General features: G+C 43.1%; 3 protein-coding genes across 4 annotated transcripts; all 3 read right to left on the reverse strand.

The window, feature by feature from the left end:
- Nucleotides 1–16,977: 16,977 nt before the first annotated feature.
- CMTM4 (CKLF like MARVEL transmembrane domain containing 4) lies at nt 16,978–47,591 on the reverse strand. Of its 2 annotated transcripts, XM_040075057.1 has the most exons (5): nt 47,406–47,591; nt 27,963–28,139; nt 18,531–18,629; nt 17,476–17,645; nt 16,978–17,386 (listed from the first exon to the last, which is right to left on the reverse strand). In XM_040075057.1, exons 1-5 carry the CDS (start codon nt 47,589–47,591, stop codon nt 17,233–17,235), a joined length of 786 nt encoding a protein of 261 aa, XP_039930991.1. In that variant the 3' UTR covers nt 16,978–17,232. The 2 variants fall into 2 exon arrangements, with proteins under 2 accessions (XP_039930991.1, XP_039930990.1); XM_040075056.2 differs by having other exon boundaries at nt 16,978–17,645.
- Nucleotides 47,592–58,107: 10,516 nt separating this feature from the next.
- Nucleotides 58,108–85,062, reverse strand: DYNC1LI2 (dynein cytoplasmic 1 light intermediate chain 2). Its single transcript, XM_040075110.1, has 13 exons — nt 84,833–85,062; nt 84,135–84,208; nt 83,597–83,713; nt 77,375–77,605; nt 70,990–71,153; nt 70,557–70,650; nt 69,878–70,013; nt 69,446–69,557; nt 68,706–68,765; nt 67,939–67,980; nt 67,408–67,525; nt 66,316–66,432; nt 58,108–61,115 (listed from the first exon to the last, which is right to left on the reverse strand). Exons 1-13 carry the CDS (start codon nt 84,925–84,927, stop codon nt 61,009–61,011), a joined length of 1,467 nt encoding a protein of 488 aa, XP_039931044.1. The 5' UTR covers nt 84,928–85,062; the 3' UTR covers nt 58,108–61,008.
- A 5,063-nt stretch (nt 85,063–90,125) lies between these two features.
- LOC120757752 (telomere repeats-binding bouquet formation protein 1-like) lies at nt 90,126–110,136 on the reverse strand. The gene is made up of 20 exons (XM_040075339.2): nt 110,071–110,136; nt 106,971–107,081; nt 106,657–106,785; nt 106,078–106,209; nt 105,594–105,654; nt 105,383–105,498; nt 105,120–105,242; nt 104,452–104,604; nt 103,241–103,372; nt 101,738–101,863; nt 100,608–100,765; nt 99,521–99,876; nt 97,899–97,960; nt 96,811–96,903; nt 95,257–95,427; nt 94,699–94,779; nt 92,046–92,159; nt 91,551–91,663; nt 90,812–91,021; nt 90,126–90,261 (listed from the first exon to the last, which is right to left on the reverse strand). The coding sequence occupies exons 2-20, from the start codon at nt 107,077–107,079 to the stop codon at nt 90,232–90,234; spliced, it is 2,469 nt and encodes an 822-aa protein (XP_039931273.1). The 5' UTR covers nt 107,080–107,081; nt 110,071–110,136; the 3' UTR covers nt 90,126–90,231.
- Between the last annotated feature and the right edge of the window lie 4,307 nt (nt 110,137–114,443).

Here is a 114,443-nt window from a genome sequence, read left to right on the forward strand (position 1 = left end):
CAAGGTCAAGCACTTCTGTAAGATTCCAGCCCTTTATTAAAAAAGATCTGTTCCCATGACTGAAAGAAAACACAGTTCTGTATTTTAGGAATAGAATTTCAGAAAATCAGATTTAAAATAATTACTTCAAAGGCAGTTTGGATTGGGGTGGATGGGGGTGACTCTGGGGTATTCTGCCACAAATACTGCACCAAGCTCAGGGCAGGAGGCACGTGGAGGAAAAGTCAGCTTGGCTTTTTGGGTTTTTATTTGTTGTTTTGTTTTTCCTCAACTGACAACATCAAAAGGGTGCTGGGAGCCCTGGTTTCTCTGCAATTCAGGTTTCAGGAGACAAACACAACACTGCACCTGCAGCGTGGAGCCCTTAATTTTAAGTCCTGATTTCAGTGGCCTCCTCAGACACCTCTTTCCAATCACAGTCACTCATGTCCAGTGGAGGAGCTGCTTCCAAAGCCCCCAGAGCCCAATCCCTGCTCTCACTGCAGCTCCAGCACAGCCACTGCCACCTGGATTCCTGCATCTGCCTGAGAAAGAGTTTCCAAACCCAAGCGTGGACAGATCCCTGTAGAAACAATGCCAGAAGTTCCATGACCTCAGAGCTGCTGCCAGGAAGAGAAAGTGGCACCTCAGGTGAGTTCACACAGTTCTCACCTGCCTGAAGGGCTCTCCCCCCAACCCAAGCTTTTACATTTATCTGTGGACTTGTTCAGACTCGTGCAGTGATTTTTTAGACAGGTGACGCCAAGGAATTCGAAAGACCTTTCCAAGGAATTGAAATACCTTTCCAAAGAATTGAAATACCTTTCCAAGGAGTTCAGAAGACCTTTCCATGGAATTCAGATACCTTTCCAAGCAGCTTTTTTAGATTCTGACTGAAGAGGCTCTCTTGTCCTTTGAACACTGTCCATTACTCCACATAACTCTGCTTTTCACTTGATACTGTTTTGTAATGGTTTCACGTTCACTAAATTCTGGTCTTAGTACTCACTCCTTTTCTGTGGGAGAGAGACTAGGAGAAAAACAAAGCAAGCTCAACCTTAAAAATGAACAAATAGTTTTATTAACACACTAAAAGAATGGAAAAAGAAAGTTGGGGAAAAACTAAAAACAGAATGAAACTCCAAAAACACTCTTCCCTCCCTTTACAAACTATTAACTTTCCTGCAAAACAACATAAAGAGACAAACCTTGTAATTTTCAGTCAGTTTCACTATTTGACAATAATCTTTCATCAATTCTTTAGGGGAAGAGTCTCTCTTAGAGTCACGGATCCCACTGACAACTTAGAACAGTTCTCTTGTGGGTTTTAAACTGTCACAAAAAAAACCGCCCAGAGAAACCAGCCTCTGTGACCCTCCCAGGAGCAGGTTCCCAAGCTGCTTATGGGTCATGGGTCTTAGACTCTTGCATACTGGGATGTCACCTTTTAAAGATGATAACTCCAAAGCAAAGGATTCTTCACCTCAGGGTACAGAGATACCTTCTCACTCTTCACTGGCGCAGAGAGCTTCTCATCTCTATCTCTGTTCAAGCATCTTATGGGATTAATATTACTTAGTCCATCACAAATACCTTTGCTCAAATCCACACACAAATTAAAACAATCACCTCCCCAAATGAATATCTTTCCCATGATTTAAAGGAGTGACCTAAGTATAGAGTTCATTTCCATGGCTTAAGTAAGAATGGAACAACCAACTCTTCAACCCTCTGTCCTAATAGTCTTTTCACTCCCGCTCTACTGACTTCATGCTCTGTCTTCTTTATGTTCACTCTGTCTTTAGTTACTCTCTCAGAGAAGAGCCAAGCTCTGGAAGCTTCATGTTGCCAGGAAAAGGGTTAAATCTGCTCAGAGTCTTTGTCTCTCCTTCTGTAGCTCATGGTGTTAGATGTTCAAGGCTGCACTGGTGAGAGAGGAAGAACTCACACAGAAACATCAGAGATAGTGTTCTGCTCAGTTCCTCTGGTGGCAGAGAAAAATGATGAAAGAAATAGGAGAACCCACATCTTTAACAAATGGCTCAAGGGTTGGTGTTATCGGCAAAATTTTGGATTCTTTGATCATGGAGCAACCTTTATGGCACCTGCTCTACTGGAATCAGATGGGATACATCTCTCTGTTAAGGGCAGGAGATTTTTAGCCCATGAATTGGCAGACCTTATTGAGAGGGCTTTAAACTAGGTTTGAAGGGGGAAGGGGATGCATCTGGGCTGTGTGGAAGCAGGCCCAAGGATGATAAGACTGTGTTAAGGGAGAAATCAGTACCCAGCTAAGGTGCATGTATACCAATGCACGCAGCATGGGTAACAAACAGGCAGAGCTAGAGGCCATGGTGCATCAGAGGAACTATGATATTGTTGCCATCACAGAAATGTGGTGGGATGACTCACATAGTTGGAGCACTGCACTAGATGGCTACAAGCTCTTCAGAAGAGACAGAAAAGGGAGAAGAGGTGGAGGGGTGGCCCTTTATATTAGGGGAGTTTTGGATGTCACAGGTATTGAAACTAATGATGATGAAGTAGAGTCCCTATGGGTAAAAATTAAGGGGAAAGCCAACAAGGCTGACATCCTCCTGGGAGTCTGCTATCGTCCACCCAATCAAGATGAAGAGGTGGACAACTTATTCTATAAGCAACTGAACAATGTTTCAGGATCATCAGCCCTTGTTCTTGTAGGTGACTTCAACCTACCAGACATCTTCTGGGAACTTAATACAGCAGAAAAACAGCAATCTAGAAAGTTTTTAGAGTGTGTGGAGGATTAACTTTTTGTCACAACTGGTGAGCAAGCCCACCAGGGGAGGGACTATGTTAGACCTATTGTTCACAAATAGAGATGGACTGGTGGGTGATGTGGAGGTTGGAGGCCGCTTGGGGCACAGTGATCATGAAATTATAGAATTCTCGATAATTGGTGAAATAAGGAGAAATATCAATAAGATCTCTACACTGGACTTCTGGAGGGCAGACTTTGGCCTATTTAAGAGACTTATTCAGAGAGTTCCTTGGGAAACAGTCCTTGAAAACAAAGGAGTCCAGGAGAGATGGGTGTGCTTCAAGACGGAAATCTTGAGGGCACAGGAACAGACTGTCCCTGTGTGCCGAAAGATGAGTCGACGAAGCAAACGTCCAGTCTGGATGAGCAATGAGGTTTTGAAGGAACTTAGAAATAAAAAAAAGATGTATCATCTTTTTAAGGAGGGACCGATTTCTCAGGAAGTATTTAAGGGAGCTGCTAGGGCATGTAGAAAAAAAAATCAGGGAGGCCAAAGCCCAGTTTGAACTTAACTTGGCAACTTCTGTTAAAAACAATAAAAAAAGTTTTTACAAATATATCAATGATAAAAGGAAGGGTATAACCAACCTCGGTTCCTTATTGGATGAGGCAGGCAACTTAGTAACTAAAGATGAGGAAAAAGCAGAAATGCTTAATGCCTTCTTTGCCTCAGTCTTTATTGGTAGGACAGCTTATCCTCAAGACAACTGTCCTCAGGGGTTGGTAGGTGGTGCCAGGGATCAGAATGGTCCTCTTGTTATCCAAGAGGAGGCAGTCAGAGAACTGCTGGGACACTTGGATATTTATAAATCAATGGGACCAGATGGGATCCACCCTAGGGTGATGAGGGAGCTGGCAGATGAGCTTGCGAAGCCGCTCTCCATCATTTATCAGGAGTCGTGGCTCACTGGCGAGGTTCCAGGCGATTGGAAACTGGCCAATGTGACACCCGTTTGCAAAAAAGGTAGGAAGGAGGATCCTGGTAATTACAGGCCAGTGAGCCTGACCTCAGTACCAGGTAAGATAATGGAGCAGTTCATACTGAGTGCTATCACACAGCACTTACAAGATGGCCAGGGTATCAGACCCAGTCAACATGGGTTTACAAAGGGTAGGTCATGTCTGACCAACCTGGTCTCCTTCTATGACCAGGTAACTCGTCTGGTAGATGCAGGAAGGGCTGTGGATGTTGTCTACTTAGACTTCAGCAAGGCCTTTGATACTGTCTCCCACAGCATACTCCTAGATAAGCTGGCAGCCCACGGCTTGGACAGGAGCACTCTTGGCTGGGTTAGGAACTGGCTGGATGGCCGGGCCCAGAGAGTGATGGTGAATGGTGCAGCATCCAGCTGGCGACCAGTCACCAGTGGTGTCCCTCAGGGGTCTGTATTGGGACCAGTTCTATTTAATATTTTTATAGACGACATGGATGAGGGCATTGAGTCCTTCATTAGTAAATTTGCAGACGACACTAAGCTGGGAGAGTGTGTTGATCCATTGGAAGGGAGGAGGGCTCTGCAGAGAGACCTAGATCGGTTGGATGAATGGGCAGAGTCCAACAGTATGAAGTTTAATAAGTCTAAGTGTCGAGTTCTACATTTTGGCCACAAAAATCCCCTACAGCATTACAGGCTGGGGACAGTGTGGCTGGACAGTGTTCAGGCGGAAAGGGACCTGGGGGTGCTGGTCGACAGCCGGTTGGATATGAGCCAGCAATGTGCCTTGGTGGCCAAGAAGGCCAATGGCATCCTGGCCTGCATTAGGAATTGTGTGACCAGCAGGAGTAGGGAGGTCATTCTTCCCCTGTACTCGGCACTAGTGAGACCACATCTTGAGTACTGTGTCCAGTTCTGGGCCCCTCAGTTTAAGAAGGACGTTGAGATGCTTGAGCGTGTCCAGAGGAGGGCAACAAGGCTGGTGAGGGGCTTGGAACACAAGCCCTATGAGGAACGTTTGAAGGAGCTGGGGTTGTTTAGTCTGGAGAAGAGGAGGCTTAGAGGTGACCTTATCACTCTCTACAACTTCCTGAAGGGAGGTTGTAGACAGGTGGGGGTCGGTCTCTTCCACCGGGCAGGAACTGACAGAACAAGGGGACACAGTCTCAAGCTACGTCAGGGAAGGTACAGGTTAGATATTAGGAAAAAATTTTCACTGAAAGAATAATAAAGCACTGGAATTGTCTTCCCAGGGAGGTGGTGGAGTCACCATCTCTGGATGTGTTTAAAAAAAGACTGGACATGGCACTTAGTGCTATAGTCTAGTTGAGGTGTTAAGGCATAGGTTGGACTTGATGATCTTAGAGGTCTCTTCCAACCTCATTATTCTGTGATTCTGTGATTCTGTGAGATCGGAGCACCTGAGCAGTCCGGAATCACAAAAAAACCAGGCAGGATCATAAATGCCTTCTCAGCCCACCCCTCAGTGTAAATCAGGGCAGCCTCAGCCTAAATGGTGCCCATAGCTCTTATCAGGGGCTCGGCAGAAATCTCTCCCTGCTCCAGGGAAGTTTAGAGAAAGCAGTTGTTGTAAAGCAGCGACCTCTCCTCCCCCTCCTTCACCCGGGAGCTGATGGAATCCGGCCAGGCCTCAGGCCAGCTTCCCCCCAAAAATGGGGAGCAGCAGGCCCAGCTCGATGTTACCTGTCTCTCTCTGGTCAAAGGAAAGAAGGAAAAAAATGACCCACCTACAGGAAATCAAGGGGTTTCATATGGTACTGCCCAAAGTCGTAGCCAACAATTTTCAGTGGTCAGAACAGATGCCAATATTCCAACTAACCCTCTGATAGGTCCCTGTCCTTTCTGAAGCAATTCCCAGGTCCTGACCCGGAGAATTATTCTACATTCCTCTATAACTAAAAAACCAAACTGTACTAACCCATGACATGTTTGAAGCTCCTCAAGTCTTCAATTTCCATCTGACAGCGTCACTTCCAGGATACCAAGGAAGAGCAGAGCATCTCAGCTGCTGTGGTGGTGGAGAACAGCTTGGTGCGCTGGAAAGCAGAACACAACTGGATGCTCTGCCCAGCAAGCACCTGGTTCCACTCATTGTCCTTCTGCTAAGGAGGTTCACTGGGTACAGTTCTGATCAGAAAAAACATCATTGCATGGCTTCACTCCAGATTTGCACCTGGGTAAAAACTGCCCTCGAAGGGCAAAAGCCACATGTGGCAGCACGGGCTCAACAGCCCCTCCTGGCCATCCTTTAATCCTCTGAGAGGGGATGTATCATGGAAGCAGAAGAAATTTAGGTAAGCACTGAGAATGTGAATCTTGTTACAAGATGCTTGAGACACCTTTGTGCATGGAGTATTGGCTTAAAAGTCAGGATCTTTAAAAAGTCAGGAATAAATACACAGGAATGCATCAAACAACCCACACTGCAACACAGACAGTCACTCTAGGACGCTCCTTTACTGGAAGAATTCAGTGTTCAGGGTTTTGTAAACCTTCCAGGTCAGAAAGTAAAACAGTGCTACTCAGAAAATTTAAGTGTGGTTTTGTTTGGGGCTTCGGAGAGGAGTTTGGGTGGAGGTTTTTTGGTTTGGAGTTGTTAGGGATGTTTTTGTTGTTGTTGTTGTTTGGTTGGATTTTTTTGTTTTGGTTTGGTTTTTTCTTGCTATTGCGTTTGTGTGGTTTTGTTGGTTGGTTTTAATTGTTGTTGTTTGGTTTTGTTTTTTTTTAATAAGTCAAATTTAAACTCTATGTCAATTACTGCCAGGAAATACTTGTCCTTTTTTATGGATTTTGGACACAGCCCATCACATTTTGGTAGCCTGATCCATGAATAAATTAATTACAGTCTTCCCAGGAGACTGAAGGAAGACCCAGTATCTAAAAGTTAGACTTTTTTTTTTTTAATCTGACAGCTGATGAAGCTTCTGACCCAGGAGCAACACAGATAATGCCACACCTGGGTAAGCACAGACAAGCACCTGGGTAATGCCAGTGCTGCTGACAGATCCCACACAGGCAAAATGAACTGGCCTCTTGTAGGAGCCTCTGGAATCCTCCCCTTGTGCCACCACCTGTGCCTCCTCCCCTCACAGCCTTGATCCCTCCCCAGTGTGAGTGCAGCATCCACATTCCCAAACCTCTTCACAAACTCACCCATCCCTCCGTGCCTGTCCACAGTTGTCACCTGTAGCGACTCAGTGCTTCCACCTCGTGCCTAAAGCACCTGGAAATCAAAAATCCCACCAGCATCACTTGCAACCCCCAGCCCGTGAGGCAGCAGAGTATTACCCCACTCCCTGGGGCATTTCAGGCCCAAAATCCCTTTCCAGTCCCAAAGGGACTGCTGCAGACCCCAGGATGGAGCACTGCAGCCCATGGCAGCGCGCCAGAACCACTCCAAGAGCAATTCCACCACAAGCATGTGAGCAGCAGAGCAGTTCCACCTTCACACTGCTCCGCTGCCCTCTCCCCAAGGCCTCTCATGTGGTTCACTCCTGTCCCCAGAGGCGTCTCAGGGACAGCCCCAGCCAGGGCTGCCGTGCTGGGTGTTTCACTCTGTGCTGCAATGCTGGGTGTTTCACTCTGTGCCGGGTGTTTCACTCTGTGCCAGGTGTTTCACTCTGTGCTGGGTGTTTCACTCTGTGCCGGGTGTTTCACTCTGTGCTGGGTGTTTCACTCTGTGCCGGGTGTTTCACTGTGCTGCAATGCTGGGTGTTTCACTCTGTGCCGGGTGTTTCACTGTGCTGCAATGCTGGGTGTTTCACTCTGTGCCGGGTGTTTCACTCTGTGCCGGGTGTTTCACTGTGCTGCAATGCTGGGTGTTTCACTCTGTGCCGGGTGTTTCACTGTGCTGCAATGCTGGGTGTTTCACTCTGTGCCGGGTGTTTCACTGTGCTGCAATGCTGGGTGTTTCACTCTGTGCCGGGTGTTTCACTCTGTGCCGGGTGTTTCACTCTGTGCCGGGTGTTTCACTCTGTGCTGGGTGTTTCACTCTGTGCCAGGTGTTTCACTGTGCTGCAATGCTGGGTGTTTCACTCTGTGCCGGGTGTTTCACTCTGTGCTGGGTGTTTCACTCTGTGCCAGGTGTTTCACTGTGCTGCAATGCCGGGTGTTTCACTCTGTGCCGGGTGTTTCACTCTGTGCCAGGTGTTTCACTCTGTGCCAGGTGTTTCACTCTGTGCCGGGTGTTTCACTCTGTGCCGGGTGTTTCACTGTGCTGCAATGCTGGGTGTTTCACTCTGTGCTGGGTATTTCACTCTGTGCCGGGTGTTTCACTCTGTGCCGGGTGTTTCAATCTGGGCCAGGTGTTTCACTCTGTGCTGGGTGTTTCACTCTGTGCCGGGTGTTTCACTCTGGGCCAGGTGTTTCACTCTGGGCTGCCATACCAGGTGTTTTACCTCCACGCTGTCCCACACACAAAGGGCATTTTGCAGCTGTCTGTCTGGGTTATGAACCCAGGAATACCCCAGTGCTGCTCTGAGGGGTTCTGCTGCCTCTGGGAGTGGTTTCACCCCAGCAGCCCCCAGCCCCACAAAGGATTTGCTCTCTCAGTGAGATGAGGCAGAGAATGGAAAGGGGAAAAGTGAGAAAACTCCTGTGTTGAGATAAAGACAATTTAATAGGGAAAGCAAAAGCAGTGCACATAAGCAAAGCAAAACAAGAAATTAATTCCCCTGGGCAGGCAGGTGTTCAGCACCTCCAGGAGAGCAGGGCCACATCCCCTGGAAGGGTGGCTTGAGAAGACAAACACCTTCACTCCAAACATGCCCCTTTCTTCCTTCCCCCCTTCCCATACGGATGCCATAAGGTGTGTGACACCCCTGTGGTCAGGTGGGGTCACCTGTCCAGGCTGTGTTCCCCCAAGCTCCCAGGCACCCCCAGCCCCTCCCCAGGGTGGCAGCACAAGGGGCAGGAAAGACCTTGGCTCTGGGTGAGCTCAGCAAGAACAAAAATATCTCTGAATTATCAACACACATCCAAAACAGCCACCGGGAGGAAAATTACCCCAGCCCAGGCCACGTTTACAGATGAAGACACTGGTTTAGTAGTTTAATATGTCCATTTATTAAACAGGAAGTCCTTCACAAATGATTCTGTACTATATTGATTGGGCTAAGTGTTAGAAAACTACCATTTCTCCTACATACAAAAATACAGACTTTTACCACTATGAAGAATGATCAGAAGAGTACCATGAAAACCCAGAGAGCTCAAATCTTCCAATACCAGAAAGGACAGAAAGACAACTAAATTAAAAAAAAAAAAAAAAAAAAAAAAAAATTACAAAAAGTATTGTGCCCATATACAAAAGACTGGAAAAGCAAAATGACATTTAAAACTGATAAATACACCATTTAAATTATGCTGCAACAGCATGGATTTTAAAACCAAGACTGCTTTGTGTATTGCAAGACTTTACAATTCTTCAGCTTTGTGGTTTTTGATTAGCACAGACACCAACAGAAAGAACACAACAACTGAAAGACGGTTACTGGTGTAGAAACAAGCTGGAGGTTGTGTTTTCTTGTGGAGTACCTTGCCTTTGAGCTTGGCCAGTCCCAGGACACCTTTCCCACCCAGAGCTGGCAGCTGCCGCTGTGCCAGCAGCGAGTTCCAGCCACGGGCACGGCAGGAAGCTGCCCCCAGCTGGAGGCACCACCCTGGAGCAGCTGCTGCAGCACCGCGCTCTGAGAACTCCGGGGCTCAGCACAGTGGGGAATCCTGCAGGGCTGGGAATCATCTCCAGGGGAAAGTGCTGCCTGCTGAAACTCTCCAGTCCTGCAGCAGGCTCTGGAGCTCAGGGGAGCCCTGGCCTGCAGCCCCTGGGGCAAGGGTCATCGCCCTGGGCAGGACAAAGCCGGGAGCTGCCCTTGCACCGCACCAAGGGTTCTCCAGGACAGAGCGCTGCAGGTTTTATTCCAAAAGCAAAGTACCAAGGGTATTGCAGAGCAGACTTGTGCTCATGATAAAAGGAAAATCGCATCCCCTTTGTTCAGCCTGAATGCAATTCTAACCTGGTATTTCCATAATACCTCTGAGCTGGTTGCAATTATAAACCTGTCAATACAGCACCTGCAACCCAGAGGGATAAAGTCTTTTGGTCAGGCATGGATGCTCCCTCCTCAGAAGCTGTAAGTCATGAATTATGAGCTAGAATTGGAATGTTTGGATTGGACTGCAGTCTGTCTAGAGGAGCCAGAGTCAGCCCTGAGAATACACACAGCCCACACTGAGCATCCCTCCACGAGGCCCAAGGAAGGGAATCCAGAGCACCAGAAATGTGCTCAGGGGGCAGCTGAGGGCAGAGCAAAGGAGACACAACCTGTGATTCCCCAGGGGTCAGATTTAGTGCACACAGGGAGGGAAGGCAGTGACCACAGTAGCCATAAACCTGGTGTCGGTGGGAACAAAGCACAAGGCCAGAGCTGCATTAGTGACTCACATTACAAAAATAGTGTTTACTGGATTAATAAATTTACACCTCTATTCCTGTGAACGACAAGTGTTTGTACCACACATGGAAGGCACCCTAGGTGAAGCAGTTTTTCGGTATTTGTTTACAATTCTGTGAAAAGACATACAAAGTGTCAACTTCCAAATCAAATTTGAGCATTATAATGAGAAATAAATACATACTTTACTGTTTTATTGTGGGTTCCTGAACCCTTACAAACTTCAACATATACAAATAGTTTCAAAATTACACTAACGCAGAAGAGACTAAGTCTAGACAGATACAATGATTAGCTAAGTCATTCGTCCTATTATGTCATAAATGTTGCGTCTGAAGTACAGAAATCATTTTAAAATGCAATAAATTGGCCACAATACATAATTCAAAATATTTTCTTACTCAAGGGCTGTGATGTATGAGTTAAAGCTGGATGAGCTGTAGTGCTAAGACACTCTCCCTCCACAAGATCCAACAATAAACTGGTAAACATTCAAGATTAAAAGTAGAAACAGTAGAAAAATGAAGGTAGCAATTGTTGTAATAAAAGGGTTCTAGCCAGGACCACTTTGACCTGCAGACATCAGGATAGCTGGAATATCACTAAAAATATTTAGACAACACTACTTTTGGGATTAAAAGGGTACCAAAAGTGATAAATCAGCCTAGTTAAGAGAGGATGTTTTCTTCCAGACACATGAAGGTTTTAATTAAATATGTCTATTGAGACATTTGTCCGAAGCAAAACAATACAATACCCTGAAATTTCCTGTGCTCTAGACAACAGCCTGTGACACTCAGAAGAGACAGATGCTCATATTCCATTCTGTTACTCACATCCAGATGTTATTAAAATAGCTGCAGGGACCAGCCCCAATCAAAAAATAAGAACCCCCCCTAGATACTCTGTAAAACAATCTGGCTATTGCCTTTTAAATCCTCCTATGTCCTCATTCTGAAGCCATGAAGAAAGTTCCCATATCCTTCCATAAATGCTAACTGGCTTTTTAGAGTTTTACCCACAAAGTCCACGGGATACAGATAAAACCTTCACAGTAAACACAAAGCTCTATGTTATAAATATGTCAATCAAGGTAACTATGTATATTGTATATAAAATTAAATATCTTTTGTTTGCCAAGTATAATTTAAAAAGGAATATCTGTGGCTAGTTATAAAAAATATTTATTAACCCATAAAGATTAAAAGGCAATTTCACTAACTTGTCCATCCAGCACATAGGAAAGAGCTGCACTGGGATTCTGGATAGGTTACTTTATCTAATCACATTCCTATGATAAATAGACAACTTTCATTTCTGGGCATATATAAGAACACTTCTGAAAGCTGCATATCCCAAAAGAAAATTAGATTGTGTTGTATACTCTAAATTAAAGGTTACCAGAAATCACAGTGTAAGCAGATGTTTTTAAAGATTATTTTTAGCATACAAATGGTTAAATTATAGACAGATTTTTAAAATACAACACAAAAAAAAAAACAAAAAAAACCCAAAAAACAAAAAAAACACAAGGGAACCCTTTCAGGTTGGACAGCACCACTCTGACTTGGTCAAGCAAATCTAGCAAGGTGGCCAAGTGGCTGACAGGGAAAATAATACACCAGGAAAGCCCTCTAAAATCTCATTCAGAGATTTCCTGAGTATTTGTATAAATTCATTTTAACCAACTCCCTCAAAATAAAGAGAGGAACATGGCATAATTTCTATGAAGTATTTTCATACATTCCATGCATTTTTTACTGTAAATTTGGGATCATTTTAAAATGCTTTTGTTGCCATTAAAACTTACACGTAGGACACCTCTATCTGCACAGTAATTCTGAGCTTTGCTGGCCCTCCAGACAATGAACAGTCCATTATTTCATGCTACAAATAACACGAGCCAAGTGCCTGATTTTCAGAAGAGCCAGATGTTGGCTTTACTCCTTCCCATGGCACTGAGCAGGGCCCAGCCTCTGGAAGCTGAGCCTGGGCAATCCCAGCCCTCCTGAGATCACCACAACTGCTGTGGCCACTGGGGGTTCTTGCTGTTCATGTCTCACTTTGAAAGCCCTGCACTGTCAAGCATCCTTCTCGTATCTCCAGTTCCTTATCAGACTGGGCCTTTTCATTACCCTGAGTGCCTGCTGAAGAGTTTTGGCTCCAGAGCTCTCAGGACAGGAATTGTTCTGAATGCTCCTCCGTTCGGTATCCCAGCTGAGAATGAGAGAGGATATTATTTCCTACACTACGTGAAAAGCTATTATTTTTGGTTTAATTTTTTTAATTATACCCTAAAACCATTATTCTTGCTTATTTTAGATTTTTCGTGAGGTTTTTTTTTCCCCTCACGAAAAAAATACAAGTAGAAATGATTACAAAGTTGACATGAGACACGAAAATAACAGACACAGAAAGTAGCCTAAGGAAGAGGAAGAAAGGATTGCTTTAATAAAGCCACAGATTCGGAAAGCATCTGCTGTGCCTGCACGTCCCCAAAAGAGCAGAGAAGTGACAAATACCAAATTCATTTAGGGACCTTAAAGCTCCTGACAAGCCGGTGGTTAACTGGCACAGAACAGTCCAGTGCAGCACCCCACGAACCCCTGACTCTGCCCTGGTGGGAGGGGACAATCAGCACTCACAGGAATTCACGGGAAAATAAACTACTGCCTTAGGGAAGGGTGGCAACCTTCCCCTCCTCTTTCTAAAAGAAGCAGTGAAATGAAGAGAGGTGAAGCCAAAGCTGCCATGAGACACAGGGTAACAAACACACACTTGGAAGTGTTTGTAACAACGCTTGACAAAGCCAATAAAGGAGCAACACCCGCTGCTCCCTTACTGAAATCCCATGGAAAATCACCTTATGACTGAAAGGATTTTGAGGAGCTGCTGCCAAGGCACAGGTCTCTGCTGATGCTGTGCTCCTGACGCCAGTGAGCAGCACAGTGACATCTCAGATCTCTGCAGCCAGTGCCTTTCTCAGAAGGCACAGGGAGATCACCCGTGGCTCCTACCAGGAAATCTCACCCCTGCACCAGCTTTCCACATTCCCATGGGAAGGAACAGCCAGTCCAGCCTCCTAAGCCATCAGGAAAGGGAAGAGCACCAGAGCTGAAAGAAAGGGATGTTGGACACTGTCTGATCTTCCTGGCACTACCACACTACACAGCCCAACAAACAAGGCTTAGCAAGAATTAAATACGAAAGCATTTGATCCGTGAGGCACGAATATTCCAAAGGAAAAGGTGGAGAAGAAGAAGGAATTGACTTTACTCAGACACGTTAAGTGAGTTCCTCTGTGGCTTCAGGAGCTGCTGCTGGGGCCGTTTGCGCAGGACAAGGACGTGGCACAAACTTCAGCTGAGGCTGACAAACCCGAGCAGGGAGAGGCAGACTCTGCCAGCACCGAGTAACAGCGCCCATGCTGCTGCTCCACTCACAGCTTACTGCTCAACATTTTGATGTCTGGGCACAGGCTGCAGAATTCAGGCATTTCTACACCCAAAAATACACAAAGATTCCAGGTTTAAGGGTTCTCCTTGACCAAAGGAGACTCATCCAAACCATTACTGTTTCAAGCATCCTGTTCCTACCAAGTTCAACTGTTTGCTTTAACTTAGCTCTATTTACAGTGAGGTTTGAGTCCCTTTATGGAGCTAAACAGCACCCTCAAGGACTAAAAGAAATTATCCCTACGTGCTCGCAATTACAAGCAAGACTAACTGGCTGAAAGACGCAATTTACTCTCATTTTTCTACCCTCTTTTCTTCCTTAAGGTTTTCTTTTGTGTGTGACTGCAGTTTAGATAACAGTCTTTAAAAAGTACCTCTCCAATACACTGTATAAAACTAACTCAGGGGGAATGAACCATGTACACATCAAATGATCTTAATATTTCAAATGCAGTTGTCTCTCTCAGCTACTTTATTTCCCTTCTGTATAATCCAAATAGTAAATAATGTCTCTGCAGAGCAGTAAGTGCTTCAGATTTTTTTAGAAAGTATATACTGTACAATACTAAAATCATCTTTGGTCCCAAAAATAAGGAAATTACACATTTACATTTGCTTTTGTTTCACAAAGTGAATCAGATAGAGTTTTTAAAATTGCCGTTCTGTTTTGCCTGGGAGCTGTGCTAGGCTCAGGGCATGATGTGAATCCTAAATCCTGGCATTCCCCGCTGAAGGACACTCAGCCCTCCTGCAGCAGCCCCGGGGCCATTCCAGCCCCGCTGGCCAAGGATCCCACTGCAGGAGTGACTGCCCCACTCTGCTCCCGTCACTGCGGCTCAGCAGCGCCTGGGACCTCGCTCCACAAACACCCCAGTATCCCTTTTCTAGGCCAGGAAAGGTGCAGGGGTGTGAAAGGTACAAACTCATAAACAGAGGGAGGCACAAGAGCTGTGGCCCAATCACAATGAGATCTGGGAATGCCCCTTCAGCCCCACCAGTGACCGAACAGTCCTGACAAAATCCCTGTGTGACACCATCCTATTCCCTGATTTCAGATGGCAGCCTCTGTCTAAAGGCACGGATCTTCTGGAGAACTGTATTTTGTATTTCAGTAGGTGGGTTTGGCTTGATTTTGGCATGGGATGTTTGGGTTTTTTTGTTTTGTTTTGTCTGGTTTGGGTTTGCTTGGAGTTTTTTACAATCTTTATACAAACTGCTTTGATGGCAGTTTACAGTTCCAGAGTGGGTATGCTTGTGCTACTTCTAAGAAGTCTTTTAGCAATTGACATTGCAAACTCTGCCAGTCCTGGGCAGTGCTGGCAAACAGCAGGGCTGTCACAGCAGTTCTGGCAATACCAAATTGTTATTTCTTACCACCCTGGTCATGGAACTGCCCTGTACTGCTTGGGGGATGCCCCCGGGTGAGACAGCCCTCTGTGGAATGTCTCTGTTCTAACCCAACACCAAGAGCTGGTTCAATCTTCCTTTAAACTGGTGTTCCCTTTGGCATTACATGCAATAAAGCACAATAAAATGTTACTGAAGGAACTGGTAAACCATCAATCACTAAGAAAATGCCAATTTTTCTTAACCTTGTCAGTAACTCTGAATTTTAATCTCCATCTTAGCCACTAAGGTGAAATGCACTGTAGATGTCAATACACTGAAAATGAAAAGGCATCACCTTTTTCTTCACTCATCAAAATAACTCTCTGTTGCTCATTTTGAATATTGCAGCATTAGGTTCACACTTTCACCGTTCCAGCTCCCTGCAATATTAGAAAAGCCTAGGCACTTCTCCTGATCTCCTGTTTGGTGTAGCTTGGCTTTCATGGTTAAATAACTTCTCCACAATACACTGCCCGTTGTTCTTAAGGCTCCAGGTGCTGCAGTCACCCTGAGCGCTGCAGCTCCAGCAGGACACAGAAACTCAGGCAGGCATGGCAAACAGTTCCAGCAATTGCACGGATTTGCATCTTCCTCACACCACAAAGGAGTTCAGCTCTAGAGATCTCCTCCCACACACACTGTCTTCACACAGGCACACAAATGCCAAATAATGCACTACAGACATAAAAACAACAAAGAAGCAGAAAAATATCAAGAGATGTCTTCCTAAAAATATTGTGACGTTGCCTAGCCAATTACTGCTGAATTTGAGTTCTGAGTAGAGAAAATGTAATTCATTCACTGGAAGTACACAGAAAATAAAAACTTCAACTAAGTAAAACTATTTCTAAACAAATCAATATAATCATATTATTTTCCAATTTGCTAAATTCATTTTCCAGAGAAACATGAGGGGAATAAATCTGCAGAAACACCCAGTTGAAATAAAAATCAGGTTTACCTATTACCCATTTAGGTTTAGTTTTAGAACAACCATCCTTCCAAAAAGAAATATTTACCTTACACGAATCACAACACTGTAACCCTAGGAACGTTTTAAAAGCATATAAATTTTTGCTAGCTCTTGCTTACCTTGGGCTTAGAGGGAAAGCAAGATCTAGCAAAAAAAAAAAAAAAAAAAAGAAAAAAAAGAAAAAGAAAGCCACGGCTGGAATGTAAGCCTATAGGATGACAACCCCTTCATTCTCTACTGTGCACCTTAAACCCCTTTTCTCCACCCCGTCTCCTAAATGTATTTATTTCCCCACTTGGGAACGAAAAGTGGAAGGTGTCCCAGCGCGAGCAGGCAGGCACCTGCTCCCGCTCGGCGCGTCCCGGGCAGCAGTGAGCACCAGGCTCAGCCCAGCCCCGAGGGGCCGGCACGCGGCACCCACGGGAGCACACGGCACCCACGGGAACACGCGGCACCCACGGGAGCACGCGGCACCCACGGGAGCACGCGGCACCCACGGGAACACGCGGCACCCACGGGAACACGCGGCACCCACGGGAGCACGCGGCACCCACGGGAACACGCGGCACCCACGGGAGCACGCGGCACCCACGGGAACACGCGGCACCCACGGGAGCACGCGGCACCCACGGGAGCACGCGGCACCCACGGGAACACGCGGCACCCACGGGAACACGCGGCACCCACGGGAGCACGCGGCACCCACGGGAACACGCGGCACCCACGGGAACACGTGGCACCCACGGGAGCACGCGGCACCCACGGGAGCACGCGGCACCCACGGGAACACGCGGCACCCACGGGAGCACGCGGCACCCACGGGAACACGCGGCACCCACGGGAGCACGCGGCACCCACGGGAGCACGCGGCACCCACGGGAACACGCGGCACCCACGGGAGCACGCGGCACCCACGGGAACACGCGGCAGCGCTCCAGCACGCAGGCAGGGCAGAGCCGCGCGCGGAGGGAGCGGGAGGACACACAGACAGTTTGGGATGGACGGGCCACGCTGGCTGAGTTATTGCTGAGTGCCCCCGGCGCCGGGGCACAGCCGGGGCTCCCGTCTGCTCTGTGGATGCCCCTCCTCCCTCAGCCAGGGCAGGGCTGCTCTGTCTCTGGGGCGCGTGCAGGAACAGCGGATCCACGCGGAGGGAAGGAAACGGCCGCGCGGTTAATCCAAAACGACGACACGCCTCAGCGCAGACATATATTACATAATCTACCAGCTATATAATATATGCACGTGTGGATGTGGAGGTCTGGAGGGGATCTTCCTTTTGAACGACCAACGTTTTCTGCCTCCGCGACAGCAGCTTCTGGCTCAAGGCATCTCTGCACACGAGCAGGGCTGGGCATCCCGCGCCACCCTCGGATCCGCCTCTTCCTCCTTAAATAAAGCAAAACCCCTTATTCCGAGAGGGAGCCGAGCGCTTGTTTCCCTTTCAGTCCCATCTGAGGGTGGGTCTCACGCGTCCAGGCGCTGGATCTCGGGGCGGTGCACCACCTCCCGGGACTCTGTCCGAGCGCGGATGTAGTCGCTGCTCTGCCGGCCGCTCTGCTGCCTGCTGCTCACCCGCCACTTCTGAACCGCCAGAAACGTGTTCACAGCGTACACTGCCACTGCCAGGAAACCAAACACCTGCGAGGAGCACAAAGAGTTGTCACAGACGAGTTTGGAAAACGAGAAGTAAAGTAGCTTCGCAGCAAAGTCCTCAGGAGATCGGTTTCCTACGTTATTTGCACCGACAAATCGTCGTGGCCTGGGAAATTACGTTTTTCTTCTCAACGAACCGGAGAATCTGCAGAAGTGGCTAAGATCAATGATCCCAGAAAACAGAGTTCTCTGACTACCAACATGACAATTAAATCCAATGACAATTAATTCCTCTTGTAAAGAAAGCAGCTCTTCATCCAAAAGCTCGTTTATTCCTCAGGGTGCCCACAAAAAGTGACAAGTCCAGAGCATCAGCCTGGAGAAGCAGCTGCTTTGCAGTTTTTTCTCTATGCTTCTGCAGAACTCATGTGATTTTAAGAACCGGGTTACAAAGAAAAAAAAATAAAAATAGTAAGTGGTCACCAACTCACGCACAAAATTAATTTGTTCAAACTCACTGTTGTAGATTTAAAACCCTGAAGTGCTACTACACTCACTCCACAGAACAAAAAAATCATCTGTACTGAGCAAGAACTCAGCAAATTATGTGTAAGCAGCTTCAGTTCCTTCTGACTTTTTGGCTCTATCTTTTCCATAGGCTTTCAACATAGAGCAGGATCATGTAAGGCACCAAAGAGAAAGGCAAGTTCAACTGTAAAGTGTTCTCTGGAAGCCATTTTTCTGCTGTTCTTGCCTTAAGCCTTCAGACAAAGTTCCAAGGATGTTAACACTCTTGAAGTAAGAACTGTCTCATAGCAAATTGTGAAAGCAGAAGTAAATTGTGATGGCAAAGGCAACAGGTGTATTCAATCAATGAGCAGAAGTTAATTTTAATACAAGAGTCAGATATAAAAAAGTTTAAATTCTTACCACAGCAGCAATTTCTGCTCCAGTTTTATGGTTTAAAGCAGCCAGTACTACAGAGGCAATGAAAAAGAAGAAAGTGCTGAGTCCAGTGTTGACCAGATCCTAAAAAAAATAAATTCAGTAGCATTACTAAATGATGTTTGCTTTATCAGAAGGGATGACACAGAAGGCTGGAACGAGAAGTGCAGCAAGGACTGGCAACCCTTTGCCAGTCCCTGTGCAGTTTCCCAGGGGTCCCACAGGACCAGCAGGAGTGTGAGCTGCAGTCCCACAGCACCCAGAGCACCCTGCAGCCCTGGCACATCACCCCTGACAGCAGGGTGAACCAGCCTGGCTGGCTGAACCCCTGCTCCTCACATCCCAGCAGAGCTCCTGCCCTGCCCACACACTTTCCTACCCTTTCCTTGAGGCCTGCATTGAACAAAACTCCATGTCCTGTGCCACTTCTGGGAGTAACAGCTGCCAGCAGTAAAAGAACAGAGATTTTTACCTATTTATTGCATCAAACTGATGTTTCAAGCAGACATTTTAGAACATGCACAGCAACAAGCTCAGGGAAAACTGCTTTGCTCCAGGCAAAGAAAAACAACTTGCTCCACGCAACTCCTGTCGCATGTGCTGCACACGTCACTGGTGTTCAGATGGTGATGCTGCCCTGCCTCACCTCACACAGGGTCCTTAACAGTCACTGCAACCAAAGGGAGAAATCTGAATGGCAGCTATTTGTACTAAAATTATTACATCAATACAAGATTAACTGATCAGACTCAAGGGAAAAAAATATTCAAGGGTGTAAACAATAGAAGAAACCAAGTCTACATTCATTCAGACAAGGTGTTCAGTGTGCTATCAGGACAGCTTTCACATCTGATGTGTATGGACGCTGCAGTGTCTGCACACTCCTGCTAAATTGGGGAACACCATTCCCAAACCACAAAACTACCAGGAATGAACAGATGAGGTCAGGGTGGAGGGACCAAGAAAGGACAATTCAGCACAAACATCAAATCAGTGAAAAGTGAGTACTATCATAGACAGAAGGGATGGAAAGAAAACCTTCATTCAAGATTGCTGTGCAACTTACAGGCTGGAGGTAAAAAAAAAAAATAAACACACAAAACAAAACCACAGTGAGCATGACAACTCCCAGCATATAAAAATAATCACAATAATTAGAATTCAAGGACAATCTGTTCTACTTGACTCTCTTCCCCCGTATGCAAGGCAAGCTCACTTCCTGTTACAGCTCCTTCACTTTTTCCATTTTCTTAATAATTCTTTTTTCCCCAAAGTGCATCTCGTGAAGTGCAATGAGAAGTGAGGCTTAGAAGACTTAAGACATAACTCTAAACTTCCTGTGCTGGGTATGAATCCCACAGCTATGTTCCAGTTACACAGCACAAGGGCTTTGAAGGGAACAGTGCCACCCAGCCAGCCCCAAAACATCTCTTTTCCCAGCCACGATTACAGAACGCTGCAGAAAGTAACTGCAGAAATGGAAGGTTCTGGCAGTGTGTTATTCACAGAAATTCACACAAAATCTATTTTAAGGCTACTGACTCAGCAACAGCTGGTTATCAAAACTGAGTGTCCAGACTGCATGAGGCACCACCGTGGCCTGATCCTCATCTCAAACAGGGACTTTCCCAAGGAATCAGAGAGGCTCCCATGGCTCATGGCCACTCCCATGTCCAGATGTCATTAACCCAGTCAGACCCAAACTCTAATCAAATAGCACAGAAACAGAAGCAAATTGTGGGTCTCACAAATTCCTACCTTTTTTTCACCTGCCTGCATATGGAGATTTTTTTTTTTATCCCTGCTCAAGCTCACTGAGATAGATGCTACCTGACAGATGATCAAACAAATCCAAATTCTATTAACTAGCTTTTGCGGCTTTAATTACTTAACTTTTGCTTTGCAAAGATAAAGTTTAAACGTTATATAAATAGAGGTATTAGAAAATACATGGCACTACACAACTTCTCCAAGAGTTTCCCCTCTGCAGCTCTGAGCTGACAGCTCTAACTGTGCTCCTGCAATTGCCAGCATGAGCTGTGGTTCTCAGCTGCACAAACCTTCGACACTTCCACCAAGTCTCTATGTAAATGTACGTCACCAAGAATGGCGAAACTAAATACTGAGGAGAGGGCAGCTCTTGGATAATTAAAAATATATAAATTAATTCAACTCAAGGTCAAGTTGTGTATTTTACTACCAAAGTACATCTGGTATCTACAGGAAGGACCTGCAGAACAGAGACAAAATCCTAGAAGAAATAATTCAGAAGTACTTAGTAATTACTGCAGGCAAGCATCTCGAGAGGTGCTGCCATGACCAAAAAGGGAGAAAAATCACTTTTGCACTCCTTTGGACATATGGACACGACAGGAAGTTATCTTACCTTTGCAAGGGACAATGGAATGCTGCATCCTGTTCCAGTATCCACATTTTTAAAAGAATGTTAAAAAATTGGACAGGGTACAAAGAAGAGCCACAGAAGTTATTGAAAGGAGGAGAAAATTTCTCACAGTGTGACTCAAAAGAACCTAAACAGCTCTGAATATTAAAGACATTGAGCTGTGTACGTGAAGACACCGGTGTTCAAACAATTAAAAATACTGGTTGTTTTAAAAGCTTAACATCAGAAAGCCAACAAAATTAACAGCAAAACAAAATCAATAGATGCCAAGTTAAGGCAGAAGTCATATTCAATATTCTAAATAACTATAGGAGACCTAACCATCAGAACAAGCAGCCAAAGATGTATTCAATATTCTACCCTTCCACTTATAATCCAGGTTATGCTTTTTCAGACACACACATTTTGTACTTCCTTAGTACCATACTTAAAGACTACATGGATGGCACGTGACGGTCTGTGATTTATGGGGTCAGATGTGCTCATTAATTAATCCTGTTGAACTGACATTTCGAACCTGTCCCCGTGGGGACCTTCCCAAAGGAGCCCAGTGTAAGCAAGAGGGCCAGGCCTGCCCACAACATGACACATTTATCACCAGCTCCACACTACAAATGGACCTGAAGGCTTCTTTCAAGCTGTAAAATACAAAATCCTGCTGAAATTAAACTGCCAATGCTTTTTCTAATGTACTTCGATAGAAGCACATCAGGAACTTGACATCATCACTGGCATTTTATTCTAGTTTACTTTTTACAAAGAATATCAAATTCCATACAGAGAATTCAACAACTTAAATCTAAAGAAGTGATTCTATCTTGAGGCTCCAATTTATTCATCTCTGCAACTTCATTTTCCCTGTTTAGGTCAAACCTTTCTAATGTAATTAACAACCGATTCACATTCATATGATAAGGCTGGTTTTTGTAAAAGCTAAAATGAAAATGATTTTATACCCCCAGAGCAAACTGTTTGGAGCTTAAGGAGCAATGACAGCACTAACATTGCCATACACACATGTAATGGTTAACATCACAGATGCACTGTGCAGTGCAGGTCCTTAATCCAAAATGTGGGAGCTGCTGCTTAGAGCAGAAAGATAAGACAAGCTAAAAAAACCCAACAGTTTTGGTTGAAGTAAGAGGAGAAATAAAACAAACTACAGCAAGAAGCAGAGGACACTCCCTAAAATATTGCAAGTTTTTTCCATGTAAGAGAAAATGAATAATTGTGACAATAAGAAGAATAAACTAATTGAAAAAAGACGAGCTGCTTCAAATCTGGCCATGATGGAGCTAAGTTCTTGCTATTATATTTATACACAAAGTAAAACTACATCACAGAGGTAGAAGAATTTCTGCTGAAATTACAGCAACCTCACGAGACAGTATGCAGTGCCATAAAATACTGTACAGAGCTGCCATCCATAACAGAATCAAATCTTTGTGCTGAATCAAAGCCACTCCAGGCTGCTGCTGCTTCCTCTCTTCTTACCAAAATGATTGCAAATGAACAAATTTGACTTCTGGTCACTTGCTAGCTTATTTGCAAGTTATTCTGTTCAGTCCCCAGTGGTTCTGTCAGTCCAAGGGAGAAGAGCCAAGGCCATGGATTTGCTCTCTGTCCCACTCAGGGGGAAGACAAGGCAGAGGAGGTGTTGTAACTCGTGGATGAAGATGGGCTTATGCCAAGATAAATGTTTTTATGCTAGAAGAGGGCAAATCAGCTTTTGTTCTGCTGATTCTGCTGTGAAGGTGGGAAGCCCCATTCCATGATTCTGTGACCATCCCACACTCTTGTTTTCAAGGGTCCAGGCAGGTACAGCTCCTGGATTAATGAGGATGGAAAAGCTGAACTGGTGCTACAAATGAGAGCTCTGTTAACAGATTGGCAACTGCCACCAAATCGCTCCTGAAATCTTGCACGCTGCTGCTCAGCCTTTCAGGCTGGGCCATCACCAGGAGCTGCTTCTGAGGCTCAGAGGCTTCAGTAACATCCACACATCTTTATCCATAGCTGCCCACAACATCACACAAGCTTTTAAGAATCATTCAATCAAAATTCCTGCCCAGCTTCTTTATCCTGTACGTCACCCTGCTCAAGTGACCAGGTACTCTTTAAAAGGCAGACAGCGCCGTATTGCAGCTGACACCCGTGTAAACAGAGATAGGACATTTAAACTGGTGGTAGCTCTTGTCATTTGCTTTCTGAAATCCGAACGTTTACATCTAGATGGAGATTAGAGTGGCTAAACTAATGTACTCAGGAAGAAAAGCCTGCATGTTAACAGCCTGACTTTGCCAAAAAGGGTGACAGAAGTCAGTGACATGCTGGTGTCATGATTTATCTTCCACAGAAGACAGAACCCAAAGTAACACTTCCTTTCAGTTTTGTTTGGGTTTGCTGGTTTGTTTGTTAGGGGAAGGGGGGGACAGTGTGGTTATTAGTATTTTTTTAATTATTATTTTAATTTTTTTGGTACAATGACCTTAATTTTTCCTCCAAGCAGTAGTTTATTTGCAAGGTTTGGGAACATCTTTCCTTGCTTCTAGATGAAGCTATCACGTAGAAGGTTACAAACAGTCCTTTAAACCAAGCATCTCTGGTCAAACTCCCAGAATTTTGTTCTGTTATTAAACACTGTTTGAGTGTTTTGCACTACAATTAAAAATGAAAACAATGGTTCATCCAGCAATAGTAAGTGCTAGGTAGAAAGAGCCAAATTAACCGTTCAAGCATTAATTGCCATCTCTTTTTCCACTCATATACTTAGTTACCTAGGTAAACACAAGATTCACATAAGCACTGCTTCCCCAACAGAAGAACGCATGAACATAAATTTCAGAAAGTTACTGTCACAAAGCAATAGACTGCACCTGCAATAACTACCAAAATATATGATGTTTCTTGTATTTAAAATTTAAGACTGTCTTTATTACAGAGTAACATTTACGCCATGCACCAAATGAGAACAGTCCATGAAGAGCCCAGAGGAATTTAATTCTAACAATTGTTTTCAAACTTATAAAATGTTCATTTTTATCCTTAATAGGTGCTGCTATTTTGGGAGCAGTAAACATAAAGGTCGAGGATGACTGACATAATTTTTCATTCAGCAGCTAAGGAAAGCAAGATCTTTGTTCAAAATAGAAGGGGGAAAAAATAAATTAAAAATAGAAGTAAAAATCAAGATTGCCCTGTGAAGGCCTTTGAACTACAGCTTTGTGATTACACTCCGCAGAGGCAAGGCTGCCACAGGACAGTTTGTCATTGAGGCACCACATAAAATTTTCTGCCAACTCCTTCAAGTGTCAGTTGCTTTGCACATGAATTTTCACTGCTGCAACAATGACAAACACCCAACCCTGCAGAGATGATGAAATCAATGTTCAGGCAGCACAGAACTCCCCAGCTGGTCTGTGTGTTCTAACACACACACCTGGGTCCTCTTTGCTCTCTGGTGCTTCCCTGGGACTGAGTCCAGCCCAGTGGAACTCTCATTTTATGCTGTGCTCTCTGCCTCACTTCTGAGCTGCTCTAAGCTGAAAAGCTCTGCAGTCAGAACTGGAGTCCCCAAAAAAACTACCACAACTCCAGTGAGTGCTTCAAGAAAATAATTTAAAACAAAAAATCAATGCCCAAAATGTCTTGGAAGTTGGTGTGGGTTTTTTTCTACACACAGACAAATAGCTCATTCTGCTGGCTGATCATGCAATGATTTACATTGGTACTCAGATAATCAGGTTTCCCTTGTCACACCAACTCCCATCCAAGGGACACTGCCAAATTCCAGCGTTCCCAGCTCCTTGGCACCACTGAGGTGTCTCCCTGAGCAGGAGAGAGGATCCCAGTCCCAGCACAGCCCTGGGCAGCAGATCCCAGTGCAGGATCCCAGTGCAGGATCCCAGTCCCAGCACAGCCCTGGGCAGCAGATCCCAGTGCAGGATCCCAGTCCCAGCACAGCCCTGGGCAGCAGATCCCAGTGCAGGATCCCAGTCCCAGCACAGCCCTGGGCAGCAGATCCCAGTGCAGGATCCCAGTCCCAGCACAGCCCTGGGCAGCAGATCCCAGTCCCAGCACAGCCCCAGGACTCCAGCACCTTTCCTGCCCAGCCCTGCTCCTACAGGGCCTGCTCACGCTCACCCCTTGGATACCAGACTTCAGCTCTCCCTGCACATCACATGAGAACGTAAATCATGAATTTTAGAAAAAAGGATAATTTAGACAAAGACAAAACTATAACAAAGCTCATCAGCTGTCTCTGAAAGCAAACGTGCCTGAGCTCCTGGTGGAGCAGGAGCTGCTGTGTTCCCCATTTCCCTGGGCCACTCCTGTCTCCCTGCAGAATGGGCTCCCTTTGAGCTGTGAGACTAAAGGAAATGGAAATTTCAACTGACAGGTTCCCCAGCTTTTGCATTTTTGCATAATATTGATAGTGCTGCACAACACAGACGAGGGGCTGTTCTTTCATCTTGCTGGAACAAACCAGCCTCTCTCCAACACACCCAGACAAGGCTCTTCGCTGCCCCCACCTGCTCCCTGTTTCTTACATGTTTACATGTAAAGTATGAAGATGACTGGCAAGTCTCTAATCAGGATCCAAGCAAATCTCTTTTCCCCAAATGGCTAAAAATATATATTTAAAAATAATTTAGTTTATCTGGTTAGATCCTAGTCTGTACTGATCCACATTTTCATTCCAGCCAGGGAAAGGGGACATCTGCCAATATCCACAACACATTGGAAAGAATTTGAATATTAATGAACTTTTAAAGGAAACAATCCTGTGTTGGACAAGAGCAGCTGATGGCCAGGTACTTTCTAATACACAGGATCATTTGAAAGCAAATGTTTTCAATGGTTCCTAGAGATCTTTCAATGAAAGATTTCTTCCTAAATTTAAGTTGATTAAATTTCTTCAAGCACTGCAACAGCCTCTTCTTCTCACACAGCTTCTAAAAGCAATGTTTGACACTTTCCATAAGGGAAATATGCATTGTAAAGACATATATGTATTTAAATGCATGTATCTTGATGAATTTATACATAAGCAGGAGTGATTTCCTCTGAAAGCACTCAGGGATGTGAAAGACTCTTGTTCAGAAAGCAACTCTTGTAGTAACTGCGTCATATACAGCGGCTGCAAAAATATAAAAGCAACCATCAAAACACAGGGAAGTAATAAATATTGAAAGAGGCAAATCATGTATGAACATACATTTAAATTGCAAAGAATAAAATGCCAAAATAAGCAAAAGAGAAAAAAAAAATCAGCCAGAACCGTACATTCTTAAATTTCCTACTAACTTGGCCAAAGTAATATCCCACAGGTGTTTTATCAGCAGCCTTTGATCTCACACTGTACTTGCAGGAGCAGGAACAGCTGTAGAATCACAGAATGGTCCCAAGCATTCTGAACAATGAAGGTACTCCCTCACTCCTGTCAGAGGAACAGTCCCAGCTGTTTGTTAAAAATCAAATAAGCATAAATAAAAATCAAATATAATCAGACGCTGAAATCTGTAAGAAAAGCCAGGAAGAAGGATGGTCTCATAGGTTCATGGAAGACACAAGCTGCCAGTTCCCCATCTCACTCCTGAAGAACTCTGGTAAAAGGACGGGAGAAGCATTTCATCTTCAGCACACAGCTAAGAGAACGAGGCTTGGGAGATCATGGCAAACCCCTCCTGCCTCTGGATCTGGCAGTATGAACTAAAGCAAAGCACTGCAGTGTATTCCATGGGCCCTTGGGCTGATCTCCAATGTTGCTCCAATGCTGTTTAGGCAGGGGATGCAAAGCACGACCACTGCTCAAAACCCAAAGTATCTTTATAAAACAAAACAAAAAAACCCAAAGCACAACTGATTAGATTTTTACCCCACCCCTTCCCCAAAATATCTCCTAACAGGTGCTATGCAGACACAACTGATGCCACCACAAAGGGATAATTTGTGGACAGTTCACCCACAGCTTGCAGAACATCTAATCTATCTACCAAGCACTCCTAGAAGGAGTTCATCAATTAACTATGCAGCCTCAGGGTAGAAAGGATCATCTAACTCCACATTCCAGTCTCAATTTAAACAAGTCATTTAGGCTGGGAAACTAAGCAAACTGCAACATCTAAAAAAAAAAAAAAAAAAAAAAAAAAAAGTAATGTATTAATCACACAGAAGCCTAAAAACCTCTGGGACTCCGACAGTACTTGCAAAATTACTGTTATAACATAAAACAGAACACTGGCACAATTGTATCTGTATTGTCCAAAGAAGTTGGTATAAATACTGTCCTTGAAGCTGACCTATCTTTTGCTAAGAATGACTTAACATGTCTGAGTGACTGAGTTGATTTGGTGACCTGTGTTTATGCAACCCAGTCTGAAAGTTTAATTCAGAATACAGCACCAAAATAGAGACTTGTACAAAAGGAATGTGCACCGCCAGCAGTTCTCTTCCTAAAACTCCTCGTATCTGAGAACACATTAGGCATCGCCAGTCAGTGTTTAATAGTTAGGTGTGCAGGAAATACAAAACACCAGATTTTCACAGAAAGCACTTAATTTTCTACACTACTGCCCAATGATTGTACTAGTTTATATAAGAAAATACATGTAGCAAATGTGTCCTAATAGAAAAAAAACCCCAGGTTAAGAGAGAACAACGGGCTGTTGTAAATACAGCATCTGTCAAAGTTAAATAACTACAGGCTGCATTTTTATCCACTTCATCCACAAAGTGTAAAATTGCTGGCGTTAGCAGGAAGTTTGTCCTCCCAAAGACAACCTACCACAGAACACAATTTTAGTTCTATTTAGTGTAGTTTACTCTTGCTACATTTCACAGCTCATTCTGCTGTTAGCATTCAAAATAAATACAAGCAAAATGTACACTTTACTCAGCATAAAGAACTCTCGTGCACAATATTAAACAGCAGGAGAAAGCAAAGCCCAGAGACCAAACTTAAACCAGATTTGCGTCTATTTTTAACGGAGTGAGAATTCGGATGAACTTACAGTAAGATTCCAGTTGATCTGGGGTATTCTTGTGTGAAGGTTCAGACTGAAGAGAAGCAGGAGAGCTCCGGTAACCACCAGTGCACTGCAGCTGACAAACTCAAAGAAATAAAGGCCCTCGCAAGGGGAGCATTCCATGATGGTCTCGATGCAGATGAACGCGGTCAATGCCAAAAGCTGGGAAGAAAAACAAGTGGAAAAAAAAAAAAATAAGTAGATTTCCACATTTTGAAAGTAGCCACAAGTATTCCTGAAATTTCCATTGGGAACATGATCGGTTTACACTCAGGAATGTGTGATTTCAGTTTACAACAGGGCACTGTCTAGGGAGCAAAAACAAAAGCAGAGTAATGTAAGATTTTCTGGATTTGTCCCATTCAACTAAGAACATTTGAGCAAAATTACAAGGACCCTAACATCAAAATGACCAAGACACCCCAAAAAGAATGAAACCCCTGCGGGCTGCTGGCTTAACATGCAAACAGCACCCCAAACATTTCATTCCATTTTTTACTCATGAGACACTATTCCAAAACTAGAAGATGGAATGCGTTTGTCAACTTCAAGCGGAATTACAGAGTATTAATGTTGTGTGATTGTGAAAGACATTTCAATAAAGATTATTACTTAAATTCATTACCAACTGAGTTCTAAATCGACTCAAAATAGAATAGATTCAGGATTTCTATCAGTGTCCAAAACTGCCTGCCTTTTTCACATTTATCATCATCAGTACACTGTATTTCATATTAAAACGTATTTAATCATTCGCTTATAGCATAATAAAACAAGCAGATATGAAGGAAAATCCCCTGGTGCTGCAAACACAACCGTGGAACTGGGATAATGATAGAGGGATAAATTCAGAGGATTTACTGGAAGAGTTAACACGTGTGCACTCTGAATTCAACAAGGGTTGAACTCACTGTTTAGGATAAAACCCTGACACTCACTGTACTTGAACACAGTCTGCCCAGTGGCCAAAACTAAAATATCCCCCGCCAGAGCCCAGTATCAGGCAGCAGGGAGAGCTGCCACCCATGGGCACACCACGGGCACACCGCATCTGCATGCGAGGGATCCCTCCTCAAACACAACTGACACAAGCCAAGCAGCTCCATGGATGGTTTGGGGGGTTTTGTTGTTTTGTTGGGGTTTTTGCTTTTTCAGGACAAGCAAGGAAGGCCTGAAGAGTGTTTTGCTTTGGTTTTCAGGACAACCACCCCCATCCACGCACTGATATTTTTTAAAAAGGATTCTCTTCTTGCTGCGCCGCAAAATTCTATCGAGGCTGCAGTAAGCACTTCAATCTGAGGATGAGGAACTAAGGGAGATACTTTCCTCAGAGCCAAATATTCAAGAATCTGAATGTTTTGCACAAATGTTAGTTCAGAATATTGACAGAAGCCAGGATAAAAACCGATTTCTGTTAAATCCTTCTTTGCCAGTTTCAATGTTCTGCAGATACACTGCCTTCAAGCACTTTTTATGCTTCATCCATTGGTTTGTCTTTGCGTCCCACAACAAAACTTGCAAAATTAAGAAAAAGGATTTTGAAAGAAGTCACCAAGAAAAATTTTTTTACGCTAACCTGAGCAGTAATTCTAAGAAAAGGACAATACCCCTCACGTTCACTTGCCACATACCTCAGAATACAGCAGAAAATGTAAATTTAAAACCAGATTAAAGCTCAGCAAAGCTACTTTAATAAAAAACCTGACGCTTTGTTGGAAAACCTCTCACAGTTCACGTAGCACACGTTCATTAAAGAGAGCAGATGTTACACTAATTTTTGTCAGCTAACAGAGCAGGCAAATTCATATCAAACAAATTCTCAATAGATATCCAGTGATTAAACACTTCAGGTTTTATCTTTTAGCTTCCGAAAGAAAGATCATGTGCGAAACGGAATATTCAGAATCAAAGCAGAATCAAAGTATGATTTCAGCAATGACACACATACAAAAAAAAAAAAATACTGATCAGACACAGCCTCATTGGAAGGTATTAGCATGTAATGAAGTTCACCTTCTCTGAAAACACAAGCCTCAAAACTGAAGATGACCATGCAATTAAAAAAAAAAAGCTTTAAAAAATAATCTTTGCTTTTTCAAGAAGGATCAACATCGCATATTAATGCTAAATGTTAGCCAGCAAAATTTCTGCTTCTGGATTTTCCAATGTAATAAAGTTTCTATTTTTCTTGCCACTATTTTTAATATATTATGACACTTGTAATTTTTTTTCTTTTAAAAGATATGGTTCTGCAATATTTTCTAGAAATACCGTAGCACAAGCCCCATTCATCTTCTCAAAACATGAACAACTCTGAATTGTGCCACCAACATTAGGCTGAAGGAGCCAAAATCTCTGGCACATCAGTTGTCGTGCTGTGCAACAACTCCAGTGTTTGGTTGATAAACTTTTACACTGACTCTTCTCCACACCAGGCAGCACTGCTTCTTCAAGACCTACACACCCATCTTGGCTGCCAAAGCTCAAAAGAGACCAAAGAGTTTCCTGCAACAGCACTGGAAATTAATCATGTACTGAAGAGGCACTTGGAGCAATGAACTCAAATAATCTTGTGTTATTTACATATTCTTAAATCCAGAATTAATAAACTCCCAAACAACTCCACATTTAGATTTCATTTCATCCCTTAAGGAACTATAAAATACATTTACCTGTGACACACCCTTCTAAGAAAAAAGCATTAGCTGTGCACACTTAGGCCTGACTTAACCCAAAGCATTTTAAATGCAAGTAAAGATGTGCCATCAGTTGAGGATGTGCAGCAGCAGTCCAGTGGCCTGGGGTGTGGCAGCCCAAGTCTGCTGATAAATTCATCAGACAGGCTGGGAGAAAACCTCAATTGCATCCCTGTCCGATGGAGGGACACAGGAAAAGGACAATACTCCCATGCACACAATTTATTTCTAACTCTTTGGTACTTCTAATAAGATTGCAGCTAAATCTGTTACTATTTTTCTTGCAATAAAAATATATGTCCTCCTTCTCAAAGACTCTACACGCTGCCAGTGCTACAGATGATACCCTCCTGCTACCTGCCACCCCTGTCTCACAGCACAGACATGACAAAAAAAGAAATCCACATTAACCACTACATCAGAAAAAGATCTGTTCTCTTACAGAAATTTCCCTTTTCCTAATCATAATAGAAATCTCAGTCCTCAATACAAAATATATTCTCTTTTAAACGTCAGGATAATCTTGTCCTACACATTTATAAACCTGCCATAAACATAATTCCAACTTGTAGTTACAAGTTATATGAAACTTCTATAAAATATACTTAGTTTCTTTCTTTGAAAGCAAACTACTCAGAATACATGAAATGAAAGTGAAATACATGGGGTTGATTCCACAGCCCCATGACTTACTCAGTGAGCTTTAAAGTGTTGTGCAAATGCCGCCTGTCGTGGGTTATGTAACCAAAAAAAAAAAAAAAAAAAAAAAATTCTATTTTTTCCATCTGTTGAAACCGGTTGGGGAGGTGTTTTCTTTATCTCTTGTATAACCCATTCCTCATAACTCCAGGGCAGAGGGGACGGGTGCCTTCTGTTAATGGGAAAGTTGTTAAAACCAGCTGGGGCAGTGTTCCTTATCTCTTCCAGGACCCATCCTCCCTGCAGGGGATATCTGCTGTTCATGGGCCATGGAGGCTCACTGCAGACTGATACAATTCCATCATCCATTGGGAGATGCTCCACCCAGTGGGAGGAGCCAACCATTCCTACCTAGATAAAAACTGAGTCACAACACCAGGGATCCTGTTTTCCACTGGATTTCTGGAGGAAGACTGGACCCATCTCACCACCACTGGACCCTTTTCTACGGGATCATCTCTATTCCAACAGAACCACATCTGTTTCTCAAGGAGGATTTATTTGGACTGTTTCCAATACCCTGACCAACAAGGTGCCAGGTTGTATTTCTGACTTGGTCAGGGTGTCTAGGATTTTTTTGCTTGTTTGTTTGTTTGCTTGGTTTTTTGTACTACTACACTTTTATTTTTAATATTCCTAGTAAAGAACTGTTATTCCTATTCCCAAATCTTTGCCTGAAAGCCTTAATTGCAAAATTATAATAATTTGGAGGGAGGGGGTTTACATTCTCCATTCCAAAGAAAACTCCAGTTGTCGCTGGCAGACACCTGTCTTCCTAAACCAAGACACAGCCACATGAACCAAAGCTGCTTCTCAAAGGCCATGGCTCATCCAATGGTAGGGTTCATTAAAAAAACCCCAACCATGTGCTAACATTCATTATCTTTGTGTTTTTTAATGTATGAAATAAATAACTTAGGAGGCCATGTACATAAATGAGGCAGTGAATTAACACAGAACATCCTTGGCTGGCACGGCCGTGAAGCAGTGAGTGTCCCACTGCAGACTGCAGCCAAGTCCCTTCTCCAGAGCTTTCTTGGCTCTTTTCCCTGCCACAGCTCACATTCCAGATACAACTGGTGCCTTGCCCTTCCATGTAGCCTACACACACTCTCCCGGGAAGAGGAAATAAAGATCAAGATCTTCCAGCCCTCCTGGGAAGCCTCCATGCTCCATCCAGGTTTGCACTGTTCCAGGTGACTGAGACACAGAGCTACAGAGAAAAAACCAACTCCCCAGCTGTTAAAGCTCAGTCCACGCTTCAAAACACTCAAAACCCAGAATCCTGCTTCTGCCTCCCACAACTGCAGTTCCAAGACAAGCTAAAAAACCCCAGAAAACCAGGGGAATGGCATTGTATCAGAGCACAGGTCTCGGATACAAAATATACCATGACATTTGTCCAACACAGGAGGGAACCCCCACTTTCAAATCACACATCTTTCCATAGTTTAGGGTGATGAGATTTGACAAGTTTTTCCACAAGCAGACATTTCAATGTTGGTTTACCAAGGAAAAATGAGAAGTTGAATGTGGTGGAAATCTCCTCTTACATGAATTACTGCTCTCTCTTACAAATAACACAGCAACAGTTTTCTCTGGCTGAAGCAAGAGAGAAAGTTTTCTCTGACAGACAAAACAAATATTTTCATCTGTTTTTCTCTGCACCGAGTACTTTGGAGAGTTTTCTATTCCACTCTAATTCCTCCAACACCCTAAATTTAGTATAGCCCTCTTTTACTACTAATCTTTCTCTTTTTAGCAGTTGCTTTTGATTTCTTTTCTACTTCCACTTTTCTTAAAGTAAGTACAGTGAATACTGCATTAAAACGCAACTTTATCATGATGGAAGTATCTCTAATTCTGGATGCTCAGGTCCATGCAGAGGTATCCCAGGCTACCTGCAGGAACACCAGGTCTCTTGTAAGAATCTGGTCAACAAAGCAGGCTCAGAAGGAACAAGGTATGCTCAGGGTAAGCTGAGGAAAGGTCTGGCTCTGCCAGCGCGTGCAATGCACCTCCAGGGCTGTGACAGAGCATTCCCTGCCCTTCATCCCCCATTTCCCCCCGCCACATCTCACAGGCAGGAGGAAAAAGCCCCAAGCGGAGGATTAAATATGAGATGTGCTTCCCAATTATGCCATTTTGTGCTTTTAGCCTTGAATAAATTGGCAAGCTGAATAAAGTGACAAATGTTACTGCCTGGGGTGCGCGGCACTGCCGAGGTAACTTCTGCACCAAACGGCACTGAGCCCCCAGAGCAGCTCCATGGAGCCACCACAAATTAGGACCACGGAATTCCGGAGAGAGAGCCTCTGCTCTGGGATCCAATGTCCTTGGAGTCAGCCACATCTGCCTCCTACCATTATTGCATTCATCTCAACTTTCCTGCAAATTCCCCTGGAGAAGGGCCCTTAATGAAGAAATCATCTGCCTCAGGGCTATATAAATGGCTCATATTTACATCACTATCTTGGCAACACAGGCACATCAGACATAAAACACTGTATTTCCCCAAAATGGAGAAAATGTGCTGTGTCAGGTACCGACGCTGAAAAAGAACTTTTAGGAGGTTGCTAATGGTGTATTTTCCATTTCAGAATACGTTGTGTTATATTTTTGAGGGAAAAAAAAATCAAAGAACTTTGCATTCAAAATTTAAAAAAAAAAAGACAGTTCTGCAATGAAAACAAAGTAAAAAATTAGTTTTCCTGTTTATCTAAAATATTACCACAGAAAGCCTTATTGTGTGGTTAAATGACATAATTACGCATGGTTTCCAAAAACCCACAAAATGGTCAGCATTTTTTCTGCCTGAAAAATACCCACAGAATTTTAGTAAAAATGTCACACTAGCAAGACATTTTTACATCCAGACTGTTTAAATTAATGGTACAGCAGAATACACATGCACAAAATAGGAAAGAAAATATTGCTTTTACACCGCTTAAAGTATCTGAAGACATTGAACCTTCTTGAATTAAAACCTAGATTTATTGTTCTCATTTACTTGGCCCAGCAGTCCCAACTTTATGCATGAAATGAAGCTGGTCTCATTCCTTGCAAAGCACATGCATTTCCCACATCTAAAACAGCTGGCACAGATATGAATATTTGGGATCATATGGCTCAAACACAGTCCTGCTCCTCCAGGAGGAAAACATCTTTTACCCTAAGCAAAAAATGACTGATTTCCCGCCTGCCTCTGGTCTGCATCCTCAAGACTCCATGAAAACTGTTATTAACTCTGGTAAGAGGCTGCAAGGGGCCTTAAATTACAAAGGAGCATTAAACTTTTCCTGCAAGACAGAAAGTTTAGGAAAACAACACTTACCTGAGGGAAGCTTAAGCACCACCAGTGACTCAGCACCCAAATAAACTAACTTGTGCTCTGATGGCACAAATACAATCAAACAAACCCAGAGAAATTCAACCAGGCCTCCCAAGTCACCTCTGATCTGCTTTGGGTAGTGACAGTAGGAACAAAAGCAGAAAATATGAGTTTCAGATCATCATTGCACCTCTAGTGTTTTACATGGAGCTGCAAAGTTTTTATTATTTCTTAGTTCACTTTTGGCTGTAATGTGGCAAAACTTCAGCGCATTAAATACTGTCGAATCTTTACTAAATCAGCTGATCTTTTGCCACCTCTAGCAGTTTTCTATAACCCTAAGATTCAGCTGACTTCCCCTTCTCAATTTAGGCAAAAGACTAATCCTAAATACGGAACATACTGCTGAGGCCTGAAACGTTTTGATGGTGTATTAGGAGAAAGGGGCATATTTTAGAGTGAGGGTAATCAACACTCAAAATCAACAACAGAATGGTATTTGTTTTGAAACATTTATGGCATCAAAACTAATGCTTATTCTACAAAAAAAAAAAAAAAAAAAAAAAAGCTGAACTACAGTGAACAGAACAAATTCTCAACTGGCTAAAACAGAAATGCATCAATTTTTAAAGTGAACTTAATCATAGAATCTAGAACAACAAAAAAAAAAAGCTGCAGACAAGATGTGGTGACTTATTTCCTGCTAACTGCATTAGCAGACTTTTGTTATTGCTTGAACACACTTATACAACCAACATTCTTATCTGAGAGATAAATGCAAAACCAATTCCAGTTCAAGTACCATTAAACACACTGTAGGTTTTGACAGATAAAATAAAATCAGTTCTTCCTACGAAAACAAAAACAATGACTCGCCCCCCTTAAAAAGTCTGATTTAGATGTATTTTAGGTTTTATCCAACAAGCAGATGACAAAAAGAACCACTGAACAGCATCTGAAGCCAAGGCACATTGCAAGGAGTTTTTTGTTTTAGGCACATGGTATTTCCCCACTGAAATCTGAATGAGATTCAAACAAACCTTCCAGACTAGACAAAAATTAATGTAGTATGCCACCTGTCCCATAAAGAAAAGCCCATCAAAAGCTTTTTAGCAACCCCACCCTAGAGGAAGGTTCATTTGAAGACCATGCAGAGAGCCATGCTTTTAACAAAGGCAAACAAAACATGCAAAACATAACTGGCTTCTCCCACCAATTTCTCTCCACAGGAACCTGTGCCTCCAGTCCCCAGAAACTCTAATTCTTGTGTAGCACAAATCAAAATATTTTCATAAGCAGCAGATCTTTCAAGACAATAATGAACAAAATCCCAACACAGAGTCTCACATGTCTAACTTTCCCATTCATATTCTCCATTAATCACTTCATTCCTGAACAACCCAGTGAACAACTCATAAATGGAAAGGTTTATTCTGTATCTACAGTACATTAATTATGCCAATGGCTACAGTGAGCGTCATCAAACAGAAAAACTAAGGGAGGTAGATGGTTCTTCAGCCCTTTTTCACCAAATCCTGATACCTGAGGCTTAATTTTCCCATTCATTGTCTCATGCTCATTCTGGCAGTGTCTGCAAGCAGAGTTTATACAGCCATCTCCAATTCCCAGGCAGGACAAGCTGGTGTGGTAACGATGCTCCCTGGTGCCAGATAGGGCAGGTTCCTCAAGGCAGGTTCCTCAAGGCAGCTGCAGCTCACCAAGGTCAGGCAGTACAATTCTCTCAAGGAGCCTCAGTGTCCCCCTGCCTGCCCCAGAGGAGCAGGGAGAGACAGGCCACCAGCCCAGGGAACTCTGCAAACAAACCACTGCAGTGTGCCCAGACCCCAGAACAGGGCTCCAGGGTGCCGATAAAAACCATAATTAAAGCACTCACCAACGCTGAGTGGAAAATCTTAAACAGCAGTACTATCCAGCTAGGTTTCTTCAAGTCCAATTTTATCACAATCTGACCAGCACTTGCATATCACATTCTTCAACGAGACAGGCAAAAATAGGTCAAAGAAACCATCATGCATTTCTTTGGTGCCACACTGAATGTAATTCTGTATGCACTGAGTCATCTGCATCTTCTTCAGCCACTGCCAGCTGCAAGTAGTGGGGGAAGAAGGGAGAATAAAATATTTCCCATGAGCCCCATTTACTGCTATAGTCCTACTCATGCAGGCTTTACCACAACAGTAACACAGAGTAAAAACCAGCTACAGGTAACAAAATGGAGAATAAATCCAGTTCAACTGCTCTGTTAGCAAGCCTCACTTTCGGGCACCAAAGAGGGAAATAAAACCTTCCTTAAAAATCAATGCCAAAGCCCGTCAGGCTTACAGACTAATTTAATAGTTAGTGTCACTGAAGTCAACAGTCACCAGTTCTGTATCAGCATTCATGGGTTGTTAGTAACACCTAGCTCAGCAGGTACCTCCCAGCACCTTTCCCTCCCCAACCTCCCAGCAAGGCTGAAGTCTGCTCTCCTCTCCACTTCCTGGCCATTTCCATTAAGTCAAGCTGTAAGAATGCAGAGCCTATCATATCTTTGCTATTTAAACAAAATGAGCAGATATAGCTGCCCTGTTCTTGTCTTGGGGTTGCACACACACACTGCTGGAATACAGCACATTACTGAGATCACATTTGCACGGTTTTTAAATAAAGTACAAAAATCCCTATTGCTTCACTTATGAGAATTCTCTATGCAGCTTCTAAAAAAGAGAAAAATCAACACTTCTGAACTGGTTCATGTTCCCATCCATGTTCAGAGGCCAGCCTGTGCTGGAAACCTGGCTAGTCAAAACAATATTAAAACACAGTACTGTAAATCCGGTAACAAACAGATAAATTAAGTGATTTATTAGTTTTAAGAAGTAAAGGTATAATCATAACAATTGTCAAGTATTTGGTCTGCACAGCCTCTAGTTTAACTAGCCTGTTTGGCTTTTTAAAAACTGAAAGTTCTATTTTATCACTATCAGAATCAGTCTGTTATCTTTTAAAATCCCATTTAATCCCAATTATGAGTAAACATCAAACATACCACAAATATTAAAACAAGAGAAGAATTTTAATGAGAAAACAGTGAAGAACTTAAAGTAGTCCTACGGAATCCACTGAAATTTTTTGGGTTTGTTTTTGTTTAGAGGAAATGGTGCAAAATGTCCTTGCAATCCCAACATTCCCAGGACGGTAACCCGAAGGCCCCCTTAGATGCCATGCCTTAAAAGGCAAAAAGAGCGCAGACATCCTGGTGAAAGAGAACATTAAAACAAGAGATGTGGCCAGGACACGCAGAGCACTGCCAGCTGTGCCAGGGAACGCTGCTCGGACCGGCTGACACAAGGGATGCAGGAGTAACTCCACCAAAGCAGCAGAGCCCCCAGATGCCATTGCCTAACTGCAAATCCCGGGATTTTTTTTAAGTGGAGAGCAGCCATGCCCCAGGCTGCAGCAGCCTCAGCCTACAGCCTGGAAAATGCTGTGAGCAGCACAGGGCCCCTGCAGCGCTGCCCCCACCTCCGGCACCACCCTGCACACCAGGGGCTGCACGCCAGCCTGCGACGGTGCAGCTGCACTGCTCCCAAAGCACTTCAGGAACGTTACTAACCACACCAGCATCTCAACTTTAAATATCACTATGTTTAACAGAAACTCTCGTCTACATTAGATAAAGTTTCTAAGCATTAAATGCAACAATTAGTTTCTTTTAGAAGAGTGTGTGATCAAATACCTAATTAATCTATTCACAACATTCAAGAGGCAGCATCACCTTCTAGCATGAAAAATAATTTCCTGAGAAAAAAGTTACTACAGATTGTTAAAGACATGGACAACTTAAGCATTTAATAATATTCCCCACCATGCTCGTTGCCTTCTTGTCACAAGCATTTCAGTTTAAAAACGTACAAAAGCACAGAAAATTCCTAATATGGAAACGGTTGTAGTCAATTCATAAAATAATTTGGAAGAAAATTGCCAGACCTGTTTTGAGTAGTGCTGTATCACTGGCAGATTTACAGCATTTGAAAACATCCTGGGATAGCTTCAGTGAAAGTCACAGCAGAAGCAGTACCTTGTGCAACTCAGACGCGGCACAGGACATGCTCCTCCTCACTGGCACCGCTGGGCTTGCAGGCTCTCCCGAATGAAGCAAACCATCCCAGCCAGGTCAGCTCACCTGCAGCCTCAACACCCTGGGAACATACGAGCTAAAGAAAATCTAAAGACGTGCAAGTATCACCACCTGAGTATCAAGTTAGGTATTAACAGAAATTTATCTGGATACTGGAACACTAGTCTGGGTGAAAAGGCATCATATTCTTCCACAAGCTAAGGCATTACAAACCAGAGCCTTAATTACAGTTCATTAAGCATCATAGTCAGGAATCTGATACTCTGAGTATAGTTCCCAGTTTAATTTGCACACGGTGAGATTAAAACATCAGAGGATCTCTGCTCACCTGAACCCCCACTGTGGACTGTGAGTGGCCCCCCCCCTCTGGGGGAGAGCTACACCAGCTCTAGGACCTCTGCCCATTGTCAGCAATATTTCTGACCCATCTTTTCTCTACTCGTGGCTGGATGTTCTTACATCTATTCCACAACAGGTTGGTGTTATCCAGCTTTTGCTTCCCTCCTCCCATATTCTGGAGCTGACCGTACAAGTTCCAGGGAAACCTAAACATTACTTCCATGTATTGGAAGCAACTACACAAATCATCTGAGAATTAGGTGACTTTTTTAAAAAAATAAGAATGTATTTTTAATTGCAGCTCTAATAAATGGCGACTTTAGCACTACAGAACAGCAGCTGACCCATTGTTAAGAGGATGCCTCGGAGTGGCTCCCTGGAACAGAGGCTAGGCAAGGTTAAGAGAATAAAAGTGGTTATTTATTAAAGACCTTGAACAGGTACACCAGTCAGAAGCCTCCAAGAGGGTCTGCACCCAAGATGGACAATGGTGACCAGTTTTTCAGACAATTATAAGTTTGGTCCATTTATATATCAGGGGTTAATCCCCCAATTACAGCTTCAGGTAATGGAGCCATATTCCCCTGGGTTTGCCCCCCACCGCCCCAATTCACTTTTGTCTATACTTTTCAGGGCCTGAGGCTGTAGGGTGTCCTTGAATTTCAGGCCTAAAGGGATTGTTTATCTGACCAAATGTGAAGAGAGTTAATTAACACTCTGTATGGAATTTATATACTAAACAGGATTTGAAAAATATAGAAGCTAACATTCTACGCATCAAGATGTCTCTTCATTGTGTATTTGGTTTTCTTTGTATTCAAAATTTCAGTACAAAATTATTTGCTGAGGTCCTGAATCAAGAGAGATTTTGATTAAATGCAATTTTGAGCACAGGATGATGATGGCTACTGAAAAGTATGCAAGTTGATTTGACAAAACAATGCACTAACTCTCAACAGAAGTAACAGATTCCTCCAACACTGATTATGTTACAAGAAAAACACAACCTCTTAAATTTCTAGTCCTTGTCTTCTTATCTCCAGATGATAATTAAATCACTAGGGACCCTCATCAACAAAAAAATATCACCAAAAACATTACAAGAAGTAATGTTTCTTATTTCCAAGCTTTCCAATTATTAATACCGTGAGAACTAATTAGTGCAGTGTCTTGGTCTGGAAGACAGGTATCTACTAGGGAGGGGTGGGGCCTCTCTAGGAATGGGAATTCCAATCCCTTCCCTCCAAGTTATTATAATTTAGAAGATTAAAGAAGCTTTTCAGGCAGAAGTATGGGGAAAAGAATAACAGTTCTTTACTAGTAAGTATAACAAGGCAAACAAACAACAACAACTCCAGCATTAGTAATAAACAGAACCAGGAACCTCGAGGGGCTTTGTCTCCCAAAGCCCGGGGCAGTCTGATCCCTTGGGACCCCGAGAGCACCGAGCTGGAAGGGTGGAAGCTCCGGGGCTGGTGCTGCAAAGGCAGGATGTCCTGGCAGGCAGGGCAGATGTCCCAGGCAGGCAGGGGGTGTCCCGGCAAAGGGGGCAGTGCTGAAGAAACTGCGACTCCTGGGCAGGGCTGGCCCAGCTCCAGCAGGGCAGGAGAAGGAGCTCAGAATTCCTGGGCACACCAGCAGATAGATGATGGGAGATCTCCCAGGGCCGGACTTTCTGTCGACAGTGGACTCCTCCCACAGCCAGCAGCAGCCTGGCCATCCTCTCTAATGCTGAGAGCAAACAGAACCCCCAGCCCCCCCCCAGTCCTGTCCTTTTCCTGCCCCAAAACTCTGTGATCTTCCCCCTCCTGATGTCTTTTGTATTGGTCAAACACCATCTAAGCACCAGCACTCTGCCTCTTAGCAACTTATGGGGAAAAATTCTTTAAGGCAAAGAGGAACAAACCTAATCCCCAATATGCAGCGTATCTATTACCATTACACTGGTTCATAATGGAAGGGAAAAAAAATACAGCATACTTAGTACAGACATTGTAGGAATTTCTTCTGAAATCAGAATTTAAAAACTATCCACCATCTTAAGAGGAAATTATTAACAGGAATTTGGAATTTACTGGCAGGAGGATATGATCCCATGGCCAGATGGTAGTTAAAGAGACACCATGAAAGAAACCAAAACCTACTTACCTTTCTGCGGGAAGACAGCCACAGTCATTTCTTTAGTTGTTCATAGGAAAAATAAAAGGCAAAGCTAAACAGAGTTATATTACTCTTCCACAGTAAATGTTAGGATAAAAACATCACCACACAGCAACGTAGATCTGCAACCTCTAAAGAGAAATCTTTTTGAAGAAAAATTAAGAGTTTCAGAGGCACTGAAGAGACACCTGAAGAGGATTTGTAAGCATATTGGTGCATTACAAATTTGATCCTCTCAATATGATATGATAACAGCCTTTTTCTAAGACCAAATACCAGAGATCACCAGTATCTGCTGTGATACTCATCATCTTCTGAACAAGCTACAGATGCCCCCAAAAATCAAAGTTCAGCACATGACACAAAAAAAAAAATAAATCACAATGCTTTCTTACAGTAACATACATTCATTCTCTGGAGAGTATAAGAGAATAAAAAGATGGATGATTCAGTTCATCAGAGAATGACTATAAGTTGCCAGTGTGATCCTGGGATGAGAGAGGAGAAGCGTCTGGAAAAGTGCCGTGGCTCAGAGCGGTGGGAGCCAGCCCAAAGGCCAGCCCTGCTCAGGCTGGGCTGCTGAGAGCCCGGCCCGGCCGGCACACGGGGCACAGAGGGCACAGAGCCCTTCGTCCAGCACTGTCCAAACCTCCCTGTCCTCCAACAGCAGCAACAGGGCTGGCTGAGGGCACAAGGGGTCATGAGCACTCAGAGCAAGTGGCAGCAGAAACACAGGAACCAAGAGCTACAAATTGCTCAAACTACATCCACAATGAGGAGGAGGAAGGCTCCTATCCCTCCAAAGTGCAGAATAAATGAAGAGAACAAAACCTTAAGGCGAATCCGTCACCTATGAATAAAAACGGCAGGTACAGGGCTGCTGGGGACCCAAAGTTCTCTCTGAGGCTGGGGTGTCTCCTGAAGTGCTCTGCTTTTCACCAGGAGCACCGAGTGCTTGCCACCGGGACTGACGGCCTGACTGCTGTGACCCCACTCAGAAGCTCACCCTCTGCCCTCTGTTAACTCCCTGGAATTGAATTAACGCCCCACAGACAGAACCCTAAACTTCTCAACAAACAATGCAAAAGCAATCTCCCCTCGCTCACACCGATCCAGCGGTCCCCCGGTAACCTCCCTGACTTACAGATGGAGCTGCCTGGGAGCCACCTGGCTCCTGCTCCAGCCACCCATTCCCAGCCCAGAATCACAGCCAGGGCAGGGGCAAGGGAGCAGGCAAGTCAGACAGGCCCCCAGATGTGCCACATCACACACAGGGGCGAGCTTGGGGGCTCCAGCTAATCCTCCCCTCCAGCTGAGATGCTGAGCTCAAGACACAAGAAGGCAACGGTAACTAATTCTGAGATTACTGAACACCTCAGAATGGCTTTCGACCAGATTCTAATAGTCAGCAACTAGCTTATTCCTTGGAACATAAACGTTATTACTCTAATTTTCTAATATAATTAACAATGAGAATTCCCAATAGTCTTATTACCCATGTAGGCATGCATTGCTGGCTTTTGAATTTTGTTTTCTTCGCTGCACCAGAACCTGACAGCCAAAAGTTTCACTGTAGTCCTGGCCTCAGCAACTCATTTCTGAATCTGGAAATGTATGATGACAGCAAGCCACAAAACTTTTTTTCAATGTTCAGCTACTCTCCACCAATGAAGATGGAACTTTTTATTCTGAAAACTGTGAACATCTGAATTGCTATTCCCATCAGATTTCATTTAGCTCAAACTGCTGTCTCCCCTGGCAATATCAAATGCTATAGACAAGAAGACGAGAGCAAGCATGGAGTGATACTTCCCAGCGCACTCATCAGCATCTCAGAGCTCAGAGACCTCCCAAGCAGAAGTATTATCTTCTTTAAAAGGAATCTCTGATGGATTTTTGCAGCACTTGGAACAAACACACAAGGAGACGAAAGTCATGGGCTGTCTGAGCCACAGAAGCCATCACCAACCCCCACAAATGCCATCCACCCTCTCTCAGCCAGCACGTGCTAAGGGTTTCTGCCTCTTGCAGCTTCCACCAGAAGGCTGCTCTGTGATCCTGCTGCTGCAGGTAAACCATTCCTAACTGCTGCCAATGTCCCGGGAACTGGCCAGGCACAATCCTTCACACCCACTGGCCCAGCTGTTAAAGGTGACGCATGTTACTCTTAAATCAAGTGCCTGTGCAAACTGGCAGGATTCCTGTGAGAACCAACAGCATGCCCAACAGGATCCTGCCTGGTTTTCCTTTCCTTAAAGCCTATGAACAGCCTACCTGGAGCTACACTCCCAGAAAAACTGAGCAGCAGACAAAGAGCAGCCATGACTGGCCACGGGAATTTCAGTAGGAAATATGTCTATGCCCAGCTTTAATGACAGTAAGATTCTTGGAAGTGCAGAGTTTCAATAATCAAGGAGAAAAAAAAAAAAAATTCATTTTGAAAAGCTGAAAACTAAAATGAAGAGGGGAAAAAAAAAAGCAGTCTCATCTAAAATGAAACTATTTCCAGCAAAGAGGTGGTACCTGCTAACCAGCTCATCTCTCTTGCATGACAGAATGGGCCCCTCCTGACTCCTCACACAGTAAACACCTTTTTTCAGCAAGCATACTCAGGAAAAGGAGAGACTGTCCTTAGGAAACTCAAGGGAATGGGGAGAAAGTAATAAAATAAAATAAATCATTTGAGGACATCCACAGCAAAATCTTCCAGTGATACCCATTTCATTATTGCACAACAGTCTCCATGGGAAGTATTAAAGCCCTCAAAAGCACAAGAGACAAATTTATGCCAGAAAGTAATGAGAATAAACGCTAAAGAACATTCCTGCACTGCTCTCCAAGGACAGCCCCTCTCTCACATACCTTCCATGAGAAAAGAGGTACTACTCTTTTTAAATGCCCAAAGATTAACTGAGACAATCTCTCCAAAGGGAAAACATTTCTTTGGTTAGCTCACAAGTGCACTGGCCTCACCTTGACCTCCCTTTTGAGCTCAAAGTCTCATTAGAACAAAACCAAAAGGCACAAACCAAACACGAAAGCTCCAAGCTACCTTAAGTCCTCCCCCCTTTCATTTCCCTTTGTGCCCTTCGTGTGTCACCTCCCACCTGTCTGGTGACACCCCAGGTGTCTCAGCCACCCCAGGAGCCCTGCAAACTCCTTTTCTGATGTGGTCCAACGCTCCTCAGGTTCCTCCACACTGCTGCTGAGAAGAGGCAATGGCTGCATCCCCAGTAGAGCAGACATCCCCTCACAGATCCCAACAAAAACACGCAACTATTTCAACCGAACACTGAGATGCAGGCAGAAGACTCCTTTCTGAAAAGCTCACCTACCTGGCACTAACATTGTCAAAATCAGGGAAATCAGTCCAATGCTAAGCTGTTCTACATGGGCCCTTTCCCTTACTCCCTCACTGCTCCTCACACTGCTGTTACTGACCACTGGCAGGCAGATCCAAGGACCGGGAACTCTTCAGCTTGGCCATAAAGAGGAGCTGCAAGCCCTCAATGGTCCAGTTTTCCAGTCTGCAACCAAATCTAAACTTAGCAAAACCCAAAACAAGGCTCAGAAATAAGCTGCACAACACCGTACATGAAACATCATCATAAACCGTTATGTTGGTGTCCCTTCAAAGGACACTTTGGGGCACATTCTCTTGAAATACTGATGAGTTAAAACTATTGTCCCCTCTAGCAGCACTTACATCACTCCATATGCCTATGTCATCATGGTTTCCCTCTTGTAACAACTCCTTTATCTGAATCCATAAAGATAAATCTATGACAAATTAATAGAGCTTTACACCTATTTTAAGTGATGTGGTGTTTTCCCTGTTCCCTGTTTCTTCTGCTTTTGACAGTCAAAAATGGGCACTTGTAAGCAGAGCCATCAGCCACAAAGAGTAGCAGTTTTCCTTCTCACAGCACCATAGGGCAGTTTGTGGGAAGCCCTTCAACCAAAGATTAGAAAAAGCAGCAGCAGTGTTTGCCTTGAGCTGATATTTTGCCTGCCAATCACAAATGTATTTTAAGGCAAATCCTGATGCTAAATGAAGCATATGCATTGTAATCTTTCCTGTAACATTCTTTTTTACTATAATACATTTAGAGACTTTTATCTTAACCAGCACTTGCCTTTTTCCTTTTTGTAATGCTTTTTTGTGTGCCAGGAGCTCCTTCTTGTTTTTAAGAGATGGAGTTCTAAACCACAGACTTTGTTACATTTCGGTTCTTTCAGTATTTTTGTAAAGGCAAAATTACTAAATATTGTAACTGAAATTATACTTGGCAAATAAGCAACCTAAGTACACAGTGGAATGTGCTCTCTCTTTCTTTTCCAACACTGCTCAATTTTCCATTGCAAATGTCACTCGTCTGCTCTTCCATTACCATGAATGAGGCAGGTTTTGGAGTACAACTAACCAGGCTGAGGTGCTGCACAGCCTTCCACCCTACACTAGCTAATTTAATTTCTTCTTAACTGCTGCCCCTCTGCATTCACACCCTCCTGGGAACCACATGCGATAGCTCAGATCATTCTTATGAAAAGAGCACTAAGCATGGCTCAGGTCCTCTGAAGACACTGCTCTGCAAGTATAAATCTTGCCTACATGAACTGGCACCAGCAGTGTCTTTGTCCAGAGACAGGGAAACCTCTCTAGCTCCCGCAGAGCGTGGTTTTCCCCCATCTTTCTTTACATGACTTAAAATCTTATGAGGTGTACTCCATGATCTTTGGGATTTGTTCCAAGCAAGCCAGATTTAATAATAAAGGATTCGGTTACGATAAGTAATTAGTCATTTTAATGACAAGTTTTTAACAAGACTTGCCACAGTTATTAGTGTACTGCAGAAAGGATCTGTGGTAGGAACTGAAACAGAAATCCCGAGGGCAGATTATTTCAGAGTATCAGGCAGCACCGCCCCGGGATTTCCACCACATGGACAGTTTTTAACAGCTCGAAGACAGGTAGATGTTGCACAGTGATGACAGATCCCTTGGCTCCAGGCCTGAACACACACAACGCACACACTGCTGGTCCCTGTTGTTCTACCGGGCTAACACGCTCACTGCTACCACTCGCAGAGCACAGCTCCTACCCTGCGCTGAGGAGATGAGAAGAAAACAAATCACACTTCCAAATCCTGGGTTTTACTGGGCGTTCATAAAAAATGAATTCATCACCAGAGTCCTCTATAAACTTGTACGCAGCTGAAGCCAGCATACTTCCAATGTGTTTTTCATGAAACCTGTAAGTGCACGTTTTGCCTTGTACTAACCAGCAGTGGTTTTAAACACCGAAGTTATATACATGAAATATTAAAATGTTTCTGGAGCATCACTCTTCTCAGATAACTTGTTTGAGTTACAAGAATTTGCAAGAATTGTAAGAAATTATTTAAAAATCTGTTTCAAGGTGATTGCCATTTTCATAAAACACCTCTTTGCCTAATATCCTGAAAAACACATTTGTTGACTTGAAAAATATAAATATCATAGTGACTTGGAAAGCAGATCAGATGAAGTCAAACATCAGCACTAGCACCACAAAAAACTGCTGAAACGCTTGGTGGTCCAAGCCTTGCATGGGCTCCAAACTGAACCAGTTCAGGCGTCCAAAGTACACGAACGAACGCAGCTCACGTTTGATTTCACAATACGAAACCTCACATTTGGCGTTCGGGTTTTTTTTTTTAGGGTTTCTTTATTTCCAGTCGGTGCATTTAAGAGAACTTCATCCAGTTAAGAGCAAGCAGGCGAGCGAGAGCTCTGAGAGCTCCGGGCGGATCCCGGGACCCCGCGCTCCGCACCCGGCGGGACCCGCAGGGAACCGCGGTCACCCCCGGGCACCGCGACGCCCTGCACGGGCTCAGAACGTGCGGCACCGGTACCGAGGCTGCCTGCCGTGCTGTCCCGGCCCTGCAGCGGGGGTTCGCCCGGCACGCCGGCGATCCGCGGGCACAGGGCCCGGGTGAAACGCGCTCCTGCAGCCCCGGCAGCGGCACGGCCCGGCCCTCGCACCGCCCGGCCGCAGCCCCGCTCCCCGCCGCGATACTCACCACCTCGGCCAGCTTCAGCCTGCCCAAGGTGCCCCGCAGGTAGTCCAAGTCGCAGCGCAGGCCGCCCAGCCCGCGGCGCTGGCTGACGGGCTCTGTAGTGGGCTGGTAGGGGCTGCTGGCCGCCGAGATCATGGAGGCGCTGGACGCCTCGCCGTCGAAGCCCTCCAGGTCATCGCCGTTCCTCATGGTGCCGGTGCCGCCGGTGCCGCCGGGGGGTGGCCGCGGGCTCCGGCCCGAGCGCCGCGCTCAGCTAAGGCAGCGAGGGCTGCATGGCCGCCCCGCGCCCGCCTCAGGCGCAGCGGCGCGGGGAGCGCCCGGGCAACATCGCGCGGAGCGGGGCCGCGCTGCGGCGAGGAGAGGTGCGGAGCGGTGCCCCGGTGCGGAGCGGAGGCGCGGAGCGGTGCCTCGGCGGGGTGCGGAGAGGCGCGGAGCGGTGCCCCGGTGCGGTGCAGAAAGGCGCGGAGGGTGCGCGGAGCGGAGCCGCGCTGTCCCGGTGCGGAGCCGTGCCCCGGCCGCGGGCGAGGAGCCCCGAGCGCCGCAGCACGCCCCGCCGCTCGGGGCCGCGCTGCCGGCTCCGCTGCCCCGGTTTTGATCCCGATGCCGGACCCGATCCGGCTTCTGGTCCCAGTCCAGGTCCTGGTCCCGGTTCCGGTCCCGGCACAACAGCCCGGCTCCGAGCAGCGCCGCCGCAGCCGCTCCTCCCCCTGCGCGGAGCGGAAAGGGCGGGCAGGGCCCGCCCCGGAGGGCGCGCAGCCGGGCGGTGCCTGCGCCGCCCCCGCCCCGCAGGGAGGGCCCGCACCTGCCCCGGGCACCGCGCCCTCCCCGGCCCCGGCCCGCCCCGGCCCCGGCCGTTCGAGTTTCTGCAGCCGCTGCTGGCGCCGAGGTGCGCTCACAGCCCCGGCTCCGCCCTGGCGGGGCCGGCTCGGAGCAGGCACCGGGAGCTGCCCCGGGCTCACGGCCGCGCCCCTGCCCTGACACTGCGCCCGAGCGGCTCCGGCAGCGGAAACCTCCGCGCCGTTCTTCCACGAGTGTTGTGTTTCGAAGCAGTGCCACTTCCAAGGTAGCCTTGACTGGCTTTGGATCAGGTTTTGGGCATACTTTTCCTTTTGCTGTGTCACGACAAATAAGGACAAATTGCAGCATAACCTGGCAACTCCAGGGGAGTGAAATGCAGCTAAGGTTGGGGTTTTTTGGTGTTGTGTTTTTGTTTTTGTTTTTGTTTTTTAACACAGCCAGACTACTGTGTACCACGGTGAAGTTCAAGTGTTCCGTGTTATGTCCTGTGATCTGCCATGGTTATCAGGCAGGCTCCGACAGACCCTTGTTGCTGATCTTGTCACTGACAGTCTACACTGTCACCTGTTCCACATTATAGGACACATTAACAATTCCAGCATCTTCCTCTGGCCTCCAGGAGTCTGACTGCTACGCTTCTGTTTTCCATGGACACAGGTGGATGATCCACCTGGGGATTTCCTTTCCAGTTACCTGTGTTTTCTACTTCATTTCTCCCTTTCAGTTCCTTGAAACTCCTTTGATCCTTCTTTTCATAGGTTCTGCCCTATACACGTGATTTTTGATTTCAAAATATTTTTCTTCTTTCGTTTGGCCTCTGAATAAACATCCCCAAAGAAGGAGGGGCAAGGAGAGAGCCTCGGAGAACCAGGGAAAGAGTCAGGCGTTTGTTCACCACTAACAGTCGTGGCTTGGTTAACTGCAGCCACAGCTGACAGTGCAAAGTCCTTCCACAGCTTCTCTGCCACAACCGGGGCCTGGGAGAGGCCAATATTCTCAACCAAGGTGAAGAGTTGGGAGATGTGTAAAAGAAAGTCATTGCCCTTTGGTGAGGGGTGAGTGGCAGGGAAAGAAAAAAATAAGAAAACATGAGCAAAGCATGGAGAAGGAGGATAACTCTTGCTGGGGTCACATGAACCTGGCCTAACAATATAATATTATGTAAGTGTGAGGGGGAAATCCTGCTATGGCACAGGGCTGGACTAATAGGTATTTAAAGTCTCTTATTTCAGTTCTTGTATAACTCTGGGGAAATCAGAACTCTCACAAAGCTCTTTTTTCTTGCAGGAAGTATCACGAGTATGTGGTTGTCACTTAGGAGAGCATCTCTGGATTGTAACTTAAGGCTCCATGGCTGTTTCAGGAAACAGGTTATGCATATTTACCTGCAGAGACATTTAGCCTTTATTTTGAAGGAGTGCTGTGGCAGTTTCGGAAAACTATCCTGAGCAAAACAAGGAAAACGTTTCTGAAACATCCAGTGAACAGCATTTTGGTCAATCTTTTGCAATTCTAACCAAAACACATCAGTGTGTTGAAAAGAGAATCAAAAGGCAGTGTTGAAGGACAAAAGGGGACGATGGTTGAGTGGTTTAGCAAAAGATGAGGTGGTAGGAGATCTTTATTCTGGATGTTTGTTTAGTGCCTCCTGCACACCCTTCTGCAAACTTCTTAATAACTTCCTTCTCCCATGGAGTGGAGGACATGAAGTGCAAATGTATTTAGATCATGAGAGCAGTTAGGGGGTGCTGGGAGGTGCGGACACACCAAACCCCTCTGGTTTTGTTTGGACAGCCAATTCCTGGGGCAGGGAGAGCACAGCGAGCGAGCTCTGCTCCAGCAGGGTGTTCCCGGGGCAAGAGGAAGGCTGGTCCCAGTGTGTGCTGAGTGTCCCATCTCCCAGGACAGCAGCTCTTGAGTGTCCCAGCTCCTGAATGTCCCATCTCCCAGGGCACAGCCCTGCCAGGAGAGCCCACGCCAAGCCCAGGCCACGCTGGGGATCCCTGGCACGCTCCTGGATGGGTGGGTGGGCTGGACTGACTTGGCCAGGCCTGCTGAGGCTGCTGCCAACATTTAACAAAGGAATCCTTTACACACATTCTTGCCTGATACGGCACCTTTTCAGCTCTGCAGCACGGGAAGGAAAAAAAATGTCTACGTTTAATATGTAAATAAAAGTACGGATCCAGGAACAAGGTCACTGCATTCATCCAGGGCGGATCAGATTGCTCTCAGATAACTTTGGCTATACAAGTTTCTAGCACAGCCTGCCATTCCATTGTGTGCCTGTTCACAGAGACCAGGAAAATAGGGAACTGGGTCAGTGATCAGCACTCCAAGACACCACCACAGTATCGAGCTAATCAGATCAGGGAATTCATCACTGAGTTCTTCACATCCAGCTAAAATACGACTGAAGAGTGAAAATGAGGAAGAAACAGCACTGAGGGAAAAAAACAAGTATGCTGTTCATAGACACTGTAATTAAATGATCTGTTTGTTACAGAACAGTTAGGTCAGCTTTGACAGAATTAAAAACTCCCCATCACAAAGAATCTCCAGGACAGTGGTCATAAATTAAAACCAGCTGGTGTGTTAGGTATAAAAAGCATTTGAAAGAGAATCTTAAATATTCTCAGTGAAGAAACTCAAGAGAGACCCTCATCTCTCAACCTTCATCTCAGCTATTCCTACAACCTCTCAAAAACTTGTGAACCAGTTGTGTGTTCTTTTCATTACGCACATTTAAGTGCTATTTCCAAGATTAAAACCTGTGATTCTATTCCAGCAGAATAGGAATATCAACTTAAAATCACATTTTTAAAGTGCATGTATGTAGTTTTAAGACACTTAAAAATATTTTAATACTTAAACATAAGATCTGAATGGTGCTTATTAGGAATGGTGGTTTGATGCAGTTAAGAGTGTAAAAGGCATCAGAATCCTAACAGTAAAGTTACATCTGTGCAAGTACCTGAAAAGAGCTGAGAGGTTCTTTAAGAAAAGACTCCAGTATTTCCACATGACTTACCAAAGGGAAGGAGCACTGGTATGCTGCCAAATTCCAGGAGAGCTGAGCAGTGATTAGAGTTTAACTTTGGCATCAGACAGGAGGCTTTTTCTCCCCTTGAAATTATCAATGTAAAAAGTGCTGAAGCTTTTTCTCAGCTTTTCAGTTGGAGGAAAAGAAAAAACCAAGCTCCATCCTCAAAAGCTAATAAAGAACTTGCTTTAGGAAAACATCTGGTAGCTTTGAGTACCTTAGTGCAGGGAATTGTGCATCTTCCCAATGTAGGAGTGTGGTGTGCACACTGGTTCTGAAGCCAAGAGCAGCATGGGAGGTGGGCAAATCATTTTGCTGAGTCAGAAGCAGGAATTAATACAAGAAGAAACTGCAAGTTCTGACACAGACTTTAAGCAGCAGGAAAACTGTCTGGGATGGTGGGGAGTCGTGAGGTCAGTCCTCTAATGCTGCTGTACAGTGTGACATTTCCACATCACCATATCCAGCCACATTGGGCACTGCAGCCTCCCAGCGTGACACCACCAGGAAAGGCACCTCAGGAACACCTCCAGTGAGGAGACCTGGATTCCACAGCTGGGAGTCAAAAAGCAGTCCTACCAGCTGAGGAAAGGAGTCCAAGCACAGCCCTGCCAGCTGAGGAAATGGGTCAAAGCAGAGCCCTGCCAACTGAGGAAAGCTCAGAGAGAAGCAGAGAGGAGAACAGAAAGAAGCTGAGGTGAAGGGCAACCTCTAAGAGCTTCTTGCATGTTTCACTGCCTGAGAGCACCATGCCTGTTTGGCCAGGGTGTCTTGGGCACACACCACAGCACAGTGAGGGACTCCTGGGCTTTTCATCTGGTTAAAAAAATGCAGCTGCAGTAGCCAAAAGTGGCAGCAAGTTCTACTCCTTTCCTCAGCTACAACATTGCCCCATGTGGACTTTCACCACCTGAATTCCAGCCCTGAGCCCTGGAAAATAGAGCAGCCCTGAAGCCCCCAGGCCTCAGCCACTGGTGACAGTCCCCAGCCCCAGGGGTGCCACCAGCTCTCAGAGCTGGGACCAGAGGCAGCAGCAGCTGAAGTCCTCACAGGACCCTGCCAAGGAGCTGTACAGGATTAAGGGGACACGTAAAAGTGTCACTTCTGGAACTTTACCATCACTATCAGGAAACAGTGTTTCCTTTTCAAAAACAAACCAAAAAGATAAAAGTCCTCCAGCTCCTCCCTCCACAAACCGAGAAAGGCAATGCTGCCGAACAAATCAGTCCGACCCTTACCTTGCAGACATGAACATGACTTCATGTGCTTTTAACAATGAGGCATTCACAGAACCTTTTTTTTTTTTTTAACTCCAGGATTAGGGACTGACATCTCATTCTGTATCATCTACTGGTCCAGTTTGGTGGTGAAGTCACTGGCTCCTTTCACCTCCAAAAACTTCGAACGGTATCTGCAAGTGCCAGAAGGAGGTTTACCGTGCAGCTACAGCTGGGCTGAAGGGCAGCAGACATTCTACAGAGCAGAAGGTGAAATGAATTTCTATAAACAAGAGAAGCAAAATGCCAGATTCTTAAGAAAAATGCCAGCAGATCTTTAATGGTGCTGGGAACCAGCCAAGCCTGTGAGTTACATTTCTTTTGAAAAAATTCCATATAATGAAGCTGAAAAAATATGCAGAGAGACTGACAGCAGTGTTTATTTTATTCATGGCACTACATTTATCCCGGGAACAGAGGGGGAAAAAAAAGCCATGGACTGAGAAAAAAGGTGGTGGTCTTCCAATAACACCATAAAACCACAGAGACCTAGAGCAGAAGGCCAGAAAACTCTTGTTTCCCCTGTATGGATATGGGGATGGCGCCCCTGCATCATCCAGTAGTTTCATAGCAAGTGATGGAGCACACAGGGGACAGCAGACCTTGGAGGGAAAGAGCCAGGGTTTATTTTTTGAGGAGGTGGGAAGCTGAAGGGGAGGATGAAAAAACTGTATAGACCACGTTTTATAAGCAGAGTTTTAAAGGTCCCTTAGTAGGCTTTAAAAAAAGATGAAGTACACTCACTACATTCTTTCTTTCCACGGACAGAACGGGCCAGCGAAAACAACTGACCTCAACTGTTTGAATCCTGTGTGTGTTGTTATGCAACAACACAGTCAGTCCCCTGCGCTTCTCCTGGGGAACTGCACATGGTAGAGAAGTTCATTCTTTAATTACCCTCCTGAATTTATTTTACTTACAGCTAACCTGCAGCTGATTGCTAACATCAGCAACCATAACAGCAGTACAAAGATTATTCCCTTTTGCAACAGCACCTAATTTCTCCATACGATAGAACTCTTATATTCAGCTCATTTGGCTTGTTCCCTCAAAGAGTATTTCTTTGGTTACATGGGTCTTCTACATGCAAGGGAAAGTTTTGACTTTTTGGCTTTTTTGCCTTTTTTCAACAGGAAAAATAATTTCAAGTCTTCCATCACTGGCTATAAACCCAAGGCAGGCATATGGCCCCAGCTCTCCAATGCTTTACAGAGGAACTAATAAATCCTGATTCCTTGCAGGCTTGTCTTCTCTTCCCACCTTCCCTACCTCACCCCTCCCACCGAGGCCAGTGCCCCAGCCCCCTCGCCAGGGTCCCCTTGCACAGGCAGCAGCTTAGCTCCTATTTCTGTATTCCAACTACTGCTTGAGCAGAAGGAAGCCAGCGCTGTGCCAGGTTCCATGTGTGCAGACCACAGATCTTTGTTTGGCCTGGCTCACTTAGGAACCGGCCAAACTTCCTTGGCAATCCCTGCCTAAAGCAGAGGAAATCTTTGGATTTATCATCTCCACCAAGCCCTTAATTTTCATGCAACTAGGATTAAGTCAGCTGTCTGTGAGATCTTTCTTGTCACTGAAGCTGCACAAAAGATTTAAGTTATTTTTGAGAAGGGGGGTAGAACAGGACAGAGCACAATTGCAAAAGCACTGGAAGCCATGCTAAAAATATTTCAAATATGACAGCATTCTCTTAATAGTTGTGTTGTACTTCTGTTCAGCTGAAAGGTGACTTAGGAGAGATTTTGACAGGCTTTTGCCATTTTAAGTATTTCAGATTCTGCCAGTTTCTCCAACAGTTTCTCAGCATTGCAAGATTCTGGTAAAAACATCCTGATTCAGCCAGTTAAGCACAGCTAAATATAGTCACCTACTGACAATCCAGTGTTGTCTTGGGGCATGTGTGCTCTTCCCAGGAAAAAAAAAAAAAAAACTGGGAGTAACAATTCAGGTTCACAGTATAAACAAATCCCAGTATTAATTCAGTAGCCCCCATCTCTTGCACAGCTCAAAGGCTGATATTCCATAGATTGTTTCCAAACCAGCCCATCACCACAGGAGCTCCCAACTCTTACCAAAGCTTGAGCCCGGCTAGAAACAAGCTCCATTACTGACCTCCACAGCCAAGCAAGAAAGAGCCACTTGTGGGTTTCGTTGGAAGTGCCCAGAACTCTCCCTCCAGGACTTCTGCATTCTGCCTTTGTTTTGCATTCAGGAGATTTTCTCTGTGGTCAGTGACTAGTCTTTAATAAAATGGAATTCTGTCCTACTTCTCCATCTCTGCCTGTAGGCACAGTAACTGAACTCCTGCAGAACATCAGAAAATTTGGAACATCTTCACTTTCTAATAATCCCCAGAGCATCATCAGTATACCAAGTCCTTAGTGGGTAATCGTTTTCCTCCCCTGGAAAGGAGAGGTTTTAATTTGTTGCACCCAGGGCACAGCACTGTCCTGCAGTCCCTCTCACTGGGGCCATGGACAACACACAGAGTGGATCTGATCTCAGCAGCCCTCTCCATCCCTCCCTCCATGCCTCCATCATTTCTCAGTGCTCTCACTCCCTCTGTTCTGTCAATTAAGTCCATTCCACTCCCTCTCTAAAAGGCAAGTCCTTGGTTTTTGGAATGCTGTCAGACTGGTCAGGTGAGTGCCAGAGGTTTTCAATGGCATTCTCCTTTCCTTGACTTCAACATTTCACTGCACATGCTTGCAGTACTTGCAACTCCATTACTGGCACGTTTTGAGGGATTGTTTTTGGTTTTAAGCATTTGGCAAGCCCAAGTTAAAAATGACATTTTTATGCCATAAAGCTACACTGAGTGTTGTATAAAAAACATTTGTACTGAAAACTCAGACACTTTTCAAAGGCAGCTTGTGCAAGCCAATTCAGCTTTCTTGTGGACAGACACAACTGTTAGCTTTCAGTGCTGAACACTGCTATTTCAGCTTTTGGTCTGAAACAAATAAACCAGTCAAACCCATGTCAACTTAGTCAACTTGAATTTAGAAACAGCTTAACTCATATTAACAAAATTCACAGAACTGAATGAAATCGCTTTTCTTTGGGAAAAAATCAGCAGCTCACTCTTTGGAAGATACTTAGATGATGAAAATAATCTGCCAAACAGGAATTATTAAGGGAAGCTGACAAGCAGTGCTACAGAATCTCACAAAGGCATATCCAGCATTGTTACCTTCAGGCACCGATCCCACGCCTGCCACCTCCTGGCCTTGGAATATTTCAGCTCCAGAAACATTCAGCAAAACATAATTGTAATTTAGTGTCAGGGAAAGCGGAGTGAGAGATCTTTTCCTTCAGATAGTGTTACTACTCGTAGTGTTGGTTCTGCTGCACTAAGTCTGCTACCAAAGGCAACAGAGAGAAAATTAATTGCTTCCCTTAGTTCTGACATCATCTCACAGACCTCCTGCATGTAATTACTAAGGTGCTTCCCATAGAGCCCTCCAGGAACTCGCAGCCTAGGGCTCTGACTCCTGGAACAAGTCAGGGATTACACAGCTCTTTCAGAGGGTGACACTGCTCCAGATCCACTCACACTGCCGGGTCACACCGCTGGCATCAGCACTGCTTGCCACAGCAGTGCCGCGCTCCTGGGGCACTGCTGCACTTGGCACAAGACACGTCTGTGGTGCTAATATTGCAACATGTCCATGGTGCTAACACTGCAAGCCTTTTTACTCTTTTAAGACAGCTGAAGCAGAATTAGGTGCCCTATCCTTCAGGTTTTTGGAGACATGCATGATTTAGAAGCATTGTAACAGGATATTTCTACTACCACTTGTCAAAAACTTCATTTGAGAAAATTCTTTGGCAAAATTTTTTTCTAAACATTTGAATTTCACTGAGGTACATGTGGAAGCACAGATTGCTTCCTTTCACTCTTCCAGGGAGCAGAAATCCCACTTGATCCCATCCTGCCTTCACCTGCAGTGCCCATTCCATGGAGAGCTGCTGATAAACCATGTACAGGGAGTGCAGGAATCTCAGAGGAGACAGCAGTGTCCCAAAGCAGCAGGTCAGACTCCCAGCTTTTGTGATTATTTGTGCTTGTTGTCTTCTCCACACAATCTGAGAGGGTCAGTGAAGAAGTTCATTACAAAGGCTGCAGCAAGTCAGGCTGGAATTTTTACATCAATTCCTTGAAGGGAGACTGAATTCCAGCAAAGGAGTGCCTTTGGAATTAAACTGTGTCTATCCTATGAATATATTATTTATTTTTAAATGAAAAAGACCATATAACAGACAAGTTTGGATTTGGTACCAAACACTGCATTCAGCTCTAAATACAGACCCAGACAGTAGAGTCTTGTTCAGGTCACTGATAACAACCTCGTAACCCCCAGCCTCTGTACAGGTATTTGAACTGCAGTGACTCAGAAATTCACTGTTTTGTTCAAGCAAAGGCTCTTACCTGAGTAGTTAATCCTCTAAGGAAACCTGCCACATTGGAAAAGCCAGAGGGCTTAACGCCACCATTTGGAACAGCACAGGCAGTGATAGACTCTTCTTCTAAGAGAAGCTTAGAAAGCTTAGAGCAGCCTTCAGAGCAGCCTTCAGAATGATTTTTCTGCACCACAGCCTGATTTTCCCAATTTTTTTTCTACCTTGAGGATTTTTCGCTTTAGAAAAAAAAATTACAGTTGAAGAGCAACAAAGTAAATGTAAAGAGTTATAAGAAGTTCTTCCACTTCCATCACTGTCACTATCTTTCCAAAGTCACTTTCAACTTCACCTCATCTGAAGATGAAGTCTTCACATGGTTTTCTCCCAATATAATATAATATAATATAATATAATATAATATAATATAATATAATATAATATTCAAAAACTATTTTCTAAAGCCCATCTTAAAGGGCTAAAATTGATTCTTCACATTAATGAGCTAATGAAAACATTATGGCAATTCTAAAATGATAATTGTTTCATGGCCTCATAAGGATTCTCTTCTGGAGAAATTATATTCCAGAAAGACAAAACCTTATCTGATTTATATTCCAGAGGCAGGGTGACTCAACAAACATTCTTACCTAGACCTTCAATCTGTGTAGGGGAACAGAGGCATCCAGTTGATAAGAAATGAAACAATGAAAACAAGCAGCAGAATCCTAATTAAATGCCCACTCGTTCCGTCCTTACTGGAAAGCTCTTCTTATACCCACCCAAGGGAGAACACTTGGCTATTGGCAGAGAAGAGGAATTTTCAACACTCCAGCAATCATTCCTTAAACTTCTCATAATCTGGATTTGAATCCTGCTAATTCAGGACCAGTGCTGTGCTTGGGAACAGTATTCCACAAAATACCTGAAGCTGGTGAAGCACACAGCTGTGTCCCCAGCCCCATGAATACGTTATTTTGTACCAAAGCAGCTGTGCTCTGAGCTGCCACCAGCACAGCTCTGCACCACTGGCACAGGACACAGCTCCCAGCTCCAGAGGTCTGGCACTGGCAGAGGCTGGGCCCAGGGACACAACTCACAGCCAACCTGCTCCTCCTGCTCACAGAGCTCACCCACACCCTGCTCCCACACAAACAGCTCCAGGAGGGCACTTCCCAGACAAATGCACAGCAGAAAGCAGCCTGGATTCATGTTTATTGAAGCCAGTAATTAAAGATGTCCTCGTTTTGCCAGCACTAGAAAGCAATGTTCCACATGACTGCATACTGCACCGGGTTAAAGCCATACAACTGGACTAAGGTTTGTTTCATACATTTGCCGTCCTAATTGTAAGTTGGAAGAAAAACCAATAAACTTAGTATACAGGACAGTGAACTTTCATTTACAGCATGTATATTGTTAAGTTCATGATGTACAGAGCAGTCACTTTCAACGTAGTTAAATTAAATAAAATACGAAATTCTGTTCAGTTTAAACAGTTGTTTTTTTAAATGCCAATAAAAAAAGTGCAAACTTAAACCCAAGCAGCATAACCACAGCATTTTTATGGAGGGCCAATCTTTAAAGTTTTCTATTTGCTTCAAGTTGAATGCTTTCATCTTTTGTTTTCTTAGTTTAAACATGAACAGTAGATGCAGTCACTATAATGCATATAAATATAGGCATATAATAGTTTAAACAGTCTACCATACAAGTGTATCTGCAAATAAAATGAAGTTTCACTTGAAAATGTAAAGGCTGTTTGCATTTGGCCTTTGGTTCCAATGCTTGAAGACACCAGGATAACAACTGTGCAGCTCACCAAAGCCAGCAGACTTTGGCACCCACAGGATGCTACATTACTTACACCTCTTGTCAGTAAACTAGGAGCATTCACTTGCAATTAGAAACTGAAAATCTGTCCCTGTTTTGTCTTTCTGAAAAGCTGGTAAGTTATCACACAGTAACAGGTTTGATCCGTTTTAGTATACTCAACATTTTTGTACATCTGGAAAATACTTCAATTGTTAAGTTTTAGCCATATTGCTAGAAAAGTGCTTATCAGGTTAGATGACAAAAAAGGCAGTTTCAGACTGAGGTTTTCAAAAGATGCCACTACAATCATACACTTCAGTTTTCCTGACCAATTTTTGATAGTTTAGTCCCCAATCTCACTTCTCAGTGTCAGGAAGACAGTGTGTAATTACTTCTGGTGTGGTAACTTGCAACTGGCACCCGTTACACCAGGAAGTGCATCCACATCAACATCAGCCAGCCACAGTCTTAGTCTAACTGTTATCTAGACAACAGTATAACTTCATGTCATAGCATTTCTTAGAAAAGTTAAAAAAAAAAAAAAAAAAAAAAAAAAGTATTTAAAAAAAACCCACCAAAAAAAACCTGGCACAAGTAACATATTTTAACATATTTGATAACGTTTGTCAAAGAGGCAAGTAAATACTCTTAGCTTTTTAGATGTCTAGACAGACTTGCACGAACAGCCTCTTGCTGTAACATAGGAGTTGAGGTTAACACCCAGCACTGTGTTAGTGGTCAGTCTAATTCCATATATTTAAGTAACAATATATATTAGGGAAGTTATATCCAGACATCAGATTTAGTACAACAAGTTCATATCAATAAAAAGTAAACTCTGTATAATTCAAATTGTGGTTTTTCCCTTCAGCATTAAAAGCACAGAATATGCTTGGTATTCTTAATTTCTGGTAGTGTGTCCATGTAAAACAAGCATACCGTGTATAAAATCAAAGTGCCATTTCCGTAACCACTGCAGTTGTGTTTGTTTGTACAGAATGAGGGTTTATGTGACCATGGACAGGGTTCCCTTAGAGCAACGGGGACAACCACAACCCATCTTTCCAAATGAAATGCTACATGAAAGAAAATACAAAACAACTTCTTCAGGATGTCCATTGTGTACACATTCATACTTTTTAGGTTACTTTCAGAATTGGGAGTTGGCTGCACCTGCAGCAATGTGGTTGGAACTAGGGCCTAGAAAGTTTTTTTTAAAACCTCCATAGGTGTAAGGCAGGAATTCATTTTAGTTTGGTAGCTAATATTTAGTTACAAAAGAAGTAAGAAAGAAAAATACTGAGAGTGTTCTGTAGCACATTTCATTATGGGAAAATGGTCCGTCACCCACCATTCTTCATAGGCCAGCCTCTTGGCATAAAAAAGGCAGAAGCTATCAGAAAACAGGATTTAAAATTAAATACAAATTGCCAAACTACTGTTTTTCAAATAAAACCAAACAGTGACTGTTTGTACTACAGTGCACAATAAGTTCAAGCACCTTCTAAAGACACATCACATACTGTGCCAGGCACTTGGAGCTAAACAAGTTTAGTTTCTCCCTTTGTCAGCTACACCAGAAAGGGCATCCACACTCTTAAGACTTTTTTAAAAACTAAAACAAGATTTATAACAAGAATAAATTCCCATGGTTCTTAGTGTTTGGCCTGGAATTCTCCAATGTAAAGTAGTCTTTTAAAAACAGTGACTATTTACCCCCTGTGAAACACAGGATTTGACAACATTGCTCCTCTCCAGTCAATCCAACATTCTGGTTTCTCGCTGTCCCAAATCCGTTTCTCCTTTTAGGGCTCCATTCCCCACCTCAGCTTCTTTTCTCCAATTAATGCCGTTCCACCACCACCACTCCAAGAATATAACGCATTGCAAACATACGAGTGGCCAATTCCAGTAACTCTGAAAGAGGGTTTCAGTTCTCTTTCTTGCCTCATGTGCAGTCAGTAGTACTTTAAAGAGAATTCTCCGTTTTGCTTCTCTGTTTTCTTCACAACAGGAAATGCAGCTGCACCTGCTTTACCTCCAAACCAAAAGAATTGCCCTATATAAACTCTAAATGGTTATCTTATACAGAGGGATTTTATATGCAAACTTCCTGAATGTGCACTTTTTACTGGGACAAGGCAATGATGTAGTAAGCTCATTTCCCCTGCCCAAGAAAACTGATAGCATCTGCCATAGCAGAAAATTCCTGGTCTTATCAGATCACTATACATAGTTATTTGGTCATTTACATCTGCATTGTTCTGCCCTATCAAGCCTCATTCTCTGTTGGAGGAGAATTTGTTGTTACCATGGGGTCAGGCTTGCGAGTGATCCTGTCCAGCTCCTCCTGAGCATTTGCCAGAACTGTCTTTTGTCCTGGAGAGAAAAAGGACACAAAGCAATAGAGTTTCAATGAAATGTTTCAACCAAGAAGCACAAATGTTCAATAAATCACCTTTAGATGACAATATATTATTTATTTCTCATTATTTTGCCACCTCCCCAAGGCCACAAAGCCTGGCACAATGCATGGTATTTTTTGTGTAAAAACTGATACTCAGATTTTCACTTAAAAAAGATGAAATGCTGAACTATGAAGCAGCAAAAAGCACAACACCACCAGTGATATGTTTATAGCAACTAACATTTTAAAATAACCATATTTGGAATTTTCAGTAAAAATCAACCATACACAATTCCATTATTAGCATTGACAGCAAGGACTATTTAAACCCAACTTTTAAGCACAAGGTATGTAGGACACCTGCTAAAAAAAGAATTCCCATTTATTTGGTCGCATTTGTACTCACTGCATTTAAATATGAAACAACTAACAGAAAGAACTCTCTTATCTGCAGCCAATGCTTCCCTTAAAAAGGGGACAGGAATTGCATATTCATGTAATATCTCCAAGCAGTCATTTCAAAGGACTTCTTCAATTGGAACCAGACACACTGAAGTATTTCATGGAAAGGCATATCTAACATTTCGGTATTAGACTCAAAACTTTTTAACAATTCCCTAACTGAACCATCAGCTTACTTCAGTGTTTTTGAAAATTATAAACCCACAGACAAATTCATCACCAAAACTGGAACAATATATCCTAATGCATGGAGCATACAAGCATTTAAGATTAAAAAGCTATATTTTTAGACAAAAAGTAGATTATATAACCATGTACAGCTTCCTTATACAGCCAAAGAATTTAACAAGCATCTGTTTTCCAGCTCAAATGTGTGTGAAATATTAGGTGGATTTTTTCCAGGGTACATGCTGAAAACATTAAGAAGGCAAGATTTGACTGTTAGAGACTCAAGTGTTTTTTTCCAAAGTACAAAGACATAACCAAGTTAAAAGGTTACCTTTAATCACTAGGAAGGTTTCAGACCTAAGCACTAGTCATAAGCCACAGCACTGTACACAACATCTACTCAAAGTAGGAGTATTTAAGCAAAATTTAGGAATTAGTACATTAATTAATGTACTGTAACAGAACTTAAAATACAAAACACTTCACATGTACACTAACAGCAAATAGGAATTAAAAAAGCCTAAACCCTAAAACAATAAAGGTCACACAAAATCCTCGCTTAAACAAGAGCAGATCTAAACAAAAACTATGATTTATTTTTTTTTTTTTTTTAATTCTGGATGAACTGGCTCCTTAGGGCTCCAAAATAACCCCAAGCAAACACCTCGTGGATAGGAAAAATCTCCCAATGCAGAGGAACACACTCCCATTTATCACCATGGGAAGCACCTTCCAAAGGAGAAGAAATACAAGGAGCTGTTTTTAAGAAAATACGAGTTTCCCCTCAATTATGACTGAGAGTGTCACTTGCTTTCAGTTTCCCCACAAATCTGTGAAGGAATGATGGCCTCATTCAGTGAGATGTGTTCTGGACAATTACATGCACCCAGTTCTGTACAATTAATTCCCCTTGCTAGGTCACAGTGAGAGCACGGAACCTGAGTTCTTTATCCTCTGTACAGGAATAGAGAGGGAAGGCAGCCTTAGAATTTGCAAGAATCTTGTGAATATAAATGAAATAACTCTGTGACTATACAAGTTAAGATGTAAAAAAATAATCCACCACAGAAATAACCAATTGAAATTTTTTGAAATATCATGGTCTAGACATCAAAGAGAGTCCAGAAACAAAGGCAAACAAGAAGCACTGAACAGTAGAAAAATGGACACGACACTGCCCAGAGGAGAGATTTCTCTCAGGTAAGAACTGTCACAGTAGAAACCAATCCATCAATGAGGCTGACCAATATTGTCGAGACCCACGATGTCACTCTCATCCTGGGACAGAATCTCAACGTTTCAACCTCAGGCTACTCCTAGCTATGAGAAAAACAGATAGTCTCTTTAAAGCTAAATATTTTTGTCATCAACCTTCTGAAAATGTCAGGCTCTTTAAACAGTTTAGACATTTGAAATGCCTACAAAAATAATTTTAGCACATCCACTCGCACAGAGGGTGCTGCTGGAAATAATGCTTTCTCCAAGATGTTGTGCTCAACCCTTCCACAAAGGAACAGGTCATCTCTTCTGTTCTCACCAGCACCAGGTACCTCACAAACTCAACAAGAGCTTTTCAGAGAGCACCATGAGGAGCCCTTACCTTTTCAGCCCAGTTTAATCTTACACTGGTTCATGTAAGGTGTGAGCACACCAGGAGACAAGAACAAGCTCCTTTCCTGTGAGTGAAAGCCAACTGCTCTGTTCCCAAAGTCATGAAAGGAATGGGAGCTGCCAACTCAATGTAGCCAAGAAAAGCCAACCTCGAGATCATTCAGGAGAAGCACTTCTACCCAAGAAAGAGAACTGCTGCAGCAGGCACAACGAGGTAGATCTGCAGAGCTGAGTACAATATTGCAATCATTCATGTTCAGGTCAACATAAAGCCCACGATGGGAACTAATGAAGAAACTAGCAGGGAAAACAGAGCTCAGCCTCTAGCAGGAGACTAAAAGAGAACTTGTCTAATTTAATCTATCAAAATCAAGGGAGTTAAGGAAGAATGTATGATTGCTATCTCTACACATTTCAGGAGAGAAATAATCTGTTCCACTTAGAAGTTAATACTGACATGAGAAAAAAAGAATGGCAAAAAAAGCTTGTTATCTTTGAAAAGTCCCGGAAGGCACAGAGAGTTCTAGAAGACTGAAAGAGGAAAGAGTATAGCCCATTACAGACTAGTTTAGCATTTTTTTCCAGAAAATGCAATTATGTTTTAGGTGCTTAGAACAGTCTACGAGCAGAACAACCAACAGGGTCTTTCCTGACAAGTTCTGCCAAGCCACCCACATTTCTATGAAAGGATAACAGGTCCTGTGGAGAAGGAAGAAGTGGTCGGTATCACATCTCACATCACCTTCACAGAAATAAACTTTAAAAAAAAAGCCTTGATATTTCAGAGAAAATGAATGGATTATAATTCATAAAATTACCCATTAGTTATCCACAGCACCGGTCAGTACTTTTATTCAGCAATCTACCCTGTCCAGCTGTTGAAGAGAGCAGATATGTAGATAAGTGTGCCTGAAGAGACAACAAAGAATTTGGGAAGATAGGATTGGAAGGAAAGTTATTTACATAAACTACCAAAGTGGTGCATGATGATAGAATGGAAAACAATGATTACGCAAACATACAAACTTTTGAGACACTGAGGGAATTTGATACAGACAAGAAACCCTCCTACCAGGAGGCAGAAAATGTATTAAACTGGCTGAATTATAAAAAATCCTGCTCAGTGTCACACAGATGAAAACAACCCTGTGCCCCTCTGAGAGATGTGAACAGAATAAATCTGTAGCACAGATCAGCTCACCCCTTCTCAGGGCAGGCAGAGCCTTGTCTGCCATCCCCAGCTGTTTCTGAGCACAAAGCAAGCAGAGTGAGCAGAGTGCCAGGGAGACAGAACTGTCACAGCCAAACAACACGGCCTGCACACAAATCTGTTCTTGCGGGCCACACACAAGTCACAGGCAGAGGGGAGCAGCTTTCAAACCCAAACACTGCTGCAAACACCAAGGGGCTACACTGAGCTCCACTGCCACACAAACAAGACCAAGAGTACTGGGATTCAGGAACACTGAGCAAGGGAACAAATAACTGAGAAACGAAGTACTGGAATAGGCTTCACGGAGAGGTGACCTTACAGCTTTTATTTCTGAGTTTGTTTGCTTTTTAATCACTAGCCAGGTACTCCCTAACTGACTTTGCTTCATAAAAAGCATGGATGAAATAGCACCTAAAAATATTTCTCGTTCTATTTCTATAAAGAGTTACTTTGGCCTTGTGGTGAGTAAAACATGAGGCTGTTATTTGATGAAGCAGGAGACACCTTTCAGTGTTTAACTGAAGAGGGCATTCTGGATTATGAAAGAATTAGTTCACTGTTCTTATAACATGGAAACAATATTATTATGGAAATAACACATAATACAAATCCCTTTTGCTGTTATCTTCATACTAAATAAATTTAATTGATAAAATTACAGAATTCATCACGCTGAAACAAAACACACAAAAACCCCACACCTGACTTGCTGTAAGTCCACTCCTAGCCATTTTTGAGCTTCCAGAACACGAAATGTCATATATAAACCTTCCCAGTTAAAAAGAAAAAAAATACCCAGACTCCAACTGCCTTGGCTCTCTGACTGACAGAACCATCAGTGTGGCTGGCAGCAGATCTTTCTCATTTCCCATTCGGAATGTCTGGGCCTTACCTTCCCCTCTCAGCATGAAGAGCTGTGGGTTTGGCATCACCATTAACACCCACAGGATTGCACAAGTTTGGGATCAGAAGTAGAGTATCTATCCATAATTTAATAGTGAAAGAATTCTGGAAGGAAAGCTCCTGAACATTCAGTGTGATGGGAATGCCAGTATTGAACAGAAACAGTCCAAGAATCAAAGCAGTAAATTCCATCTGTCAGGTGGACAATGCATTTCGCACCACCAAGGTCTGGGTAGGTACCAACCACTCTGACAGATGTCTTTCATTTTCACTGAACTGCTGCAATATTTATCAGCAAGGATCTCCCACAGTGCAGTCACAACACACATACAGAAAGCACCCACTTGTCAGTGTTATCAGCTGTGTTGGATTGCAATAAAATACCAAATAATTAATGAGTGAAGAAATTCAAGCAGTCAGAAGCAGTAATTCATTTCAGCTTGAACTCTGGGAAGATTTCAATAGTTTCACTGTTAATTCCTGTCCAAACCCAAACAACTGCATCTCCTTTGCAACAGCAAAGTATCAAGAAAAGAAAGGAAGGAATTCTGAAGCTGAGAAAGAAATCAGCACTTTCAGCATAGGATCAAGACTCAAATGTCACAAATCCCAGCAGTGCAACTTCACTTTAAGAATTAAGTTATATCCAGAAGCCCTGGAGTCGTGAAGTTGCAGTAGTTTAGTTAATATTTTTAAGACATTTTGGTACTGTCATCTGTCAAGGTCTGTCACTTTTCTGACCACTGTGAGACACACCCATGGACCAAGGAGCCAAATAAACTATTAAAAACAAGCTGCTATAACAAGTCCAATACCTGATTTCTTGGCTGTACTTTGCACTCCTCCAGCACCAGGACTTCCAGGAGAGCCAGTCTTTTTGCTCAAGAGACTGTTAAAGAAACTAGCCAAGACACCTTCACTTGCAGCATTATCTAAAGAAAAAAACAAATATAGATCACAGAACATGTAGAGCTGGTACATCATAACTTATTTTCACATACATACATACAAATCTCTTGCTAATCGAGGAAATAAACCTCATCTCTGAGAAAGTCTGTCCTTGTTAGTTTGAAGACCACAGTCCTTTGCATACCTTGGCATAGGCTGAGATGACTGAACGCACATTCCTGCTTTTCTGGAATGATTTGGGGTAATGAAATTTTAATCTAAATATTTGTACGTTTTTAAGTCTCTAAAACACGTAAAAGTCAAGAGCAAGATTATTAAGTACGGACATGAAATTCAAAGACTGATAAGCCCATCGACAACCTGCACAGATGTTCTAGTGCAGCCTTTTGTGCCACACTGCTTTTAACAACTCAAAACTTGGCAATTCAGCAATGAGACAGAATCCAGAAGGGCATTTTACCCCCTGGAAGTGAGGCATGGCTCTACAGTGCACAACAAAAAACAACAATGGCCCTGCAGACCTTCTAATTGCTCAGAGGAGGAAGAAACCCCTCAATATCTTGGAGCTGCATCTCAGGGAAAGATCTCATTACCAAGTGACTCCATCTGCTCCAGCAAATGGCATTCCATAGAAGGTTTAGTGGAACAAGGTTCGCCGTGGATCTTAGAATAAGTGATATGAAGTATAAAACTGTTGGTAGTTTAGAGCAGTCTCAACCCTAATAATCCAACTGATGCATAATCAATGTATTGAGGGAATTTAAGGAAATTAGAATGCATTTGACCTCTGTCTGACTGCTTGGCAGTAACAGAACGCTATTCCAAGTCACATAAATGACCAGAAAAGAAAAAAAATCAACCCAATGTTATGTCGTAAATGCACTTCTGTTATTAAGTTAATTATTCCATTAGTGAATAAATCCCCCAATCTTTCTACAGAAGAGGATTCACTTTAAGGGAAATAACACATGATAGAACAGTAAAATGCTCATTCATACTTTTAATATTTGGATCTGGTTTCTTAACTGATGTGATTGGTGAGGCACTGGGTACATTGGCGGGACCAGCTCTGCCTTGAGTTCTTGGGGATCCTGCAGGGCCTCTTGCAGGAGATTCCTTAAAAAGTCCAAATCACACAAATCAGAGAAGAACTTCAAAGGATTAGTTACATTAAGCAAGTTTAACACCACATACCTTTTCAGCTCTTCTGTTGGCACTATAGTGATGCACACCAGAGAAAGAAAACAAACAAGCCCCCAAAACAGAAGTTATTTTGGGGATGTGCCTCTACTACAGAAAAGGCTGAATCACTGTAGAAAATTTTCAGTTCAATAATCTGATGTTTCCACAGTGAATTTATAAGCAACATTTTAAAATATTGCCTCATTATTTAATTCCTTTCTGCAGTTTGGGGAGATTATGTAGGTTACATTTAAATATAAAAAAATAGATTTCTGCACGTTAGACTCATTCCCTTTTCCCTTGAAGGAAACTAAATACCTCCTACTCTTTTCCTTGGATCTACTTACTGATGCTCTTGTAGGCGTTGCTGGCTGTTTGGCAAGGAATGACTGCAAAAACAACATATTGGCATATTAAATATATTTCAAAGAATACAGAGGAATAAAATAGTGAAGCTGAGTAACCATTAATTTATTTGAACTTTTTCCTGATATTTACAGGATTCCTCTTAGACATTTCCATTCTTCCCCGCTCTGCCCCTAGAGGACTGACTGCAAGGAGTAAATAAGCTTCGGGCCTTTGTCTCACACAGCTAGTCCAGAACTCAAAGTCAGAACCACAGATACCCCAGTCTGTAACCTCCAGGACATTTATAATGACCTGGATAGGAAAGTATTGTTATATTTTTTATACTAGAGCGTAATAAAGAAAATAACAAGTTACAGCATAGCCAAATTTGACACATTAAAGTCTTTCAAGCCTCTTGCTGTAAGGAAACTGCAATCCTCAGATGTTAGGCTTGAAAAGTATTTATATTGCACAGATACAACTTTGTGGTGAAATACAAAGTCTCTTCTTCCTCTTCTCCTTTGACATGTAAATTCTTTCTGTTCTCAGCATATCTTCCCTTCAACTTGCCAAGATAAGTGACCATATTTCCTACTTGCATTTATTAGAATAAGGTCTTACTTCACAATTACATCTGAATTTGCAAAGCTGAGAAACAGCTACCTGGTGATTTAAATGAGGAATGAAAAACTACCAGCAATAACAAGGGAAAAATTGAAATGAAGTCTTACACAGTAAGGACTTATTTTCATTCTTCCATTCTTACCTGCTGCTTCATAAGAAATACTTGCTCATCTTCTGCTGCCAGCTCTTTGTCATGGACTAACTGTTGAACAAAACATTTTGTTGTTTTAAGTAAAAAACTGTAATTACTGTAACTGTTTTTTATGCTTTGCTGATCAAAAGGGTAGAGAGAGAGGCAAACTTTAAGACTATTGCTCACTTTTTTTTTTTTTTAAACTGTTCTTTCACATTTAAAATAACAGTAACATTAAAGAAGCTGCCATTAAAAAATACTGTAAAATAAAAAAAGTATTGGAGCAGACAAACAGTGATGCCAGCCTGTGAGCACTGTCCTGTAGAGATGAGCTCCACATTCCTCTTTTTAAGTTTGGATATTGATCTCATCAGCATCTCTTCAAAGACTTGAGGTGACCTTGCTTTGCCTTTGCTTGGCAACCTCAAAGCCATGTGAGTACAAATGGAAATGTCTTACAAGAGAATTCTCCATTTTCTGGTTGTGTTTCTGCCCCACACATGCAAAAACAGTAAATGTAAAATAGTTATTCCTGGACTGCCTTTCACTCAATAAGGAGAATGGTTTCTGGGTTTGCTTGCAGTATTTTAAATAATAATAAATGAAAGCCTGATGTTTCACATATTTCTATCCAAAAAAGAAAAAGTCACATTTATATTTGGAGCTCTTCAATATTAATAGTCCTTAGCAGCCATTCAACCAAACTCTACTTATTTGTAGGGGTACAGAAATAAGTAACTCCTTTTTACCTTTCTTACAGGAGGTTTTACAATGAAGTCCTCATATGCATCTTCTGGTTTTACTGTTGTGAAGTTTTCATGTAAAATGGCAATTTTCTTCTCATTGTCCCAACCAGCAGGTCTGTAAAAAAGAAAAAAGCTTTGTTTTTTCAACAACTTCTACAGGGACCATTTATTTACTGCCCTCTACTTAAATAAGGCAACTTTCTTACAGATCAGCCCTATTTCTCAGCTAAATTCCAAGGATACAAAAACTGGAATGGTATAGTCTGAGTCAAGTCATATGCACTAAGCTGGGGTTTAAATTTGGGATTCCACAAGACTTGCATACTAAGCTTTTGAACAACAAACCTTTTCATTTATTTTTATATCCATGTTACATGCAGTGCAGTGCTTAATAAAAACCCCTCTGACACCGTGCTGCTTGTCCCAGTGACTCACATAAAAACTGCATCCTTCTCTACCACTAAGGCAGGTGTGGTAAACTGGAAACCGTAGGTTTTATGTACAATGTACTTATACAACAAGTCAAGGTTCTTCTCCTCTTTAACTGATGTATAAATCAAGGCAGCCCCATCTGGGCTTCTAGTTAAGGAAAATTAGGTAAGATACAGTTTCTAAATTCAACACAGGAGTTAATAGATTTATAGCTACTACATTTAGCTTTGAGCAGTAGTTCAAGGCAAAACTAGAGACATTTAGCATGCAGGAGTGGAGGGGATAGAACAGGGTAAGGCTCATGGCACTTTTTTTTGACATACACAAAAGTTACCCATAGTCTCAGGCTTACATGGAAATTACAAATTCTGAGGGGAAAACCAAGAAAGAACATTTCACAAAATGTAAGACCAATCCTTTGTAGAGGAACAAAAGGTCCAAATCTCATGCACAGTTTAAAAACTATAAAATATTTTATACATCTGTCAGCATTTTCAAAAACACAAACGCTACACATACCTACTAAGGTTAGGTATGTGTAGCACATACCCTAACCAATAACTAAATACCAAGCAATCTTGCAGAGCAGTTTCTTGGATTAACATTATGTGGCAATTCAGCATGAAAACATCTCTCCTTGCCTCCAGGTAAGAGGCAACCACCCCAGCACAGAAAAGGATACACTGTAAGCAGAATCTGCGGATGTGTGACTGAATGAAGTCGAAGTGTTCTTCCCTGTAGTCGTGCTCCTTCTCCAGGACACTCACTGCATCACACTGGGAGAGGCAGGGAAACAAACCAGAAAAACCCAGGCATTTAATCCCAGCACAACTTAAAACACCTTCTTTAATCTTACACCCTCCCATTACATTTACTTTGAGTCTCTGGTTCTAAAATAGCACCAATAAACCAAACGCTAAAGTAATTAACGTATAATTGATAAAGTTATTGCTATTCCATAAAAGTAAAACTTGATGTTGGTGGTAGAAGCTCACTTCTAAAACAAATCCCTCCACTGTTAATGCAGAATTCATATTGCATGTCTGTAGAAAGCATGCCTTTAACAGAGAGGTAATGGAACTCTTGCATAGCAGCAAAGAGAAGCAGAGCCTCACTTTAGTGCACACCACGAGCACTGGAATGCCCAGGTTGTGAGTCAGCACGTTGTCTCCGAGGGGCAGGGAAACGTGTTCATCCTCCTGGCCAGAGGGGCCTCTCCTCTGTGGTGATCCTTGGTAGCCTTCTTCAGGTTCTACATACTCCTGAAACTCCTTTATAACTATTAAAAGAGAGAGATTCTTAGGTTACAACAAAGCAACTAGTTATTTTAAAATCGTAATTAATCTACAACTAACTAGAAATATCAAGGGGTTTTTTTATTTATTTTTATACTACATGAGAAGTGAATGCAAGTTAAGCCTTGTTGCCCTTTCCAACACCACAACACTCCTCCATCAAAATTTACAGGATGCTAAATCAAGTGGCATCTGGAGTCATAATAAATAATCACAATTACCAGCAAGAGCTATAGTATGTACAAATGCATATTCCTGAACATTTCATTATAGGGCAGCTGACAACAGAAAACACCAATGTGGTTTAGCAACACAGCCTACACTCTGCAATTTGTACCTACTGTGGAAGAAAGCATGGTGAAAATGTAAATGGAAACACCAACCTGAAAGAGCCACTTTTGCTTACAAACAATTACTTTAGTTCCTATTACTCTACATTTCTGTTGCAGGCATCCAATGCCGGAAATATAAAACCTACCTGTGTAAGCACAGACTGAAGGGCATCTGCAGGCACCCTGAAGGGACTCACTTGTATTCTGGAAAACTACAGTGAGGTCCAGAGGAAACTCGGTGCTTTTTATGTTTCCAGTATTTTAACTTTATGGCAATAGCGAGTGTTCCACTAATCCTGAATACTATCCAATACTGAAGCACCTAAGGAATAGTGTTAAGGCCATTCTGGAAATGCACTGTGAGCCCACACATGCTTTATCAAATCTGGGCTGCAATCCACACTTTAATGTCTTTTAATCAAGACTAAACCCACAGACTAGCCAAATCTGGATGTGTCTGCTCCAGGCACACACTGCCCAAGGCCCAGGGCTCTCCTTCTCACTCAGCCATGAGGAACCCTCATAGAAAGGGCCAAGCAAACTCCATGATCTCCCACAAAGGCTCCTTTATTTTAGAAACAGTGGGAGCAGAGTGACTGTAGGGACAGTGGGGAAAACTCCTCAGAAAAACCACCGGTCTCCAGCCCAGCCACAAAGAGAGGCTGCTCACCGTGTGCCAGGGAAAGAACTGCAATGCACTGCATGCCTGAGCTTCAGGAAGTGGTAAAACCTCAGGGAAGTTTCTTATACCAACCTTGCAAAAAGAAGTCATGGTACCTTTTCAAAACAGGAACCATTCCTGCAATGGTATTGGGTGCACAGGAGGAAGAACAAATCAGAAAACTCCTCTGTTTAAAGCTGCACGATCTACAATGTTTAGCTGAAATATAAAATTGTGTGATTCTTGTGGAAGAGAGTTCCATTCCAGAGAAAAGCCTAAAAACCCCAAACTAAATATAGACCTTAAGACTTCCAAGCACCAATTCAATATATGCCAGGGTGCAAGGAAATACAAACAAATGAAAATGAAATGCAGTTGCTTTTAACATGGGGAGGCAGTGCCTTCTTGTGGAGAGGAAACAGCAGCACTCCAAAGGATGCTTCCTCCAGGACTTTTTCTTAGTCAGCTACAGGAAATCAAAATTCCATCATATATGCTGCACATTCCATGTGTTTATTATCTCACTAAAAGCATTTAACCAGAAAAGGAGTTTTTTGAAGCACCTCTTTACTTTATTAGCTTTCCTATTACTATTAGCTATTGAGGCCAAGTGTATTAGAGAGGTTTAAAGAACACCATCTGCATCTCCCATAATGGTTCAGACGGCCTCGCTGACTTAATCACACAGAAAAGACTATTTGACAATACAACTCTCAATTTACCACAGCATTATAATCAGACAGGATTCTTTTCCTAAGTTTTTGTTCATATCAAAGCAAAATAATCTCTTCTTTACTGAGATACTTGGGAGCACAAACCCCTTCAAGTTTGGGGAAAAAAGGCCTCTCCCAAAAAGAGTAACACTCGACAACATGACCAAACACAAGATGCTCTAAGAATTTTAGAAAGGTAAATAAGAGCAAATGCAACGTGGAAATTTCAGAAGTCTGATGGTTTCATCCTCACAAATTTCTGCTGAATGGGACTGAAGGGCACAATCCCAGAGAGCCACAACTCTCAGGTCCCCTCTCCCCAGGAGTCAGCAGGACCCAGCAGCAGCACACTACACCTGACACACAGAGGGAGAAAACCCTTCCATGTGGAACTGAGCTCTGTGCAGATAACCAGGGATGCACCTGGCCTGGCATTAATCCCTGCCAGACACAGAGCAATGGGACACAGCACTGGGGCCAACAGGGGCACCTCTGAACAAACAACCACCCGAGTTACAGGAGCTACCAGCCAGAGCAAGAACCTCCGACTACAGCACACAGACACCGCTTTAACTCAGGAACAAGTGCGAGTGCCTGCCAGCAACAGGCTCTTAACACTGCTCCAGGCTTCCACTCAACCCCCGTTCCCTTCAGAATTTAGTCCTGTTAAATCCAAGTGAACCTGGACCCCACACACTGTCAGATGCCCCGATGAACGAACTGCACTCCCACAGGTAATAAAGCAGCTCACTGCAGTTAAAACATTTCTTTGACACAGCAATTTCACACTTTTTCTTACCTTCCACAGCAATCTCATTTGCGCTCCACTCTCAGGCTTTTAATGGATATAAAGTATCCATATTTAATGGAAAAAAAGTTGTGCGCTCAAACAGCTCAAAATCTTTTATTTTTCCTTTTTTTTCTAGCCAGCGATGAATATTAACTCCTCCACACAGTTCTAATTGAGGAATCATCTTCTATATGATATGGAAAACAACTCTTTTCTTTATTAAGAAGTGGTAAAAATTACTTTGGTTCAAGGTTTTTCAACAGGAAATATCCCTAAGATGATGCACGTAAAATAGGATGCCAGAAAAACAACAGTTCCTCGGGAAATCTGTAATATTCTGCCACCCATCACTAAGGTTGAGTACTCAGAATGCCTTATTATGTTTTAAAAATTCTCACCAGGTGATGATGTGTCATTAAAATCACATCCCCACTACAGAGTGCTGATTTATCTACCAAACTTGTTGCTCTTTAGAGTTTTGCTCTGAACAGTGAATGAGAGCAAGGTTCCAGCAAACTGGTTTGTTCCTGTTGCTGTTGATCACACCATGTAACTCCAACAAAAACTACTGCATCACTCAGGACATGCATTGACTGAGACAGCAATCCACAATTATTAGGCTTGGTTGTTCCAGCAACAGCAATATGGCTCAGGCTTGGAGTGTTCTTTAACATCAACATGGAAATGCAGGCAAACACTACAACTTAATGGATAAATCCCAAAGGTCCTGAACAGCACAATGAGAAAAAGAATATTTTTCTGAGAGAGTAATTCCATATTTACACTCTTTAAAGTTTCACAGTCACTTTTAGCTTTTCTGTGCCCTATCTTTATTGATCATTAAAAGATTTAGTTTTGTGAAAATAATTCCTAGACAAAAGATACCTGGAAAAACTAATTTCTTTTTTTAATCTTTTAGCTTAAGAAATCTTTCAGCTTTATGTCAGACCAAAAAAGCAAAAAGGTAGGTAATCTGAAACTAATTCAGCTTAAATGGGACAGTACACAATTTCCAAAACATGTTATTGTGTTTCAATCCTTTAGCTTCAAACACCCCAGAGGTCATTGGTGTAATGGATATATTACCAGTACACTTCCTTTCTGCAGTTGATTCCTGACAGCCACTTTATCTGCTCTGCTGTCTTAAATATGGGGGCAACATTCACATCTTCTCTGAAATAATTATTCCAGTATGTGTTATTTAAATAATGATTTATCACAATTGAGCCTGAATTAAATGAGCATAGTTGGCATTATGTACCTGACTTCACATTAGCCAAGTTCTTAGCAAGGAACCCCCAGAGCAGCTCAGTGATGAGAGTGAGTACAGGCAGGCAATGCTCTGGGTACATTCCTAAAAAAGCAGTCTGGTGCTTCCATGTGTATCCTGCTGCCCCTTCTGGAAGCTCTTGAACTCCAAAGGGAAGTTTCTTACCCACCCAGGCAAGCCAAGAGTCAGAATCTCAAGCAGCAAACACAGGAGTTAGGGCTGGGTGCAGAAAGGCCTCCCAAATCCTGCCAGCTGAGACAAGCAGTCCAAAGTCCAACTGCACTGACAAGGGTGAGCTAACAAAGTCGGGAAACTCTTAGGAGCTTAGCGGTGGAGAAGAACAACCTGGCAGCACTTCCAGTGGATGCCAGTGGGGCAGGACTGGGAAGTGTTTCCACGGTTCCCGGTGCTGAGTGTGACAGCTAGGGAAAGCACCGTGGACATTCAGCTTGGGATGGAGAAGCAGGAGTAAGGGAATATTCTGCAGGTGAAATCAGGAAACACATCCATCCATCCCGCAGTCTTATGCTGCAGGGGGCTTAAATTCAGCATTTCCTATCACTCTGCATTCCATTTCTACATTTCAACTGCCCTCACGTGCACTTTATTGTCCTGGTTTTTACATATTTGGGCTGTTGTAACCCAGTGACTTCATTTTCTGAGTGGCAGCCTACCCCAGGGGGCACAGGCAGCAGGATTTCAGTAAGGAGAGCTCTGCTGTGTAGTTTTAGGATGGGCAGCAGTCCCAAGGCATTCATCAGGCATGTGTGCTCTACCCTGTCTAGTGCATTACCCTGACACAGTTACAATGGGCCTTCCCTCAGCACCGGCTGCTAAGAGAATTACAGGCCATGGTGGCCAAAACCCTGAGCACAGAGCTAGCCCTACGGACAGTCTGCAAGAAGCCAGAGATGGGTCCAGGTGACACAAGGGTCCTGCACAGGGCCTGAGAAGAGATAGAAATTTGAAGACATCCAGTGCCCTGTGTGCCACAGCTGAGCCAGGGGACGGCACCGGAGCCAGGCACGGTGGAACTCAGCCTCTCTCCAATCTCCTCTTCCCTTGTCTCCAGGACAGCTCAGAACAAGCGAGGAGTTTGTATGATACTTTAATTTAGAATTCTCTAAGATACCACTATTGGAAGGCCTTCTAAATTCCTCAGACAAGGCACTCGAGCTTTGCCATAACTCTTTCACAGAGTGCACTCTGAAGAGAAGGCTGAAAAGCTTCTCTTTTCAAAAGAAAAATCTAGGTGCACAAACTCCCCCTTTATTTGGATTGCCATAACATTTGCTATGTCTCAGAAACTTGCAAATTGGGTTAGCTGTTGATACTAGAACAGCATTTCCCATTCCCAAAAAATCTCTGACACATATAAAATCCCCCAATCGTTTTCCCCTAAAAACTCTCATATTTTATTTTTTATTTAAATGTAACCGGATGATCAAACCTGCATGGTTTCAATCATCAACTTTAAACTCCAGCTGGTATGCTGTAGGCACCAGGCTTCTGTGAACATAATATTTAACATTCAGAAAGGATCAGCTGTACAAATACACCTGAGTGCTCACAGGTCAAACAGATCACACTGAGCCCTAAAGGTAGCTCAGGAAACTATCAGACCCTATGTGCAAGGGTTCCACACTCCAGCACAGAGAGATACCAGCCTGGAGCAAAAGGATCAGTGTGAACCTACTTCATCTGAATCTGAAGTTGCTAAGGTCTTTTCCACTAAAGGAATTTATTTTGGAGTAATTCAGTATCAAAACAAACAAACAAACAAACAAACAAACCTCAAGAAACATTCAACACTACTTTAGGAAAGCAGCTGCAGGATCCAATACTGCAACAATGACTGCCTGCCAATGCTAGATTCTTCCCTGCCATGGATATGCCAGGAAAGAAGGTTAATTTATACAACATTCCTAAAGTCACAGGGTAGGAATGGCTGTAGTGAGACACAATTAACTGCACCATTCACAGCCTGAGCCAGCAGAAAAACAAGGGCAGAGAGACCTTCTGAAAGACAAGCACAGTATGGGAATGGGACATGGCTGAGATATCACAGCAAAGCAGGTATCACTTCATCACTGAATTTTGTCACCCTCTTTTAAAAAGTGCATCTGACATTTTATTGAGTTTTTTTTTTTAATTGCCCTTTTTAAAAATCAAATTATCAAAATCTCATTATTGCCCAGTATCTAGACCAATAATTCACCTGATGTTTTGTCAGCACAAAAAAACTGGAAGCGCTGTTCTAAAGCCTAACATTGTCTATTTGAATTAGAATTGCTACCACAAGTTAAGAGTAATTTCTATCCAACCCATTCTCAAAACACTGATCCAAAGAAATCCATCAAAAGTTGTAAGAGCTAATTCAAAAACCAGCAGCAATGTATGGATGCACACTTACACTTAGTGTAAGACTTAAAGACTTACACTTCTGCTCCATGTGCCTCATCTCCTCTGGAGGAATTTTCATCTTATCAATGTGTTCTTGCAAGACACTGGCCCATTTCTGTAAAGACTCCATAACAGTCCAAGGTCTAGACATATCTGCAACAAACACCACGATGGTGTCTTGCAGGGATTCAGCAGAAACTGCAAACTTCAGCAGCCCTTTGTGGTACAAGTCTCCATCCAGGATCCAGACGTTGCAGCGAGTGTGATCTGAAAGGAAAAGGCACAGTTGGAACTCAGCAGGTGCCAGGGTTTGCTTTGCCAGGTTGGGAGTGACCAGGTGAGAGCATCAGTGTTCAGTGGAAGGTGCAGGCCCACCTACCAGTACAGTTGGCCTGCTTGTTTATAAGACAGGTTCCCGTGTAAATATATATTAGCGTATATTAGTCAGAAATGCTTTCCTTTCTCGGTTCAGAACACTTTCCTTTAAAAAAATAATTCCTGTTCTTGAGCTTTTACTCAGGACAGCTGTCAGGACAGGTTTTAATTGCTGCAGAACAGTCCTGCATTAGAAACATGCACACTGAACCCAGAACACAGGGGATGTGTAAGTGCAGGCCTAAATGGGTGGCCCTGCCCCAGCCCAGCAGGGAATGAATGCTGCCCTCGGTGTTTCCCAGACACATAAACTGGTTTCACACACTCAAGACACCTCCCAGCAGAAATAAGCTGCAAACAAGATACCAGCAATAAGCACCTTAAGTTTCTAGCAGAAGGGTGGGAGGAGCAAAAATAGGATGAAGTTCCCACCTTAAAACAAGGTTCTGCCACCTGCTCTTAACCCACACTGACTTAACAGCAGCTCCTTCTGCAGGCTCCTAACAGACTGACTACTGGAGAAATGACCTGGTATTGCAGCTTTTCTGCTTCTCCCACAAACGCTTTTGATAGTGGCTGGATACTTCGTTGGAATACAAGGCAGAGTAAAGAGGGATCAGCTGAAGCAGACAGCTGGCATTTTACCTCAAAACTGAACTCTTGGCAAGAATGTAAGAACTGAAAAAGGAGTTTGCTCCACAAAAAGATCTATCAGGTGCCACAAACAAACGAGAGAAAGGGGGACAGAGAGAGAAAGGGCGACAGAGAAAGAGAGCGAGAAAGAGAGAAAAATTACATTATTCTCAGAACTTCTTGCTGAAGAGGAGCAACTCCTGTTTCTATCTTCTAGACTCTTCCTAGTACCTCTCCCTAAATATTCCATATTTAACTACAGCTATCCAGAGGGAAGAGTGAGTCTTCTCTTGCACTACATACACAATATGTGACTTCTGAAACACACAGGTCTGCAAACCAGCCACTGCAGAACCCAGATTTTCAAAGCAGCTACTGAGCTTCATAATTACCCTGCCTCACTGTACTTACGTGTCCTGAATCTTTCAGCTTCACAAAATAAATCCAGTTACTATGGCTATCATAACTTTATTCTAGAAAGAATCCACCCCTCCTGACTCCAGAAAAAGGCAAAAGCTTGGCTAAGAAATCTGGAAGAAGAAAAGATGACAGATACATACATCCTACCTGTTAAATCAGGACTTGGACAAAATTACTGAGCAGCCCAGTTTCAGACATCTCATCAAGGTGCTGCATGTGGGCAGTCTACATTTAGCATGTGTTCTAAGTTCTGTTGGGCTGTCCCAAGACATTCGAACATCAGCCATCACACAAACAGGCCAACAGCCACGCTGTGACCTTACAGCTCCTCTCACTGCCAGCTGCCCCCCTGGATTCGCTCTCCAATGATCAGTGAAGGTAAGCCCTGTGGAGCTCAGAAATGCACCTGTGCACTGTTCCCCTCCCTTGCCCCGCTCCAGGACACCAATCACGGGCATCACAGGGATCCCCAAAGCACTGGAGGTCTGAATCTAATGCTCCCAAAGACCTCTGATGAAAAGTCTGGAAAAACAGAGAGCAAGGTAGGACACAAGGTGAACACATTGATATGTTTGCTATTATGCAACAGTAAATGAAACATCTGTGCAGGACTCTGCATTCTAGAAACATCCTGTGTACATGCCCTAAAGCAGCAGCCTCCCAGTAAATAAAAACCCCGTGAGCTTTCTATGAGCTAAAGGTTATTAATAGAAAGGGACTGTGTGTATATACAACTGTCTCCTTGGAGCACGAATGGAAGTTTCAAAAACTTAATGCAAATCTATCCATAGTTTATGCAAGTTTACAGCTCTCCTCAGCACCAATGGATTCTCCTGTGGGGAATACTCTGCAGGAAAGACTTTCACACCTTGGCAAGTAACAAAAATTAATAATATCCAAATTCACTGCTTGTAAGTCATGTTTTAAAGCCAATATCTAAATTTATAATTGTTTTGTTTGCTATGCGCCTTTGCTCCCCTTAAAGATTTAATTTTTCCTTAACATGTGGAATGAAGACTGGAACTAGAATACAGGTGAAACTAGAATGCAGCGGGAATTACCACTCAAAATCAATCTACTAGGAAGCCTGGAAGCCTTGCACTCCCATTAAAATGTACTTTAGCACAAAAATGTAACATCGTATGAAAAGGAAAGGTTTTGCTCCTTTCTAAGAGGAGAGAGGAATGTCTTGTGATTTACATTTGCCAAAACATAAAACACACTTAAAAATACAGCACTGGATGCTCAGAATTTGGCAAGGACTTGATGGTAAATACAGCTTTGTCAGCACCACATCAAGCTCCTACTTAGTCATGAATGTTAACTGGGCCCTTCTTACTGGCCATGACACAACATACAAAACCAGAGCAAACAATTACCAGATCCTGTTGGAAAAGCAGGGGCTAGTTATTACAGGCTATTACAAAAGCTGCTAAAATCACATCTTTAAATCCTGTCAATATTCCATTATCCCTTTAGTCCTGAAAAAGATTTTCCAGCTTTGATGAATTTTATTGCACACGGTTGATTCTGTGAACTGCAACTACATTTGCATCTATTCAAAAGATACCAGTGACAATTAGATATCCCTTGCTCAAGAAGAGAAGAGAAGCAAAAAAGGAGAAAACTTTCAAGAGAACCACTTTAAAGATGTTGAAAAAAAAAAATTTACAACTTTCCCTTTAGAAACCAGTGCAGCAGCAAGATTTGGCTCTATCTGGAACAACCAGTTCAGCTGGAATATGCATATGATATGGCTGAGGCCAGTCCAAACCTCAGGCAAAACCCAAGACTGCTTGATTTTGTCACAAGTAGGAATGCAACCCCCGCACACTGGGCACAGCCAAGGTGCATCTGCAGCCTGGGCAGGTCAGAAATGTCCCTGTGGTGCTTGTGGCTCCACTGATACAGACAGCACAGAGCAGGCTGTGCAGTCTGGCTCCCTGTTCTGCTCTACATCCCCACTGTAACTTTGCCCTAGCCCTGCAAGGGCCTCTGAAAGCTATTCTGGAAACACAGATCCTTTAGGAAAATTATGCACAGCTTCTTTTCTACCTCCTACGAATTCAGATTCTCAGTCCTCAAAAGCAGACTAACCAGTAGAGACAAAAAACATCTGTTCATCATAAAGACAGGCAAAGAATTGAAACTTGCTGCACTCCCTAAGAAATTGGGCCTGAGCTCCAAGAGCAGTTAATATTCCAAGCTACGTTTGCAGGCAGTGCTATAAATGCTTTCATGCAGATGAACTATGGTGATGACACCATATGCAGGAGCAGCCATATGCTCCAAGGATAATGTAGCTGGGGATTTAGGAGAATCCTCTCTCTCCCAGGATTACTTCTCAGGTCTGTCCAAACCTCTTCTTGAGCAAATGCCTTGGCCTAGGCAGCATTTGGGATAGTGATAAAATATATCTTTAAAATAAATATATCTTTTCCCTAGGAAAGAGACTTTTCAGACAGAGTAGCAGACTTAGAATCTAAGTGACTCTGAGGCCTGGGGACCAAAGGCCACATGACAGCTGGACACAGCACTGTGCCCACGTGCATCCAGCTGCCAAGAAGCCAGCAGGGGACAGGGAAAACCACACAGTCCATGGGCACCTCTGTGAGCCAAAGGGGGCCTGCAAGGCAGACATGCCTTCTGGGCATTCGTTAAACTTTCCTACAAACCGAGCTGAGCAACCAGCAATCCAGAAAAATGGATGGATTTACTTTAGATGTAGGAGCAGCCAGGTTCAAACATCCCTTGAAGAGGAAGGAGGAGGGGAGACCACACCATAGGAAACAACACAGATTTGCCTTAAGATTTCCAAGGGGAAGTGGAAGTAGATAATGAACAACTCAGTACTATGAGAAAAATATGTCTCCTGGAGAGAGTAAACTTATCTGAAACGAAGAAGAATGAGACAAAGAGGGCAATTAAATCTTCTATCACCTGGGAAAGAAGCTGAGATCATCTCACTCCACTGCAGAGTTTTGATTACCAGGGTTGATCTGGCACCCCTGGAAACCCTTGTGATCTGGTCTTGGCTAGGCTGGAGTCTAATAAAAAGCAGAGACCCTCAGAACCATTCATCTGCTCCTGAATGCCTACCCTGAGCTTCTTTATGGCTTTCAGAATTGTGGGTCAATTATAAAGGCTTTGTCCCCCAGTCTGTATATGAGCATACACTCATCTGAAGCACATAGAGAGTTTAAAAAACAAATCCAAAACTGTACTAGAAAAGAAAGAGTGTTATCTCTGCCTGCTGGGAGGTCCTGACCCACATTGCTATTTATTTTGCTTGTGGATGACACTAATGAGACAGAAAGGAAAAAGGCACGTATTATTAGCTCCTAACACACCCATTAGAGAATGCATGAAGACCTGAATCGGCCAGCTGAGCCTGCAGTCAGTCAACAAGATCTCTTTTTTTCCTGCTAGTGCTGCCTGAGTTCTTATGACAGGCCTTTCCTAATCACTTCAAATACTTATCACTTTCAACCACTCAGGAATACCCCCAAAATATTTCCAGTGTAGGGACATACTTGAAGTTTGATAGATAACACTAGGAAATATAGCACAGCAAACATTTTTCTGCTTGTAATAGATTCTTCTTTGAAGCTGCAAGAAGCCTGATGACATAGACTGTCTCAGCCCTCGTAATCATAGGAGCTTCTTCCCCCCTGAAGTGTTTATGCAGAACTAAAGCAGATCGTGCATGGTGGAAAAGCATTTACATCCAGAACCTGAAGAAGCCATGAATGGCTCAGCAGTTAAAACTACAGTGCAAAAGATTTTTAGGAACTGCAAGGAGGCCCCTGGAAAGACATGGCAATGTACTCATTCTTTCATTGTGCCTAACTCAGTATCCAAAGGCAGCTTCCTGCCACATGAGTGCAGGCCCAATCTCCATAACAACCAGTCACATATGGCACTTAATCACTCCTGCAAGCCTTCAGTGCATCTCGAGCTTCAAAATACCACTATAGGATCTTCCTACTCTGCTTGTTCCCAGGAACAGGGATGAACCACCACCAGTGCTTCCCTCTTCTGAACTCTGAAGGAAGTCATGAATAGGAAGACATTCCCCATTTTTAAAGACAAATCAACCCAAGGAAGTCTAGCAGCTTGCCCAAAATGAGATCAAGCAGAGGCAGGTTTAGGAGCAAAGACAACTAACTCACTCCCCATCTCTTCCTGACCCCAACCTTCCCAAAAACACGAGTAATCTGATCATGAGGCCTGCTTTTAAATGGTCTCTTGGCATGATCTCGCTCCATACAGTAGAGACAACCAGTCAGCAGCAGCAACAAAAAGACACAGGCCAAAGAGACCAGCTCCAACTTGAGCAAAAGAAACACTAATTTTGACTTTAAGTTCTGTTCTTCACTCAGTCAACTAAAACAAAACATCTGTTGTAGCTAACCAAAATTCCACACACAGCCCCTACGAGAAACCCCAAACCCCTGCGCCCAGAACTCCATGCTGAGCATGAAATTCTCACGGATGTATCCCTCCCTTTCTCTAGTCACAAAGTAGCCACAGCCACACCACTGCTGCTGCTACAAAGTCAACATCAGCAAAAGGATCTCCCCTAGCAGTGAAGGGATCCCCAGAGCTGCCCTGTCCCAGGCACAGGTCAGGCTGACAGAGGGGCAGGAGGGAGAAGGGACATTGACTGTGAAACCTTTCCCACCACGGGAATGGACACAGCTCCAAAACTCCCAGCACCATGCTGAACCAGCTAATGGGGCGTGGCCCAGAACGCTCTCATCAAACCACAATTATTAAAATAGCATGGCAGCTACTTAATCAAAGAGACTGCATTTAAAACAAACTTACCATCTCTGTCTTCATCATGAATATTCAGATACAAGTATTCCAGTCCTCTTCCTTTCTTGCCATGCTCTGCTCCCTGTATTTTAGCCATAAGTGTGGTTTTGCCTGAACCATCATCACCTGCCAGTAAGTTTGTAGAGGAAAAAAAAAGACACCTTCAGAATTACATTTGACTTCACAGAAAAGATTTTTTCACAACTTGCTTAATTAATGAGAAGCATCCTTGTACACTTCTGAATCACAGTTATTTGCTGTTCTCTTTCAAATATTTCAGCTAAATCCAATGGCTTATACCAGAACAATAAGAATGAAGAACTATCTTATTCTCTATTATTACTTAACAGACGCTATAAATCTAACAGTGGAAATCAAAGAGAAAGCAGATCTGTAAGGACGAAGACAAAACCACAGATTAAATTACATAACCCAGCTGTAAGGAACCTATGTGTCACTTTGCTCCAATCGGTGTCTGAAATACACTTTGTTTCTACAAATAAAAAAGCAACAAACCAACACCTAACTGGTTGCATGTGTTACTTACCAAAAACAAGAATATTCTTGCCCGATGGCAATTTAGATCTGGACCGTGTAGAGACTTCGCTGAGGATGGAGGACCTGGGGAAGCAGCAGAGCAGCCACGTTATCCCGGCTGTGACAGCACCATGAGCTCAGCACATCCGCACCCACAGCCCGGCACATGCGGGCTGTGTACGGACGGGGCTGTCACCGCCAAAGGCCAACTGCACTCTGAACCACTACAAGCATCCCACCTTCCAGAGAAGAGCTTTTATGATTTCTAAACCACAGGCAGGAACATTTAAAGTTCTTCTCCCTTGTAAGAGGCCACAATACTGCAGAACATTACATTTGAACTAACTCTCATCACAATCGATTGCTGTATTCGATATACGCCTTTCTGCCACTATAGGTATTTTTTTTAAGCGTTCTTTAGAAATAGAAGCCGAAAAAAAACCACGAGATCGCCTGTGTCGGTGCCGGGCCCACGGATATCCCGCGGAGCCGCGGTCCCGGGGCCCGCTCCTCCGCTCTCCCGTCCCCGCGGCCACGGGGCGCCCGTCACGCACCCCCGGCGCCCCAGAGCTGCCCGCCGGCCCCGCCGCCGCCGCCCGCGGGGCCCGAGCACGGCCCCGACCCGGCCGAGGGCCCGCGCTCCGTTCCGGCCCGGCGGAGCCCGGGCTCGCCTCGCCGTACAGGCCCCGGGCGGTCGCGGGCGCTCACCAGAGGTTCTGCCCCTCGTCCTCCTCGCCGGGCAGCTCGGCCCCGCCGGGCCCGTCCGGCCCCAGCAGCTTCTTCTCCGCCAGCACCGGCGCCATCTTGGAGCCGCCGCCACAAAGAGTGACCTCACCGGGCCGCGAGGACCCCGCCCCGCCCCGCCCGCCCGCCCGCGCGCGCCGCCGGCCCCGCCGGGCCCTCCGCCCCGCGGCCGCCCCGCCAGCCCCGCGCGCGCCGCGCCCGCCACGCGATCAGGCGGTGCCCGGGCAGCCCCGGCCGCGGCCCGCCCTGCACGCGCCGGCCTGGGGCCGCCAGCGCCCCCTGCTGCCCGCGGGAGCGGCACCAGCACCAGCTCAGGTACCGCTCGCTGAATCCTCGGTACCAGCTCAGGTACCGCCCGCTGAATCCCCGGTACCAGCTCAGGTACCGCCGGCTGCATCCCCGGTACCTGCTCAGGTACCGCCCGCTGAATCCCCGGTACCGGCTCAGATACCGCCCGCTGCATCCCCGGTACCTGCTCAGGTACCGCCGGCTGCATCCCCGGTACCTGCTCAGGTACCGCCCGCTGCATCCCCGATACCAGCTCAGGTACCGCCGGCTGCATCCCCGGTACCAGCTCAGGTACCGCCCGCTGAATCCCCGGTACCTGCTAAGGTACCGCCCGCTGAATCCCCAGTACCTGCTCAGGTACCGCCCGCTGCATCCCCGATACCAGCTCAGGTACCGCCGGCTGCATCCCCGGTACCAGCTCAGGTACCGCCCGCTGAATCCCCGGTACCTGCTCAGGTACCGCCCGCTGAATCCCCGGTACCAGCTCAGGTACCGCCCGCTGCATCTCCGGTACCAGCTCAGGTAACGCCGGCTGCATCCCCGGTACCTGCTCAGGTACCGCCCGCTGCATCCCCGGTACCTGCTCAGGTACCGCCGGCTGCATCCCCGGTACCTGCTCAGGTACCGCCCGCTGAATCCCCGGTACCAACTCAGGTAACGCCGGCTGCATCCCCGGTACCTGCTCAGGTACCGCCCGCTGCATCCCCGGTACCTGCTCAGGTACCGCCGGCTGCATCCCCGGTACCTGCTCAGGTACCGCCGGCTGCATCCCCGGTACCAGCTCAGGTACCGCCCGCTGCATCCCCGGTACCAGCTCAGGTACCGCCCGCTGCATCTCCGGTACCTGCTCAGGTACCGCCGGCTGCATCCCCGGTACCAGCTCAGGTACCGCCCGCTGCATCCCCGGTACCTGCTCAGGTACCGCCGGCTGCATCCCCGGTACCTGCTCAGGTACCGCCCGCTGAATCCCCGGTACCAACTCAGGTAACGCCGCCTGCATCCCCGGTACCTGCTCAGGTACCGCCCGCTGAATCCCCCGGTACCAACTCAGGTAACGCCGCCTGCATCCCCGGTACCTGCTCAGGTACCGCCCGCTGAATCCCCGGTACCAACTCAGGTAACGCCGCCTGCATCCCCGGTACCTGCTCAGGTACCGCCCGCTGCATCTCCGGTACCTGCTCAGGTACCGCCGGCTGCATCCCCGGTACCTGCTCAGGTACCGCCCGCTGAATCCCCGGTACCAGCTCAGGTACCGCCCGCTGCATCCCCGGTACCAGCTCAGGTAACGCCGGCTGCATCCCTGGTACCTGCTCAGGTACCGCCGGCTGCATCCCCAGTACCTGCTCAGGTACCACCGGCTGCATCCCCAGTACCTGCTCAGGTACCGCCCGCTGAATCCCCGGTACCAGCTCAGGTACCGCCCGCTGAATCCCCGGTACCTGCTCAGGTACCGCCCGCTGAATCCCCGGTACCAGCTCAGGTAATGCCGGCTGCATCCCTGGTACCTGCTCAGGTACCGCCCGCTGCATCCACGGTACCTCCTCCTGACCTTCTTTACCTGCCTCGTACCTTCTCAGGTACCTTCTCCTACATCTGTGGTACCTTTTCTGGGACCTGCTCAGGTACCTTGTCCTGATTTTCAGTACCTGCCAGAATACTTCTGCCCCCATACTTTCCTGCACCGCCTGGCACCTGCCCTGGTACCTCCCCGCAGCCCCGGTGCCCGACCCGCCGCGCCCCTGCCAGTGCAGCCCCGGTGCCGGTGTCAGGCAGTGCCAGGGTCAGATCTGGATGAACACACGGTATGAATTGTTGCTGGCTGATCAAGCTGTCATTACCACCCCTTTGTTTAACCAACAGAATCAGAGAGCACATCAGGGTTTTTCTGCCTTTCAAAGTGCTGAAATACTGCCCTGGGTGGCCCAGCCAGCCTAAAAGTGACATCAACTATTCTCATGCAATTTTGGTTTTGTGGTGCCTTTTACATGTATCATGGGTTGGCACAGTTTTATTTCTAGTTATAGAGAAATGGGGAATGTTTTTCCATTCCAGGACCTTAGAGTTGCTTTTTGGGGTGGGGGGGGAGGACAAGGACCTATCAGAAAGCTAGCCGAGATACTGACAGCTAACTTAACCAATGAAGATGCCAGTGTGACTTTGGGCAGGACACATTTAAAATTCTCATCCCCGGGAAGTCACTCTTTCTTCTAAGAGAGCCATGAGGTAACATCGTGGGCAGCTGGGGAGCACGGGTCAGACGCCGCTGCCCTCTGGGTGGCCGGGCCAGGCCCGGCCAGGCCTCCAGGAGTTGCTGCCTGCATGGAGAGAGAGTGGCCCAGGATGAGCCCTTCTCCTGGATGCCAGCGGGAAGAGGAAAAAAGAACAGCTCAGCAATGCCACGTGCTCACAGCTCTGTAGCAGCTCTGAGCCTGGCCGCCCTGGATGAGACCAAGGGAAACTGTGCCAGTTTCCCTATTGGCACAGCTTTGCATCTCTACAGCCCTGCAGCCCGGAGCAGAGAGCGCATGGCCACCCCTTCTTAGCAACATGGAGCTTCTAAAGCACAACCCTTCCTTGAGAGAGAGAAGAAAGAAAACAGAGGGTACGTGGAATAGACACTGCATGAAGTCAGTGGATTAGAAGTGAAAGAACTGATAATATTACTGGAATTGGATTGAAGAAGTGGACATTTTTAACCGGACTTCTCTGGGGTAAACAATGGAGAAATGGACTGCTCCTTGTAGCATCTTAGTGTTGTTGGGGAGAATGCTAATTCTGATCAAAATTGAGGACTGATGTAATTGAGATTTAACTGAGAACTTTAAAACCCCTGATCCTGGGTTAAAGGGAGGTCTCAGCCTTTGAGACAAAGATGATTTTAGACTAGAAGAAGTATTTGTAAACAGTACCGCAGATACACTGAGAGGCCCATAAGTGGCCAAAGAAAAAGGCTGCTGATAGAACATCACAGTCTGCAAAAACTCCAGGCGGTTGCAGATGTGACATTAGAAGCCACTGGATTATTTTGTCTTGCAGCAAATGTCTCCATAAAACTCTAGAGAGACTCTTCTCCTAAAATATGAATGGTTATGTTTAAATAGTGAAACTGACTGAAAATCACAAGTTGTGTCTTTCTACGTTGTTTTATAAGAAAGTTAATAGTTTGTAGGGGGAGGGAAGAGTGTTTTGAAGTTTCATTGTATTTTAGTTTGGGTTTTCTTTTTTCCCAGCTTTCTTTCTTTTTTTCCATTCTTTTAGTGTGTGTTAATAAAACTATTTTGTTCATTTTAAAGCTTGAGCCTGCTTTGCTTTTTTTCCTTCTAATCTCTCTCCCACAGAGAAAAATAATAAACACTAAAACCACTACACTAAATTTGGCAACCAGAATTTGGCGAACTTAAAACCACTACAATGTGTGGATTTCAAAGCACTTGTGCAAGAAAATTAAACTGATCAAGACTGTAGTTAATCCAAAGGAGAGCAAAAGACTGACTTGCCCAAATTCACACATCAGGTTTCTGCCTGGTCCATGACTTCCCTTTTGGATCCCACCAGAATGTTCCAGTGATGTGGTTCTAGCCCTGACTTCTGAGAGGAGGTGAAGCACCAGCAGAGACTGCCCAAAGAGGCAGCAGGAATTCCTTCCTTGAAGAGTCTCAGAACTTGACGAAACACTGAACAACTCAAATAACTTTGATCTCAGCCCTGCTCCAAAGAGGAGAGGAGACAAAAGGTTCCACAGGGCCTTTCCAACCTGAATTATACCTAAGGTGAGGTAAATTGTCAGCACTGCAACATTCTCACCTTGTGGCAAGTAAAGATTCACATTTTACATATTTTAGCCACTTGAGATATAATTCAGGCATTGATAATGTGGATACTAATACACATGCACTCAAAGGATGAAATAACAGCTTGTGCAGACTAGGCTGGAGTCCCTGGAAAAACACCTGGAGAGTGTAAGGGACCCCAGTGTCCTCCTTGGGGACACCACCTCGGGAGCCCTTTTGGCTTCCACTCTGCCAATAGTCCCACTGATACTCAACCCTGCTACTGGCAACAGCTCCACACAGAACAACTTTTATAGATGTTTCAATATTTTAATAATAAACAAATCCAAACTTCAACAGCTGAAAACACTGGAAGATGTATTTATTGCATCACTGGCATCATCTTTCTTGCAAGTCTCTCAGATTTTGGTTACCTTGCCTGTTTTTGAGCATTTAAGCCACATCATAGTGAAAACCTAGTGCTATATACAACAACTAAACCTTTTCCGTAATAAATTAACTATTGATTAATCATTCCTTTATCAGAACAAGTAAAGAAAATAACTTAAATACTAAGGCTATCTCTGAAAAATCAAGTTAGCAAGGCTTTCAGTAAAGCTTCCTATAAAAAATGTGTAATTAGCAGAAATGGTGGTTCTGCTCACTTACATGAAAAATACACCAGAAAACTGTCCAACTATAAGCAGAAGCCAAGTTCTATCAGTACCTACTCAGTTCAACAGTGAGTACAGAATTTCTGTAACAGTGAAAGATTTGCCTCCTCTGTGCAGCAGTGTTTAACCACACATTGTGTTTTCTGTCACAGAGACATTTTTCTGCACCTGCAGTATATTCAATGCATGCCAAAATATCCCACCTGCTTTAAACATTTCACTTATTAAGAGGAAACAGATTCAGACACTACAACATTAACATCAGTTTCAGACATAAAGTATTCATTTTAGCAATATAGCCTTTTCTTACAAATGGTATAGAACAAGCTGCAAAAAGTTAACTCAAAAGTTGCATAAATCAAATTCTCAAGAAGGTTAAATTAAGTTCCAAATGAATGCAATTTTTACTGGTAGAGATTCTGTTGCCTGTGATAGCATTACTTAAAGAAATCATCAAGTTATGGTAAATCAAATTTACGATGTGTAACAATTCTGTCAGCTGTCACTGAAAAACAGGAGTCCAAGCCAACCTAAATTCTCCAAGGGCTTGAGTTGTTCGGGCAATACCTCACTGTTACAAAGGCTGTTCTTGAACGTTCTGCAACGAAATCCAAAGCACTCTCAGATCATATTATTGATGTCCTTTGTGGGCTTTTTTCATCTATAAAACGGAGATAAAAGAGAAAATATCAAGATAAATGTTGCCCCAAACCACTGCGCTATTACAGACCAGCTTTCAGCAGACAAAGACTTGTCACTTAATTGCACCCATGGTCTCCAAAGGACAGGAGCAATGCTGTCTGTGTGAGGGATGCATGGATTAGCCACTGGGAAACGGTTGCAGAGCTTCTCACAGACCAGCATCAAAACAGAGGCTGAGGAGAGAGCAACTTCCTGATCAACACAGGGAATAATTCAGCTCTTAATGACACACTTTTTCTCTTTGTACCCTGTCAGGTGGCAGTGGCAGGTTCCAAGGCTCTCTGGTCTTGCCCTACTTTAGTTGTCTCTCTCTAAGCACCAGCCCTGATGGAATTACACCAGAGACCATTCTCAGGAGCATCCTCATGGGCACTGCACTGACACAAGGCACAATCCTATGGCTGCATACTCTGAAAGTCTGTCTTTATTTCTTCAAATCATCTCAGGGGCTAGCGATGAAAACTGGGCTCACAGCATTTGCTATCAGTAGAAAATTCAGTGATGACTACCTGCACCTGTAACCTGTAGTACTTCTTGGAAAGGTCAACACTTGTCCGTCCTTTCTGGAAAGGGTAAGACCACAAAATCAAATTCCAGTGGTTGCCCATTTTTTGGACTCCTTTCAAAAGGCAGTTGATTTCTTCAGTTGTGAAATCTTTTCGGGCTCTTCTCTTGTTCAAAGGTCTCGTGCTCATGGCCAGGGGACACATTTCATTGTCCTGCAAATAATTATTTTGGTGTCATTAAGAATTATATAGATGTACATACTATTTTGCACATGGAAGTACCATATTACTGGCAATTCGCCATTCAATAGTTGTAAAGAAATGGTCACATTGGCAAAGGAACAATGCTTCTTCATGGTTTCTTCACTGTCACCACTTACTGAAATACAGAATTTTTCTGTGTTCTTCATTTCTATTGTGCCTACATAGTTTATTCTTTTAGCAGGTTTATTCCTTTAGGTTTCTGTTACTTCCATGCTATGCAAATCTTCATCAGTACAGGAAAAATCAGATATCCAGATCCATGATTCTGAAAAACGTCAGCTGAAAAATGCTGAACTCAGTTCAGGGCTAAATCAGTGTGACTGGAGCAGAATCAACACAGGAACATTTTTTTAATAAGGTTCATTTTGCTACTGGGCTCCTGTTAAAGGTGGCTAAAAAAGAAACTATGCAATTCCTAGTGCTTTTATTTGGCCATATATGAACATGTCAGTGCATGATTAGGCTTTACATAACTAACCTCATCTTCACCAAGTGAATGTGTGCAATTTTCTTTTAAGCGCTGACATTTCTGGCTGCACATCTCTTTGACTCTCTGTCTCTTCTGGTTAGCATCTTGGGTTTTTTGTAAAGCTATGAAATTGTGAACAAGGAGGCGACTTAGTCACTTTAACTAAAATGTACTGAAAAAGTAATATAAATCTGCAAAGGAGCATTTATTCTAAGGAATCTGAATATGCACACATTGTTCTGTTAGTAATATCTCATTCTCCTTACATCTTTTTCTCATAATCCACATTAAGAAATAAGAACTATTGATGAACCAGAAGCAAAAAAAAAGTATTATTGATGTTCAAGTGGATTTCTGTGAGAGAAAGGATAACAGTTTATTTAAATTCATAGCCATTTATCTCCAATAGCAAGGACAGTTGCTTCTCTCAATGCTCTGACCTAAATGCAAACACTGATCTTTCAGCTGTGCATATCAGAGAATTCATTTTCTGGTAATACTCACACTTTTCACTTGCAGGTGTCAAGTTATAGTTGCTAGTCCACCTAGTATTTCTACTATGTTCATTTCTCTCTGAAGTGTTAGATTTGTCTTTTATATTTGGAGTCAAAAGAATGCCTAAAAAAAGAAACAATAAAACCCCAAACAATAAAACATTACACATCTTTCTTAGAAAAAAATTGAAATCATAAAACACAGGTTATGTCTTAGGAATTAAAATTTAAAAGAGAACCATCTTTTGAGCCATACCACTAATCTGGTCTTGGAAGACTGGAAAATTTAGTTTACTTCAGCTTACAGGAAATGTGAGCTTGCTAAAGATAATATATTGCTGTAATGGGTTTTCAAGATGAAATACAGTTGCTTTGGTTGTGTTTTTTTACATTGTAAATACCTTTGTGGCTTTCATAAGATAAATTAATCAATTTCTGAATTGAAGGGGAAAAACATAAACATTTAAAAATCAACCTAATAGCTTTTACTGGGCATTAATTTAAAAAAATAACCACGTAAACAAGAGTTTTGAAAATAAGAATAATAAAAATAAATTTCTGGTGGGAATTTCAAAACTCAAATTTCAATTCTCATTTCAAAGAAGAATTCATTCTAAAGGATTCCCCTTGTAGCTGTTTATCACAAGCCGTAAGTCCTCAGCAGAGCTTCCAGCAGGAACAGGAATGGGTCTAACGGAATAACATGACTGGAACTGTATAAGGAGTGGTGCTGAATCCAGGTTCAGGCAGCTGAGCTCTGCTCTGAGCCTGACTAAACCTCTCCATTTGTCATGGGTTGGCACAGTTTGGTTTTAGTTAAGGCGGAACGTGGAGTGTTACCCTGTCAGGACCTTGGAATTGTTTTAGAAAGGAAAAGGACCTATCAGAGGCTAGTTTGGGATACTGGCATCTGCTTTGACCACTGAGAATGTTGAATGCGACTTTGGGAAGTACCCATCTAAATCCTGATTTTGTTCAAGTCAGCCCTTTTCCTCCTGGCCAGCTGAACAGGTAACATCGAGTAGGACCTGCTGTTCCCCACCCTCTCTTTGGCAGGGGGGAGCTGGCCCGAGGCCGGGCCAGACTCCATCGGCTCCTGGCAGGGGAGGAGAGGTTGCAGTTTAACATCAACTACTTTTTAAAACTTCCCTGGAGCAGGGAGGGATCTCCACCGGGCCCCTGATAACAGCTATGGGCCCGGTTGGGCCGAGGCCGCCCTGATTGTCACCGAGGGGTGGGCAGAGCTCTCTCCTCCTCTCCTCCTCTTCTGATTCCCAGGTGGAGAGGAAAAGAATGGAGGGAGAATCTCAGCCGATCCGAGATGCACTGGGGGAGAGACTGCTGCCGGCAGAGGTCACACAGCCACTGCAGGCCTGGGCAGCGTTAACCCTTTCCTGGCAACATGAACCTACCAAGGCCTAACCCTTATCTGAGAGAGAGAAGAAAGAGACAGAGTGGACGTAGAAAAGACACAGCATGAAGTCAGGAGAGCAAGAGTGAGAGAACTGATAAAGATTATTAGAAAGAAGGATTGAGGATGTGGATATTTTTAACTGGACTTCTCTGGAGTAAACTATGGAGAAATGGACTGTTTCTTGTAACATCTTAATGTTGTTTGGGGGAATGCTGGTTCTAGTCAAAGTTGGGGATTGATATGATTGAGATTTAAGTGAGAATATTGAAGCCCCTCACTCCTGGGGTAAAAGTCTCAGTCTTTAAGATGAAGATGATTTTAGAGAGAAAGTGATTTGAAGCCCTTGGCTCCTGGGGTAAAAGGAGGTCTCTATTTCTTTTGAGATAGAGACAATTTTATAGATAGAAGAGAATCCTTGTTTTGTACTAGAGGAAGCATTCTTAAACAGTACCCCAGATACACTGAGAGGCCAGGGAAAAGGCTGCTGATGGGTGGAACAGCACAATCTGCAAAAACTCCAAACAGTTGCAGATTTGTGACATTGGGAGCCACCAGACTGTTTTTGTCTTGTGGCGAATATCCCCATAGAACTCTAGAGAGCCTCCTCTCCCAAAGTGATGAAAGATTATGTTTAAATGGTGAAACTGACTGAAAATCACAGGTTTTGTCTTTCTGTGTTGTTTATAAGAAAGTTAACAGTTTGTAAGGAAAGGGAAGAGTGTTTTGAAGTTTCATTTTGGGTTTGGGGTTTTTTTTCAACTTTTCCAATAAAACTATTTGTTTATTTTTAAGCTTAAGCCTGCTTTGCTTCTCCTCAACTTCTCCCACAAAAAGAGAGTAAATACTAAGACCACTACACTAAATTTGGCAAATAGAATTGGACGAACGTGAAACCACTACATTAATTGGCATTTTCACCTGGTTTTAACTAAAACCACTACACCCTTTTAGAAAACAATGCCACAAAACTGAGAAATGGCAAATGCCATGGAAGGTGTGCCTGACAGGATTCAAAACAGGATCAACACAGCTAGTGACAGATAACTTTGCAGGGAAATTATGTGCATTACACAATTTCATTGTTATAGAGTATGCATTTTATGGCCTAATAATATACAGATTATTTTCAGAATCTAGAGGAAAAAAAAATAAAATAACTTCCTATCCACAGTCTCCCATGGTAAAGTTCTGCAAAAGAATTAATAGACAGTAAGAGCTTTTCACACCAGTTTCCAAGCCAAGCCCTTACTTTGGAAACTATCCTTCTTGCTCCTAAAAGCTGGTATTTCTTTATGCAGCCTGTCTTTCTTCACTGGGGCCACCAGCATTTCTGGAAAATATAAGATGGACACCAGTACAAATGCCAGTAAGTAATAACTGTTTAATTTTCAGAATTCCTTCTTTAAACCAGAAAAGTATAGGATGTGCTTCCATTTAATTAATTAAGATTTCTAAGTATCCTACAGCCATAAGTGTGTAATATTGAATGAAATTACTTTGGTGTGATGTCATACATCTACTCACACATATTTCAACTTAATACACTCCTTTCTCTTAGGACTTGACTATTTCTGGCAAACATGAGAGTCTTATCAAGGCCTCTAATGAGCATCTGTCACCATGGCAAGAAACACACAAGATCCTTGAAAACAGAAGTGGCCAATTCTGATCTCACAGTACAAATCATTGTAAATCGAACTGCATGAGTGAGTTTAAAATAGCAAGACAATGAGAAGTAAATAAAAAGTTCAGACTTTTAAATGCAATTTAAAGCAACAGTTCCAAGTACTGAGAATAGACTCCATACTCTGGTGAGTTGCAGATCTGCTGTTGTTACCAGCAGCCACCCTGCGGAGCTCCCCTCGGTATCTTTCTTCAGCCTCCAGGATGACTCTGTGGTGCTCACACCTGTGCAGACAACTCTGCAACATCTTGGTGAACGTTTTACTGTTCAAGGACAGTCCTCCTGCTGTGCAGCCTGGGAAAAATAGTATATTGCAGATACAGCAATCACAGCTTCTGAAGAAGCCACCACAAAGTTCAGTGTTTCATTTTCCTCACTGGGATCAATTTGACCTCAGGTTTTCCATACTCATGTCATTTTTATGTGCCCTCTTGAAATACTTTGTATTCGCTGTCTTAATTTTTTTTTTTTTCCAACATTTTACGGGACTAAGTTATACTGCACTTCCACTCCAGAAGTACTGAATGAGGCATGGATCCTCGACAGAACTACGAACAATGGTGAGATGGGAAGACCCGGGACTCAGTTCCATTTGCACATTTATCCAGGAGCCAAAATTTATATATTATGTGCTATATATATATTTTTTTTGAAACTTTGTGTTGTAACAGTTACCTGTATCAATCTGAATCAATGGTAAGTGTAGTTTAGTCATTAATTCCCTCACAGGAAGCCTTGCTGTTCATTTTTGAGGACATTCCTAGGGTAATTTATGGTTTAGATATCATATCCTTGGATGCTCTCACAGTTAAGTTACATCAGCTGAAGGAGAACTTGTGTGAGGAGTCACACTCACCAGAGTTACAGTCTGCATCTGTAACATTCTACCTTAAGATAAAGCAGTGCTAAAGCTCAGCTTGAATTTAGTTTGACAACTGGGATAAAAATAATGTTCAACAGTGGGTTATGGGCTGCTTTGGGGATTGTTTGGTTTTCTGTGGGTTTCTGTTTCTTTGGGGATTTTTAAATAAAGAAACATTGGCTTGATTACAAAATCCACTCACAAATCCAGAGTATCAGCAGTATTCTCATGACCTACTGATGGAGCAGGCTGAGGAAGTAGAGCCTTGGGTAACTGAAGGCTGTAGTCATGGATTACCATAAAACTGCCTGCCCGTACTTCACAGCGGTGAGGCAGAAAGAACAGAAGGGCTGCAGAACACTGAAGAGGCTTAGCAGCAGAATAAATGAGGGAAATGAGCAGGGCTACATGTTTTTCTTCCCTCTCTGCAAGCAGAGAAAGTAGGAAGACCCCTGCTCAAATAATCTTCTAATTAGGGGGTCATTTTTTAAGTTACTGTATATTCTGTTGTCACATTATCAGTTGGACCAAAACTGCAATTTGTCAGCTTTATTTCAAGATAGGCCAAGGCCAAGGCCAAGGCCAGGCCAGGCCAGGCCACGCCAGGCAAGGCAAGGCAAGGCAAGGCAAGGCAAGGCAAGGCAAGGAAGCAGTTGAGGTTTTGTTATTATGTAAGAGGTAATAGAACAGATGGGTTACAATTTCTGTCAAGTCAATCCACTTACTGCACTGATGACTCTTTAAGGCTTCTTTATGTACTCCAGAAAGCAAGCAAGCAAGCAAGCAAGAAAGAAAAGATCTTAAATAATATTTACCTAAACACCTTAAATCTGTCATTTTATGGGATGATGATGTAGCTGAAGTACTTTTGATTCTCTCAGTTTTCTCTGAGCAGAATGAATGCTGATCTAAATGAGGGAGGAAAAAATTCATGAAGAAGTATAACCTATCTTTTGCCATAATAATCATGCATCAGCATAACAACATTCAACTGCATTTTCTATTTGTAGATTATTAAAGTTTAACATAACGTAATTAACATAACAACAGAAAATCCAAATGGGATTTCTCAAGTTAAATGACTCACATTCGCATTTCTGTAATTCCAGAATAACCATGTTCAAGTCAGTGTTTTTTCATAATTCTCCTAAAAAATATTACTTCAACTTGAACACAGCACATTAACCTTGTAAACCCATACTGCTTAACTAAGCCCTATACACGTTATTCCTGTTTGGAATGGGATGCTGAAAAATACTGAAATAATACACATTCTCAGTTTAAACAGAGAATAACCTGGAGATTAGCTGGTCACTCGTAAAGATCCCATTCTGGCAAATTCTAATCTAATGAATACTTAGCAATTTTATAAATTAACAGGAAATGAAATAATGAATAAATATTTGATTGAAAAGATCCCAGCTGTGAAATAAATGTATCAGACTGGGATTAATGCAAATCTGAAAAACTTTTCTCTTAAACACATGTTCACCATGTAGGAACATCATCAGGCTGTCACTCTCACAGGCAGGCTCGATCCCAGCCTTACAGGGACAGGACAAACCTGCATTTTCTATTAGTGGCTTTCACTAATAGAAATACAGATTAAACACTAAACTTAATCTCTGATACATTCATTTGAACAATTAAAATAAATTTAAAGAAAGAAAGCTAAAATATGTATTAGAAGAAAAGTAGGATAAATGTTATCCTGCTAAAATTGTGTACGATATAAAATTCCAACACTATGCAAACCAGTTAAAGGCTATTACACAAAAGGTACCTCTGTCATCTAATGATACAAAACAAGTGATAAAAAGTAATGACAAATGTACAGAAAACTAATTAAAATCTCATTAAGAACAAAATCAGCTCAGAAAGGAATATGTGTAGCTATTTGTACCTGATGTGCATGTCTGTTTCATATTTCTAACACTCCCTGCTGGTTGTTTAAATAACTCCTCACTGGGAAGATCAAAATGTGAACAAATTAAAACCAACAAAACAATAAAAACAACATACATTTACCTGCAAATAAATACACACTTTCCAAGGGCACAACAAAAAAACCCCATATTAAATATATAAAAGAGAAAACTCTACTAGAATCACTCTATCCCAAGTTACGGGACTTATGGTACCCAGCATGTAATCAGTGCATGTTAAAACCTGCTTCCCAGAGATCTGACTGGCATTCATTGCAGTCTGTTCAGCAGGGAGTGCAGAACTGTCACTCGTTTCCAGAGTAATTTGTAATTCAGATTCACATAAAGATTACCAAGTGCACATAAAGCTCTCACAAAGTCTTCAGAATACTGTAGCCTTCACCATTTGCAGCAAATGCTCTAAAAGATAATTGCTTTTCTTATTTTCTTACACTAATTAACTTCCATGCAATCAACACACTGCTATGATACCCTGATCAAGCATTTTTGTGTCCCTGACTCCCTCTGAAAGCTGGAGCAAGGAGCCTGATCCATGGTTACCTTCCAGTAACTCCTGTGTTCACACAAACACATATTCAAAAAGAGAGAATTTTTTTTTAATTGATATTTTAACAGCTTTGTGCATCAGAGCCCAGAACAACTAAAGAAGCTGGGAAATTATGCTAACTAGCAGCAAAGCAAAATTTACCTGAATGTACCATGGAAAATATCTAGGCCCTTGGTGATTTCTGTGGTAGTTGCAAAGTAACAATATAATACCAGGAAACTGCACAGAGCAAGGTGCAGCCAGACACATAAAAAAAAGCACAATAAAAATGTAGAACTCAAAAAGCCCAAAACAAAACATAAAACCCACCTAAAATGTAGTTTGGCTCATACTTTTTCATTGACTGTCTTGAGGAATATTCCAGATATAAACTCAAGAGAATTGAATCTGTATCTATCATTGCAAGTTAGCTATAAATAATTTTGGGTTTATCAATAGGAAAGATAAAAACAAACAGCAAAAGAAAAGGAGGAAAATTAGCATTTTTGTGGGAGCAACAAGCAAGAGAACACGGAATGACCACACAGGGCTGTTCCTTTCTCTTCCCATGCTTCTCTTCCCATGCATCACTGGAACATGAGGGGAGAATAGCAGAGGCACAGAAACTTTCCCCCTACTTTGCATACACTCCAATTTCAGTATTTTTCCAAGCAGTTCTCTACCTGTTGTTTCCCTAGTAAGGGCACATTACAGAAACCACTGTGGTTTTGTCCAAACCAGTGTGTTAAATCTTGTTCTGTTACATCAGTGAGAACTTTGGGGCAAAAGCCATGGATGATTTTCAGCACTATGTTGAAGGCACTCAGACGTGCCCTAAAAGAAGCTCTCTGTACAACACCAGCACTCAGAGATCAGCAGCTTTGTTACTGCAATGACTGTAATCTTTGATCTGTCACCTCAAAAACAATCTCTAGTAGGCCACCAAAGGGCTATGTCTTTGCACTAGAAAAAAACTCCATAGTTAGATAATTTAAAAGCCTGTCAATTTGGAATGACTAAAGGAAAGCAACTTATTAGGTGTAAGATTCTTACCCTGCTTGAAGACCAGACCAATTATTTCCACAAGCAGTTTTTCCATTTATATTGTGACTTGGAGGTACACTGTCTGTTTGCAGCTCAGTAACAGAACATGGAATGTTCCTCTGTTCAGTTTGTCTGGTAGAGGCTGCATCCATAGTGTTCACTGTTCCATTTCTTTGTGGAGCTGAAGTTACAGATGGAGCAAGAACCTGATTATTCAACTTTGAGGTCAACTGTGGACAACAGACATATTTATGTGCTCTTTCTGTGCACTTCTTTGGATCAGTAGGATTCACTTCATGGGATTTTAATGCTTCAGAATTGGCTACTGAAGATTCGTCTACAAATATTTCTCCTTGCACTCTTTCCTGTATTGAAAAATACAGGTTAGTGACTATGTAAGCTCTATAAAAATGTTAAATAAATCCAGTAACAGGATTAACTAGATAGTCTTAACTCTGAGGGTAAAGCAAATTCCAGAGAAGCTTCAGAAAACCCTCTGACTGAACTGAGAGCCAACAAGACAGCAATGCCACTAAAGGTGTTGAGGGGGTACTTTCTAAGTGCTAATTTCAGGCTGAAGCAAGGAATTTGCAACTCATGCAAGGCACTGCTAGCACTTAAGAGCCATCTAAATAACTCGGAAACTTGCTGTTCCAAACCCACAGATACTTAGCAGCTTTAAAGCACAAGGAAAATCTGAAACAATCTATCTCAGCTTGTATTCACATTCTCCTTTGTCATCTATCCCACCACAGCCATACAACCCTGAATATTTCATGCATGCAAATATTAAAATTATAGGTTTGAATGTCCAGCAATTAAAAATAATTTCAACTTCCTTTTCCATCTCAAAGAAAATCTGGGCTTACAATAAACTAGAATACTTCATACAATACAGATGCCTCCATTCTCTGCACACCTGTAACCTAATCAACAATAATGATAAAAGTTGCAGGTTGTAGTATCACACAAATCCAACCGTTTTCCTGGGGTTTTTTTGCTCACACTGAAATTATCTTAAGGATTTACTTTTGCTTTCTCCTTAAACTCTGGAAAGATGGGATTCGTTTTAACCTATTTTGGTAAATGGGCCAACCTCATCATGCTCTTTTTCAATCGAGTTTATTCTGTGTAAAATTTCTTTTGCTTTCTTCCAGTAGTCTTGTAGACATCTTTTCCTGACTTGCACATCCAATTCTTCTGCATTGTTCACATTTAATGAGTTATCGTGTAATTTCAGGGACAACTGCTCAGCTTTATTTAAAAAAAAAACAACATTAATATTTAAAATTTTATCAATTAACATTTTTAAAGTATTTATTATATTTTAGTATGCTGAAGATTAGCCACAATAATTTAATGCAAAATAACAATTTGTATAAAACTTAAATTTATACATAAATGTTAACACACTTGAAATATAAGCTGCAGTTACAAGAGGTGAGCTTACAATTATAGTTACTTTAAACTGTTCCCACAATGATGCTGTGAAAAAAAATGACTTTTTCATTGGCTTAACTCTGGGTTCTTTACCAGTATGAGTCTCAGTTTCTTTAAAAAACAATTCCATATTTATGGACACTACAAATCCCCACACCCCCTCAATCTTACACAAACCTCTCAGTTGTGCTTACAGGACAAAAATGTAGATACAGGTTTGTTTTTTCCTAATTAGCAATTGCACACCCTCCACATGCTCTAGAGATTAGAGGATAAGGTCTCTCTGTTCCATCAGTAGTACTGTACGGATAATTAATAAAAAACTGAAACAGGGGACCTAAAAAGACATCCTACTTCAGAAAAAAAAAAAGATCAAGATTTCTTAATATTAGAAATTAATGTAGTCACAGTGATTTCAGGCTTGATTATCTCCTGGTTTGTTCTCTCTCTCTAGTGCTACATCCCCAGGAAGAGAGTATCCCCTGGGTGTTAAATGACGATGTTCCTATTTTCTACAGAATATATAGATGGGAAAGCTTTAAGAACTGGCTCTACACAGAGAGGTTTCCCAAATGCATTATTGCAACACTGTTGGAATTTCCACTTCTCTTTTTTTCTACCTAAGTCTGTTCTTGATGACAAATAAGCAACTTTCTATGCAGAAAACAAACATCTCTTGGAGTACACAGAATTACAAAGCTGCCAGGGTTAAAATCACTTAGGGAACCAGCAGAACACAGATGGAAATTATCACTGTCATTTTAAAAGCAATGACAGCATGCTTACTCATTTGTTTGCAGTTCTGCAGCACGAAAGTAGCAGCTTTGATGAGTTCCTCGTCCTGAGACTCTGTCAGTACCTGAATCATAAGTGGCAGACCATTGTTCTGAAGCAGCTCACACTGATTTTCTTCTAGAATAGGGCATGGTAAAGGAAAATAGGTTGGTTTCAGCCCCACACACCTTAACCTTACAGTAATTTTAAGAGCCAATACTGGCAACTTTCTGTAAGTTTCTGTAAAAAAAGAGATTTTCATTACAGACCCGAGCCTGCTGCAGTGACAGCATGAGACCTTTACATCACATAGGATGATTTGACCAGAACTCACATTTCTCTAAGAAAACTGAAGAATGATTGAGACAAATTATAGGATGAAGTTCCAAGCTCATTTACTTGTGGCCAAAAACATTTGAATGACTCCTGTATTTCTTTTCTTTCATTACCTGCTCTTGGAGTAGATATGCTACATGTCTGTGAGGCATGAGATGCAGAAATACCAAAATCTCAAGGTTTATAATTAGCAAAATAAAATTAGTAATTTAATCCTGGTCTAGCCAATCTGTTCCTCCTCATTTATCATGTAATTAGCTAATTTTTTATTGTGATCTCATTTGCATACATATTCAAACAACCAATAACTTGCTAAAATTGGATCATTTTTGTTTAAACTTAATTTAAAAAAGGAATTAAAAAATTGAACTTTTTTTATTTTGACAGAGTTGGTATTTTATGAGAAACTCGTTGGTTTAACCATTTTTCTATTCAAAAGACATTTTCCATTAAGTCTTGTTTCAATAATTCTTCATGAAAAAATGTCTGCTAAAATAAATTTATGACCTATTGAGCTAATTATTGAATATGTTATTGGCACTCAGAGGATGAAAACCAACCAGAATTTTTGAATATAAGCCCTTTTTCTTGTTTATCTAAACATACACGAGAAAAAACAGTAGTACAAATGAACTTCCCTTTCTATTTATTTACACTACCATAAAATACCAACTGAAGTATTGTATTTTTACCAGATATTTTTGGGAAAACCCTGAGGAACATGAGAAAAACATTTCAGGGCTACCTACTGGTTTTGTGTCTTGAAAACCAATGCTTTTACATGGCTTTTACAAATATTACTGGCCTTGTAAGCAGTGGACAGAAGCTGTATGCGCCAAGGACCATGAAAAGAGAGCTCAAGACAACTCATTTGCTATGTCTGGATTGTAGCACTTTTCAGGGCTGGATTAATTACTCCCCCCTGTGATCCCCAAGCCCAGCTCTGAATTCCTGCATATCAGTCTATTCTTCAAAGCTACTAAAGCCACTTCCTGACAACAAGCTTTAAAATTTAGAGATGGAACATTATAGAAAACTTTTTTCCAAATAGTGACATCATATTATTTAATAGAACTCTCCCTCATGTTCCAGTCTTGACGAAGTGACACCACTGGAGGAGTTAGTGTATGAGAATTTAGGAGAAGCTGACAGACAGGAAAAAGAAAAAGCAAATCTTACCACAAACTTCAGTACAGTGTCCAATTGTTAGAATAATACTGATTTTTTCTCCTGTGCTCAGTGTCTCATTGGACAGCAGCTTCAGCAGCTCTGACACAGTGTGATACTTGGCCAAGACAACACCCATGGCAGCTGTTTGTTAAAATAATCGGAAGGAAAATAAACTAGATAATGAGTGTACAAGAATTATCCACGTATAAAATGCTGGGTTTTGAGGAAAATCTACAGACCCCTCAAAGCCTTGGGCTTGCTCAGCCCTGCCCTGATCTGCCTTTAATAGTTCAGATTACCCCATCCCTCCTGTGCTGCTCCCAAATCCAGCCCTGCCCATCCTCCCAGCCTGTGCTTCATGGACATGAGGCAGAAGATCTGATGAACGAGGGCTTTGCACTGTGCAAGTTTTGGAGATGCCTGCTAAGTTTCTCCACATCCTTAATCAGCCCCAGCATGGAGCCAGAGGGAGTTGAATAAGCTTTGACACACAGAGTATCTGCCATAAAAAGAACAGAGGGCAAGCCCTTCCTGGCACGGGGAACACCACTGCTAGTCCATCCATGCTGAGGCCTAGTACTGTCACAAACCAACTGATCTGAAACTACACTCAGAATGAGGAGGTTTATGATTTTAAACTTTTGTGAACTTCCATTTGAAGCTCTTATGGCAGAAGTATGAGATACACCAACCACGGCCACAGGTTTGCCAGGAATCACAGGTTTCTCCAAACCTTCTGATGGAGTACACAGGACCTCATTAGCAGAGCAGCACCCAGCCAGCAAACCAGAGCAGAGGTGTGCTGTGCAGAAACACCACATTTGTTCAGCTCCACCTCTGAATTACTAAAGCTGTCTAAAGGTACACAGTTTATTATTCAGGCGTAGGCCTAACTCCAGGATCCACACTGACTGGGCAAATCCAGGCCCAGAGCTCAGCTTTACTTACCCGGGACTAGCTGTAGCATCATATCTTTAATTTTCATTACAGTTTAAATTTCACTGTATTTATTTTAGCAACAATGGGACAGTAATCCACCTCAGATGAAATGAATCCCTCCCCACATACGCCTTTGAATTTTAAAAAACACTGCAACATCCGCTGGGATGTATATAATTTAACTGCCTTTAAGTGTCCATTTATGTATTTTTTCCACCAGCACGAGACTATAAAAATTGCAATTTAAAATTACCATAGATAAAAAATGTCTTTTCACTCACAGTTATTAGCAATGCAGGCATCCAGAGTCTTTGTTACTACTACTGCAAGTTTCATGCTGGAGTCACTCAAACAGGAATCATGCATAAGCTCAAGGAGAACTTTGGCTAATGTATCCAATCCTCCAATAGAAACAAAATATTTCTGCACATATGCTTAGTGAAAAAAAGAAAAAATGTGATTTAAGCAACAGAGTTTGCAAATTATTAAACCATCGCGGTTTTTCTGCGCATGTGTTAGTCATTACATTTCTTATACAACAGAAGCTGGATATATATTAATCTCAAGAAATGTAGTAACTGCATATAAATTAGATACAGGAAAACATGGCCCTAATATGTGCACACAAATGGCAAACATCATGCCTGAGTTCTTCCTAAGTCATTGTTTTCAGTCAAGCAATAATGACTTTAATTTAGAAATACTTATAATCGAAACAGCTTCCAAATAGTTTTACTGACCTTCCGAAATGTAATTAGTTTGTGGCTATTTGTGGACTTGAGCTCAGTGGAGTGTAAGTAAGGATGGTGGAATACAGATGTCAGAATAAAAGTTGTAAGAACAAAAAATGACTTTGTAGAGATTGACAAGAAAGAAAAAAACATTTTACTCTCTAACTTAATGTACTTTTATCAAACGCGAAACTGTGTAAAGCTTGAGCTGCACTTACAGTTATTTGCAACTGTGAGACCAAGAAATGAACAAATGGGACGAACTATCTCAGGCTTTGCGCAACTCTCGAGCCACTCTTTGGCATAGGGAAAAACTGAACAGCAAATGTTTTGATTATCTTCTGGAAAAGTAAAAACAAATTACCCCAAATCAAAATGCAATGAAATGAAATTTCAGCTGAACAGTAAAAATGAAACCAAAGTTCTACCAATTTGAAGAATATCTTCAACATTCTTTTACAATTTTCAGAGCAACACATACCATTCTGGGGGTTGTTCACACAGGCACACAGAGTGCTGCACACTGAGGACCAGAGCTGATAGCTGGGATCAGTGTTTTCATCTGACAGATTCTTCTCAGAGGTGGAAAGAGTTGTTCTGTTCAGGACAATGCAAACAAGTCCCAAATAGTCAAGGAAACATAGCTGCTAGCCAGTCTATTACTCGTCTGTTGGAATTGCAACCCTGTTTACCTGAATAACTGCAGCAGTAGGCTGATGCAGCCTGTATCCCTGACGTAGGTTTGCCCATCTTCTAAAAGAAAACACACACAAGACTCCAGAGACAAATGAAATTGCAGACAAAATCTTAATATCAAGTTTAATTTACATACATACATTCCCTTTCCTAAGCACATATCCACCCCATTAGTAAATACAAAATCATATCAACATATTGGTAAATAACCTTTCTATGTCTCTCTTTTTCTATAAACTCTCAGAAACTATGGGTTTGAATTTGCAAAGTATATTTTTAGAACTAAACCACGTTCTGCTGTTTAAGGAAATCCCAGTGAGCAATGACCTACTTAGACAATTCAGGTTCAGTTACATGCAAACATTCATCTTTATAAATTAACTTCACCAAAACATTATTTATTGAATGTTCCAAATTCTGTACTGCAGATTGGCAAATAGAAAGAGTGTTGCTGTAACACAGAAAAAAACCCCAACTTACTATTATTTGAAACCAGTACTAAGATGACATAAACAGACATTCTTTTCAAGTTCACACCAGAATCCTTTTTAATTAAAAATAAAATGAGGTCTTCAAACAATGGAGAAGTACACAAAGTCTGTTGACAATACACTGAAAACAGAAAGTGAAAACCATTAAGTCCTAAAGTACGCCACTCTTAATCCCAAATTATTAAATCTCAGTTGTGGCAAGTATGTGGGGAGTGGGGACAAGGCAGGACTACAGAGTGACTGAGGGCTTCCACCTGCAATGAGCTCTACACCAACCAGAATCCTGGCAAGCTTTGGAACAATCCAGAAGTCATTTTACACTTGCTGCTGGGGGAGAGGGGGACTACAGGTATCTGGTAACTTAAAGACACCCTGTGTGCCCAAATCAACAAGGCATAGATCAAATCTGGGGATGGGCAGTGCAACTGGGGCACCTTCATTGCCCCTTGCCCTAACTGACAATCTTGTAGTCTAATTTTGTGAGACCAAAAGAAAATTGAGACAAAGCACAAGCACAAGGAATGACAGGGAGCCATAATGAACTCAGAAATAGAAAAAAAATTATTACCATTACTCTCTATAATAATCCCCAATGTAAATAAAGCTGCTTCCTTCACCATGCAATGAACACTCGACTTGGCAAGGTCATTTATAAACATCAAACCACCAATTTCTCGAAAGTATTCACTTGCTTCACCTACAAGAGGATAAAAGAACAGAAACTTTGTCTTTTGCTCCTCTGCAAAATGAAAGGCTTGTAAGATTTTCCTACATCTCAACCCTTATATCCTTTAGACAACATTTTTACAGTGCCCACCTGTTTCTTAACATACATGGTGAACATAAATGACTGCATTATTTCTAAGGAAAAGCCTTTCTTACTGTTTTGTTGGCAAATGGAATAGATAGTGATCAAAGCCTCTTTCTGAGACAGAGGGCAGTCCATCTGATATTTAAGGCATTCAAGCAGTAAGTTCAGATCTGTTTTCATATCTAGGAGCAAACACAAAAAAACTTCATTAAAATTGTTACATTTTCTATATATTAATCTAGTCAGCATTAGAATAAACCTGTCCAAAATGTAGTATGCACATGTATTTTTAAAAAAAGGGAAAAGTGAGCCAAAATGAAGTTGTATCACTTCTATTCACCCATAAACAACAAACGTAGAAATATTCTGCCCACAGTTTGTGATATGAGCATGATTTCCTTTGTAGAGTAACAGCCTCCTTTTAATATTTCTTGCCTTTAATTACTAGTAACTGTTAGTGAGTGTGATGTAAACTACTAACTATTACATGCACAATTGCAAGGTGCTTTAAGTATAACTAATACATGACCATTAAAATATCCAGAGTGCAAACACAGTTGAAAATCTATGGAACAGTAAGGAAAGAGTCGAAGAGCACAGAGCTGCTCTGTGGTACTGAGTTACAGGAGACATAAATCATGCACCACAGCAGCAAAGCCCTAATCAGGTGGTTAGAGATGTTAACACAAAATATTCTCTGGGCACCTACATATAACCCTAGGTGGGTAAACAGACTTGGAAAATCTGTTTCTTAGTCTTTGGGGTATAATTAAAAGACTTATTTGATAATTAATTCTAATCGTGATAGAAGGTATTGTTTGTTGTAAACCCATACAAGGTTTGGGGGTCCTTAAAGAAGTTAAAATACAATTAAAATGTGGATAAATATTAGCAAATTAAAAAAAAAAAAAAAGTGACTTTGTGGTGGTGTGCTTCACTATATGTAGGTTTGTTATTGGATTTACCCTTTGCATATCCAATACAGTATTCAAAATTTGGCAACTAGGAAAAAGGACGTTTTCCCAACTGCTCACTACCCCACAACAGGCCTATCACACACCACTAAAACTTTGTAAAATTGATACTTTATAAAATAGATTACAATAACAAATTATATTAGATATCTTACCACACTGATTTTTCTGCACCTTTTGAGTGTTCATTTTTGTTTTATCGCTGTTCTTGTTCTACAATGTCAAGGAAAAGGTGTCTGCAGTTCTGTTCAGATTAGCAGTGTTTATAATATATGCAGTATAAATTACATCACTTTTCTAAAATGCACTCTTCCCAGTTTTCGGGTTTTACTCTGTCATCTCACACACACAGTTTAATGTATTATTGTACGGCAAAGCTTTCCTTTGGAAATGCAGTATTTTATAACAACCCTGCATTTGTAACTACCAGGTTATTGCCTTTTGAAAGTGGACTTTCTGCAAAAATCAGGTAGCTCCATGTTACCACTGAGGGGCACTGTCCGATATCCCAGCCAGTAAAGAATATCCACTGCTCTGTGTCATTGATCACAACAAAGCTGATCCTGGCACTAAGACCAAGTAACGTTACTTAGAGGATGAACACTATAAAACACACAGCCTCCTGCTGCTCAAGGAGCCACTAAACCATCAGCATTGTTCTAGCAGTATTGATCAAGCCAAAGACAATTAGTACAATTCCTTATATTAAGAATTTATTTAAATTCACCAAAGACATTGTCACATTACATGAATCATGTACCACAGCACTGATTCTTCACAAACCCAACGTGGTAGCCTCTGAGAGCAGCAGAGTGACATTCAGTTTTGGAGGCAGAAAGATGGTTCCTCAAACATGCCTGAAGTCCCAAACACAAAAGGTTGATGCAAGCACCACAGTAACATAATACAATTTCTCAAAAAAATTACTTGGCTCCAGGTACAAACTTTGAATCAGTGCCTAATCCAGCTTAATAGTGGGTTAGTCTTCCTTCTCAAAGTGGAGCACACTTTGAGATACTGCTCAAAGCAGTATCTTCATCTTAATGAAGACAGCCCTGCTTTCTGTTTAGAGTTACTGATCACCCCCAATCCTTTGCTGCTTCCATTAGAGAGGGTGAATTTAGAGAGTTCATCTCCCTTTAGCCTTTTGGAAGTGATAACAGACATACATTTCATTTTCCTGCAAATCCAACCCTGTCACAACATGGAAAATCTTCTGAGTCTTCCTCATCTCTTTTTGTCCTACTGCTACCACCCCATCAGCCTAAGAAAAAAACAAACAAACAAACAAAACAAAACAACAAAACAAAAAACCACGCCCCCAAAAAAGGAAGGCTGTAAAAATTAGTTCACTCTGGAGCTAATTGCATTTCAGAAGAGCTTAATTTAATACATGTTTATACAATTATAAAATATAGGAAGCACAGAGGGTTTAAAACTGTAGGTATTACAAGGATACATCTTGACCTTACCTGGATCTTTTACTTTTGCAACCTACGGAAGGCACACAAAATAGTATTTATAAACCAGCCTACATTAATTAGATGCAAATAGCTCACCTCTGGTGTTGCATCACCGGGCAAGGTGGAAAGACAAGCAACTAGATTTGCTTCAACAAACATCTGGTGAATGTTGCATATAAAGTAATTACCTCTTTCCCATCAGTTATGGAAAATAACCCAGTAACATCCCTTAAAAGCTAAGAGAGAAACACTCCTGAGAAGTGCAAATCTGTTAATGTGTGTGTTCAGCAGCGCTTTAGTACATAGCTGGCACGGTCAGTAGACCAGCCAGCCTAGGCGGGACTTACCCTTTGAAACCCAGAGACCAAACCTCAGAGAGGGGAAGTGGGGATTGCTGGCGTCCAGTGGAAACCAAATCCCAGAGCAGCAGCTGAGGCTGTGAGGACGCTGCACTGTGGAACAGGACCTGGGGGTGTCCTGGCCTATTTCAGTTCCCTCCCCCTCAGACGACCTGTGTGTGATTTACAGCTCATTCATTATCAGAGCTCCACTTTGAAGTCCTAGCAAGCACTCCAGATATGCCCAAATATAAAAAGGAAAGAACATATAAAAATTTTAAATTAAAGGGGGTGGGGGGGATGGAAGGCAACAGTCTAAAGATTAAACAGCAGCTGCATTCTTCTGTGGGAGGGCTGGGAAGTTCCGAGGGGGGAAATGGGGTACGGCTCAGGTACCTGTAATCCGGCGGCGCGGGTGGCTCTGAGTAGACCCCGAGGCGAGGCGGGTGCCCGCTGCCGAGCGCTGCCCGCCGGGCTGAGCGCTGGGATCTCCGGGCTGAGGGGCAGCGGCGGCCTCGCCGGGCTGAGCGCTGGGATCTCCGGGCTGAGGGGCAGCGGCGGCCCCGCCGGGCTGAGCGCTGGGATCTCCGGGCTGAGGGGCAGCGGCGGCCCCGCCGGGCTGAGCGGTGAGATCTCCGGGCTGAGGGGCAGCGGCGGCCCCGCCGGGCTGAGCGCTGGGATCTCCGGGCTGAGGGGCAGCGGCGACCCCGCCGGGCTGAGGGCAGCGCCCGGCCCGGCCCCTCTGTAGACGCCGCAGCCGCAGCGCCGCCCGAGCGCCTCAGGGTGCAGCCGCCCTGACTCCCTGACGCTTCTCGTGACAGCCCTGACCGAGCCTTCTCAGCCAGACGGGAAGCACTTGGAATTGTAGAAACGTCAGAGGTGGAAGAGATCTTTAAGACCATCCAGTTCAACGTCAGCCCAGCACTGCCGCTGCAAACCCTAAACCAATAAACCGTTTCCCAGTGTCAGATCCAGAGGCCTCATTAACACCTTCAGGGATGGCAACTCCACCACCTCCCTGGCCAACCTATTCCCAGGCCTGAACAATGAAAATTTTTTTTTCTAAAATCTAACCTGAATTTCCTCTCTCAATGTGAGGCCATTTCCTCTGGTTCTTACTGCACACCCAGCAGAACAGATCGATCCTACCTCACTGCACACTCCTATCAGGGAGATGGAGAGAGCAGTGAGAACACTCTCGAGCTTCCTTCAGACTGAACAAACGCAGCTCCCTCAGCTACTCCTCATGGGCCATTTTCTGAACCCCTCATAAGCCTCGTTGTGCTTCTCTGGACACACTCCAGCCTCTCAATGTTGTTTTCAACGAGGGGCCCAGAGCTGGGCTCAGCTCTCACGGTGTGGCCTCAGCAGTGCCCAGTGTGAAAAGTGCATATTATATTATATGGCTCTACGCAAGATATTTACTATATGTATTATGTTGTATTGATTAGTAATGTTGTATTAATATTTTGATAGTATGGTAAATGTAGTTTTGTAGTTAAAATGTAGTTTTTGTAGTTAAAATAGAAATTATGAATTTTTTAAGAGAGGGAGGGAATACTCACAAAGAGATAGCAGCCACAGGAAAATGTAAATCTTTCAGAGAAAAATAATTTATTAATTCCTTATCAGAAGAGACCAACTTCTTCCTGCCTCGCTCAGCCCTGAAGACACCATAGAGATTAAGGGAAAAAAAGTGACACTGACCAGAGAGAATTCTTTGTTTGAATGGAATTTATGCATCATATATGAAATGAATGAATATTCAACAGGCTATTGCTTTTAAGAGATAATCCTTTGTTAACAGGAGTCCTTTTTCAGAGCTTATTTCCCCAGAAAGGCACCCAGATGTCTGTTACTTTGTTTTTATTGTCTCGTATTGTCCTAACCCTAACTGTTCAATTTTTTTATTACTCTAATTCTATTTTTATAACCATTTTATTACTATAAAACTTTTAAAATTTTAAAACAAGTGATTGGCATTTTTCACACCAGCACAGAGGGGCAGGCACTGCCCGGGTCCTGCTGCCCACACTGCCGCTGATACAGGCCAGGTGCTGTTGGCTTCTTACCCCCTTGGGCACACTTTGGCTCACACTGAGGCAGCTGGTGACCTGCAGGATGTGGCGCTTGGCCTTGTGGAGCCTCATGCCGTTGTCCTTGGCCCATTGATCAAGTCTGTCCAAGTCTCACTGTGGAGCCTTTCTGTCCTCCAGCAGATCCACACTCCCACCCAACTGGGCGTCTGCAAATTTACTGATGGTGCTCTCAATCCCCACATCCAGATCATCAATAAAGATGTTAACCAGAACAAGCCCCAAAGCTGAGCCCTGGAAAACAAATTTCAGTGCAGCTCAGTTTGCATACTCTGTAGTTGGAGGCTGCAATGCCCCCACAACAGAAAGAGCAGCCATCCCTTGGCACTGGTCACACACATGGGTGCAGGAAAAAACCTTTTACTAGGTGAATATGTCTGACAGAACCAAGGTTTCAGGCACACACTCCCTTTCCCTAATGACTCTGAATTCAATAATAGGTATTTCACCTTTCAGCTTTTTGCACCATTGGATCCTTAGACCCTCAGAGCTCCATCAGCTTCTCTCACTTTTTTGCATCTTCTCACCACTCAAGCTGATGAGCTGCTTTTGTAAGAAAAAATGCCGTTCTGGTGCCAGCAAGGGGAGCCAATTTGTAAATGCCACTTAGCCTGCCGAAAATAGTACTGCCTTTTTCTTTCAGAGGTGAGTCATCAGGTATAATGAAAATGTGTTGCATTTTAAACCAAAGAGGAAAAGAAATGAAAGCACTTATAGAGGATTTGGCAAAGCCAATATATTCCAATATGTCTTATCCTGTTGGCTGCTCAGTTATTGCAGCCGTTTACTACTTTACCATTTGCCTTGTTCAGAGATTGTGCTCAGGTAATTCAGTGATGGCTACAATAGAAATTAAAGAAATCATAGCCGATCATGAAATAATACAACTTAGGAAAATTTAAATGGATTGTAAAGTACTTACATCATGGTGATGATAGTTAACACATAGAGACAAAAATAAGCCCTTTTAACAAAACTTCATTTATAACCTTGTTCCTCAAGCCCTACTATCCATTTGTTTGGCTGATGTACTATAATGTAAAAATACTGTTCAATATCTTCCACTATTTAATGCATTCCAACACTTCTGTTGTTTTCTAACAACAGTAAAACAGAGAGTAAAAATACTCTCTGAGTATTTTTTTACTTTGAAAAAACATATATTAATTTGGTAGTAACACTGAAGTTCTGTGTTTCCTCTCAGCACTCAACTGAAGAAATGACAAAAAAAAAGGTCAGAAAAAATTGCAGATGTAGATAGTAGATCACAAGGAGCAAAGTTACAGGAGATGAGTACATTGCTACTGCCACTGCTTAAGAGAATCTTTCACAAAACATAGACTGGCTGCACTGTCCCAACCCCATCGTTTGAACTCTCCATGACTTGTTTCCTGCTTTGTGAAGCTGAGTTGAGCCATTTTTGCCTAATATGAGTAACAACTAGTAATACACACTTACAGTTCTCTTGTATTACTGGACCAGCACTAGGTACCCTTAGAATTTTTTAGGTTATTGCAATGCCATCCCTGAATTTAAACAGATTCAAGATATTATTTGTAGCTTATTCTTTTAGGCAATTTGTAGAAAAAGTAAAAAATGACACATGTAAAAAAAAACTGCACGTTGTATCTCCCTTTGTAAGTGCTATGGTCAGTAACTGGACTGTTACGTATATGGAGATGCACACCATGATTTATGTAGTGCTTCATTCTGTGTGACTCCAGGCTTTGAGAAAGAGTAATCTCACTTGGCATTTTGACTCAATTTGGTCTCAGTAATTATGGATCCAGAGTAACTTGTTAGAAGCTTGTGAAAAAATGTCTCTGAAGTTTACAGCAGAGCTGAAGTGTACAGAAGAATGAGAATTCAATGAATACTAAGAATAAGTTTGAAAAGCATATCCAGTTATTGATATGGATATGCTGGCTATGCCCAATTTTTATCCACTGTTACGGTACAGTGCACAATATCACCAGGGAACATTGTAAATGTCATCTTCAGACCGATTCAATAACACATTGTATTTTTGATCAAAGTTACTTTCCTCAAATTGCCAAGCTGTTTTGCCTTGAGCTCCTGAATCTGCTCAAGGAAACCAAAGTGAGCTTTTTAGGTTTTCTAAGCTGAGGTCTGTTTTGCCTGTTTCTCAAACTGCAGTCTAAGAGCAATGAGAGAAGGGTTGCTGCTCTGGGAGCAGAGATGCGTCTAACTTGAATTTAAACCTGAAGGCATTGTACTAATTTACAGCTCTTACAACAGCTCTGTCACTGCACAGAATTTCCATAGGCATTACAACACAAAGAACTCTTTCCCCCCACAAGCTCTCGATGCAGCTTTCTGTATCACCCTGGTTGTGCCCTCTATGATAGGCCTTTTGCAGAAAGGAAAATGATATTCTTTAACATAACTGTGTTTTCTGTGGACTGTTTTAACATGGTCTATTGATATTCTGTTTTCCTCAGTTCCATAGCAACTTACTGCTTTCTAACTCATCGATTTTAATAAACCAATTGAGCATGCTGCTGTATTCTCTTCTACTCTCCCTGTATTTTTTTCTACTCTCCCTATGGAGGAAAAAAAATTGCCCATAAAACCAAACATAAACACCAGCTTATTAGGAGATTGGTTTTCTCTGAGCACCCTTAAGGTGCTAATGGAACTGTTCATTACATA

This window comes from Hirundo rustica, chromosome 11 (genome assembly GCF_015227805.2).
Source record: "Hirundo rustica isolate bHirRus1 chromosome 11, bHirRus1.pri.v3, whole genome shotgun sequence".
Lineage (NCBI taxonomy): Eukaryota > Metazoa > Chordata > Aves > Passeriformes > Hirundinidae > Hirundo > Hirundo rustica.

Coding starts and splice junctions, on each gene's coding strand:
- LOC120757752 (XM_040075339.2), bottom strand. CDS start 107,079: ATGAAAACAGATCTGAACTTACTGCTTGAATGCCTTAAATATCAGATG. Junction 97,961..99,520: donor TGGTCTGGTCTTCAAGCAGG/GTAAGAATCTTA, acceptor TGATCTTCCCAG/TGAGGAGTTATTTAAACAAC. Junction 96,904..97,898: donor GAAACAGACATGCACATCAG/GTACAAATAGCT, acceptor TCCCTCATTTAG/ATCAGCATTCATTCTGCTCA.
- CMTM4 (XM_040075057.1), bottom strand. CDS start 47,591: ATGAGGAACGGCGATGACCTGGAGGGCTTCGACGGCGAGGCGTCCAGC. Junction 17,646..18,530: donor GAGCAGAAATTGCTGCTGTG/GTAAGAATTTAA, acceptor TGCTCCTCGCAG/GTGTTTGGTTTCCTGGCAGT. Junction 17,387..17,475: donor GAGATCCAGCGCCTGGACGC/GTGAGACCCACC, acceptor TTAAGGAGGAAG/AGGCGGATCCGAGGGTGGCG.
- DYNC1LI2 (XM_040075110.1), bottom strand. CDS start 84,927: ATGGCGCCGGTGCTGGCGGAGAAGAAGCTGCTGGGGCCGGACGGGCCC. Junction 70,651..70,989: donor TGCTCGTGGTGTGCACTAAA/GTGAGGCTCTGC, acceptor TGCCTCTCCCAG/TGTGATGCAGTGAGTGTCCT. Junction 70,014..70,556: donor CCGCAGATTCTGCTTACAGT/GTATCCTTTTCT, acceptor CTAGAAGCCCAG/ATGGGGCTGCCTTGATTTAT.